The sequence below is a fragment of the Lichenostomus cassidix genome, chromosome 3 (genome assembly GCF_008360975.1).
Source record: "Lichenostomus cassidix isolate B80296 chromosome 3, HeHo_3.0, whole genome shotgun sequence".
NCBI lineage: Eukaryota > Metazoa > Chordata > Aves > Passeriformes > Meliphagidae > Lichenostomus > Lichenostomus cassidix.
The window spans coordinates 73642116-73786294 of record NC_139483.1 but is presented as its reverse complement, the minus strand read 5'-3'; the positions used below and the strand labels follow the sequence as shown (position 1 = coordinate 73786294).

The 144179-nt window shown below is 36.9% G+C and overlaps 1 protein-coding gene across 5 annotated transcripts; it reads left to right on the top strand.

Annotated features, from left to right (window-relative positions):
* Positions 1-33228: 33228 nt before the first annotated feature.
* FUT9 (fucosyltransferase 9) lies at positions 33229-137416 on the top strand. 5 transcript variants are annotated; one of them, XM_085056316.1, is made up of 3 exons: positions 33229-33411; positions 105309-105402; positions 128188-137416. In XM_085056316.1, exons 2-3 carry the CDS (start codon positions 105336-105338, stop codon positions 129273-129275), a joined length of 1155 nt encoding a protein of 384 aa, XP_084912442.1. In that variant the 5' UTR covers positions 33229-33411; positions 105309-105335; the 3' UTR covers positions 129276-137416. The 5 variants fall into 5 exon arrangements, with proteins under 5 accessions (XP_084912442.1, XP_084912445.1, XP_084912441.1 ...); XM_085056317.1 differs by lacking the exon at positions 33229-33411 and adding an exon at positions 34529-34661; XM_085056319.1 differs by lacking the exon at positions 105309-105402.
* The last annotated feature ends 6763 nt before the right edge of the window (positions 137417-144179 follow it).

Sequence of the window (144179 nt, the reverse complement as noted above, 5' to 3'; positions counted from 1 at the left end):
TAAATCATCATCCATAGTTTAGTTGCAATCTGTTACTATTAAATCTTTACATTTGTCTTTATTTCTTGTAATTCATTCAGAGCTCTTCAAAACTTGTATCTTTCGAACATATATTTTTACTTGGGGTTTAGCGTACTGATTTGTTGGTTTTTTTTTTCCAAGGTATTTTCACAATGTAATTCTGAACAGAAATACAGTATTAATGTTTAAGTAAGGAAAAAAGTCGCCTCCCTTATCATTATTTTTGTCATTTTGAAAAAAATTGCAAACCAACATAACCAAGAGAATAACTCCTTTTGAGACAAAAATGAGTATGTTAAAATTCCAATTATTCACTGGAAATATGCTCAGTGAATAACATTCTACCTTTCTTCCCTGAAGTAATTGGTTTTGACTGGGTAGGTCTATTTGTACTTGAAAATTTCATAGCAGGCAGAGTCTTTTAAAAACATTACTTACAGTTGTATACCAAAGGAAAATTTGCAGCAACAGAAATACATTCAAAGTGATTTTTCTGAGAGTTGCTATTTTAAGGAACTGAAATCTGGGTCTAGCATGAGTTATTTGTACATGAATTATTCTGTGACTCCTGCCATCCTTCCTTTCAGTACACACTCTCATACCCTTTTTCATTACGAGTACTATATTTTCATGTACTAGTCAATATAACTTTGAAGTTTTCAAATATAATCATACTTATATGTCACACACATACCTAACTACCAAATCCATTGATGAATAATGCCATGCACTCCCTCATTAACTGCTACCCTAGGATGTCTGACAGAAAATTTAAATGGGAGAACAGAGGCAATCACAAGTTTCTGTTAATTCTTCCCCAAAGATCCAGAAGTGATCTTCTGGCTAATCACATCATTTTGAAATAGAAATCTGAGGTTTTTTTGCTGAAAGTGTTTGGAAAGAAGTTTTCAGTGTAATGAGAGAAAGGAATAGCCCTTTCTCTTCTTCAGGATGGAAAACTGAAATAATGAACTTCAAAGAGAATAATGGAAGGAAGCAATAGTTTCTCCTAATACATTTTTTCATTCTTCTTTGTGTCCTTCACAACCAGACCCAACAATTCACCCAGCCACCTCATTCTTCATCTGACTCCATCACGCCAGCTTTTCACTCTTTCTTTTCACCTTTTTATCTCACATTTTAGTCTGCCTCATCCATTAGAAATCTTACCATTCAAGCATTCCTTTTTCAGAATGGAAAAAACCTCTTCATGTTTACCCTATCAGAGATCAATTCAACCTGCTAAAAATCTGAATCTCTGGCTTAGAGAGAGAGAGAGAATTAGAACCAAAGATCCATTTTTATGGCTCTATTTCTCTCCACATCTTTAAAGCAATATTTTCCTCCTACTCAGCACTTTAAATTATCTCTCTGTTTTTACCTGGAAGCATGGGCATGTGAAATTGGGCAAATGTGCAAATGGCATTTTTCTACCATGATGTGTCTCTAATTAACCTTTCACCTTCGGGGACAGGTCTTTTTTCTGCCTCAAAAACAGTTCAAGAGATACAGGTCATAGACCCATAGACACAAACAAAGGAGTGAAAGACAGAATGGACTTAAGAGTCTTCAGTGGTTTAGGAGAAGTTTCACTATTGTCATTAATCCCAACCTGAAGGGTTTGGGCACCTGCTGGGGGGTTAGGAATGTTTCAGGCTGAAGGTCTTGAGCACTTCAGTTTGTGTATTTTAATATCCAGCAGGAGAGGATCATCTCATAGTAACCTGGTATTAAACCTGGGATAGATTCAACAATAGAGTTCATGAACACAACGACTACCACCACCAACTACAGCCATATTACCCTATACTGATTGGGGTTTTCTTTTGAGAACACTGTAAGAAGACAAAGATATTAAAAGCCGTGCATGACGCAGGCTCAAGTAGCTGATTTGTTGAACAAAAGTGAGCTGGCACATCCATCTCCTCTACTGCTCATGTTTGCTATGCTGTTTAAATTGGATAACCATGCTGTACAAATGCTGCCAAATCAGGTTCCCCACCTGGTAAAACACTGAGGGAGAAAATGTCTGTATGTAATGGGGTTCTGGTCAATGGGAGACAGCTAAGTCCAGTGCTGTCAAAACTAAGGTGGATTTTATCTCCATCTGCTATAGACTGCCATTTGTGTAGGGCATTTGAGGATTACTATTTTCAAGTCTGGTATTTTGGATTATAATTTGCATGGGTTTGAATACCTAATACTTCAGTGTCTCTGCTTCATCTCAACCAAGCTGTCAGTGCCTTACTGTTCCAGCCTCCTCAGTGTGTTGATGTTGCCATCATTCTTTGCCACTTCTTCATGATTCTATTAACTGTCTGCAAAATTTGAGGTTTGAAATATGAATTTGATTTTTAAAAAAATCATCCTTACTTTTCTGAGAGTAGGAGGTTACACCACAAACCAACATCAATGAAGATGAAAAAGGAAGTAGAGTGTCTGGTTAGAAAAAAGTATTTTGCAGAGTTGCAATATTGTGCCTTGACAAACTCTGTTCCTAACACCAGAGGGAGCTGAGCAAAGGTAGAAATTCTGAAAAACCCCTCTTTGAGAAGCACAGTCTTTGCTGGTCAAATGGGAGGCTGAGGCTAATCCTGCCATCGATCCATATTCAGAACAGAAGAAAAAAAATTACAATAGTCCCATAAGGAGAGCATCCATTACTTCTTGTTTGAAGAGGAGTTAAAAATAACTTCACAATGTTTGTCCAAAAGTTTTCTTCCTTTGTATCTTCTTACTGAGAACTTTATCAAACTCCTACTTTTTGACACAGCAACCATTCTTAAAAACTAAAGTTTTCATACATCTACTCCTTGGGTGGCATTGGTAATCTGTAGCTTATATTTATTTTATTCACATATTTTGCCCAATCTTAACTACTGATTTTATAATTAGCTATAAGTGTTTCCTTTTGCTTCTTCAACTTTTCACGCTTTTTCTATATGGATATCTTCATAGGCTTAATATCATAATCTTGTTTATCAACAAAGATCTTACCTCTTCTGCAGTAAATGGGTTTGACTTTTTGGGGTTTTTTTGGTTGATTTGGTTTGTCTTTCATTTTTATGTTTTTACCTCAGTTTTAAAGATGTAGTGCAATATAAAGAACTCTCTGATCAGTATTACAGACAAATGTCTAAAACTTCCTTAAAATGTTGAAAAAAACAGCAACCAAACTACTACATTGTGTTTACATTTTCTTTAATTCTTAAGGAAAAACAAAGGATCTGCTGATCTATCAAACTCACACATACACGGTCTGTAATTATTTCAGTGCTTGTCATCAGCATAAATTATGACATGGGTATCTCTACCGGCAGATAAAAAAATTCAACCTGTTCCAGGAATCTAAATGCAAAAAAATGTAGAGACTCCCACAGTATTCAGAACAAGTTCAACACATGCTGTTTGAGCCAGTAGTTGGGTACTAGCCTATGAATTTAACAGAATTTTAACATCCAATAGTTTCCTTTGGTTTTTTATTTATTCAAAACTCCCATTTTTGTTTTTCAATGTTTTCTATTGACCTGAGCACTCTTTAATTTCTCATTGTGGTAACCTGCTGGATGGAGGACTTTCCATTTTTGGCTTCACTTGTGATTACTATGCTGCAATAATTTTCCTTAAACATTTACCTTTTATTTTCTACTCTGACATTTGTGTACATCACACTTCATTTGCTGCCCAGGAGTCCAATTAATTTTAAAAATTCCATTTTTGTCTGCATTCATATCTTGCTGATCATTTCTGTGCAATAAGTTCAGGTCTGTATGAAATACTACATACTTGATTTTAAGCAGGCTAAGCCTGCAGTTATAACTACTGATGTGTATGTTGCGTTTCTGAATGTGAAAATGGTCATCACCCATTTGCATGTGCAATTATCCATTCTGCATATACCATCTGCAGGTGAAGGTCTCACTGGCCACAGTGGTCATTTCACATGCAAATTAGATGTTGATTACACTTGCATGTTTTACACGCAATTACTCACTTAAAACTCCTAAAAATCAAGACCTAAAATTGCTATTTACAATAGAAGTGATGATCAAATTCATCAGTCTGAGGAAGTTCTAATAAGGATGTAACAGTGTGAAATCTTGTGTCATGTGTTTAACATTTATGCCATAGCTGCTGCTGGACAAGTGAATAATGCAAAACTTTGTAGCAAATCTGTGGATGGATTAGGACATTTGAAGAAATAGTAGCTGATAAAGGGAAGGCTTTGATGCAAAGTTTGGCTTTGTAAAAGCAGTTGAGGCTACATCATGAAAATGCAAAATGAAAACATAGGTTCAGTTTCAGGGGAGGGAGATTTAAGCTGTTGCTGAGCTGTAGAAGAGCTAATCTTACTGTGTTTAATCCATTGCAGAAGGTGTTGATGGGCTAGTTTCAAACATATGGCTGTTAGGCCACTGACATTTCACTGTTCAAGCTGCCTGTATGACAAGTTCAAGTCTCACACATATATCAATGACATTGATGCTAAAATCCAGCAGTGGATGAGCTGAAATAAAGGTTTTTATTCAGAAAAGAATGCCTCCATCAGGACCTGCACAAGCAGCAAGTGAGAAAATAAAAGATTAACAGGGATGCCCTTGTGCTTTTCTGAAGGAATGGGAGTTTCCCCAAGATGAACCCAGTGAAGAACTTAGCTTCTTTCATCAAAATCCAAGGCTGATTTGGAATTTGGAACTTGTTTGGTTCCATTAATTTGAAACACCCTCATCAAATTGTTATCCCATTTGTGAGTATGAGAATTCCTGTCTTACAGATAAGTCTCTTGTAAAACATTTCATATTGAGCATTTGTATTTCAGTCAAATTATAATGTATATTTCAACATTGTCTTTTCCATAATAATAGTCATAGACTTTCCAGAACTTCATGATTCTTCTTTTTTTAGAGGACAATATGGTGTACGTTTTTGCTGACACCAAATTTACCCTTGTCAGAGTGTTTTAATTTTTTCTGTGGCAAAAAATATTAATTTTTTTCTGTGGTCACAGATAGCCTCCGAGCTACCCAGCAAGCTTCACTAGCACAGACATAACCTAAGCAGATAGGTCCCCTGAAAATTGAATTATATTCCTAAGTTATTGAGTAGTAGTGCTTTTATAGCAGTCTAAGGTCATGAGAGAGACAAGGTTTAGAAGGAGAAGCAGTACTTTCTATCAAAATAATTAATGCAATGCTGGAAAAAAATGATACATTTGGGACTCAGAATGCCTTAAAATAAGCATCTTTGAATGACTGGTTGAAAAAAAAAAAGAAGAAAAATAGAAAATATTCAAAATAATAACAATTCTTTAGAAGAAATACATTTAAAAAATAAAATCAAAATAGTTTATCTATTTATAGTCTGTCCTTGTATATTCTCCTCCTTTACACAGTACTCATTTTTATGATATATTGGAACCTGTGTTTAGTTTGTCAAGAAATATGACTACAAAATAGAGGCATGGAACTAGATCAATCCAGGTCACCAGGTCCAATCACTTTGTCAGGTAAACCTTTTCTTAAATGATCCGGCTTAAAACTGATCATGCTCCTTGCTTCTCCTTTTTTCCAATCACAAAAGAGTGATTTAGAAACACATTGCCCCAAATCTTGGAAACTTGCTCCTAAATTCTACCTCAAATTGATTGATTGGCCATCTTTGACTCATTTGTCTTGGGGCAGCATAGCTGAAAATGCTTTTAGCTTTCCCAAGTCTGTGGTTGACCTTCTTATGTCCAGAGCAATCATATATGGTAGGATTTTTCTCACCTAAATAATCCACATTTTTATATTTGTCTTCTTGGAAGAAATAAATTGATTTCCCTGATTGTCTCACAGCCTGTTGCTGTGTTGGCTGTATTTTAACATAACCTTTGTTAAACATGGAGACCAGTAATGGGTTTGCTACTGCTGCCTCTGTTGGCATATTACCTTTCTGCCCTGAATTGCTGCATCTTTCAACTTCAATTGTCTTTTTTTTTCCTGGCCACATCACATCAATGACTCATAGTCATCTTGTGGTTACTAATGCACTCGATTTATTATACATTTGTCATGTGTTGTTTGTTCATTCTGTTCATTCTGAGTCTTTTCCCAGGAGGAGAAGCATGTCCAGAGATGTGTCAGGCTTTAGTAGGGCTTCCTTTTTTTTCTTTTCACCCTTTACTCTGTGGTATGTGTCACTGCCTATTTTTCAATTGCTCTCTTAATTTTTCCAGTTGAATGAAAAGGTGAGGACATTAGTGATTGTTGATAGGTCTCGAGCACCTAAATCCAAAGTCTCAGGCCAACCACACAGACTTTTGTCTTTCACATAGAAAAATCTTTTCCCTAGTGCAAAGTGTTGAAGAAGCACACTTATAGACCATGGTCTTACCCTGATATTCTGTGATGGCTATTTGGCAACAAAAGAACTTGTCACCAAAATCTTGAAAATTTAGCCAGAGATCTAGCATGAAATAAATACTATTACAGCCCACATGACAGCTACAAGCTGCTCACAGAAGCCTTTACTAGTACAGAAAATAATCTGCAGTATTTCACACCACCCAGGAAGACTTCATACCTTGTACCCCAACACAGCTATATTGCCTTGATACAGTCAAGAGGAGAGGAATGCATAACCAGCTACAGTTAAATAATTCTGAAACATTCTGAGACATTCTTCAGTCTCTTCAGTGAGAGCTGATGTAGTTGGTCATGCTTGGAGAGGTAGATCATTGATTTTAACGTGAGTGAGGGTTACAGAAAGAGGAGACTGTTATCCACAGAGAAGGATGGCAGACAGAAGAGCCAAAGGCTCTGAGCTCCTGGAAATCTAACGGAGAAGGAAAAAAATCTTAGTTTCATGGGTTTTTTCAATCTAAACCTCTCTTTTCAAGGAACATAAAAAGGAAGTAAGATTTCCAGGTGTTTATCAACTCTGGGAACATGAACTTTTATACTGGTAATGAGAATATCTATGCATAGAATTCTTAATATATTTTTATCCAACGATTTTTAATTTGTTTCTTGGCAGAAAGAAGAAATTCGCTCAGAACCTCAAAACAAGTTAAAGTATGCAAAAGAGTGAAAAATACAATGATATGCAAACCTGAGATAAGACTGTTTTAAAAATAATGAGTTGGGGGGGGAAAGATCTCTTTAAAATGCCTTCATGGGTTTATTTTAAATATTGGGTGAATTATGCAGCCTGTTTTCTTGTTTTGTTAATGAAGCATCAGGACCTAAAATATATTTAGTGTTTCATGAATATGCAATGAATTGCTAAATATTTGCAATGAGGTTTGGCAGTGTGAACTTTCCTGAAAACTTACCAACTTGAACACTTAAAAATACTTTGAATCAGCAAGAAGTCAAACACAGGAGCTGATCAGCTGCTCTCTTTCCTCAAGGAAATTTCTAGTGGCTTTTAGTTTTTGGTCAGAAAATGCAGATGAGCAGCCACTATGGATAAAATATCTCTTGACCTCAAATAATGTCTTGACCAAATAACAGATGGAGGTGTTCAAAGATTCCCATGTAGGCTGATAGGCTGACAGAACCCAACTGGAGTAATTATTTATAAGCCACAGTTGCTTGTTTTGCAGCTGTTACCCAAAACAGGGCCTTTAGAGCACTCAGTGAGTTTGAAAACACTTTTCAACTCTGTTAAATACCAATTTATTTATAAAAGACCAGTCATAAGTAGACCTAGACTAACTGCAAAACACTAAAATGGAAGCAGTTTTGCAAGACTGAAAATAGAAAAAAAAATCAGCCCACTTTGTCATCTTGGAGCTCCTCCTTTACTTGGAATTATGATCATAGAATCAAAGAATGGCTTGAGTTGAAAGGGACCTTAAAATCACCTAGTTCCAATTCCATTGTCATGAGCAAGGAACCTTCTACTAGAGCAAGTTTCTCAGAGCCCCATCCAGCCTGGTCTTGAATATTTCCAGGGATGGAATATCCACAGCTTTGCTGGGCAACTTGCTCCCATGCCTCACCACTGTCAAAGTAAAGAAATTCTACTTAATAGCTAATCTAAACCTACCCTCTTTCTGTTTAAAGTCATTACAACCTTGTCCTGTAAAGATTTATCTTGTAAAAAGAACTTCTCCAGCTTCTTAATAGGCTCCAGGTTGAACAGCTGCAACTCCACCAGTCTGTCTTCATAGGAAAGCCCTTGGATCTTCAGGTTTACATAAGTTAACCCAAAGGAGCTGCTTTTTGACCCCATCACTGGTTCATCTCAATGCAGCACTGGGTCCCTCACTCACTTGCTTTCAAGAATAGTCAGAAAATTATCTGGCCTCACCCTCTCTTGTTAGTAAAACTGTAATCAAATACTTTCAACAGTAAGTATTTTTAAATCCCAGCAGCTATATTTCAATACTGCTGCCAGTAGCAGAGTTTTAAATAGGGCTCTGAGTCATATCAGGGCTCTGTGTGGCTGCTCTCCTGGAAAGAAGCAGGCATAGCTGCATTAGGTGCTCTTCTGCTGCTGAAATGTGCAGGCTGCCTCCTTATTCCACACTCCTGACAGTAACAGTTTGTGACGAAATCATGGGCTGCAAATTGCAAGAGCTAAAAGGCAGAAATTCTTCCTACTTAGTTATGCTGTTGGAAGGGTGGCACAGCTGTTTGAGAGCTGGAGTGGGGAGCAAAAATCCTATCATCCGTCCCAATGAAATTCCCAACCAAATTCCTCTGGGTAGTGCAGCAGGCCTGGAGATGTGATGCTATGTAGGACAGTGAGATTGTTTAGATGACTTGGCTACAAGTAGAAAGCTGCCAAGATAAGCTGCTCAAATGGCTTCATTCTGTGCACTACCAACCCAAGACCAGTGTCCACTGTTAGAGATGTAGCATATACGCCTTCTTTTTCTTCTGCTGATGTCAAGTGCTTCATCTGACTTGAGAGATCTCTGGGTTTTTCCTCTAGTGGCCAAGTGAAAAAGAAAAAATTGCATAACTTTCTGCAAATTTCTAATTTATTTTTTCTTTTCAGATTCTAGAGCTCTCTGGGTTGGCAAGCATGAAGATAGGAGGAAACAAAAAAGATGGAGGCAGCATGTCTAGGCTCAAATCTGTTAAAACGTACACTTGTCACTTCCATCATTCAAAATTTAAAAGGGCATAAAACTTAAGAAAATCCAGCCTGAAGTTACAGTTACCTGCTCTGTCACAAACCTAACTAATGTCATCAAGCACTTTTTAAAAGTACAGAGATGAATCCCCAGCAAGTCCAAGGCGTTAACACAAAACCTGCTGAGTGTCACTGTTCCTACCTGAACCTGATCTTTGGTAGCCCACTGAGGTTTGTATCCCTAAATTAGAGCAGTTCCCATAGCAAATAGCAAACATATGGTGAAAAAATTCTGCATACAGTGACTGGGAATTAATTACAACTTTGTTTATTCTTAAGATTGCTGTGATAACTCTAGAACTGTCTATTGGGTATTTAGGGTGCCTATGTACAAGCAGGGTACCTATGTACAAGCAGCCGCACTATCTATAATCAAAGAATATTCACTGATGGATAGCAAAATACTCAAATCAAGCTGACTGGAAAACAGTAAGAAAATTATGAGGATTGGTATTGTAAGATGTGGCTGCAGCATTTCACAGACTGTATTATATTTTATCAGACAAGCATAATTTTTAACAGCAAAAAAGATATCATCAATCCCCTTAGAAGATGATACATGAAAAATAGCTGTTTTCTCTTGCATTCAAAGAGAATTTCAGGTTGTTCCTGTTTGAGTTACTAAAAGTTAAGTTTCTTGACAAATAGGAAATCCTGACAGAAGCCAATATTAAAGGCATTCAAGTGAAACCTTTAATGCTTTCTTTTTCTGAATAGCCAGGGCAAATGGTTCTCTTTGCATTTTCTGAGACCCTTTTAATTGCATTTAGAGCCAGCTCAGGTCTCCTGAATTCAGAAGATCCAGTGGAGGAGAAAATACCAAACACTTGTAGAATGAATGAATTAACAGCATGTACCCTGATCCCTTAAAAAGTTCAGTGGCATTGATTCCTGTTTTAAATCACAGTAAGCTGTGATTGTTCAGTGTAATTGGCCCCAGGTGTCTGAGGCACAAGACTGCCCTTTAGTATGGAGTATTTCCATCTTGTTAGTCCCAGAGCGATGTTAGAAAGCTGTGTAATTCTGTAACAGCTTGATTCTATGTACAATGGGACAAAGAGAATGCTAAATCTCAGAAACTTATACAGATTCAGGAATTGTGGTAGTGGTTTTGGAAAAGAGTACATTTCAGATTGATAATATTTGCAGGAAATATCTATTTTCAATCTTCTTTTCTTTAGATCAGTCTATCAGCATAAATTGCTGTGTCACAAGATTCATCCATTGTGTGAGGTCATCACCTAGAGGAATCTAGGAAAGATTGTGCCTGTTGTCCCCAAAACTGTGAGCAAGAATGAATTATTAGACCTCTTTTTTTAATAGCATGATACAAAATGTTTTTCAAATTCAGAAATACCTAATGTAACTTTAAAATAGTCTTATGCATTAATCCATGAGCACTATAAATATTTCAACTAGAATTCCATGTACAAAAAATCCACCACAATTTCCTCTGGTTAAGTAAGTTTTATTTGCAGCTCTGAAGGCCAGTGGTTGATGGACAGAATGTCAAATAATTTACTTGAAAAACAGCATTTGAATTTGAATATATGCAGATTTCCCAGAATAATAGGAATAAAACAAGTCACTTTACCACAGGAATACTCCCTTCTTGTTTTCAATTATGTCAGAAATCTTTCTATGATACAGAAGATCATTAATCAGAAAAAAACAATAACCTCCAAGAGCATAGCAACTCCCCTTGAACAGCTGAGTTCAGATGTGATCACCAGTAAAACGAATGGTCTTCCTCTAGAAAGAATAATGTACTAAAATAATCAGTAGAACATCAGGGTGGTATGATGATGGCATGCTTGTAAGATGTTGTTTGTACCAATCACACCTGAGATTTAATTGCTTCGATTTAGAGATATGAGGAATCTCGCTGTCACTAAGGATGAAAAACATAGTAATCACTAGCTGACAGCAGATCCACACCAGATGTCTGCTGTCATAGTGCTGCAGCACTCATTGAGGCACGTATTCAGTTGGAAAACCTTCCATTTGTTGTTCTATTTCACTGTTTCTGATTATGCTCTCCCTTAAAACACACTTTGGGGTATAGCAGGTATTAAAAGCAGCACAGGTAGACTGTGCTCTCCTTGGGTTGATCAGACTTTGTCTTTAGTGCTGCTAACAGGGTCATGGGAGTCCAGTCTCTGAGGCAGCTTGGTTTGTGATCAGCTGCTCCTCTGTGCCACGCTGGCAAAGCTCCCAGCTATGGGTGGGATGCAATGCCCAGGACTGGAGATATGGGATAGGAATTTTGGGAGCTGCTTCTACACCAAAGTCAGATGTGGCTTCAGACCCTTTGAACAGCATGATGAACTGATGCAGGTTTTTCCCAGGTTCCTGGTGTATCCTAGTGTATACTGGCACCTTCCATCAACTTTCCCCTTGTCCTTTGACAACAGAGTCCATATGTTTTCACTGTAATGTAAAGTAGCACTTCCACAGGACACCATCTACACAACTAAAAATATTCCTCCTTGTGGTGTGGTATTTTATAGCAGTCAATTATATTGTAGCATTCAGGGACCATTAGGAAAGACGTGTGTCCCTCTTATGTCTAATCCAGTGCTTTGATTTCCTAAAAGTGACAGAGCCTTGCTTCACAAAGGAAAATTAAAAGAGCTATGACCTGCAAGGGGAAAAAAAAAAAAAAAAAAAAAAAAAAAAAAAAAAAAAAAAAAGGTAGATAAAAGAAATTTAGGGGAAACAAAAAAAAAAACAAGTTAAAAACTAAAAGAAAATGGTACATTAGGTTTTCCACACAGTTTAAGCAGAGAAAATGTAAATAAAAAATTGTTTTTCTTCATTAGAAGCTTCTTATAAGAATGGCATGTATCAAACAAAGTAAGAAAAATTCATGCAAACATGGCTAAAAAAAATGCCAGGCTGAGTGAATCACGGAGGAACAATAATCCAGAAAAATGGGCAAATATTGCACTTTGGTCTGAAGATGATATAGGGCATTCTGTCAAGCAAAAAGAATGCATCTTAAAAATGTGCAGATTAATAAGACTTCTGTGCAAGCAGGAATAATTATCTGACCCAAGCAGGACAGGCCTTTGCAAAATACTTGTAACTATTTAACATTATCGATCAACAAAACCAGAACAATAAAAATGACTGCTTCCCAGCAGGTGGCACTGAAGCTAATGAGTTCTAATTCACCTCAGCATCTTTCTGCAATCTTCATAAAAATTGGTGTATTTCCATACTGGAAAGCTTCCTCATTCTCATTCTAGAATGTCCCTGTTGGAGAGCTCAAGGAGTCAGAGAACAAAATAGGGTCCAACAGAAAAATTTCAAGCATCACAAAATGCTGCCATTAAAAACTACCTGACTAAAAATAAAGAGCCTTTTTCTCTCATAAATGCTGGGGAAGAAAATTGTACAATACTATAGAAACTTGGCTGTATCATCTTTGCTTCAGAAGTCATACATCATGTTTTGCTGCCTAAAGCTCTAGTTAGTCCATTCAATCTACTTTTCTTCAAAAGCTTTGCAATTCAGACTAACCTTCACCCTTTATATTTTAAAAATTATAGTCAAAATATTAACACGACAGCTGACAAAGCCCCTTGAATGTGGTTAGTGTGAGATATATGATGCAGCCCTGTGGAAGCACAGTGTGAAATGGATGCTGTGCAGGCTTTCCAGGCATCCTGATTTGTATGCAGCAATCCTGTCCTCATTCTGAGGCTCCCAGAATTATGCCAGGGATTATGATTGTTCTGAGACTCCTGATCCCTAGGAGAAACATGCAGAAAAATATCTAAAAGTGCTATAGTGAGGCAAAGTTGTAAAAGAACAGCTGGAGGGACCAGGCATTGACAACAAAACAAGGAAACAACAATCCCATAGGCCTTAGAGAGATAATTGAATGACACCCTCTGTCCCTAACATTCCTGACATTCTACTGCTCTTCTTTGTCAATCATTATGTCACTGCAAATAATAACCCTGTCTTTAATAAAATGGAAAAGATATGTACTTGACTATTTTAAAGTTTTATAAATCACTCTACCTTCATCGTTTGTCTGCTGCATCCTTGAAAATCTACCAAAGAGTGAAAAATCCTGTTAGCTGACAAGATCTGTTGTAAAGAAATCTTGTTTTTTTCCTTTGTGGTTTTTTAAATTTTAAAGTATTTGTTTTAAAACACTATCTGTATGGCTGTCCCATTATATGAAAATGTTTGAATTTTAAGAGCAATTTACAAATTACTCTTTCATGCTCTATGCATTAGTTCATTAATAATGGATTTCCATGTGATGCTTCCTTATTGCTTTTTTTAATGGAAGAAATTTAGTCAGTTGCTCTTCTAATTGTGACTTGATTATGTTCTAATTTTACAACAGACTTTCCTAAGATGAATTTAAACACAATTAGCTCTCTTCAGTGTCAGTTCCTCTGAAAATATATATCTAACTGGTGCAGCAAGACTGCTGCTTGTGCATTCACACAAGAAGCTGAAAGCAGTCCAGCAGAGAAACTGTGAATTTGGTAGGCTATGTTTATTAGAAGTGAGTGCTGTAGTGTAGCCAAGCATACCTGAAAAGAATAATATTTCAATCACAAAATAGGTCAGTGAAAAACAGACATTTTCAAGGTACTGTGATAGAGAAACAAAAATCTCAGAAGTGTACAGAATTAGTTTAATTAACAGAGGAGTCAGAAATTCAGATCTTTGCAAAAATTAGCTAAGGTTAACTTCAAAGAGAGTACAGCTGCACAGATATACATATATTCTGATCAAAATTGTTACTAAAAGCATTAAAATTGTAAATCAGAGTCTCTCAAAAGCCAGGAAGTGACAGAAACAAGGTTTCCTGTGGAAGCCTGTGTAAATATTATTCGAAGTGTTTTCCTGAAGGAACCTGGCTCATGAGCCTCCTCTCCACAGGATCAAGGAGGCATTCAGATATACAGCAGTGCAATCTAATGCTTAAAAGGAAAGATTAGGCCATCACTGCAGAGAGTTGTTCTCTTCTGTATGGGTCACCATGCAGGGAGGGACAGAAACATGCAGCTGGCAGCTTGGCAGCAGTTTGTTATATGGCAAGGAATATCTAGCAGTGTGATCAAAGAACTGCTCAACTTCTGAAGGAGAGTGGTTTTGAGCTACTCTCAACTCTCCTTCTCTTTAGCTTATCTTTATTCTCCTCTCCTGTTTCTTCTGTCTCTTCCTTTCGTCCTCCTTGTCTAATCTCCTCCTTTCACTTTTTATTAATCTATTCTATCCCTTCCTATCTTCCCTGTGTCCAGTCAGTTAAACCTCTTTTCCAGAGTTTTTCCTCATTAGTCAGAGCTGATTGTAAACAAGGGAACTCAGTTGCAGACTCTGGAGCCACAACATCCCTGAAAAGGCAGGAGCAACAGACACAGGAATATTCTTGTAAATAGGAATATCCTCCTAAATATCTGAGTCCCCAGGATAAAACATGCCTGGAGATTTGGGGACGCAGAGACAGGGCTATAACTCAGGAGGCAACTAAGAAGCAGAAAAACCAGCATCTTCATAGAAAAAAATTAGTTCTATCAGGTCATACCTAATCAAGTCAATAATACTTCAAAAGCTTTATAGTTTATTCAAATTTGGAGAAGTTTTCATACAATCAGGAAAAAAAATTCATATTCTTTTTGCCTCAGAAACTTGACAAATACCAAGTTCTTGCTCCATAGAGCAGAGACCTAATGAGATACCTTTAAGAAGACTTTTAAAAATGTGTAAAATAATATTAGTCTTGTCCTCTGAAATTCCTTGATTATTTCAGCTTAAATTCCCCCAAATAAAGAAACAGCCAACCCAGATATAAAATGAGCACAAACATTTAAAGTTTGATGGTATTTTCAGCAACCAGGAGGAGTCATAGGCTAGAAATTACTTGGAAACTTTCATCATTAGCAGATGTATTACCTTGTCAATACTGTTAAAGAGGGAAATGATCCATTACTAAAACATGCAAAAATTACAAAAACTCTATCTGTAATATCTGCCTATCCTGCAGGTCCTGCAGGAAATTGCCTAACCCGCACCTGTACAAGTAGCAAATAGCATTTTTTGTTAGCTAAGCTGGTTTTAAGCCTTGATCGATAGAGACCTTTCTGCCATTGATGGTAAATTGTCTATTACTCTGATGATTCTCAAGCTCTAGCACAAAAAAAACCAGTTGTAATAGGGTTTTCTATAGCCCAAATTACAAAAAATTACAAACAATAAAATATCAATGTATCTTTATATTGTGTACAACATTTGCCAACAGTACTTCATTCTTTGATAAGTGTCAAAAGAATGATAAATTCTTTTTTCTGCAGATTTTTCTTCATAACAATAAAGCTATTAATGTTACTCAACACAAGAAAAATATGCTTTGTTTCAACCAAACTAGAAGAGCCCAGCAGAGGTTGATAACACATACGTTATGGGTTTGATTGGCTGTGGTTTCATAGTCCTGATCAATAAACTAATTGAGCTGTGTCAAATTGGTCTGCTGGGCTTTTACTCCTATTAGAAGCAATTCATACTCAATTTTGGAACAAACACATAGAGGAGCCAGGCACAGTGATGTCTCCTCTGTGAACAGCTTGGATGTACTGCACATCTTCTGTCTCATTTTCTCTCATAGCTCATTCTGGTAGAATAAATTCAGTTTCCATAACCCTGAAATTTCTTAAATTTTTATGTGATTGTAGTGAAACTCTCTTTTTAACCCTGCAACAGCTTTAAACATGCTGTCTTGATCTACTAGGGCTCATCATCTACTTTTCTGATCTGAATCCTTCGTTGCCTTGCTGAGGCAGTGCCACATTTCTCACTTTCATTTCTTAGGCCTTGCAAAATCTCAGTCCTGTGTTGTTTTTACTGTATGTTATTTTTGCTATACTATGCATGTGAAATCCAAATGTGAGGATCAATAATCTTTGCATTTTGATTAGAAGGTCAGGGGGAGATTATCATGCACATGACTCTTATTTATTTACTTATTTATATATTTTACTGGTGACTTTCAATTGCATTGAGATATCTCTGAGCTGCATTTCAAAGATTTTACAGGAGTCTCTGCTCCAGGGCTACTGGGACCTTTCAGTTTCACTATTGACTCAATTGTGTTTCTAGAGTTTTATTTCAAAACAAATTCCAGCAGGCATGCGCAGATTGTCAACTTCCAGAAGCATTAAAAGAAAATGCAGCAATGTCAGGGAATGAATTTCTGTATACAGTGTCGTACCTTCAGTTAGTTCAGCATCTGTCTAGGTCCTTTTTTATCCCACATACAGATCCTTCTCATGTTGCCACTTATAACCACACAGGTAAGTTTTTCTGGAGATTTGCAGTCCTGCACAGAGTAGTGAGGAGTTCCCTTAAGAACCATGTTTGCCACAAGGGTCAGGATGTGGATTTGTACTTCCCTTTCCTCTGGTCTCCTGCTGTTTTGCATTAGATGTGCAAAGAGAGATTTTCATTCCAAAGGACCTTGTTCAGTAGTGCAACAAAGAGGCATGGGCAGATCCTTCTTAAGTAATGAAAATAAAATCAAGATGAAAATAAACTTTAGGAAATGTTCCATTAGTATTTACTCTAAGGTTTTGTTCTTATGATCAATTAAGGCTTTAAAATATGTTAATTTTAATAACAACACTAAACTTTTTGTATTGTCATAATGAAAAGAGCTGTATGTTCTACAGCTGCAAGTTGTGAAAACCTCTATATCATTACAACTTTAGATATTAGAGATACAGGTATTAAGGAAAGAAATGTTATTAGTGTTTGTAAAGTTTCCTAGGATTTGGTGGTTGAAAACATATGAAATGTTGTGATTTTCCTGGTAGCAAGACGAGTTGATCATATTGGTTTTTTTGAGGTTTGGGTTTTGGGAGTGTTTTTGGGAAAAGAGAATATCTTTTGCACCTTGCACACATAAGATATGAACTTAGTAGTAGTTCCTTTTTAGGTCACAAGTAGGAGGTAAAATTACTTTTGTGACTACTTTTTTTATCTCTCAAGCTCACTTTTCTGGAGAGATAGATGTAACATTTAGCAAACTCACCCCGACAGTTTTACTGTTCTGCCCACATTTAGTGATTCCTCCACTAAAGAGTTAACTGGAGCTTTTGCCAGTCAGTGCTACTACCTTTCCTATGATCAAATAACAACCTTTAATCTGCCTTGAGAAGTGATTTAAATCTGCTCTAACTGAAACACCGACAACCTAGAAAGGTTGTGACAGGAAGACCCCTGAGTTATGCTCTGGCAGAAGCACATTTACCATGAGCAGAGGACATGGAGAAAATCAATCAGCTGTCATTACTTCTCTAGAAACTGCCTATAATTCTTGCAAAGAACAGATAAGTTGTCTTGCAATTGACACAATTGATGGGAAAGGGTTCATAGGACATTTAACACAAAAAACCTTAGATTTGACCATCCAGGCATATAAGCAGTAGCAAAGAGAATATAGAAACAATTTCCCGAGGTAATGGTTAAAGCTGCAGCAAACTAATCCCTGTGGGTGCCACTCACCCAGTTTACTCTGCATAGGAGATAGGCTTGTGGACTGGCGGGCTGTAGTACACTTATTGGTATGTCAGCATCTTGGGAAGTATTTGCCAGCACTTATCAGACTTTTCTCTTTGAGCACCAGGCAGCAGCTGATTAAAATGACGGAAGACCAGCATCCTAAAGTCAAAGTAGCATGTAATTGCCAAATAGGACATAAGATTTAGGAGTGCATTAGCACAACAAAGAGACCCAATGCATCTTTTTCGCTATGAGCTCAGAGGGTCTATGTATTGCTCTATTATGGTCCAGCCTGTTTTTTCCCCTGGACTGGGAGAGAGAGGGTGCTTGATGGAGATAGCAGCCAGGTAGGATCCAGCTGCGAATGTTTTGTTATCTACTAAACACTCAAATCAACTGATAACTAATACATCAAAGAATTTTTAAGTAGTAAAATGTATATAGAATAATTATTGCAAGAATTAAATAGAATTAGGAGGCAAAAAATAGACTGTTACCTATTTTGTATATAAAAAAACCATGTGGGTTTTTTTTTTCAAAGAACTTTTTGTTACAACATTAATCTATGTGGCAATTTCTCCTTTAAGTTTAGTGTTAGGACCAGTCTCCACTCTCCAGCTCAATAAATCTGTAATGAAAACCAGTGTAATACCCAACATATTAGTAAGTCCATACTTCTTTCCCTTTTACATGTGTTCATTCTTTATTAATGCAACAAAACTTTTCCCCAACAAATTGGTAGAAGACCAATAATGAATAAATCATTCAAATCAGCCTTTCACCAGAGCTGTATGTTAATGATACTCATCAATATCTGACATTCCCTGAGGAAGAAATTCAGTCTTTAAAGTTATTTGCTCTGGGAAACATTTGGGCAACAGGCATTCTTGTTGCTTCAAAATGACAGCAGGGAGTCTGAAGCATACTGTTAACACCCTCTTGAGTAGATGTGACTACAGTTTCAACCTATTGAAATTCCTGCTGTGTTGCTTTGTATTTAATCACAGTCTTTATTGGCATTTATTCATTGTAACTGTACTTTATTCATTTATTCACTTAAATGTTTATACAAAATTGAATATCTAAAACTGTGGCAACATCTTTTATGAGCAACAAATGAAAATTAATCCTGCTTGCGTTGCATGTGCACGTCTATTCAACAGATGCCCTGTTATTGTTTGATAGATGTCTGTGCCAGAAAAAGAGCTAGAAGCATATTCTGTTTAGTTTAGAAATAATTGGTTCTTAAAAGATTTTCAGTTTTCTATTCATCAGATACACGAACGTATGTTTATGCATACACTCATTTTATAGTAAGAGAGTCATTTGTACTTTCTACAGTAAGAATTCTGATTATTTGCCACAGTCAGAATTCTGATTAAAAAGAAGCATGACATATACAGAGTCACCATTGCTAAAAGTCAGTCTATTTGCATTTTCACCAGTCATAGATACAGACTGGGGCCAGTACAGGCTGACTGAGAGTATGGCCAGTGTTTCTTATAATTACTTTAAAAAAAAAAAGAGTAAGTTCTTAATGTTAAATTACTTTTGTTTTCTTTGCAATTTTTTTTCTATTTTCTGGTGTAAAATAAAACCAGAAAGATTTCCAATCTTTGACCAAATATCACCATGTAATTAAACAATAGCACTAAGTGCCATCCAGTTGTTTCTTGAATACCTACAGGGACAGTAAGTCCTTCCCCTCCCTGGGCTGCCCGTTGCAATGCTTAATCACCCCTTCAGGAAAAAAATTCTTCCTGATGTCCAACCTGAACCTCCCATAGTGCAGCTTGAGGCTATTTCCTCTTGCCCTATTGCTGGTTGCTTTAGAGAAGAGGTCAACCCCATAAGCAGTCAGAATTATATTTGTTCTCAAATGAGGGAGATTTAATTCACTACTAGCAGGACTAAATATTCCCAAAAGGCATGTCTCATATCAACAGCAAAATGCCTTTTGCTCTGCAAGCCAATGTCTCAAACTGGGCTTTGTAGAGAGAGAACATATTATATCTTCAATAATGAGACCCATGAAAAATTTCTCTGGATTTACCTCTAGAGCCTTTTCTCTAACTTCTGTCATCTGGAAGGATGTGTTTGGGAATTGTTTCTAGCAGAATTATTTCCTCTTTGTACCTGCAGTACTCTGGGCCCTCATCAGAACAGAGCTGCTACAGGTACAGTGTTTATCTCACATTTTAAATGCTGACCCTAAAAGAGAATTTCTGTGGGGGAAAAACTTAATTCAGGAATCAAGAGCAGGAGTTTTGTTCAAACAGCTGCTTCTTCAGGCATTTAGTTTTGAAATTGCCTCATGGTAATCACATATAGACCTTCCTTTTTGTCAACAAAACCCCTATGGCACTTAATTACTTGATTCTTGGCCACAGTAAACAGTTCTGTATCTCTTTTGTGCCTAAAACACAGTGTGACACACAAGTACCTTTACTCTTCTTAGCCGTGGCATTCTGCTCTAGAGCATATACTATAATCACATGACATAAACCCTCAGGAGAAGGCACCCTTGACCACTCAAAAGTCAACATATTCACTCTGCACTGACCTTGCACCAGGAAAAGTACATGTAAATTAGTAGACCACAGATTTGAGCGTTGACTTGGAGTAAATATTTGAAGTATTTACTGAAATAAGAATTACACAGTCGCCAGAGATTATTATTAGCATTTCACATCCTATCCTATAGCTTGATAGCAAGGATGGAATGGCAAATGGGGGTTGAAACTTCTGCCTGCTCTGTGGGTTTAGCCCTTTACAAAGAGTTCAGTATGTAAACCTGGGAAAGAAACCTGCACAAAGGTGTGTTTATCCAGATTGGAGTTAGGCACCTCTGTATCGCAGAGAGGGCTTGAAGCCAAGTTCTTCACTTCAGCAACTCCTCCTAACTACCTTAGAAGTTCTGTACACTGAGTTTTATGAATCCTGTTTTGAACTAGCTTTCTGGCATTAAAGTATTTCTCTAATCATTGTCTGGAAATTGTACTTACCTAACCTGTGGCTGGGGATGATGATAAGTAGCACTAAAGAGGCAGTTTGGCTCACTGCTGCATTGAACCAAAATTCCCTGAGTGAGTCCAGGCCTAAGAGATTATCCTTAAATGGGAAGAAAAAACCTCTTTAAAACAGTATTTCATGCAGTAATTTCAGACTGATGGAACCATTTCTGAGAATTATAAACTTCTCAAAGTAATTGTGATAAGGAATTAAATGGCAACTAGAAGCAAGCTATTGACTCACATTTTAAGGCCACTAGGGACCACTAAGATCATTCAGTCTGACTGCTGCCTAGCACAGGACAAATAATTTTATCCAATAGTTCCTGCAACAAACAAAAAGACTCTTTCCTACTGTGTAAGTTAGTGTTACTTTCAGCTGGGCAAGTAGCCCTTAAGAAAAACATACAGTTTTGATTTAAACACTTCCTGCTTGAATAAGTCCTTTTCCACTTAAAAATAAATTAATTAATAAATAAATTAATTAACCCACAAGTGTTCACATTGCTACTAACTGGAAAGTAAAGAAAAAAGGACAGTAGTTTTCTGAATTTAAAAAAAGTGTGAATTGCACAGAGACCATATTAGTCCAGTGTCAGTCGAAGATGTATTTCTTTATTTCCTTTATTCTTCTATACGTCTCTGAGATTTTATAGTAGGTTAATTCTGGTGGTTAAAAAGATTTTCCTAGTGATTCACAACAATATAACTTTGGGCATATTCCAAAACCATGGCAACTAATAGATATCTTTCTCTACCTTAGCCATGCTTTGGAGCAAACTCAATATCTAAAATATGCTCTAAAATACTGACCCATACAATCTACTGTAAGGTGAACCTTTTATGACTAATATTACATTTACCAATAACTAAGTAGTAAAGGTAAGTGACATCTTGAAATTCAAATTATATCCTACAAAAAATAAAGGAAAAAGGCTTAACCTTATGGTACATAACTTTGCCAAAAGAAGTTTATTCTGTGGACACTTATAGTAAAATAAATAAGTAAAGGGAAGAAAATGCTAAGATAACCTGAGTGATCATAAAATGGATCAAAATCATAATACAAATATATATATACATACTACATACAGTAGTTGAATACGAAATAATAATGGTGTGAATTTTATCTTAGCACTTCAGTGTCTCCCAGAGGATCCAGCACATAGGTCTCTGTCACAAAGAGACAGTCCAGAGACTGTTTCAGACGAGAATTTGTTCTATCACACTAATGTGATGAGAGGTTACATGTCCAAAGGAACAAAAATAACTGTCAGAGAAAATTGCCAAGGTCATTTGACTCCCTCCTGGAATTTGTTTCAATAAGCTGAGAATGAATGGAGTATCAAAAACTTGGAGAGGACTTAAGAAAATCTAATTACATTCAAGAAACTGTTGACTCCACTGTTGCCAAAGCTTAAGGAACAATTCCCAACCACCATTGTACCCCTGTTCAACCTCCCTCATCAATATTCTATGGTAGGATAGAAGGAAGCTTTCTATTCAGTGGCTCCTCTGTCACTCTTGCTTCAGTCCATTATGAATAATCTAATATAGAAAGAAAAATAACTGATACTAGGCACAGAGCCACTTACCTTTGATTACACTATCCATGGAGTGGTTTGGGGCTTGAACTACAAATATTTGAGTATCAAAATAATCTCTAGCCTCCCTGATCAGCAAAACTGGCACCCTCTCTCATCACCATCCTTGGCTTTTGATATCTCATAATTACTAACGGTAGCTCAAAAGCTGTCATGGTGTATGTTTCTGGTAATTTCAAACCAAGCAAAAAGTCCTTTGTATGGCTGCATCTTGAGTAGAGGGATATCCAATCAGCTAGTAGAAAATGCAAAGGAGAGAATGTCAAACTTTAGACAAGCTTGAAAAATATAAACCTAATGGTATTTTGTATGAAAAATGCCTCCTGGTTTGGCTGTCAAGCAGAGTAAAACAGAGCTTATTGGTTTCAGTGTGAAGTAATGCAGTTCTGAGTAAGGTGAACCTTCACTTGGTACATCATTGCTCTGTGGTAAGATGATGATCTTCTGTCCTAGTAAAGGGATTGGATTAGTAACAGAAAACAGTACAATGAGCAGAAGATCCAGAGAAGAGCTCACAAAGACAAGATAATGTTCAATGAATGTGGATAACAGCCTCCTTTCTTTGAAAAAAACACCAGTTTGCATTTCTGAAACAGTCCAGAAAGCATTCTGTGACTATCGGCAGCCAGGAACCTAAGCTATTGTCATTAAGGCTTCATTTGTGATATGAATGTTTTTTTATTAAAATATGTAAATGAGAAGAAATTGTTATTTTCTTTCCCCAAAAAACCCCAAGAAGTTGCACAGCTGTGTCTCCAGTCCCTCCTATGAGCAGATTTAAGAGATGCCTGCTGAATCGTTGTCTCAGACTTCCAATTCTCTGCTTAGATTGGCAACCTCTTCATAAGGACTCACAATACATATATTTCTCAATAATCACTGCCTCCTTTAAATCATGTTTTATTACTGTCGTGTATGCCAAAAAATAACTTACCAGTTACTTTACTACCTTGTATCCCAAAAAATTACTTAACCGAAGATAACCTTCTGCTCCTCAAATTGAAGTGTAAAATGTACTTTTTAATGTTCCTGTGTGCCTTCTGCAATATCTGTTCATTACACAAGAGCAGCAAATGTTACATTTATTGTATATTGTTACAGTATAACATGGTTTACACTCAGTGCCATCAGCTGGAAAGTGTTTGATGCCACCTCAGAGGTTTGCTAGGGATTGTGCAATCCTCAGGGATTTTACAGGCACACAAGATTTGAAATACAGAGACATTTTACAAAGTGCTTTGTGGTGCCTGCTGAGTGGTTTCCTGCAGGTTGCATCAATTCACCACACTAATCAAATGGTGGCAGTAAACAAGAGTCATTTAATTACTATTAAAGACCGCTCTCTTCCTCTGGATATGAGTGAGTAACTGCCAGTGACTTTAAAAAGAGATACTAGTCTGAACCTAGGATCTAGTTCTCTGTAGTTTGTTTTTACTCTATTGCTTAGTGGTTTTCCTGGTAGCCCAAGGACCTAGATCATGTTTTTAGGTGTCTGTTTAGGGCTCCAGCTAAACTACTTTATCAAAATGCTCTATCAGCATCCTCACAGCCTTATCCTCCAAATGCAGATGTTTTCACATGCAGGAATACCATCAGCATACTGGACATCAACATCAAAAAAGAAAATTCTACATTTCATACACAACCTGGACAAGACTACACCTGGGAAGATTGCTGCTGCAGATCACCAAATCAAGGTCTGCACAGAGGTAACACAGCAGAGCACTGCACATGTTACACAGTTTTCCTCTTCTAAAATTTTGCAGCGCTGGTGGAGGTCAATATAAACCACTAAACACTGTGAGTGACATGCAAATGTGGAGCCAGAGTCTGCCCATGCTGTGCCAAACAGGGAATCACACAGACGTACCAGCATGGCTTACACTTCTCCCTGCAAGTGGCCTAGCAAGGATCTTCCTTTTCTTGGTCTCATGGTCCAACCTGCATTTATCTAATAATTTATAGAAAAGCTTGGGCCAACGTTAGCCAATCAGCCAAATCATTCCTTAGAGTCAGGAATTTAGACTAAAATAAAAAAACAAAAAAAAGGAAAGCCAGTCTGGTTGGTGAGATATAAATTCTACCTTGCAACTACCGCAGTGGGAGTTTCATTTTGGAAATTCATAGGAAATTATTCAACATTAGAAATTAAAATGCTGGAGAGCTCATTATACTTTTAAGATTACCAGCTGTATTGGATTTCATGACTGGTACAACCCAAAGAGCTTTAAAACTGTCTCTTTACCATGATTAGTTTGTCAGGCTCAAAACCACACATTTTGCTCCTCACCATTTGGCTCCTCACATAGCCTAGTTATAACCTGGTCTCTAAAGACTAGACTCACCTCATCTAATTTTAGATTCTCAAATGTGATAAATAATGTGTCCCTGAAATCAAGTAAATTCAGTATCACCATGGCTAGTGACACATTACAGGTTTTTAATGACTGCAAAACTCAGGATGAGGTTTGTCTGACTCTTCCTCTCTGCTCTAGCCTTTGCCAGTGAAAAGGTTTGTTCCAGTTTACACAGCTGAAACTGCAATTGCCTAATGACCAGGTGGACATCACCTAATTTATTTTAGCTTTTCTTAGCTTTGCATAATTTTGTGCTACAGCAGCTGGTGCTGTTGTAATGTTGATATATGTCCTGTAAATAATAGATATTGGTTACAGGTAGCTATTCTGGTAGTTAGAGTAGGATAAAACATCTCTGGTTCCAGAACAGTGTGGTGTAGTGCCATACAAGTGCAGGAGTGGCTGCAGAAGTGTGGCCCAAGCACAGAGGCTTCAGGGCTATGCACAGCTTGCCTGTTATCCACATCTGGGCACTAAGGGAATGAAGCTCCTGAAGTTCAGCGAAACTGATTTCAGGAGTCACCAAGAGAACAAGTGTCTGACAATTACAATATACACCACATAGAAGAAATTTAAAAGTAATTTGAAATTGCAAGCCAAAGAAGAAACATCTAAGTGTAGGATTTCTTGGAAAGCCAAAATAGCCCCAAATTTACCCCTGGTTGAGGAGGAAGAAAGTGTCAACATCTCTCTACTCATGGCAAAAGACTTGAGATGTTGAGTGTTCAAGTAACCTGACTATTGAAATAAAGGGGAAAAGCAATGGCATACAGTGACTGGGGGGGAAAAGAGTTAATGAGTGAAAGATAACTTAAAATAAAGAATTTTTTTAAACAGTCAACCTAAGACATATGGAGACTGATTTATAACAGTGCTGAGTGCTTATATCTGAAAGCAAAGTATACTTGACCTATTTTGTGTATATACAAAGTGCTGTAGCAATCCTGAATATTCTGACATTAAGGCAGCAAGGGCCATATTTAAAATATATTTAGACACAAAAAATCATGCCTATAGGGGTTTTCTTAGAAGACATGGGAAATTAGATCTCTAACACCCATGAGTCAGGGTTAGCATATCCTTAGGCTAATGATATCCTCAAACTAATTTGCTTACCTGCATTTTTAAGGTTTCAAAAAAATCTGTCTCCAAGTATGTGAAATTTGGCAGTTTAAATTTATATTTTTGACAGGGCTGTCAGGAAGAAATATCAAACTAAAGGTTTTGAAGGATTCAGAAAAAGAGTGAGAAAGCTATTGAAGCACTTTGACACCTGATCATGGGCAGGTTCACCCCACAGTAGAATGGATAATGCAGACAAAACACAGCTCAAGCTACACCTAGTCAGGAAAATCAAGCCTTTGAAGAGGATTTTGAGGGACAGGATTGGTGTTTTCTTTTTTCTTTTTTTTATTTAAGAATGTATGAATAAAACTAAAAAAATTGTGAAAAAATGTATCAATATCCTTAAGAAATTCTTCCAAATGTCAGACAATTATCTCAGCCAGAGTGATTTCAACACCTTGAAAGACCTATTGATTGTCAGTTTACTATGCTGATTCACAACCTACTTGAGGTGTTTCAAACACGAGTTTTAAAGGCTACTTGATCACAGCTCATAAGAACCCTGAGGAAAAGACTTCGGATATTTGGGACACTTTAATCTGACAGACAACAGCATGAGGAATATTCAGTTTCTTGGTAAGTTGAAGACAGAAAAGTAAAAATTAGGAAGAAGAGACAGATATTAGGAAGAATAACAATTAATCATTGTCGCAGCTTGCCAAGGTAAGTGGCAAATTTATCATAACTCAGTATTTAATTCAAGATTGAATGACTTCCCAAAGGATGGGAGGCAAACAATAAATTTTGGAGTTAGATAGCAAAAGGGAAAAAACTTCCTGAGGGAGAACATTTTCTGTCCTGTGATATGCACACATCCAGGCTAAATCTGTGTCATCCCTTGGATTAAAATTAATGTATTTGTACTTGGCTGCCTTTCATGATGAACAAGAGATAGGCACATACCACAGGATGTGCAGCATGCATTCACTGAACTTAGCATGGAACGCTTATCTTTTGGCCTTTTTTTTCCCCTTTTTTCCCCCCAAAAATTAATTACAGGTAATTATTGTTAATCTTTTTTTTAACATCTTATATCTGCACTGCTTCTTAACATGCATAAATTATAACGCTCTCCTAGACTACTATAAATATTATTCTAATATAAAATGAATAAAAAACAAAGGGGAAAAAAAAAAGGAAAACTACTATATAGTGTGAAAATTGTTTGCATTCAAGAATATACAATGGCATTTCTGGTTTTGGCTTCTGCTGTCATTTGCTTGCACTTGCTTTCAATGGCATTATTTCCAAATATATGAGGGTTTTAGATGTTCCAGAGACTATATTCCTTATCAAGGGTAATACAAATAATAATAACAGATTTAAAACAGACTTTTTTCCCCAGTATTGAACATAAGTATATAAGTAAAAGGATGTGAGCCATTAGTTTTGAAGGGATTGTATAACTTTGTATCAACCATAAATTTATATCTGAATTGTATGTTCCTAAAATTCAATGAATTTTAAAAGATAGTTAGGAAACTTTGACAGAGAACAAGCCACTTTTTATTGGACACTCCCTGTGGGACATTTTAGTCAATTAAGAGAGATGCTACCAATTGAGATGGTAGCAATTGGAGAAAAAAGGGGAAGAGAAATCTCTTACGCAAACCACTTTGAAACCCTTGTGTTTCAAAAATTCGTATATCTATTGGCTTCCCCCTGAAAAAAATTCCAGGGGGGAATTTAGAGTCCATATAAATTCAGTCAGTGACACCTAGACTTTGATTTGTAATGTGTTATTCAGTTAGGCATTTAGAAAGAACATGACAGGACCTAATCTTGCCAGTTGTTATTTTTGCTGCAAGTAGTCCTCTTACATTCACATGACTCTGTTTCATCAGACACATTACTTCTATATTCAATAGTATTCAAATAAAAGGGAGGAAATAAACTGGAGGTGGGATGGGAGTACAGTTTCTTTTGCAAATCCATTAGTTAGTTTTGCAAAAGAGATTTCCTCTCTCCACAGACCTTGCCTCTCTTATGTCCCTAGATCATCACAACTACAACAGTAATCATGCAAATTAATACTTTTTATTTTAGTACTCTGGCTCGTCTTCTGGTTTGAGGTTTAGTAATACCTCCCAGGTTTTTGGAAAGTGTTTCCTCAGGAGAGTGAATTAAACTGGAATATTGACATCCAGTGTGACTGATCATGTTTTGAACACACCAATGGAGTTCTGGAGTTTGTCAATGTTCAAAATATATTAATTACTGTATGGATTTTATTGGAGTGGATCTTGGTGGCAAGAATTTTAATCATTGTCCAACTTGTTCTTCAATGTTATGCTCTCAAAAAAAGCTGAAACTTTTCCAAATGTGCTTTCTTATAAGTTTCAATCTGTTATATGCAAGTAGATTTTGGCACTATTGTTTCTCTAACAATTCATAAAGTATACAAGTGATTTAATGTACTTAACTTCAACCAGCATAAACAATTCAAAATATTCTCCCACTAACTCTCCAAATTTGCAGAGAAACAAATAATATTTAGCCATTAACTTATCATTAGCTGTCATCAGAACCTTGGACTCTATACATACTTGAAGTTTCCAAAGCTTCAAGTGTTCTTTTTCACCACATCTCTTGCATCTCTTGTGGTCAGCACAAACGCAGTCCTTTAAACCCCACTGTGAGCCACTAACTTTGGCTTGTCTATGTTCACAAACTTTTCATGGCTGCTTCCCACTCCGTTGCATATTTTTCCAACATCAAAGGAATCTGAGACTTTCCATACCTCTCAGCAATCTAGCCCCTGTGATTACAGGAGTTGGAGCTGATACATTGTCATATGACAAGCTACTAGTTGGAACCATACTGGTGGACCATGACTCTGGTGGACCACACTGAAAAATGTTAGAACAAAAAGATGATTTGTGGCTCCAAACACCATATAGTCCTTCCAGACAAATGAGAGAAACCGGGAATCTAAGAGAAGGGTGCAAAATAGAGAATCAGATCTATAATTAATCATTAGCAGTTGTAACTGATACTGAAGAAAAACACTGACAGAACAGATTAACTCTCACGTGGGCAAAAAGACTTTTAAAGTGTCATGTGTCCCTCCAATGACACTGTAAAATGAGTTACTGCAGAGTTAAATGCTTTCACTTCTCTCCACTAGTTTGGCCACATACATACAGATCAGCCTGTTCTGGTGGAAATTGTCCCTGCCCAGCACAGAGAGAGTTGCAACTGATCTGTAAGGTCCCTTCCAACCCAAACCGCTCTATAATTGACTTTATGTTTCAAATAGAAAAGATGTCAACTTTTCTAACTGTAGGCTCTGCCCAACTAGATTCAGCTCCAACATGGAAAGGGTGTATTTCTATTCCCCTCAGTGTTAGCAGTAAAAATGGCCAGACCAGATGGGTCCTTATTTTCTTCCAATAGTGCATTCAACAACAGTTTCTATATTCTGTTGCCTGTACCAATCTGAAATTCAGCCCTGCCTACATTGTAGACTTCTGTAGGCACAGCTCTGTGATCCACTGATATGGACATGTCTTACAGAAACTCCTGTTATAAGCACACTTGCGTTGGAAAAAAACTAAACAAATCAACCCACAGAAAACCCAGAGCTTTTAGCTGTTAAATTTGTTCATCTCTTTAGCTTGTTTAATTCAGAGGTAATCAAATAAAGTGTGCAATATGTAGCTTTCACAAGATGAGCTTCATCCTTGTTTAGAAAGAGTTACTGCTATGGTACACTAATGTAGGAATAACTTTAAATCATTCCTAGTGAAGATGTGGCCCTTAATGAAAATTCTGTGGATGATGCACAGAACAGAGTGGAGTTTGAAGTGTAGTTGTATTAGCTTGGTAGCACTGGGTAATTTTGGAAGAAATTGGAATATTCTTTTCCAAAACCACCAGATTTAAGACTAAACTAACATGGAAACAAATCTGTTTAAATTTTTGTGCTCCCTTTTTCCTGCACTAAGCTTCATTTTAGTGTACCACTACTGAAAAATATATATATATATGAAGTATCAACAATATAATACTGGTGCACAAGATAAGAGTCAAGGAAGGAAAAAGGCAGGAAAAATCTATAATTAGATTTTTCTCAGTGCATCCATCTTCATTTATCCAAGAGGCCAAAGTCATTATTATTTACTCAAGAATCTCCTTGGAGAGTAGAACTGTAAAGATTTACTGCATATTATGAGAATCTGTAAGTGTATTGAAGCTCCCTAGTTCAATTATTTGTTCCTTTTACATTTCATTAAAATGGGAAGAAAGTTATACTACTGTCTATATGTTTGGTTTCTGATTATATCTTCCCTCTCTTAAGTTGTTCCTGTAATGGAAAAGGGGTAACTGTATTTCATTTCTTCTCTCACACTTTCTTTTTTCACCAGCTGATATAAGCTTGCCTGTAAAGTTCTTTGTGTTTGGTAAGAGAAAATTATCAAATTGTTGAGAAATTAATGACAGAAAGTCTTAACCAGAGTTATTGTAGTTTTCACAGCCATCCTTTCAGCTCAGTGGAGCTTGAGGCTTGGATGCAACAAGGTCTCTTTAAAGACAGTGGCACCCAGACCAGTCTGGATTCAACAATGAAGTCCTTGCTTTATCTTGGCCTGTCAGAGCAAAATGCTTTTTCAGGATCAGTCCTATGAGTCATAGTGCAAAGGCATTTAATTTTAAATTTTAAATCTGATTATCCTGTTTAATGTGAAACTGCTGTTTAGCAAACAGCCTTACTCAACAAAAATGGTTCTGTGCACATATACAGAAAAAACCCCAAACCCAGACCCCAAAGCACCATAGTTCATGGCAGATTACTTGTCCTCACTTAATCTTTGTTTATCCTTGATTAAACATATAGGCCAAACAAAATCTTCTGTGAACAAAACAAAGCGGGAATATAACCTATTATCTACATTTCCATATAGAAAATATTTTAAGAAGTGATTTATTTTCTCTAAAATAAAGACATTAGCAGACAGTCTAAATGTGCCTACAAATAGAGACTTAATCCACTCAGATATCAGAGTTAAATGTGCTCAACCTGTTGTAAAGTAAAAGTTGATAGCATACAGTTCTTTCTCAGATTCAAATATTAACAACATTTTGTGTTATTTTTTTAAACTTAACCAAACCCAAAGCCTCAGCCCGGGTTCAGTTCTCACTGTACGGCGCAGTTCTTGTCTGGATCTAGAATCCTGCTCCCTGTCCCCCAGCTTTGCACACTGCATGGAGTCGCTGGGCTCATCAAGGTCATTAAAGCTGATTGCAGAGCTCCAGGTACTGGTGTTAGGCAATCCAGCTGCAGAAACAGGGCCAAGTCTCAGGCAAGCCATAACTAATGAATGTCAGGAACAGCTAGCCAAAGGATGACAGATTTTTAAATGATGCACTTAACCCCCAAGCCAACAATCAATTACAAATAGTTAAATGCACATGGGACTCCCACAAGCATGGGTTGTGGGTCCTTCAGAACGAATGTGGGCAAAAAGAGGAGTCCTATCCTTGCAAACAGTAATGGGACTAGCTTTATGGAAACAAGATCAGTGGAAGAGAACACATTTAGGCACAACATCTAAGATTTTAAGTAAGCTGTTAAATGTTCTCACTTTAAAAATATCTCACATAAATATTCAGATAATATTTAATAAAAACAAATAATTTCCTTTTTTAACGTGGATTTGATAAATATCTGCTTTTGCTGTAGGGGAACTGATTGTGAATGGAATTGTTTCTTTTGCTGTAGGGGAACTGATTGAGAATGGAATTGTTTCTTTTACTTTATTTTTGTAATATTTTTCTGTTTCTTTTGACCCTTACAGTATCATAATTTTTACTTTTAAAACATCTATTAATATCCACCTTTTCCATTAGGTGGATAAAACCTATTACTGTGCTCTCAGAAAATGTTTTGGAACCTTCAAAAGACAGCATAAGCGTATTTCCAGTCTAAGGTGGCAAACTCAGCAGCCAGCATTTGCAAAGGCAATTTATATAGCAACAGTATAATCACAAACGGCTTACATTTTATCTTCAATGAGAAAAAAAATGTTTGCTGCAATTACAAAGGTTTTATAGAAGAGACAAAACCTCATATTTAACAATAAACCAGTTCACTGCAATGACTTTGAAATGTAAAGGTTAGTATTTGTATTCTTCATAAGCAAAGTTCTGCTATGATTTAAAAACAGATAAATCCTTGTACATAAACATAAATCCTTGCACAAATATATAAAGAGCATGCAAGAATCTGAAACAAGTCCTGTAATTTCCTGAAGAACTGACCAATCTTCAACAAAATAATTTTGGTGAGAAAAAATTCTGTGGGCATATACAAGCTTGCTTCAATGCAGACTAAATTTGTAGTCTAAGATAGGAGAGCTAAAGCCATTCATCTGAGAAAAGACAGAACCTCAACGGTTCATTTCCTATTCTGAATCTCAGTGAAAAAAATGTTTACACTCAGTCTCTCATTTCTTGGGAATGACTCTAACTACCAGGCTACTATTATATTGTCTTACTGAAGTAATTTATCTGCAACTAGAGAGCAAGTGAGAAACAAAAAACAAATTAACTATATCAGAAACTACACGAAACATACTAAACTCCTATATTGATTATGTTAAAAAAAATATAAGCCAATTTCTTTGCCACTCATGCTTGATAGGCTGATGTTATTATCCATACAGAGCCCAAATCTTTCCCCCTGCCCAATTTCCCTTCTCTGACTACTTCCATTTCTCTTAATAGCCTATATCCTGTGCTGGAGTAGGCAAAGAGGAGGGTGGGGAGAGACAAACACAGACAAAATAGCAAAAATATGCAAGTTATAGGGGTGCTTAGATCCAGGACTAAGACCAGAGAAGATAAAAACACTGAAAGACTGAGTAATTTGTTGTGTTTGTTTGCAGGCAGCAATGGCTCAAAATGAAACATTGAGTTCTTCTCCTCCTGGCTTTACCAATGCCCAGAATTGGACCTGTAATTTTCCTTCCCTTTCTGATTGTATTTGGTAGCTTGGTTGAGCCTACAGAGGCATAAGATATCCTGTAGCCAGGGGCTTTAATCTGCCTTCTAGTACATATTTTTACCAATAGCTGCAGGGAAACAGACAGATCCTTGACCTTCTCTCAATAACCTTATGAAAAAGATGCATATTTTAGTACCTTTCCCTGTACCCTGGGAGTAATTTTTCTTGTTCCCAGGGAGTTCTTACTAGAATAGCTGCACTCAGAAATACCGTCACGCCAACAGCAAGCTCGCAGTGGTTTGAACCAATTCCCACCATGGTTATAGAAATATTTGTATTGTCCACAGTGAATTTGGCCTCTCTTTCTGAATAAACCTGTTAGAAGACCAGACCTACTCGCTAAGTGACTATAGCCCTTGCAGCAAATCAGCAGTTTGTGGAGCTACGTGGAAATCTACCCAATCTCTCTCTTTCCTGGCTTCACAAGTGGGAGCTGTTGATACCTGCACAGCTCCTGGTACAAGGCAGAGCAGAAGAGCACAGTAAGTTAATCCACAAGCCTTTCAGAAACGTCTAGGACAGAGACAGTGACACCAGGGAATCATATGTCTGCACTGAACATCTAGTAAATTGTTTACTTGGAGAGTTGATGAGAAACGTGCAAATGAACCTCTGAAGCAACTACTTGTCAGGTAAGGATACGAATGCACTCTAATAAAAAGCAGTATGTTCTCATCATTGCTGTATCTTTTCCCCAAACGGACTTGCAGCAGTTTATCAACATTATATAATGCAGGGAGAGTTCAGAGCGAGGATAAAGAGTTGATAGCCAGTTTTTTGTGTACTTGTTTATTTGACTCACTTGATTCATAGGTCTCCTCTCTACACAGTGTACTCTGAGATGCTTCTTCTTTTATTTTTAATGTTAAGTTATTACTCTTGATCCTAAACAAACATCCAAGAAATCCATTAGGTTTCAGGAGCGGGCTTGAAAGACTGCTTTTAAGAACTAATCCACTGTATGGTTCGTTTTTCATACAGTCAATGATTATTGTATTCTGTATTTTTCCTTTTGTTTACCCCTTTTTCCCCCCACCACAGAACCGTTTTGTTTCCTCCTGCCGTGTGGGGAGAAAAAAAGAAAAAAAAGGGGAAAAAAATAAAAGAAGAAAGGAAGAGCAGGATAGGAAAGCTCTGGCAGTGCTTTTTCTTTAGGGGTTGGGGAGGGAGTGAGGGAGCGGCGCTGGGGACCTCCTGCCCTTCAGAGGAGCAGGTCGCCCTTCCCGGGGGCAGGGAGGGGGGAAAGGGAAGGGGGAATGGTGTGAACGCGCAGCGGGGGCAGCATCACGCCTGCCGTGGACCCGGGGAGCTCCGGGGACACCCTGCAGCGGAGGGCGCGGGGAGGGGACGGCGAGGGGACGGCGGTTCCGCGGCCGGGGGAGCGGAGGGGCTGAGAAATGGCGGGATGGATGGACGAGGGATGAAGGATAACGGGTGGAGGGATGGAGGGCTGAGGGACGGATGGATGGGAGGATGTGGGATGCGGCGATGAGGGACAGACGGAGAAAGGGTAGAAGAATGAGAAAATGAAGGCTGAGGGACGAGGCGATGGAAGCGCCGAAAGACAGAGGGCTGCCAGAGCGAGCGCCCGAGCTTCCCAGCTGCTCCCCCTGCGCTGCGCGCCCCCGCGCCGCTCCCGGTCCCCCCCTCCCCGCTCCGCCGCTGCGCGTGCCCGCGCCCGGGGCTGACTCTCCCTCGCATCCTCCTCCGGCGGCGGCGACGGCGGCAGCGCCGGGGATGGGCAGCGAGAGCGCGCCCAGGAGCAGCCCGGGCCCCGCCGCTCCCCCCTGCTCCCGCGCCCGCTGCTGCTCCTGCCCCGCCGCCCCCCGCGCTCCGGGGGCAGCGCCGCCGCCGCGCCATCCGCAGCCGCCGCCTCGGACGGGTGAGTCACCGGGCCCTGCGCGCTCGCCCCGCAAAGCACCTGCCCCGCATCCCCCGCTTCCCGCGCCTCCCATCCCGGAGCGGCCCCGGGGATGAGCGCGGGGGGAGCGGGGCGGCCGCGGCGGGAGGCTCCGCGCTCACCCCATGCGTCCTCCCCGGGGGAACGGAGGGTCCCGGCCCGCTCTGCCGCCCCCTCCGCGGGCGCGGAAGGTCCGCGGGGCAGCAGGGATGTCCCCGCGGCTCCGCCGGGATGCGCGCAAAGGGGCTCCCGCCCTGCTGCCCCTCCCGGGCAGCGCTGCCCGTTCCCACGGGGATCTCGCACCAGCGCGCACGGACACCCCGACAGCCGGGAGACCCCCGAGCCCCCCGAGCCCCCTGAGCCCGCACCCCCGGGCTGCGCGGGGAGGCGGCAGAGCTTTAACTTTTGCAAGGGACCATTTGGAGGTGGGGCGGGAGGACCCAGCTCAGCAGAACTGGCGGCTGCCCCGGAGTCGCCCCGGAGGGAGGTGGCGGAGGGTCCCGGTCCCCCTCCCGGAGCCGCCGGGTGAAGCGGAGCGTGGCCCTTCCCGCGGGGCGCGGGGGGAGGCTTCGGGGAGGGCTCAGCGCTCAAATGGACTTTTCTAACACTCCCCCAGCCCAATGATTAAATAAATAAAGTGACGCTGGGGGGGCTAGAAGTCTCTGCTTGCTCTGCTTTCGCTGCCCAGAGCCTCGAGTGCAAATGACGGGACGCTGTGTCTGAAAAGGGATTTCTGGTTTTTATGTGTCATGATGCACACGGCTGGTGGTAGCTAGTACAGTAACTATCTGTATCCCAATAGTTGCCTGCCGAAGGGTTGTTATGGCAGCAGCACTCCCCGCTTCTTTTATTTTTTATCTCTGGCACAGAGTAATATTAGAGACCTGGAAACTGCCTTAATTTGAGGGAAAAATTAAAAAAAAAAAAAAAAAAAAAAAAAGGCAGCAAGAAAGCAGCCTCTTGCCTCTTTGCCAAATAGCCAATAAGTACAAATATAAGATTCACACTCAATCTTCACTCCCTTCTCCAGAAGCTGGTGCTGTGATAACGCTGGTGACTGGAGGAGGCTGGGGGAAAATGTCTTTCCCGCTGCACCTAATTCCTGGTTTTTGCTAAATTTTGTTGGATTTTTTTCCTTGGTTGTGGCTTGTGCTTTTTCATGTGTATTGCTTACACTTTTTGATAGTATTGTTTCTTACTTATAGAGGATTCCTTAGTCCTCCATTACACTGGGTAAAGGGATTCAAGTGCTCTCAAGTAAAGAGTATAATTTGCAAAAGGCTTGTAATTCTGTAGATTTTTGTTTTTCTGTGCAAGTCACAGGATGATAGTTTTCTCCTTGCAGTGCAGGGAGGAATCTCTCTGAGGCTCATCAGAATGGTTTCAGCACATCTCACCTGCAACAGCTAGTGGCAGTCTGAAACAATAAGATTTAAAGGTTATAAAGGAAGTAAGTTTCTCTGTCACCTTTAATGGTCAGACTGTTCTCAGTCAAAACACAAATAGTTCTAAGGGAAGCACTCATTCTGATTTCAATTTAGTCAGTTTTTTGGAAACAGTGTTTAAACCCCGAAACCATTGATGAGGATGGATGTTAAAAACACATAAAATTGGTAGAGGGATATATTTCTTTGCCATTTTCACTCTGCATTTGTACAGATATCATTTGTTGTCTTCGACTGGAGTTTGCTTGGTTAGAGACTGAGCAGCAAGTGATAAGGACAGAGGATTTTGTCCTGGTAGCTCCTGCATTTTTATTTCCGCCAGAATATTTGAAAACTGATATTGATATTGCAGAATGAAATGTTATTGAATTGTGATATCTTGTTTCCAATTGTACACTTTGAAATAAGTTTGGCTTATCAGTAGGAAAGCAACACAAATATGTAAATGTTTATTTAAGAATGAAAAAAATGCTGTCCCAGGGTGATTCATGTGTAGAAACAGGTTAGATTCAGGTTAAATAAGTGAACTAAAATAATGTAGTGTAAGTGATCCGTAACTAATTTTCACTGCTTATAATGAAAACAGGCACTCTTGTTATCTTCAAGTTGGAAGTTAGAGATGCTGGAGGAGAGATGAAGAACAGCAAAATACATATATTTAATGACAGACTAAACTCTTGAATAAACATCAGATATTTCTGAGGGAATGTAAGCACTTTTCTTAGTATAACTTTTGTCATGATTCTGACTTCAGCTAAATCAGTATAAAATTCTCACCAGGCACTGCTGTAAGCAGAACCAAAGACATCCCTGCTATCCATTTTTGAGGAATCAAGACATGAAAAGATCACTTGTAATTTTCCCATTGTCATAGCTGGAAGGGTTTATTTTGTGTCTTGTATGGAATATTCCACACTTTACCCTCCTAAGCAGTACTCAGGCCTATAATTCTTACATGCCCAGAGAGCTCAGCTGAGATAATTCCTGTGAGAAAGAATAGCACATTTATTGCTAGGGGCAGCTTTATTGTGACCCAATAATAGTTATGTTTACTGGAAAAAAGTTTGACTTCGAATGATATTTTCATATCTGATACCACTAAAATTTCATATTAGTGAGTGGGAATAACATCTTTCTTAAAATGGCAATATTTGTTCTGAGGTTCTGATATGAAAGGACTAGATGAATTTAATCAAGATGGAGGGTAGATGTTGCTATCTTTAGTGATTTAAAAATATCCTTAGTCATTTAAAAATAATCTTAAATTGTAATGAGGAAAAGACAGACATGGAAACTCTGAAAAGGGTTACAAATTAAGTTATTTGATACAAATGAACCAACAGATTGCACTTATTTGACACTACACAGGGTAAAATGGAACATAAAAGAAAGCTGGTCAAAAGTCATCACAGGAAAAAACAGAGTATATACTCTGAAAGATTTGCAAAAATTACCCAAGAGACTCCAACACCAAGTGTTTGACTCCCTTATGGGAGCCAAATGGAAAAAGCCCCATTGACTTCAGTAGACATTAATAGCTCAAGTATATCCTAAGAGAAGAGAAGAGTAAGTAATTCAGCTAAGTGCCACAAGGATTCAGAGTGATACTTACTAAAACCAGATTAGAAATATATGGGTTTTCTTCAGTTAGAAGGAAGTCCTGACTTCACTGAAAATGAATTGGAGTCTTGCCATCTATTTCTCTGGGCCAAAATGTCAACCTGAGAATAATGTTTCTAGTGACTTTTGAAATATGCTGCATGCTATAGTTAATCTGGTTTTAATTTGTGTGATATACTATTAAAATGAGGTTATCTTTGCCAAGCTCAAGTTATTAATTAGTTATTATTAAAAATTTTCCTTTTCTTTTTACATTTTTTAAATGTCACTTTTTCAGAAATGGCAAGAAGTACAAAACAGTCTTCCTGCAAGACTGCACTCATAAGCTGAATAATTCAAAGCCTGTACTGTCATAGTGCAATCAAATTTTTAATATGATGCTGTCAAAGTCATAAAAAAAGAAAATCAAATGTGACATCATAGAAGACAATGTATATAACTGACATGACATCTGAATGTTTTAATTTCCCCAAGTTGTATCTTGCAGTTAATGAGGATAGACTTTTCTTTATTTCCTCTGAGGAAATTCCTAATGCAACATATTAAATGTTCAGAAAAAGAAATGCTATATTTTCATAAAAATATATGTAACTTTTCTGAAGATAAGTCATGAATGTAGAGATTAAATCATTAATTCGGTAATGTAAATCCTTCGCTGAGAAACAGAACTGAGATAATTTGTGTCTGATGAGAAAAAATTATTTTCAGACATTTTCTAGAATGTGGCAGGTATGATCTCTACAAAGAACATTTTTTTAACTGTTCCTAGCTATGGTTGTACCTCTGTCTAAGGAAAGAGTCTAAGCCACCCTGGCCCTCAAAAAATATAGTCATTTCTTTCTGCAGAAACAAACATTTTTCTGCTGTTTTTCCTCTTAAATTAAGTATATTTAGTGCTAGTGAAAAGTACCAGATTAACAGAAATGGAAAATGAAACTGTTTTCTTCCTGCCTTTGTGGAGCACAGGAAGGCAAGAGTTCAGTGTCATGACCCCAGAATGATCTACCATTTCAGCCTGGCTTGTCTGGGTCCTTGACATGGAGAAAATTTTTGCCCACTGGGATCTTCCAGGTGGCTAAGGACCAATTTGCTCCAAGTGGTCAGCTTACTGAGGAAATTTGTCTGGAATGGGATTTTAGTTGATAACTTCAGCTTCTGTCATCCTCAAAGCAACCTGCCCTGGTTGTGACTCCATGGGGACCTGACTGGATCCTGCAAGGAGTTCAGCATCAGTGCTTTCAGAAGTGCCAAGTGCCTTCTCAAGATCCTCTAAGAAATGGAGTGAAATACCAGTTCATTTCACACAGGCCACAAACCAGCTTTCAAATCGTAATGATTTTCCGTCACTACTGCATGTTGGCTGTATTTGAATCAGTGAACTAGAGGTGAAAGGCTCCAAAAATGTGATTACCCATCCCCTGAGACATTTAGTTCTTCAAGGATATCTTACTGGAAATACTTATTTGTATTTCAGAAACTGGGGCAGAGAGAAATGAATTAACAACACACAAATATTTTATTTTTGCTCTAAAAAGTGCTTTCACAGGTTTTGGGGTTTTTTTGGTTTTTTTTTTTTTTTGTTGTTGTTGTTTTGGTTTGTTTTTGTTTGTTTGTTTGTTTTTGGTTTGGGTTGGGTTGTATTTTTTTTTTAAATTTTGTAGAGAGACTGTTAATGCCAGATATTTGATTCTGGAATACATATATAATCCATGAGCAGACAGCCCCATAGTTGTTTGCATTTCTTTATCACATAATGCTGCATTTTTGATGTGACAGTAGACAATGATTTAACCATACACTCCCATACCTGGATAAATTGAAACATTCCAGTACTAATGTTTGGGCTGTTGGGTTTGTCCCCCCACATCTGCCACTAAAAGATCAAATGAATACACAAATAGAAAACCAAGTGTAGACTAAATAAACATCTGTTATTTATCATGGAATTTAGGTAAAATGGCTTATTTTGTCTAATTCAAACCTAGTACTCTTTTGGAAAAAAATCAGCTTAAAACTATTGTAATAATTTTATGTTACAGTCTAAACTTACTATGTAAGTAATGCTGCTGAATTAAGGAAAGCCACCAGCACTGAAAATGAATATTTAATTGATAATCCAGCTGTTCAAAGGTCTCTTGTCTTTTCTACAGATGTCTTCTTCCTCTTAGTTTATCAAGGACAGCTACTACAAGAATTTCAAACTGAGAAAGTGCATTAGAGCTGAAACTGCAGGAAAGCCTGCTTTCCCATTCCAGTGTTAGAATGGAGGTGAGGGCAGAGATCTGTAAAGTTTAAATTTTGAAGGTCATGATGACATAAAACATATATTTCCTTCAAAATTACTTTTCTCAGGCAATGAGTGAGGGGCTTTTTTTATAAATGGATTATTGGAGGTCAGGGGCATTTGTATTTGTCAAGAGTCTTTATTTTAATGATTAAGCAGCATTAATTCCCTGTATACTCAAGGACTTTCTTCAAATGAGTCACCACATCTTGTGAAGTCAGGTACCAACAGCAGTACCAGAGCAGATTAGTAACCACGGACAGATGGATGCAGGTGGCAAGTAGACCATGCCAGACACCACGGGGTGAAGCAGCCTCATAAAGCATCAAAAACAGTTTTCTCTGTTTTTCAGAGTGACATTTCAGATTTCAAATATCTCCTTTTGAAATGAGACACAAATTTAGAAGTCTTCAAAAAGCAGTTTCTTCACCAAAGTGTTTTGGGTAGACTAAAAGGCAAAATATTTTAGTATGCATACCAACACATCAGAAGAAATTTGAGTATTTCTTTTTTCTTTCAAGCTAAAACCAGCAAAAAAATTTCAATTTTGGGAAGCATAGCTATTTCAGTGGCACTACATATTCTGACAGAATAGAATTTCAGTAAAGTTTCTTCCATGGCTTAAACTAGAGAAGAAATAGCTCCCTTAAAATTAGAGTTATGGTGTATGAAGGCATCAATCCTGAAATTGTTTGTGTAGGTGCAGAGCTCAGGGAGTGTGTGTATTCCAGTAAACTGACTAATTGTGTACATCAAGTTATTCATAAGACAAATACTCTAACTTTACCAGAATTGAGTCCTCACTGTTTAGCAAAGCAGTGAAAGTCTTGTCTTAGGGGGAGAGGGTAGAATTTATGGTAGAAATTAATTTGGAATTCTCCATCAAGATTATTTTTCAATGGAAATAGTTCATGCTGTGAAATTAGAATTGACATTAGTGTTGGTCAGTAATAGAAGACTAATTTAACTTGAAAAACAGAAAGACATAAAGCATTGAAATTTAGAATTTGAAGTGGGAAATATTTTACTACACTATTGCTGAGTATGGCATTTAAATGGAGTAAGAGGACATCCAAATAAACTTAGAAATCAAGTTATTGCCTGTATGGTATGTTTGGAATAAAATTTATCAGCCAAGGCTATCAACCTAGGCTATACTGATTTTATGATTTATTTCAGCTGACAATAGAAGATTTTCACAAACTAGCTGCTTAAGACTGTTATTCAGCAGTTCTAAGTACTCGTAGTTTAAAGGCCAGCATTTAAGCATAATGAAGTAAGATTGCTCTGACACAAATGCTAATTAGTTTCTTGCAACTACCAGACTTAAAAAAGAGTTTTTAAGCAACCTCATTTAGATGAATGGAGAAAGAAAATTCAGTAGTATCCAACAAATGCCATTTGGGAGCATAACAAGTTTGCTAATTCTAGAACTTGCAATAATTAGGAGACGTTCCAGTGAGAATGTTTGCCACAAACAACATTCACCTCAACCAGCTACACTAGGAGACAGCTGATGTCCTACATTCAGTATTAGGACTGGTATTAGAGTTGGAAGGTAGGAGCTCAGGGAAGGGATTCAGCTTCCCTGCTTGGATGATGTCCATGCCTTCCCTACAGATGCTTACCAACCACACTTTCCAGGCAGCATGCCTGGGGAGCAAAGGAACCACCAGCTGCCTCCCCAGCAGAGCTTCCTGGGGGACACAGCCAAAGTTTCCAATTGCTTGAACCCGCTGAGCCTCAGTGCTCTGTACACAGCTTCCTGACCTGCTGGACCTCCAGCACTGGCCTGCATGCCCACTTGCACAAGGTGGCAGTATTTGAGATTCAAACTAAAGAATATTTATGAAACTAAAGAAATGAGAAATTTTAAAAATCACATTTAAAACATTCTGGCAGTTAAAATGCACATGGCTAGATAAATTGTGTTTTCTTAAGGACCCATTGAGATGAAAAGTCTTCTTTCCACAGACATTGTAGGAAAGGCAAATTCAAACAGATGAGAGCATCTGTATTTTTAAATAAATCATAAGAAAAAAAAATATTTACAGCAATAATTACATCTGGTTTATAGATCTTTCCGGATAATAGCTGTTTAAGCCTTTCATGGCAAGTGGTACCAATATTCAGTGGGAAGGAACTCCAAACTGCTTGCACTGGAGTGAGGCACAGCAGCACTGCTATGAAACTCAAGGCCAAGAATTTTTGTACAGTTGTTAATATCCAGCATGAGCTTGAAAATAATTTAATTTCATGCAATCAATGAAAGGAATAGGAAGATGGCTGCTATGTGTGTGTACACACAAACTACAGTATGAATGAATCAACTCAGTTCAGTAAAAGGACAGAAGAAGAGTCTGTTATGTTATCAATGAAGCACTCAGCCATATGAAAACATTATTTAATTTATGGAAATTCTAAAATTTCACCAGTTCTCCAAAAGAACAAAAACATAAATTGAATGCTTAAGGAGTGGATGTTTTTTCAGTCAGTAACTCTGCTCTAGGTCAAATTAGCGGTAGATAAATTTAAAAGATTGTTTATGATAAAACCAAACCAATTTGTTATTTCTTTATGGTGGAAAAGACACTGCAGTGGAAAGGTATTTCAGAAGAGAAACTTGAAAAATATTCCTCTTTCAAAACAATTTTTCTTGAAATTTACACAATTCCAAGGGTTCTTTGTGGTGTAAAAATATCAAATTGTCCTTCATTCTTCCCTGAAAAATATTTCATGCAGCTGTAACCTACAGGAAGTACACCATATCCTATTAAATGTTACTGGGAAAACCTGCAGCTTTCTGTGTTAAGGCATATAAGGGCAATAGTCTAATGTGCTGAACAGAATCACTGTGTCTTAACCATATATTTCCTTTAGTTTGTATTAATATGTATACACACACATATATATATGTACACATATGTGTGCACTTATATACATGCATATATAACATATAATTCTTTATATATATATATATATATATACACCTATATAGGAATTTGCATATATATATACACATATAGGAATATGCATATATAAATATATATATTGATATATATAGAGATACATACAAATATACAGATATACATACACACACATATACTATTCTTCCTGGTCAACATAGCAGTTTATGTCCTCAGACACCCTACCTGGTAAAAATCCTCCTCTCTGAATCTCAGCAGTTTTGAGTTCATTTTTTCCCCCCATTAGAGCATAAATCCACTGTGGTGGATTTATGATCTTTTTTTTCTCAAACTTTGTTGGACTTGCCTAATTTGTAATTCTTTTTGCTCACATTGCAGGTATTTGTTCCTTTCACTTCATTGTTATAGAATAAGTGATTGTGATGTTTGTGCCCTATTTTTGTAAGTGCTTAATGCTGTGTAATGGTTATGGATTATCTATAGTTCTCAGGTAAGTAGAAAAAAATTGCTCTAGAATTATCCCTCCCTGGAGGTCAGAGATGCACAGCTACAAATGGAAGCCAAGGCTCTAAGTTCCCAATCCCCAGTTCCAGCCATGCCTCCCCATATAGTACAAAATTGGTTTAGCATAGATTTTCCCCAAAATATGGGCGACAATTTTGATGCCATGAAGGGAAGGTAATATGTGATAATCACAGGCTATTTCAGCAGCAATGAGTAAAGGCTGATACAGACTTGAGAAGATAATCTCTGATCAGCCTAGATCTCTACTGTTATGTATATTTTTGAATGTATACAAAATTATATATGTGTATATGTTATGTATATTTCTGAAAGCTTTCTACAAGGTATTGCTTCAAAACAGTATTTTCCTCCTGAGTCATTACCACCTGTTTTCCTTTCTAGTTTTTTCTCTCTTAGTCATTACTTAACATTTTCTTAACTTCTGTGAAACTTTCCTCCTGTGAAACTTTGTTCCTCATATTTGTTTTGTTTCAGTTCTTAATTTCCATCTTGTCCTTTGTATCATTTCCCCAATTATCCCTTCTTACTTAATTATTGGAAAATTATTTTACTTGCCCTAGGGAGAAAAAAAAATGGGGGATATCTGAAGTTCTCACTAACAATTATCAGTGATGAACAAGAGCAAAATCCACACAGAGGCTTACAGCTCTATAAAGGTTTTTAGGCAGCAGAAAATGTGACTTGGAAGTTTTTGTCTGTATTAGCAAACAATTCAGCACAATAGGAGCAGAGCAGTAGAGCACAGCATCTGTTGTAGAGGTCCTTATGTTTAAGCATGTGAACAATATGTTTTGATCAGAGACTAGATCCAGTTTGTTGTCCTCAGATGAAATTTTACTACCCTGGAAGTAGTATGAGGCTATTTCATAGGACTAATTAGTTCAGATCCTTATGTCCCCATGGCAGGTTACAGTACATTTGGTACAGACTATAAGCAGACTGTTTACTTTGCTTCAAAAGAAATCTAATCCAGGCACACCAAGGCTGCATTCAAATCTAACCAGTATATGGCAATTGGTATTCCCTGCAAATCCACACTACTCCCAGTCAGATGGCAATCTCCTAGATCCTCTACCACCAACTCCACCACCTTGTCCTGAAATTGCACATTCCTAACTCAGTTCTTAGTCTTAAAATTTTTATTTGTTTCTATCCCCAGAAGAATCCGAGGACTTCTGAAGACTGAAGAAGTCTGAGAACTGTAAATATTTAATTGTTCTGGCTCATGGACTAAGTACTGCAATCAGGTACTCATTCCTTGGGCAGCTGAGTCAGGAACTAGGCTAAAGAGTCATTCACCACTGCTGTGTGGGCAAATAAATACTTATTTCCATCATTCTGACCATATAGTGACATGGCTCCTACAGGTATGGCCAGTGTTTTATTTCAATACAGTCTCTGGGAGTAGTAGATTGCAGTGCTATGACTACAGCAGGAAATCAGCAGAATTAAACTCAGACTGTCAACATTTTGGCTGGCAAATCTAATCACAGTGTTATTAGGAGAACACTAGCACATCTCTTATCCTTTTACTTTAAAAGAAATCTTGATTCCATATCTTTTTGCCTTCCCTCCAGTTTCTAAAAATAAGTTTACCTTGCTAACAAAATGTGAAGCCTGAACAGAAAGAAGCACCTCTTTTTGATCTTACATGGGATGCTTAACTCCTGGTTGGGTAAAATTTAAAACAGACCTTGAGATTAACAGTCCCCTCTGTATCATAATTCCTTTTCAGTGCCATGACATTACATAGTTCTCTGGCTAAGAGGAGCTACAAGAGAAATCAGCAAACGGAAGCTTCAGATAGCTTCAAGGAAGCATGGGGGGACAGTAATAAACATAAAACCTTGCTTTTAAGGCATCTGCTTTCAGCACTGGGGAGGCCTCTACTGTCCCCTGAAAATAAACATATAAGGCAGATTTGCCTTTTCTCCAAAATTATTAGAACATGTCGCTAATTGATGCCCACATATCCAGTAATTAGAGCACTTACCACTGAGGTGGATGACCTTTTAAACATATACTCACACTCCTAAGTTGAGAAAAAATTTCACTCAGAGGTACTTTCAGGTCAGAAATGTGCCCTAGCTACTCACTGAATGGTTATTTTGGGATGAAGTTAGTGACTTTCTCCCCTTGAAACCTTGCCAATTTGGATAATTGATTAAATAGCTAATGGAGCAGGAACTTAAACCTGACCCCCTTTCTTCACAGAAGAGCAGAATAACATCAGTCTGTGGAGTGAATTGCTTGCTATTTGGCTGAATAAATATTTAAAATCAAACGGAACAGTTCCAAGAGGGGAAAATTAAAAAGTTGTCTCGTCAAATAAGTACTTTCTGGTTAATGGGAACCTCTTGGGAGGCACTAAGTCTTAAGTCTAATACTCTCTGTAGATCAGATGGTGTGGGCTTGTCTGTTTCCCAAGAGGGAATTTAATTTTCTGCAGTTTCAGAAAGTCTTGTTTCTATCTTTTTAATTTTTTTTCTCCCATGCATGTGACATCTACTCTGGCAAGCATGTTATCTCTGTGGGGTGAGACTGCTACCTCTTGCAAGCAAGTTCACTGCCCAAGAGCCTTGGCAGGGTCAGGGCTTGAGGGAGATGGTGCATGAGCAGCCTGAGCTCAGACAGTGCTGCAGTTGTGTGGATGCTGGAAAGTGCTGGTGGTGTCTGAATGCTAACCCAGTATCATCCAAAGTGGCAACTAAATCCCTTGACAGAGGTGGTAATCCACTTTAGGGCGCTAAAAAGCAACACTTAGAAATACAGAAAGGTACTAATACCGGGAACATGGCATACATTTGAGATTTTAGAGCAAGGTCTTAGTATCCAGTTTGGGGAACTAAAGATGTCTCTCCTTTCACATAGGAGATACAATGTAGTGAGTGATAATAACACTTTCCATCACTACTTCACCAGTTTGTCTCCATTTGTTGTCAGAAGGTATTCAAGTGGCGAAAGCATAAAATAAATTAATGCCCAAAGAAGTAGAAAAATGTTTTAGTTCAGGGAATCAGGCTTCAGATGGAAGTTAATATCACTTCCCATAAACACTCAGTTTTGACACACTTTTTATTCAAAAAGATCTTTACCAATCCTTTGTTGCTCTTCCTATTTAAGATATTTAAGTCTTCATGGCTTCTGTGTCCTTGAAAGCAGCAGTGGACTAGCATGATAGCTCAACTTAATCTAATCAAGCTTTTACATTTTATTTTACATAGGTTTCTACAGCAATAAAACAGATTTGATGACGATTAAAAAATATAATTTATTCAAGTTCACCTAGGCATTCATACTTCCTAATGCTCCTTGAGCAATTTTCAAATCATAAATATAATTTCATGGAAAACTCTAATGTTTGTGGTAAGTCTTCCCTGGTATGGGAAGTGGAAGAAAAGAAACCCTTGAAACTTATTATTTCCTGTTTAGAATGAAACCTTTCTGAAGTAGGATTAAGTTGACAAGACCATTAGAATTTCCCGAATATTTATTTTGTCAATGTCTGCAAAACTATCTACAATCTGTTGGCAGTAGGCAGGCAGTTAGCTGCCTTCACCTATTAACCTTTTACAACTTCTTATAACATAAGCAACATGTTTTCATGCAAAAAAAAAATCTATCTGAATTTTAACAAGTTGGAAAATGTTTGGGTTTTTTTTTTTTTTATAATGTGTAGCTTCACCATTACATGTTAATTCTTTTTGGATGAGTAGCCTGCAATTCTTTGATAGACCAATTTGATATGGATTCTTCCTGGACTTACTGTCCAGTGACTAGAATATATCTATTTCACAATATATTAATCTTAAAAAATTAGTATTGGGTTTATGTTCTCTGTGAGTTCTTGAAAGTCTGTCTTTTCTTTCTGAAGCACAGACATGTCAGAATGGTCATTGTTTCCTGTTAAAATCAAATCCTCAGCTATGGATTGGGTTCACATTAATACATCTGGGAAAGCAAACTTTAAATATTTACATTTTAAAATTCCTGCATTTTCTTCAAAATCTGTGAGTTAAGATAAAGATGTACTCTGAAAGTTAAGTATTATTTAATTAATTTAAAAGACAGCCTAACCTTCCATGTGAAGCCACCTAAATTTTAGGTGTAAGTACAAATATGGCAATGTATTTTAATTCCTGTAATTTTCTCCTTTTTATTACCAGTAATCTGCACCTTTCCTTCTCATCTTCTGTATCTTCCCATCTTTTTTAGCAGTATTTTATCACTCAGGGTCATGATCTTACTTCTAATATTAAATATAATTGACCCAAAGTTGTGAGCCTGGGGAGATTCAAAATGCACTCATGGGTGGATTTTCCATCAGGTAACTTTAGCCATCAATAAGTCAGCTAACCTTCAAGGATTCTTCTGTAGTTAGGAGAGAGAAAACCATCTCAAGAGGGTGATTTATTGTACTTTCTGGGCCTCTCAGAGTCCCTCTCTTCTATAAAGGAGAGGGTCTATAAAGCACTACAAAGGGGCTTCAGTGAGTACCATGGAGAATATGTTTGACTTGTTTTTAAAATATGATGGCATTATTTAAGTCTCTTAATTATAGTTCTGCAAGGCTTTCCGTTTCCAGTGTGGTTGATTTGGGTTATGTGTAGAGAGCAGGAAAGGAGCCAGATGAGCTTCCTGTGCTACCCTTGCAGTTGGGAAAGCGAAAGACTGTGGCACTGAGATATTTGAGCTGCCAGCACAGAAGCCATTGTGGAGCAGCACAGCTGTGTTCATGCAGCACTGCACACTGAGTAAAGAAACACTGCTGAAACAGTTTAATTCACGAGCAGAATACAAAAATCCATTTTTTTTTTAATAGAAACAGACTAGAAAAGTCCACATATTTAGCAAGTTTCTTCCAGATCACTGCTTTCTTTCAGTTTCTAACTTGGTTTTGGACAGACCATCACAAACCTTGAGAGATATCTCATACAAGCCATTTGCTGCTACAGAATACATGCTCTCCTGAGAAGCAATTCCATCACCCTTCAATTTCTACATGTATGCACATCTTTATTAAGGAACATGTTAAGCAGGAAAAAAATGAGACCATCATGATCCTCAGTTCTGAAATAGTAATTCAACTTAATTAAATTACAGAAAAGTCCTCTTGTTATTTTTTGTTAATGAATGCAAGCTGAATGCTAGTGGACAAGTGCTTGTCTTTAATTACTCCTAAACCAAAAGGTTGCACAACCTTAATTCTGCAAAAAATGCTCACAGTGCATTCCAAATAAGATTTTCTGAAGCTTTTTATGACATATCCCTACTTCTTTTAGAGCTGCAAGACTATGGAGGATAAAACTGCAATGTTTTCTGAAAGCCTGAGAAGCAAGTCTGGCTTTCTGTACTGTTATTATCATTTTGCCAGCTGAATAGATGTTATTTAAGTTAGACCCTGCAATATTAGTGCTTCACAGGGTTTCGTAAGAGAAAGTATTTTGACTGGGTAGAATCCAATTTGTGTTTGCCAAGGAAAATATCCTTACATTGAGATGGAAACTGGTCTCCGTTTTGGTTTACTACTCTTTTTTTACAAGTATAACTGTGTTGTTTCACATATAAGTACTTCTAGGTTGGGAAATTACAATCTGTGTGTAAGGAAATCCTAAACCAATAAACATAGGGCTCGACTGATTTTATGACTGTCATTCTCAGCAGAGATGAGCTGGGAGCTGACCTGCTCTGAGGGAATTGTTAGGGCTCCTCCCTAAGAACTGTCAGGGCAGCATGAGCATTTGAACTTTTTCTGCTTCCCTAGGCTGCCTTTGCCCCAAGTGAAAAGCATGGAGACAGCAGGTTTGAGATCCAGCTCTGTCTTCTTGGAGCAGAAAGTTGACTTTAATTCTTTCACATACACATCAGTTTCATATTGGACTTTTGATTTAAAAGTAACAAAGCACAAAATATAAGGGAACTAAACCTGGTTTTATAGCAGCAATATCTTTACATTCACTTTACTCCTAAAAATTCACTGCATGGTTTTCCTACCACTTATGGGCACAGGTAAGGGCTAGTGATACCTAATCTCCTTATTTTTTGATATGTGCTGTGGGTTTTTTTCTCTTAATGCTCCAAGTTAGAAAATTATAGCATTGCATGAAAATCTCAAATGCCATCAGACAGGAAAAAAAAAAAAGAGAGAGCTAGAAATATACACACAGTAACAGTACACTTTTTATGCAAAATCCTTTCCAGCTGCTAAGCATATTATTGTCTTCTCAGTTCTGTTAGCAAACAGATACTATTTAAAGTATTTAGGTTACACTAGATGTTTTAGCCTGGAACAAATTATGAGCAAGTTACATGAGTGTATACTAATATGAGCAATTGAACTTCTGGATCAGAGAAATTATAATTTTTGGGTGATGGGATGAGGGTAGGTGAAAGTTAATCAAGATGGTTGTACCTGTAACCAGAGGATGATGAAGGATGATGTGTTTCCAAATCCTCACTTTCTAGATACCATGAGTGTAGATGATATCTTCAAAATGCATCCCATAAGAAAAAAGCCAAACAAATTGAACCAAAACAAAAAACTAAAGCATATTTTAAAAGCATTCATGTCTTTATCTTTTTATTCACATAATTTTTAGGCATATGTCATAGTCTGACATGGTTTGAGCTACCATTTTTGAGCTTCTTTTTCAGTTCTACAAAAAAATCCGTATCACTGGGGCATTTCAGATGGAGCCTGGAGAGTGATAATGAGTTTGAGTGAATCCACTGAAGTTGGATAAAACTGTGCTTCAAAAATGAGATGGATTTTTTTCTACTTTACACATAATCTTTATATAATTTGACAAATCTTTAAGTAATTTTATTTTTTCTCGACCTTTTTCAGAACTATGAAATTGTGCAGAAATAAAGGCAATTTGTTGGCTTATAGAAGTTCTAGTTCTTGTGATAAAAAAATAATGACAGTAGGCATAAAATCATTCCACTTCTACACAGAATAGTTTTCATGGGCAAGCTGTTAAGAAATTATCTTTTTGGTATATGATTTGAACCATCTTAACCTTGATGAATCTTAATCCAAATTTACCTCCCATACTTGGATGATCATATACCAAAGCAGGTAGTACTATTGTCATCAGTGTGCCTACTCACCAGTAGGAATTTAAATCAGGGTGAATAACCAGCATGGAAATGGCTAATGCTATAATTATAATGTTTCACAAACTTGTAGACCCCTTGACTGTCCATCTTGCATCTGAAGATAAGCCTTATGCTTGAACGTTTGGTTAGTCTGTGTGGTTTTTGGTTATGGGATAGAGCGTGCAGAATTGGTGATGATGACTCATTGTGATTTGACGCCATGAGCTGGAGCTTTCCCAGAGCAGCTGCTTTTTCTGATAAACATAATGCTCCACACTAGGCCTTTGATATTCTGCATATTTTGCTTGCTCATTAGGTCTCGTTCTTTGTATATTACTGCTTCATTCATCACACCTTTTCTGCTGTATGTTCCAAGATGGTCAAATATTTTCATCTGTGTTTTCTGCTTTTATCTAGCAGAAGTTGCTAAGGTTTTATAAGCATGAGTGGATGCAGGCTTAAATTATGCCTCAAGAAAATAGTGTGAGAAAGGTGTGACTGTAACAAAAATAGCTGGGTGGGGGGCAGAATACATTAAGGTTCTGTACATTTTTCAATACATCAGCGCACACTTTTCTCTGCTGCAGTTTTGAGAGATAAATCAGTTGTACGCAGAGCTAAAAATCCACACGTGAGCACATGCCACTTCTTGGAAACTGCTCCTCTGACTATCACTTTCTCCTGGAAAATACTCAGGTCCTTGGCTATGTGCTGCCAACGTTCATTCTGAGCCCTCCATATGGACAGAGAAGGCATTGTTTAATAGCTTCTCCATCTGATGGTTATCCACTTTCACAGGAGAGGTTCTTGTTTGAGTTTTGCTAAAGGAAAAAAGGTAGTAGTAATTCTATCACTTATGCCGCATGTTTACTAAGTAATTTCTTTTATCATTAATCACATAAGATTGTATCTGAGTTTTAGCATTATGTATCTTTTACCAGTTTTAGGAACTGGTAACTCCATAAGCATCTGGATTTTCTTCAAGAATAATCAATGTTGTTCTGTAACAGATTAAATATATTGCTTACTTCATATTTGAAGAAATTAATGCATTTTCCTATTTTTCTTGGTAATGCCCACAAACAATAATAATTTCATTTGAATTTTATCTCCCATACTATATTCCAAACCATGGTATTATAAAGACTTATAACATCATTGATTTAATGGCTATACGAAATACAGCATTTTGTTTCTAAAATTTTTAAAGAAACTTTTGGTTTGCTGTATTTGATTCAGATGATTGAATCTTAGGTCATGTTGTGTTTGATTTTTGCTTGGGTTTTTTTTTTTTCTTACAATCTTATTAAAATGGGGTCTTGTTCACAGATTTTTTTTTTCTTTTTGGCAAATGGATTTTGGAAATGGAGACCCTTACTTCAATTCATTTAATGTGATGCCAAACTACTTTGTAGCCCAACAGTGCATCCTCTACATGACTCAGGAATCATTGTGCTCTTGTCCTGTGCAGAAAAAATATAGTTTTTAGATAGATTTCACCCTTTTGCTTTTGGTAAAGACTGAGAAAGTCCTTGAAGGATTTTGAGCATTAAGTTACCATCCTTAAGAGCCACTGGATAAGACTGAGAAGGCTGGAGACCAGACTTCAGAGAATATTCAGTTTAGATATGTATTTTGAAAGGTTTCATCATCTTGACTGCTAGTTGTGGTTTGCAGTTAACATAATTTTGCTCCAGGCATTGGTATGTAGTATCAAAGGAAAGGTGTTTTGCTTTGTGCTCTTCCTGTTGTTTCAGACGAGTATTCTTCCACTCAGGGAGGCTCACAAACACCTAGAACGAATTCCAGGCCTCTAGGAACACCTTCACAGCTCTGTATGACCCAGTTGCCTTGTGCAAGGTCAGAACATCACAGATGTGCTGGAGCATCCAGAGAAATAAACAATCCACGGTGTTCTGAGGATTTGCTCCTCCCTGCTGCTGTGGAGCTGGAAATGCTGGGCTGCAGCAGCCAGCACTGCTCCCTGGGTACCCTCCAGGCTTCTCTGCAAACTCTCATCAGCTGGGGAACTGTCACAGGGAACTCACCACAAAGATAAATGTTTTAACCTCACAATCCTTCACTAACATCATGGAAGGCTTCCAAAATAGTATTGGGAGATCTGGAAAAACAGACCTCTTTCTTCACAGGGACCACAGAACAAACCCTGTTTTCAAAGGGAGTGAAAAGAGTTCTGTAGCACCTGTTCTCTGAGAAATCCTGAGCATACACTGTTCACCCTGCTGAATAAAATTATTTTTAAACTATTTTCTGATTAGGGAAATGTATTCCCCCCCCTCAAATAAAAGAAACCCCATCTCCAAATGTTCCACCATTAGCATCTGTCATATTTGTTTAAAAGAATGTTTAAAAGACCTTAACTGTTGCATTCAATGTTATTTGATTTCTGTGTATAATGGCCACAGTACTGTTATCAGTCCATTCTCCAGAACTTGCCAATTCTTGGTAAAAGTAATAAATTCAGTCCTTCGAAATGGAGATTATTTTTATGACTGTGTCAAGATGCGTAAATTGGATTTAAAAAAATAGGTCTTCTCTATATAGATTCATAGTGATGCTAAATGAAACTGAATTGTGCTGATTATACATGTATTTATTTTAAATAATGTGAAACTCTGTGCATATCATTAGATCTTTAATGCTAATTTAAAAAAAAATGCTTCACTATGGTCAGCATAATCTATTTTTTATCAGCACTTCAAATTTATTCTGGTTTTGATTCTTACTATCTCTGTACAACAACATTCATTTTTATTTGTTTAAGAAAGTAATTAAACACAGTTCAGCATATATTTTTGGAGGCAATATAAAAAGCTCTTGCTGTGATACTAAATGTGAGACATCTGCTTTCTGGATGAAATTATTACACTAATGATTAAGAATCTATTTTTTTATTCTAACTTTAGAACTTTATTATCTATACAAATAGCATCATAAAAATAATTTTAAAAAATTAAAAAAAAAAACCAAAACAGCCTCTTACCAAGTTCCTTTGGAGTGGAGAAAACTTATTAACTTATTCTGCTGTTCACACAGGCTGTTTTCCAAGACATTTAAACTCCACTGATTGATACAGAAGAAGAGTAAATAGACCTTCCATGTTTAAAAGAATGGAGGTGTTCCTACTTTTTATCTGAGTTTTGGGGGAGTAGGTATGTGTTAGCTTGGCTTTTTTTCAAGGCACAAAATTTGTAGTGAATAAAAACAAGTTTAGGATGTGACTTTTCAGATCTCTGTAGCTAACCTTGGACCCCTAAAATTTTACTGTAGATGAATGGTTATGAACACGCCTACATTACCATTTCCTCAAGGAGAGAGATTATTTCCTTGTGAACTCAGCCTCATGAAGTTTTGGGTAGGTTTGTCTGCTTTTTAATAAGATTGAGAGAAACTTTGTTAGTGAATGATAACTTTATGTCCAAGAGGATTTGTCTCTTAATGATTAAAGATTTTTATTTTTAGAAAGAAATTACAGTGAAGCTATCATTCAGAGAGGGTGATTTAATGACCTTCCCAAGTTATGCTAAGATGTAGGGAATAAAGCTTTTTTGAAAAACTAGAAATAACGGCAGCATGTAACAAAGAGAAAATGTTCATCCAGAGAAGGGTCTTAATGGAAATAATTAAAGAAAGAAAAATTAAATAAAACTGTTGTATACCGAGCAAAGACAGAGAAGGAATAAGGAATGCTGAAGACTGCAACAGCCACTGCAGATAAATTGTTGAAAACACAATGGCTGCATTACAAAAATAATTTCTCAATGCATTTCCAGTTAGAGAAATAGAAATAACATTTAAAATTAGCAGGAAAGGGAAGCATAAAATCTGTAAAAAAATTAAGATTTTAATATAAATTATATGGGACCAGTGATTTACTAAGAGATAGGTGCAAAATACCTGGCTTATGCAGCCTGATTTCTGAATTATCCAGGTGCAAATTTTCCCCAAATTCCATCCAAAGCCTCCTTATGAGGATAGTCACATATTAAGTACTTGAAAAGACAGCTGGACTTTGCTAAAAAAAAAAAAAAAAAAAAAGACTGGTGTGACTGGCAGCAAAAGTGGTCATGTCCAAATCCATGTCATTTATAGCAGCATCATCCAGGCTGCCTCATTCTTCGAGGAAATTCACTTTCCCTTTGTCCTTCCCACTTTTGAGAACAGGATCATAACCTGCATGAAAATCCCATTTTTTCCCGCAGGATATGCATGTGGTGACACTTATTTCAAATATTTAAAAAGTAATGGTTGCTAGCTACCTTGCTTCTTATGTATTCTTCATTTCTCTTTTTCAAAGAGAAAAGTTAAATTAATTCTATGCTAAAAGTGGCTTGTTTTAGAAAACATAGAAGCCCTCACTATCAGGGCAGAGGGCTACATATAATTCCCCGTTGGATACCCATCTTTCATGTCTGTAGATATGGATTACTGCCAGTTTGAAATGAAGTCTGTTCCCTCAGCATGCACAGAGTTTGATTAGCTAAAAATTCCACACCAAACCTGTGGGGATCTGCAGTGTATGGAGTCTAGTCATGGGCCTAAAAAGACCTTCCAAATTCAGGAATCCCAACATATTTCTTTGCTCTGGAAAATCTAATAAATATTGTCTGTTCAAATATGATTTAAAAAATCTGTTTATGGTTTGGTGTAGGGATCGTAATTTTGAGGCAGCAGGTATACTGAGAGTTGTAACTCTCACGTCCTGGTCATAAGCATGAGGAAAATGTTGGAGTGGCTGAAGAAAGCAGAATAGAAAGGAAATGTCCAAACAAGGGATTGTGTTTTATGCAATGAGTTTTTATCCTTGAGCTCCTTGCAACAGCACGTAACTCTCCATGACTAAAGCTGTCCAAAATTAATAAATAATAAAAACAATTTCCACAAGCTCTATTTAAACCCAAATATGATAGATGGAGAATTGTTTCTTTTTAATCCTAAATGAGCAGCCAAATTAGCTCGAAGTGGGGGCTGTATTTGGGTACTGAATTAAGCAAAATAGTGATTTCTAACTTTTGAATTATTAGCAAAAGCACATTTTTTTTTCTTTTCATTTGAATCTTGTTGGTGTTCTTAATAGCAGAGAACTGTCTGCATAATTTCTCTTCTGCGGTTATGACATTTTCAGTCTTCCTTGTCCTGAACCTTTTTTTAAAAACTGAGAGAAAATATCACATCATCTCTCTGGACCCACCTTCTTTATTGTTTGATATTCAGCTTCATTATGTCCTACCTTTAAAGGGTCAATGCTGCAGCCGGTAACTGATCACACTCTCTCAGCTTGGGAAATCTGAGGCGCTGTTGCTGCATTCAGTTTTGCTCTGTTTTGCTGCCCTTAGTTGTCACTAGGTAAAGCTTTTTCCCATTCCTGAGAAGCTCAGAGCCTCCTGTGAATAGTTCCCTTGTACAAGTGCCCTTTGTCTGAGGTCTTCTCACTCAGCAGAATCAGCAGTATAATAAAAATGTCAGCTTAAGTTTTAGTGGGAAATGCTTGACTTTTTTTAACAAGAGAGGAGCACTCAATGTTGAAGCAGTGAAGAAAGAAAATGTCTTTTCATGACCACTGGAATTAGAGGGCAAGGACAGTGAGGGAGAGAGCAAAGGGTGGGAAACTGGCTTTCTTCCAAAATGAGAAAAAGCTACATTTAAGGGCATAATTGAATGATTTGACATTACTTTGAAGAAATAATACAGCATATCCTTTTTAAATGAATAAAACCTAAGTGTATAATAATCCTATGTGAAAAAATACATAAATTAGCATTTGAAGTAATAATGGATGAATTTACAAGTATTTTAAATAGAGAAAACAAGTGACAACACAATTGCCATCTGAGTTTAAAACCACAAATGCATGCATACAAGGCCAATTATCTTCAATGAAGTAGCATTAGAAAAAAGAAATGAGGAAACTTTAAAAAAATTAACATCTTGTCAGCACACTGACTTCACTGCTTGCTTAATAGAAAAGTCTGTTATCAGCTTTATTTCCTTTGAGGATAGAGAAGAAGCTATTACAGTGCAAAATCCCTTGTGCCTATGAGAAACGAGCTGAAAATAGACTGAAAAATGTGGGGAAAAAGGGGGAAAGCAGGCATAATCAAAACTAGTTACTCTGACAGAACATTTCATTTTTTTTATATCCCAGCTAATGATACATTTTGCGCATTTTTCTGTTTACCTAAAGAAGATGCTTATAGTATTTTATTTAAGCACAGAATGGAAAGAAACTGAATTATATGAGGTTTGAAGAGAACACTACTAATTGCCACATAAGGCATACTTAAGCAAAGATATTCAAACCCAGTAAAAAGGGGGACTCTGATAAGTTCTAATAGTGTCTAATTAGCAGAGAGTCATAGTTGAATCTGTGACATACCACAAAGGCTAAATATTGTTTTGTGTGCCTAGAAACATGTGTGGGAGACAAGAAAAATAAGAGCTGTTCATCATGGAAACACAGTGAAACTTGTCAATAACAACCTTGCAAAGGGCACAACTTTCATCATCTTTGTCTCTGATGGTTGCATAATGTAGGATCCTCAATGTAAGGCATGTCTCCTGGGAATGGGGGGTTGTGCTTAGGACAGGTATAAGTGGCTATCAGGTGACTTGTTCCAAGACATGGTTTTTCTTTCCCTTTTTGTGAGCAGGCCTGGCATAGCTGTGTGCTCCCAAATATTGAAAGCCTGTGTGATATCTAGATATCTGTGATATCTTGAGAACAACAAGATCAAAACACATTTCAAGGGGTAGTCAGCACCAAAATGGGAATTTGGGTCTATGTTGCCAGGGAGGCAGAAATATCTCTGCTAGTGATTCGGACTTTTTACAGGAAGAATAAGACTGGAGTGTTGAGGGGTTATTTAGCAGGGAATGCTGAGGAGAAGGATTTGTGGTGTAACAGAAAGGCACATACACCAAAAATGCCAAACTCATCATTCTCAAGTAAGCCTTCTCGCTTCTTCCTCCATGACTTTCTACACGAGGAAGTCAAACATAACAGCTGGCTTTATATTGATTTTTTGTAGTATTGCCTTGGCTGCTTCCTTTGGCTGCTTTCTCAGTCTCTTGTATTATAATGTATTTTCACTGCAAAGTTCACAGTACAGCAGGAAACAAAGCACGGAGGAATGCATGGCATAAAAAAGTGATTGAAGAGCTGTTGGCAATGAAAAAGGGAACAAGTCAAACTAGCATAAAGAAGAGAATAAGCAGGGAAAATTATCCAGACAGCTGATATCTGTCTTATGTACTGATACCGAATAAATAAGTTATTTTGATTGAAAGTGGCCAAGAAACCAACACAATCCCTCAGGGAAGTCCCACTTTCATTGCTCTCTTCCAAAGAACAAAGTATGAAAATACCACAAATTATTTCTACTTCTTAGCTTTTAATATTGCTTTGCAAGTGCTCATGATGTTGTATTTGTTTTCAAGTTAACATATGGTGGCGTTCTGCTTTAGTCTGTTGTAGCAGTATGGCAGCACACTCTTTTAGTTATCAAGCACAATATGAGCCAAATACATCCTCTTTGACCCTAATTATGATTAGACCGTTTCTCTAAACAAACGGAAACTCTGCTGTATGTCATAGAATTGTGTAGGTTGGAAAACCTCTAGGATCATCAAGTCCTGTGATGAACCCAGCACTGCCAAGTCCAACACTAAACCATGTCCCTAAATGCCACATCTGCATGTGTTTTACATACGTCCTGGGATTGACTCTACCAATTCCTCAGGAAGCCTATTCTAATGTTTAGCAACTATTTCAATGAATATTTTTTTTGTGATACCCAATCTAAACATCCCATGGCACAATAGGCTGTTTGGACCTGATCCCCTGGTCATCCTCCACATGCCACATGATGGCACTGAGGATCATCTTTTTGTGAAAAAAAGCTCTTCAATTTAACCAACAAAAATACATAGTTAATCTAAAAAAGGTAAAAAGACAAAAAAAACCCCAAAAAAACTGTTTAACAAGCAATTACCTACTCAGAAATGCCTTGAAATTTCCCTTTTCCATATTTTATAGAAGTCATCCCCAATTCAATGGAAATGGAAGCAAACACATCTTATAGAGAATGAGATAATATATATTCCCATTCATAAATATGTCTGTACTACATTGCCAAAATTTTGGTGTCTAGCACATATTTTTAGGTTAATAAATCATACTCTTGTTTTATTACAGCATAAAGATCAACAAAAACTACCACAAAATTTGGCATCTTTACTACTCAATTTTCAATGTCTCCTCTAGCAGAATGTTCCCAAAAATCCTGTTTTGCTACTGCAAGAACAGGGTGCAGGGGGTGTCGCTTCCATGTATTTCAATAGCTTATGATTTCTGTTTTAGAAGAACATGAATTCCACATTAGATATGTGACATAGGGAAGGATATGTACTCTTCTAAACCTGGAGAGTCTATTGTTTGAGATGGAATGAGAAAACTTAACACTTACCTACAATCTTTTTCTCCTTATTTTTGCAAGATGAATTTTCTGACAGATTCATCTGCACTACTTGCCTAATAATAGCAATTGTCTGTGTAATTAGGAACATAAAAAGAGGTGGGTAAGCCTTTGAGGAAAGCCAGCTAAGCATGCAAATACTGCTTGTAATTGGTACATAAATTTAGATGATCTAGTTGCATATGTATTTCCCCCTTAATGGTAATATTTAGAAACATGATACTTGTTTTGCTTCCCAACTTTCCAGGCCCTAAGCAGTCGTCCTTCAATGCACTTGATTTTACATAGCTCTTACAAGAACCTACACCCAGAAGTGGTTGTTATAAATGATACATATTTCATCCATCTGCCCTTCCTCACAAAAAACAATCATAAAAAAGCAGGAACAATATGCATGTATGGAAGGATACTTGGCAGATAATTCACACTGTTTTGTCTTGTGTTGTTTCAAATTTAGGCTTGAGCTGCACAGATCAAGTCTTGTCTGAACTATCTTCTGTACAAAGTGGTTTTGAGGATAGATTTGAACACTTATAGACAGCATATCATTATTCTTTTTCAAAATTCAAGTTCAAGGTTACTTCCTTCCATAATTTTCCTTTGTCCATAGCACAAAGCAAGTCTAAGTGGTTCACATACTCAGATTTCAAGTTTCTTCAGGATTCTATTTTCATCAATAAAATATATTTCATTAGTCTCCATTGAACTCATCAGCATCTTCCAAAACCAGCTCATTTTTATTCTGATGCTAACTTTACTTTGTTCTTACTTTCTGGAATCCCATATCCTTCCATTCCATCTTTCCATTTAATGAATTAATTAATTCTTCTCTGTCCTTTTTACCTGTCTCTTCCCTGCTCTTTTATATTTCTTCTAATTTCTCAGGATGTCTTCACACTGACTCCTTATTTCTGTCAGCACTATTTCCAGTGTATCCAGGTCTTTGAACTCTGGTAAGTCCCCAGCCAGAAATGAGAGTGAATCCTGGTACACTAATGATTAGTAACATCCTCACAAGATAAAAGATGGCAGCACAATTTCTGAGGCAATGACTGCAGGTCTGGCTCCATTTCTGGGCTGCATGGGTAGAGCACTTTCTGCAACATTTTGCAAAGAAAAGCAATGTTTAGGTGACACTGAACCCAAAAGAGAGATATCTGCCTTTTAGCCAGCAATCCAGAATTGTGTCCACACTTTTTCTTATTGAAACCAAAGCCCATACATACCATAGGAAATTTGCAGAATAAATACTAGATCAGGTTGCAGTCAATATGTACAAGGACAGAACTAATGATCACCTTTATTACCATTTTTTTAGCAGGTAGCAGCAGTTACATATTTAGTCCCCATTGTTATAATTTTTGACAGTGATTGTCCCACTCAATTTGTGTGCAGGTTTAAATGGAGACATTATCAGTTGATGAGAACATGTTCCACTAACATCCCAATTATGTTCACCATCTCCACATGCAATCCAGAATATAATCGTACCTGTGAATACTTGCATTGACATTAAATTGTGTAAAAACTGGATAGCTTAGAAAAATAACAGACTGCCTGTTGTTTTATTTTACTGCTTTTCAGAGCTATTGTCATTCTTGGAGTTTGGACTCTGCTAGGGTTCACAGGAGTTTATTTTTCGCAGCATACTGTGGCTGAACCATTCTATGTGGTTTCCGCTTGATTTAAAAAATACTTCCGTAATACTTGATTGTGGCAGAGATTTTAACTTTCTGAATAAATAATATAAATCCATAACATCTTCTAGAAAGACAGAATCTATTTTAAGATTAAAAAATATGTTGGAGAATGGAACAAGACACAAATACACAGGACTAGTAGGAGAACTCTTTATTCATAAACTTAATAACAAAACACAAAATATGTTATCATTAATAATATTTGGCTGAGTTCTTGCAGGGGTTTTTATATAGCAAGGGGTCATGAGTCAGGTCCAAAGTTAAAGCCCAATTCTCAGCTGCACAGAGAAGAAACCTGGAACCTCAACTAACAGAAAAGTTCTTTATGCTTGAATTAAGTACATTATAACTTCTTAGATGAATTCATTGATTAAATTATCAGTCTCAGTCATCTTTCAGTTTAAGTATTTTTTAATCTCCCATTTTTACTATGATATATTTGTAAACATTCACCACAAGCCCTCTCACTCTCATCTTTATTAGACCACTTAATTTTCCTAAAAAAGAAATCCCCTCCTTCAGTTCATCATAGTAAGGCTTTTCACATCATTTGTCTGACAGAATAAGTTTAACTTAAATGAGAAGAATGAAAATCTCTACCAGATTTTAAAATGTGTTTATGAAACCTTACCAGGGAGAATTTTATTTCCCAAGATAGAAACATTGCCTGATATAAACGGGGGGAAAAATCATTAATTTTTTTTTTCAAACAGGGACAAATATGATGACAAATTTGCTGATGAAAGGATCAAACCCAAAGATGATAGACAAATAAACATGTGAGGTTTATATGGTGTCAGATGTTATATAGACATTACAAAAGATGCTATTACAAGAAGATTTTGAAGGTGCATGTTATGAAACACATCCTAGTGCAGATAGATTTTTCTGGGATTAGTCCTCTGAGACTCATGTTGCTACAACTGATATAAGTCAGCTGAGAAACAGGAGAAGACTGAAACAAACTTATTTTCATTCATTCAGCTGAGAATGCAGTTAAGTATAAAGGAAGATCAGAGGAGAACAGCTATCCAGCTAAGGAGAGCAGCAGTAGATTTCCAATAGATTTCTTTTTTGAAGGTAGAGTAGTTTTGATTTTTATTCTTGCATATTTTCCCAAATAGCCATTTTTGCAATTTGCTCTTTGGCAGTGAATTCTGTAGCACTGAAGTTTTCAACACCTCTGCTCAATCATAGGGCCTGCAGCAACATTATTTAATTAAACCATGGGACCCATCTGCTATACTCTAGTAAATTATAGGTCCTTCACTGTCACCGCTTGATTTACTCGTAACTAACTGGTGAGATGAGAAAAACTTCAGTCTTGGAGAAAATAATTTGCCAACATAAAAATGTATTTCACGGTATAAGAAAATGTGCAAAGGGGTCTTAATTTGCCTTTATATATCTCATTGATTATATTTTTTTTAAAGACAAGACATAAAAAGAGAACACTTTTTTTTCAGTAGTATGGTATATTATATGGTATATACAAAGGCTTATTTTTATATTCTTTCAGAACAGCGGGTATTTAAGATACAGTTTTGACAAACTATAATAATTATCTATTAAAATATAAAGGGAGAACAGAGAAAAAAAAAATGTTAATCTCTTAGGGTAGTCATAACTTTTTTCCTGAAATATAGTTGTAAAAACCTGATTGATCCATTACTCTCTCCTTTGTGTTTTAAAGATAATTGAAAGTTACAAAGAATAAAAACATGAGAAGCTGTTTGCCATCTGAAAAGAAGACAAACAAGAGTGATATGTATTAATGAACATTAATCTACTCATTGCTGCATGTAGGTAGTCTTTTTGCTGAATTTGCCAACATCTGCTGAAACCTTTTGCTTTCAGTTCCACTAATACGCAAATATTGAGCCTTACGGCCATTCCAGATGTTCTAGCCTGGGCACATGGTCCTGATTGCTACAAAGCTCATCTCCAGAAGTTATCTCATGTCTTCAGGAGTCTTTATGATACTGACTGCTACCAAGAAAGACATTGTTATTGCTATGAGAAACATTACATTCTCTGAAATATAAAATATATAGTAATGGCAGTAATACAACTAAAGTATAAAAATACCATAAAGCATGAAGTAAGAACTTTATTATTAATTTCTACAATTTATACAGTATCAATAAAATAAAGATAAAACTGAAATCAATATCTCTTTTATATTTCCCTTTCACAAATTTGCTTGCAGCTCACTACAGATATTGTGAATCAATTATTAAAAAATTCTAGATTGTATTGAAAATTTAGCAAAGGGATGTCTTTCAACAGTCTTCCTTCCCACCTATTTTTTTCACCAGCAATCTGATTTTCCTGTTGGTGCCTAGGTGCTACCAATCCCTGTATTTTTCCTATTCAGAAGTTTCCTGCACAAGTAAGCATTGCTCCCAAATAGGCCATCAGAAACCCCTTTGTGCTAAAAGTCAATCCTGGGTGCCCTTGCAGGTCACAGCAGCACTGTGGGGCAAGAGAAACAATCCTTGTGGTAGTAGCCTAGTGAGCTGTGGGGGATTTCAACAAGTGCTGCAGTTTACAGTGTTATTTCCAGTCTCACCAGCTACTGAATTGGATTCTAGGTTGCACAGGAGATTTTTGTGGCCAGGACCCAGGGTATCTAAACTGAAGTCCCAGAATGAAAAGAGTGATTGACGATTTTGTTCTACCGGCGAAGGGAAACCTTTCCAAGGACAGTAAATCTTATTAAATAGAAAACAGTGGTTTTCTGGGCCAGTCTGAGATTGAGAAATTGACTCCTCCAGGAGGCAAGGTCCAGAACAAGCCTGAGTGCCATCCTCCTTTCCCAGTGCAAATTAGATTTTCTTAACCTTTCCTTCTGCAACATAAACATTTAAACAAACAGTCAGACAAGCATTGTATGTTGTAAAACAAAACATTACACAGTAGACACATCTTCCCCTGGGGAGAGGAATGAAAGAATAAACATGTAACAAGCATTAGTCACATTGCTTAATGCACTACTGGAAAGCACTCAAATATTCATTGTGAGTATGCTGTAAAGAGATATATAAAGTATAATAAGTGTGCTATATAACTTGTCAGATAATTTACTGCACTCTGGATCAGGCCAAGTTAAAATAAATTTTAAGAATAGCTCCATGTACAGTTGAGAAAAGTAGTAAAATCTTGTCAGAAAGATAATTTTGCATTTGTCTTAGCAAGTGCAGGTGCAAAAAGCATCCCTAAGTTACATTTAAAAATGTGATTCTTCAGTATCACCTATAATTGGTAAATTGTCAAAGGCCATCTTGACTGACAAGCTGTAGAGAAGTATCCTGAATAAGAGGATACTGTACTCCTCATCACCATCACCTGACTGTTTCCTAGCAACCTTTCAGTATCATCTCAGTTTTATTCCATTTCCATAGGGACTGAGACAGCAGCAGTTAACAGCTACAGCATGTAGATACAGCCTGGGAACCGAGAGCAGCCCAGAGAAGTTGAACTGAAGGAAATTGAAGTTACTGCTGTGCTCAGCAGAAAATTTTTGGAAATACTTGGAGGTCCCTTCTAACTTAGGATATTCTATGATTCTATTATTCTATACACAGGTGAAGCTTCCATCTCTGGTTGAAAGTTCATATTTATAGTCAGTCACTTGCCGTCTATAGTTTATAAGTACTAATTTTTAGAATAAACACTTCAGTTGGAAACACAAATTAGTTCTTCACACACATGGAGAGGGTAAGAAAAAAAATTCCCACTATTCTGAGTTGTCCACACCAAGACAATAGATGGTCTCAGGTATGGAATATTCAAGGCAAACATATTGAAAATTCATTTGCAGTCAGATATACACACTGTGGTCTATAACTGTGCTCTGCTGTCAGAATTCAATTTTCTGTCATAATGATAAAGTTTATGGTGAAAATAGCAGGTTTGCAGTAGATTCTATATAGAGACAGTTTTCTAAATGTTTTGATTTAGGGGGTGGTGGTGGTGGTGGTGATATTCATTTGTTTGCTTATTTGTTTTGCTTACATGGAATGTTTCTGTTTCTCATCATGTCTTACCCCCTGGAATGGCATTCTCAAACTGCTTTAGAACGAAGTCAGCTCTGTCACAATTCCTTCTTTAGACCAGTCAGTGGTGAAAGGTGAAGCATATTGCATCTTACCAAGAGTGAATACAAACTGTCATTGTTTTCTACTTTTTCTGTCACTTGTTCATATGTTGTCATCTTGAATAGAATTTAACTTCTAAAGTGGGTTCCACTGCAGTCACTGCAAGTTGTTCAATATCTTATTGTCATGTTGTGTAGGAAAAGCTGAGACCATGAGCTGTGGCCAGAGCTGGACAGCAGTTCCATGTGGACAGGTCTGAAGTGTGCAGCTAAGCATGCTTCTCTGAGCATTTCTGCACACTCTGCAGCATGCTGGGAATACAGGCCTACTGTTTTGACTGCAGAGCTTAGGGGCCCATCTGTGTTTCATAGATCAGAATTGCAGAATTTTATGTGGGGTCTCCAATGCCCATTTGATTCTGCTCATTTGGCTTTACTGAGGGGTTGAGGAGATTTGGCAGAGTTGCCATTGAAGAGGAAGAATCTGGATGCATCATGCAGCTGCAATGCTTCTTTTCAGTTCTGAGTTCTGTAAGCTGTCTGTTCAGTTAATTACTCAGTACTGTGATGCTAATGGTGCTTTAGTGGTGGCACAGGAGTTTTTGCAGGCTAGGCCAGATCTTTCCTGAGGCTATGGAAAAGAAAGAGTAGATCAGCAAGCACACTGTCCACCAGGGAAGATGCACACTAATAAGACAACTTGAAAGTGGAGGTGAATGGGAGGAATCAATTCATTAAAATATTTGCAGATGCACTATAGGAATTTCAACAGATATGTGTAATGACTCTTGCAGAGTAAATTATTTACTCTCTGACAGAGAGTAAATTATGCAAACCTCTTCCAGACAGTGTCTAACCTTACACAGACTTCAGTGGTTCCAGGATTTAATCAAGTCATCTCAAGCGCCACAAAATTAATGTTTCTCTTTGAAATGCAGCAAATCAGGCTTTGAATAGGTAAAATGTTATACCTCTGACTTGTAATGCATGAATTGAGGCACAAATTTTAGACTTAGGTTTACCTTTCCATTGGTGTTAAATCACTATTTATCTGTACACATTATTTACATCAAAGGTGCAATTCTGAGAATGAGGCTTTATATAAAACTGTAGGCCAAGGTGAACAATCTTGGACTTCCCCTGCAACTTGGCCAGTTCTGATTTTATTCCTCTGTCTGGATTCCCAGTAACATTTGAATCGTTTCTTGTACAGTATTGCTGAATCCTTTAGGTGGGAAGAGACCCTTTGTTAAGCAAAATAATCACCTAAGAAAACATAAATTGTAAGAAAATGGCTTGTACTGACAAAGTGATGTCACTGTAACTGCAAGGTGATCTCATTAGCAGCATGATATTGTACAAGCTTTGCACAATAATTGCTTAAAAACTCCCAATATTATTTAGAAAGTTCAAGCATATCTCTCTTAAAAGTCCACTGGATTTTGCTCTGATAGCGTATTCCCTAGGAAGCGAAACTATTTCCTGATTTTTTAAGGAGAACAATGATCTAAATGCAGGAACTGAAGTGTCTGTAATTGAGATCCAATTGGAAGGATATTCACCCACTCACTACATTTTAGTGCAGATACCTAAATTGTTCCAAAGATTAAAATAAATTTTTTTTCAGTTGGAGTCTTTTCCCACCAGAAAGTACATTTTAGGAATGAAAAAACCTTATTGCAACTTTTTGTTTTAATATCTTATTCTAAAAGTACCAGAGCAACAAAAATTATTTTTAAAATGGCTCAATATTTGCTTACCTAAAATTATAATCTGAGACTGTATTTTAAATTCTGCTATAGCTATTATGATTCACTATTGCAGCTTTCTCAGCACGTCACATTAGAGCATAAGGCCCAAAGGAGTTAAGTGATGGAGAAATTTCAAGACCTGGGGAAAAAAATATGAATCATTATGGATTTTAGTCTGAGCATTGGGAGAATTCAGCACATTTTGACTTTCAGCTACAGTAAAGAAGAGAAATTTATTGTAAATTATATGCCATTAACCTTTGAAAGTAACTTTTACTTTACAGGAGTTGTATTTTACCAGCGCCTTATTATATTCTCAGTTCCTTTGAGTAATCAAGATTGTTAAAGTAATTCTTAAAAATTAATTTCTCTTGCTGATAATGGGAGCATCTCTGGTCTCCAAAAGAATAAACTGTACATTAATCAACTCAGCCTGGAAATATTGCCTCCTTCCAGTGCTGGTTTTTGTGAGTAAACAATGAAAAAATTGTTTGAGCTTTTAAAAATAATAGTGTTGTCATTTGACTTCTGCAAGATATAATTACCTGAATTCCTAGTCTGAACACTTTAGTTTCTTCACTTCACTGTTTGTAGGTTGGTGTCCCTCTAAATTGCTTGTGAGCCCCATAATGATGTCACTCCACAGGAATCATTAACTGTGGGCTTAAGTATGCTGTGCTGCATGTATAATTCATCTCTGTATTTTCATCTTCAATTCCATACTTTTACATACTTTTATAGGTCATACTTTTAAATATTCTGTGAGCAAAAAGAAAGAACAAATGAGAGCTCATGGTATAGTGTTATTAAAAGCTTCCCTGTTTCTAACATGCATTCATTATCCCTCCATCCCCCTCCTTTCTCTGTTTCCCTTTTCAAATCTACCTCTTACTTTGTGCTCTTGTGTGTCCTCTTTTTTCCTTTTCTCTTCATATATAGTTTTCTCTGCCCTTTGTTCATTTTCTTTGTCTCTCTCCACAGTATATAGTGAGAAAATTTATTAGCAGTATAATTTGGACTTACTCAGCTAATTTTACTATAAGCTTGACAGACATAGATGGAAATGCTCTTGTCCATGGTCCCAGAAGTGGTCGTACATCATTGTAGCAGTTCCAGCTTATGTTTTTAAAGTATTCATCTCCTGTTTATTTGAGGAAAACAAAATGACAATTAATAGAAACTTGGGATTCTTACAGTTCAGACCAATTTAAAGCACTCATTATTAACAGAGATTTATTTCCAGTTTGATCTTTCGTTTATGGTGCATTGATTTAATATTGTAGGACCTTTCCTTATCTTTAGTAAAGGATAAAACAAGCATATATTCTGCAGGTAACTACTATGTTTGACTGGCCAAAGAATCCTGTGGTCTCAAATCTGGCTGTAGGACTGCCCTGAGAAGATTTCTTGTGAGTGCTGAGACATGCACTTAACCAAGATATTACGCAGAATTTTAAAAAAATTTGGTTTTTTAAATTAAATTTAAAAAAACCCAACAAAATAGTATATTAGTCAATGATTTAATTTGTAGATATCTAGATATGGGATATTTGCTTTATTTCACTTTATTTTTGACTCTTAACACATTCCTCTCAACAAGAATTTTAAACACATGAATTGTAAACATTATTCAGTGTTGGATAATGACATTTTTAATTTTAAAAAACAATGGTTAAAGGGTAATTAAAGGAAAACTGATGTGACTTTGCATGTGTAGTATACAATGCAGTATTTTCAATTTTGAGTGAGCATGGAATTCAGCCTCAGGAACTGTCCTGAAATAGCTTACTATCTGCAATACTTTGACCTAGGAAATATCTAAGCCTATTTTAAGGACTATATGAGAGCCTAGGACCAGAACTGCAATCATTCTTCCTTCAAACACTAAATTGTGTTAGTTAATGTGATCACCTTTCAGAAAGTGAGACCACTTCTCTTCTACTCTCCGTGATTCTCCGCTCAGCTTCTGCAGTTTAAGTACAGTAACAGAAAGAAAAGAAAATAAAAAAGCCCAAGTCAGTACCAACACTTCTTCAGAGTAGCCTACTAACACCACCATTAACATTTTAGTGTGGGTAACAGGAAACATTGGGATTGCTGCCCTAAATAAAAATATTCTGAAGATAAAAATACAAAACTGAAAAACACGTAAACAAACTCAGATTTTTTGTCCTTTTTTGCTCTACTTTTATCTCACCAAGGTTATAAATTCCAACACCCATAGCAGGGAATCAGGATTCAAGAATAAGTATTGTAATTTATTTGGAATATATAAAGAAATATGACTTTCTCCAAAGATATGAAAATCTTCCACCAAACTATAGACAGCTCTAATGAAAATACATCTTATTTCCTCCCAGCTTAGTTTGCAAGCTCATAGGGATTCCTTGTTATTCTCCACTCTAGAAGAACCACTCCTAAAAAAAATTAATTCTTCTGGCCAAACATATAGAAAATGGAATCGTTTCGGAAGGATAAATTCATATGTCTGTGATTAGTGAGGTTTCCTGATTTCTGGTGACATATTTTAAGAAATGGCCATCCTTTTTTATTTGCTCCAGATTTTTTCTGCCTTAGTAGCAGAAGTGAATGTAGATTATCTTCTTGGTCATGACACTCAGTGGCTCAGCATATCATTCTACACTGGAGTGTGTGGCTTTAAAGTAAGTGTCATAGGTTTTGAACTCTGGCAGTTCAGAGGACACTGCACTTTCACTTTTGGTGTCAGTAGCAGCCAGCAGCAGGCCAATGCCTACAGGAAGACAGTAACATCTTTAAAAGCCACGTTGACCAGTTGGAGCCTTGACTCTATACTGGTAAAATGAAATTGAAATAAGGCTCACACACCTGTTACAATGGCTAATTATTAATACAGAAAAGTTAGCATGAGCAGCAAAGCAGTAAAAGAGCCTTCCCATGAATGATGTTCTCATTAAACCAAAGCTATTGGGCATCTAAGACCAAAATTACCCAGAAAAGGAGAGGTGGTGTGTGTCTGACTTGCACAAAACCAAAAAACAGACAGCTTGAGAAGGAGATTAATCATCTTGCACCTCATCAAGCAGGATGATAGATCATGAACTATATTACACGTGCAGAACCTCAAGTAGTAAGACTAACAGAGAGATGTGGAGAAAGAAACAGCTTTCAGACAGACATCCTTTGTCACCAGTGGGTTTCCTGTATCCTTGAGCATCTCAGCTGAACTGCTATTTTAGAGGATACTGTTGCCAACTGCCTCCATGAGCTATCATAACACATATGTATATTAATTGCCAAAGGTGTTAAATAAATCTTTCTGCATCTTGGCTTTCTTACACATGACAGCCTACACAGAATGTGTTTTTGCTTTGTTATAGCCTGCTATACTTCAAGTGAAATAATATACTGGATTAGTGCCATTGACTTACACCCTGTGCATCCCACTTATGCCAGTAGATTTATGTATTGCTGACAGTAGGAACAGACCATAATCATATATTTCCCCCTTCCATTTTAGTGGAGAAAAATTAATTTATCTGATTAAAATATCTTCGCAGACTGACAGGGACCGCAGTATCAGTACGATGGAGATTCTCGTTGTGTTTGAAAATCACCTAAGGGGTTTCAGATGGTCTTTTAATTAATTTATAATAACTTCTGAGTATAAATGACAATACAAAATCAAATCATTGAGACAAAATGCCTGAATGACATTTGAATTTTATTCGGTAATTCAACAGGCCTACTGAATTGGGATTGCCTCAGCATATGGCAAAGATTCAAGAAATTTCCAACATAGGATAAATGACCAGGATGCCATTTTACACATTATGGTACTCGAAACATTTATCTATTGGAACATATGTATTACTACAGGCCAAATTCTGAAGAAAGTGTGCTTGCGCTTGTTTCATCATTACATGTACATTTGAAAGATGATGTTGAAATTATTGTCTTGAATGCATTTGCTGGCAGGTGATTACATCCATTTTGGACACACTGAAGGTGTCTTCACAGTGGTACCAGTATGATTATACACTTAAAGCAAATAGCAAAAATGTTACATGTGCAAATTTATTTTAAAATTAGATTTCTGGCAAGAACATGAGAAAGGATTGAAAGCATGTTAAAATATCTGAAAATAATTGCCTCTAAGTTAATTCAGTTATGTGAAATGTGAAGTCAACTCAAGGTCACCTTAAAAGGGAAATGAACAATTTCAGCAGCCATTGCACAGAACCAGATGGCATAACTGGGAGGTTAAAAACAAGAAAGGACAGAGTTTTTCAAAGCTCTGTAAATTTGTTAATGTATGCATACTAGAATCATGTAAATGAAAGATTCAGTGATTATTTACAAATTAAATTCATTAATTTTATCATTGATGAAGAGTTGAATGGAGATAAGAGGCTTAAGGCACATATAGTATTTTTCTATTAGTATGAATAAAAGGTTCATACCTTTTCTTTAAAGTATTTTTATATTGTTCATAGACATCTCCTGCTCTTCAAGCTCTCCCTATTCATTTCAGAGTGTAAAGAAGATCAGGCAGCCTGCATGTCTGCTCCTGCCAGTCCTGCTAGCCTCTCTACAGAGATCTTCAAGGTTATTTCTATTTTATGTGCCTTTATCCTACATTTTAATAGAGATAGGAAAATAGTCATCTAATAATTAAGCATGTACTATTTATCCTCATCTATCAAGTTTACCCTTCAGACTATCAGCTCCCCTTGAGTTCATCTCACCATCTCATATCTGTGTTCCAGAAGAAAACTTTATATACATTTGAACTATTATTGACTTTGCTGTCGTACAACACTCTTGTCTTTCATGGCGCCAAAGGCCATTGCATTTTTGTAATTTAGCTACTCTTCTATTAATTAATTAATAGCTCACAGTGGTAAGTGGCTAAAAGGCAATTGCTCATCAGAGGCATCTATTAGAGCACTGGACCTGCAGCCAAGTACTGCTTTGGAAGCAAGCATAGCCATACTGGAGAAAGAAGCACTATGTGAATAAAGCATGACCAGCAGCAGCATGGTCCTTGGCTATTTCATCTGACTGCAATCAGATGTAGGATGATAATTTTCAAGGAAGACCATCTAATAAACGTGAGGTCCAGTGTCTGTAGAAAGCAGGACAGCAATGTCCTTCTGGATCTCACATCCCTATGCATAAGCAGGGATTTCTAGCAAACTTCTGCTCTTTGAGATAAGTGAAATGGGCAGAAAAACAGGTCAGAAACTAGCTGGAATGCAGCTGCATGGTTAGTGTACATGTGAATATGTGGGTGAAGGAGGAAAATATCTAAACACCTATGAAAGGAATTTACAAAAAATGTCTTCTCCAGGGGAAAAGGCTTGTGGTCACTACTACAGGTGTGAGATTGAAGATGTGGTTCTTATTTAAGAGTCCTTTGCTACGATTAGCATTATGACTCCATTTATTAGCAATATTTACATTCCCTGATAACATGACATTCCTATTTAACACTGGCACCTTAAAAATCAGGCATCTTAACCCAAGAAAGGCTCCTTTCCATAGCAGTTTAGGCGCCCTGTGGGGCAATCAGCTGTTATGAAGAGTTAAAATCTTAGAATTAAGGACTGAAGAGTCTTCAGAACGTCTTCAGTCCAACTCACTCTTTCCCAGGGCTTTACCCAGATGGACCTGGGAAACCTCCAAGGATGAAGACAGCACAGCCTCTCCACACAACCTGTTCCACTGTTTCTATTCATACCTAGTCTGAACATTTCAAACCATGCCCACTGTCTCTCTCCCTTCCATTTTTCACATCTCTGAAGTCCAGCTCCATTTTCTCAATGACACCACTAGCTAAGAGTGTTAGGCTGCTGTTCAATCTCCCCAAAGCTGCCTCTTCTCCTGCTGAGCTCCCTCAGCCTTTCCTCAGAGGACAAGTCCTCCAGCTGACTGATCATCTTAGCAGCCTCTGCTGTGCTCTCCCCAAGTTTTTGGTGCCTTTCCTGGACTAGGGAGGGCAGGAGAAGCAAAAGCCTCAAAAGTGAACACATGTGTTGTCTATTAAATGTTGTGCAAAGGAGGGTGACCATTTCCCTTGGTCTTCTGTCTGGGCTCCTGTTAAAGTAGCCTCTGGTGCTGTGGGGCTTTGCTGGCAGGGTACACTGCTGTCTCACAATCAGCTTGCTCTCTTCCAGGAGCACCAGGCCCTTTTTCAAAAAGCTACTCCCCAGACAGTTATCTCTAGCCTATTTCATCATCAAAAGGATTCTTCCTTCCCAGCTGCAGAACCTAACATTTTCATTGAATTTCAGAGGTTCCTGCTGATCCATTCACCCACCTTGTCTAGGTCTTTCTGGATGGAAGCCCTGCTTTCAAGTGAATTGAATTTGGTGCTATTGGCAAACTTGATAAGAGTGCACCCCATTACCTCCTCCAGGTCACAAATAAAATTATTAAGGAAAAGGGGTCCCCATTTAGACCCTGTGATGATCACTTGTTACTAGCCTTCATGTAGAGCATGTCTGATTAAATGCCAGCCTCTCCATCTCACCCTCCAGTCATCTTTCTATCCTTAAAATTTTCCAATCAATCATAATGTCCTTACTTATAGCATAAAATAACACTGGGGGAGACAGTCAAAAGCCTTGCTAAAACACATGCTAGTGACATCCCCTGCTCTATCCTAGTCCACAGATCCATTCACTTTACTCTAGAAGGCAATAAGGTCAGACACATGATTTACCACCTGCCTCTATGGACCAGAAGTTTACATGCATTACTGACCAGATTTGATGCTTTTATATGCAAAAATATAATAAAACAAATTCTAAATTTCATAGGTCTAGAAATTTTTATTTATTGTGTCCATTGTAAACACAGAGCTGTTTTCTTCACCAAGTGTTCGAACACTGTCTATGAACTCTCACAGCAAATTAAAGAACTTTCAAATGACAACAGCATGGCATTCCTGTCAAAAAAGATAGGCTTCTGACAGACACGATGGTAATTGCAGTATCAGGTATCCTGCCATTTTAGGTTGGCTCCACATTACAGCTCTACCTGGCAGAGCTAGCATTGATACAAAAGCTGAGTAGTTATGGCTAGATTCTCTCATCAAGTTTGCTGTTTAGTCCTCCATTAGAACAATTGATAAATCTTCCATTAACTTTTGTGGAAATTAGGTTATGCCATGAGAACAATCCAGAAAATCCAGCATGGCTCATTTGGTTTTGAAATGCAAGAGAAGAGTGCCTTATTCTGGAAACTGGGTTGTTCTGAAAGAAAAGAAAAAAATTTGCTTAGAAAAAGAAAGTTCAAAATCTAGAAACTAATTCCCAAATCTAGAATACTTCATTGGCCCTTGTGAAATAGGACTTCCGCAATACATTTGAGGAGCATAAGACAGGAAATTAGCCAGTTCATTTATCTGAGGAGTTCCTAAGAATATTTCAAGCTCAGACCTAATTTCTAGCACTTAATAACAAAAAATTTTAAAAAACCCTCCCCAAACAAACAAACAAACCCACAAATAAACCACATTTTAGTGTCTATTAAATAAAATAAATATATATTTTGTATTTCTAATGATGCTACATACAGACATTTCCAGTGCAGTAGGTATTATGGTCAAGAAAGCATTACATATTTTGGCAGTTTCTTACCTCTTTCCTCCTGGAACCTCTGTTTCTGCAGCCTGTTGGATAGTTCAGACTGGTAAGTAAACCCCTCCAGGCTATATGACTTTCATATAGTTTGTTTTCTTCATACTCAGCCACCTGCAAGTGCTATCCCATTTGCCAGCCTCCAGGGGCTGTTTCCATATAAAGATATGTATTTGCATGATCCACCATGATCTTCATGAGATCATTAGAACATCAGTTAAATATTCAGTTAAATCATTTGTATGTATGCACCTAAGTGGTTAATAAGACTCAAAAACTTATATTGTCTCTCTACATGAATGGCTTCTTGTTCCCAGTTTGAAGTAGTAATCTGAAAACCCAACTTCTAGCTGTTACTCAGAATGAATCCTGGGGCTCAAAGCCTCCCTCACAAGGAAATACTCTAGACAGCAATCTATCCATAGGGAAAAAGTAAAGAGACTGACCTATAACATAATAATAAGCTAGGGGTACGCAATAGGAGAGGGCTAATGGATGCCATGCTATTTATAGCTACAACAAAACTCACTGCCTACAGTTGGTAGATAGGCCCATTCAAAGTGGAAATATGAGACAGCTTTCTACCAGTGAGAGAAAATAGCCATTGGGTTGCTTTATGGAGGAAAGTAGTAGATTTTCTGTCCATCATACAACATTTTAAAATCAATATGGCTTTCTTTCCAGAGAGGTACTGTATTAAACCATAAATTATTGGACTTCATGTGGATGTCATTGGGTGAGGTGTTACCGCCTATGTTGCATTACAGGTCAGACTAAGTGAATGCAGTGTTCTCTTCTGGCCTTAAAAGCTATGAAGTGATCAATGGCTATTACAGGGCCACAGCCATGGAACAAAGCAATTATTACTTATGGCCAAAAGGAAAAGGAGACACTGTGTGACCTGATAGGCCTAGTCAGTCAATACCAGCCTGTGGAGGCTCCCAACACTCATAAGGCAAAAAGTAACCAAATACATCTGAGCTGTGCTTTCTGCTTTTAGATTCAAATTCAGTATTTTATCATTTTTGCTCTCCTGCATAGAATCTAATGGGTTCAGTTAAGATGTCGTGTCATTTCATGGAAAGATTCAAGTACTCAAATGAGAGTGGCATTCTAATATATATAAACAATGGGTATCCTTCCTTCATGTAATTTGTGATCACTGCTCTATATTACCACTTTTCTGATCTGAATAACTCCCTTTCCATCTGAACACCATTTCTCATGTTTTCTCTGTCCTTCCCCTGCCCCAGCTTTGGACTAATGCATCATTCACACCTTTGCATCTATTTATGATCAAGGAAAAGCTGGCTGAAAAATAGAAAAAAAGAAGATTGATAATTGAATGACATAACTCCGAAGGAATGAAAGCACATTAGAAATTCATTATTTTTTACTTTCCTAAATATTTTGTATACATTTTGACACAGGTAAATACTTCTTTTAAAAGAACAAAATTAAGAATTAGTGTCTTGCTCAGACAGAAAAACTCTGGAAGGACCACAATCTGACCTTGCATATTATCACAGAGTCACAGAATTGCAGAATATTTAGGGCCGGAAGGGAGCTCTGGAGTTCATCTGGTCCAACCCCCTTGCTAAAGTAGGTTGCACAGGATCATGTCCAGACAGGTTTTTAATAACTCCAGAGAAGGAGACCTTACAACATCTTAGGGCAGCTCTGTCAATCTCAAAAGTAAAGACATTTTTCATCATATTCAGATTGAAGTTCTTGTGTCTCAATTTGTGCCCATTGTCCCCTGTCCTGTCATTGGGCATCACTGAAAATGTGCTGTCTTAATTCTTTTGTGCTATTAATTATGTGCTATCTTAATTAATTTAGCTCTAAATTAACCCTCAGGATTCCTGTGCAGTCTGTCTAGAAGGTCACTAGAATACTAATGAATTCTCTTGTCTTCTTTAGCTATTCTGTGTACATTAGGCTGGGTTGTGAGAAGTGATTGAATTTCCTTTGAGACCTTTGCCACAAAACAATTATTCTTGTCAGAAATATGTATTACATGAAGTTTAAGGAAAGCGTGTGTTTTAAAAATATTAATAAATTCTGGATGCTACTTGTAAGGAACCTTCCTTTTGTTTTCATTATGAAAATCAGTTTCTCCTATTGAGTGCAGAACACTGTGACAAGATGCTAGTGGAAGATGGATTATGTATAGATAGATATAGATATGTAGATATGGATATATAGATAATTCCATGATCCCTAGAGAAAAGGAGACAGAAGGATGGATGGAATATCTCATAGCTGTGACATCATGTTTCTGGATGGGGAACACTCTTCCTGTACCAATCTCATTCAAATATTCTCTTTCAAAAATTGAATTCATGGACTATCCCTCCGACCTGATGTCTTTTCATGTTTTGTACCTTACAAAAACATTTCTCAAACAGCTGTGTAAAAGTATCTTGTACATGCATGGGAATTATGTGATATGGATTACTTTCTTATCATGATGTACAGTTATAACAATCCCACCAAAAATCCTATCCATCTTAAAAGAACTGACAATTCAGCCATGACTTACAGAAGTGCAGGTAAAATGCTACAACCTTATTCTATGGCATTGTATCAGTGATGTGTAGATTAAATGATACTTAATAATATGCTTTGCTATAGTACAAGATGACAGGTTTTCTTCCAAGGATTACAAAGCATTGTATGACTCTGTGTTGTTACTGTCTACGTAGAGTGATATGCTTTTAAGCTGCCAAAGTAAGACACAGCTCATCTGACTGGTCCTACACCAAAAGAATTCATAAGACTCCATGAAACGTTGAACAGCATCATTTTGCATTCATTTAATTGCAAAACCTTTTTTTGTTCCCCAATAAATACTCAAGGAAAAAAAAAAAAAGAAAAAGCTACATAATTTTTTTTTTCTGGTTGATTATGAAGCCGTATAGTTCAAATTCTGAAGGACTAAATTTAAAAAATAAGCTTGAGAGCATTATCTGATTAATTATTCTGAATTTCCTCTAAGTTTTGTTGGTAGTTGTTACTTAGCATCTGTAATAATGATTTGGGAAGTAAAATAGAATCAAAGAGATATCTTTAGAGTTGTTGCTATCAAGTGTATTAAGAGAGAAATTTAAAACCTGAACTTTGTGCAATTTGCCAAATGTGTAAAAAAGATCAAACCAAATTCCTCTTGGAAGAAAAATAATCCAACAAAACATCTTCACAGATAAGAATACTTAGTAGTAAGGAAATATTCAAAAATTTGTGTAACCAAAATACACATGTGGTTCAATAATTTGAATATGCTGTGATGCGCATTTTTAAAAAGCAGCTTCAGATGTGGTCATATCTCTAAAAGTAGTATCTAAAGACTAATTAGAAAACATTGTCTCACTATTAGTAAGAGCAGTAACATCAGCAGTAGCATCACCTTAAACCTGATAACTGATTACATTTTTTGAGAGTTTTATTATATATAATAGCTTAATAATATACAATAATTATTATATAATTTTATATACATACAAAAGCTTAAAACTTATAACTCAAGCATCACTTTAAACCTCACAAGCCTTGAAAGCTTAAAACTTAAAGTTCTTTCAGTCCTGAGTGCTTGGTTACAAAGACACTGGTACTCAAAGAAGAAAACAGCATCTGCATCCTAGTGCTGTAGGGTAGCCATCTGTAGAGGCTCTCTGCTCCAAAAAACAAGCTCTGGAATGGGGAGCATCAGAGAGGCAGCATCCATTTTAGCCAGGTGCCTGAGTAACCATCACTGCAAATCAGGAAAGGAAAAACACCTTGGGGTATTCTCTGCTATTTAAAGCATCATAGGAAGACCACTAAAAAGGAGAGAGGTGAGTCACATGTATGTTTGATGACTTGCCACAGATTTCTCTATAGCTGTTATCAAAAACTAAACTAAGGCCTTTCTCAGTGCTGACCTTACTTTGGTCAAAATGAACATCACAATTCTTATCTCTTGCTTTGTATGCTTTGTGGCCAGTGCCTTTGTCCTCAGGGATTCAGAGTGATTGTACTGAAAGGCTGAGCTGATCTTCTCATGCGCTTTTCTATTGAGTGGAAATATTTACATTTTGCTGAACTTCTGAAAATAATAACCCTGAAAATGAGGGGAAGACTGGAATGTAGGACACTAAGGCTATATCAGCACTAGCAAAACAAGCGTCACGATCACCTTAAACTGGTTAGTTTTTAGCACATTCCCTGCCTTAATCTTCTCAAGTGTTAAGAAATGCTGAAACATGGTTTGGAGTCTGGCAAAACACGCAGAGTCAGTTCAGCCAGCAGTATTGATATATCTGTCCCACTTCAGGAGATAAAGGCTTGTGCACAACCATGTGGCTTAAGCCATCCTCAGGCTCTGGCTTTGGTTTTGATCTATACATGTGACCTTAAACTCATTGCCATCCTTCTTGAATCAAATACTTGAACTGGGCCTTCAATATCTGACTTTAGCTCTCCAATCATGGGTTAAAGGTCATTTACATAGGAGGAATCTGTTCATGTTCGTGGGTCTGACCAGAAGTTTCATTACAGATTGCAGAGCACTTGCAGCAAAAAAAGAAAAAATCACTGAATGTGTTGTTTCACCATTTTTTCTTCTGACAACTCATGATTTTCTTATAGAAAAATATTGAATCCAAATCTGCTCCAAAGAGCTTCCTGTTTTGTTTCAAGAGCAAAACAATTTTTAGCTTTGAATTATTGTTTTTTCCTTCTATCTGTACATATTTACTCCAGTTTTATTGTGAACAGGAGGTAAAAATTTATTTTAAACTGGTTTTATTCTTTAGTCATGCATTACAAAATTTTTTCTAAGTATTACTGATCAATCACAGCTGATTATTTTGAAAAATGAGACAAAATGCATAAACTCTTGACTAATGTTATTTTATGGCATAGAATTTATATACAACCAACAGTCAAAAACTAGCTTTCAAACTTGTTGCAACACTACCATATCTTAATTTAAGACTCAGTTTGGTGAAGCCATAGAGGTGTGCTTACATGTGCACTGCCAAATATTATTCTAACATAAGGAACACCAGTCCAGTCTATCAGCTGCTTTCATTAATCTCCTATACTAAATTTAGGGCTCATTCGTCTAGACATCCCTGGTGCTGAGATTGTGTGTAATGACAGTGTGTTTATCTACCAGTACTAGCAACAGGCAGCATCCAGAACAGAGTAGTGCATTCAGCATAGCATGGCAGAACACAGCACAGAAACAGAACCTTTTGGACTATTGTATCTTCACGACCTTTAGTTCTCATAGTTACCAATCCAAATATTGTGGAATTTATATTCGTATAGGGTTCAAGGCTCAGAAAATATCTAAAAATGGAGAACTATGGGTAAAACCTAGTATCACATCTTCATGCTCAATTGGTAGCTACCAGTACACATACTTTGGTTTCATAGTCATGTCTTTTATCAGTACACGTTATCCCAAGCATAAAAGAGATCAGTTCAGAAACTGAAGTTCTTAAACAAATTTATTATTTTAACACTGCTAGAAATTTACTGTGTCTACTGAAGCAAATGAAGTTTTGCCTTAGAGCCTCCTGAGAGCAATTCTGTAGGCTGTATCAGTTAGTAATTTGGGCAAAATGAGGAGAATTCAACTTACACGTCAGAACAAGCCAAAGATTTCAATGAGACTGAGATGAAATGATAAATAATGCATTACAATACATCAGTCATGGCAGTAATTTAATTCACATCATATTCATACAGCTAGAGCATTTCACAGCCTCAGAAGTATTGATCTCAAAGTTTTACAGATGTAGAGCTCCTACTATACTTATTTAGAACTTTATTTATTTCTCAGGCAGCCAGTTTATTTGAAATTTACTGGTAATATTGCAGGAGAAAGTTGTGGCTGATAATTACATGCTGAAATGGATTATTTTAATAAAAACTTTATTTGTCAAAATAAATGTTATGAAATACAGTTTAAATTAATCCAGATCAGTTACACTTATAGCTGTTGGCTCTGAACTGGAAAAGAACTTCAATAACAGTAAAAAGAACAGCACTGAATATAGAATACACAGCACACACAGAGTGAGATTTAATTTTAAAGGATGAGTGGTTTCTCTCTTGTTGGTTACCCTTTGGCATGTTCAACTAATGCACTTCCCTCTCTGCCTGCCCCTTTCACTGCTCAAGCTTTTTCTCCTGATGCAGAATGAAAACTGCAAGGCTTTTTCCAGAGTTTCCAAGTGAGCCTATTTGACAACAAGTCTAAAATAATTCCCAATAAAACACATTATAACGGAGTCTTATTTCTTTCAAGTTAGAAACACATATTTTTTAATTCTATTTACACTATGTACTATAGTGAGAACAGTCCTGTGATTACCAGACTGGCATTATATCTTGTGTCATACAATTAAAAAAAGGGAGTAAAAAACAAGACTTGTCATAAGTATTACCATTGCTACTTAGAACCATTAAGAAAAGTCTTGAGGCTTCATATTTTGAGGCTCAAACAAGCCTCTGTGTGATCTGGAGAAAATACCTAACTGAGAAAAGCACATATATTATTAAAAAAACCCAAAACATTCTAGGATCTTTCTCTAAGCCCTGTAACTTTGGTTAAAAAAAGGCAAGAGATTGCCTAGTAGAGTGCCTAGAAATCTGCTTCATCTGAAAGTGCTTTAGAATTACAAAAGTTATTTTTGCAAATTTACTCCTATGAATGAATAGCCTGAATAAGAGCATAAATGTGAATAAAATACAAGTACAGGTGGGAATTGAGGATGAAGGATTGGTCCCTTATTTAATGGACACTGAGTTAATTGAAGTCACAAATAACAAAAGATCATTTTGGAGTCAGATGGATGACACATGGCAACAAAATAGAGAAGTTCAAAGGTGAAAAAGGAAACCTATCTTTTCCAGCTGAATTGCAAAAGCAATATAGACACGAGTTACCCAAATGCAAATTGGCCAAGACACCAATAATAAATTCATAAAACTCAGCCTATATTGAACCTCTTTCTGCATATTTCTTTCCTTATTTTTTACTAAACACTGTAGTTAGGCACCCGAGAAAATTTGCACTCAATAATTAAGTGCCCAGTAAATTGCTCAGTCCCTGTGACATGGTATGGCTCAGAATCAGACTTAAAGAGGAAATAGAATTGTAGAGGTCTTGAAAAAACAAACATTTGCTCTTTAATTCTTTAACAGTGTTGTTTCAATTAAAAGATCTTACTTGCTGGAACCAAAGTTTTGGGGCAGGTGCACAGAAGGGCTGGGACAGAGACCAGGCATTCACTGCACACCTGGAGTTCACTGAGCAAGTGAATAACTTCATCCTCATTATAGCAGCAAATCAGAGTTGATTGTAGAGTCCAGAGGGGTATAAAGATGCTTGTTGACCTTCACAAACTCAGGCTTTTGACCTCAAAGAACACAGGGCTGTGACCCTTATTTTCTTTTAGGAAACAGCACTGCCCTACATAAAGTCTTTTCTTTGCATAATTTGTAGCTTACTGTTCTCCTGTAAAAAATGAAACAAAATTATTTGAAATCAAATATTACAGTTGTAAAGATTCCATACACTGAAACTACTTATACATGCCAAAATAAATACATTGCAAGATTTGCATATTCTTGTAATGCTTTGCTTTTGAATAAGAATGCTCAAATCAAACATTATTTCAGGCACTATTTCCTCTTCATCCTGTAGGGAGTCACTTGTGCGTGTTCTTAGGGGACTAATTTATTCCATTCCATGTAAACAATTTCTGTGAAAAATCTCAATAATCAGTCTGAAAATGAAGCACAGCTCCAAGTCACTACATAGAGCTGTACTGAGTATCTATATGACAGCACATTTTAGTTACAGGAAGCAATACGTTTAGAAATAAACCGTATCTTCTCCAGGAGATATTTTCCTTGACAGAGCTTTCTCCTTAAAACATGAAAATTAAATAATGCTGTGTCTTTGCACCATTTTTTTTCTGTTTCTGTTTTTGTTATACAGATTAAAAATCCACAAGTGTTTGTCACTGTATTTATTGCTACTCCTTCAGTTCTAATTCCTCTTTTCCATTCCCAAGATTTGTGCTCTTTGCCATCAGGATTATGCACATGTGTACATTGTCCATTTTACTGGCTAGTCCTTCAGGTGCACAATGTAGTGATATTTCTATTTGCACATTCTGCAGGTACCTCAACCTCTTCAAGTTGGGCACTTCAAACTCAAGTTCTTATTTCTCCCATGACCTTTTCTTTCCTTCATGATCTCCTTTTACACCATTCTAAAAATACCTGCATGGCTCCCACCCTTTCCTTTAAATCCCTTCTGCTCAGCCTATCCTGTGATGTCTGCAAGGATCTTATCAGTCATTTATCTGCTTAGATATGTTATATCTATTTATCTAGATGGCATAATAAATAATCCTGACTTGGATCTATCTTTCCAAACATTAGCATAGCTGTGATAAAATATGATCCTGTTATGCAGAGAACTCCTCTGCTTTTACTGTGCTGTCCTTCTGCCTTCATTCCTTAGTCTCATATTCATTATGTTACATGTATAATAATTTGTTATATTTTCTTTGGGTAAGGATTTTTATCATTTAGCACAAATATTTGATCATTATTGAAAATCAAATTACAGTATTAATTAAGTTTTTGCAACTTGAAAGACAAACATATTTTAACTTGCAAAGACAAAAATGCATTTTCACTTATTTGAATTCCTCTAATTACAAATACCATGCTCAGGATGCATTTCAAAATACTTTCCACTCTTTAAATACTTTAATAATAATTTGAAGACATATTGAGTACTTGGAGAAAGTAGCATCTAATATTTTCAGTCTACAGAATGGATAGCAAAGAAAAAATCAACTATATTCAGGCTTTGAACGATACAAAAAAAGCATTATCAAATAGCATATTAATGGATCAAAAATCAGATAGGAATTTACTGCTAAGAAGAAATATTTTCTGCTAACGGTATAATAAATATACTCACTAACAACCACTGAAACACACACATGAGAACAAAGGGATGATTGCATAAAAGCATGATCAATATAAATCACAAATAATGTGGTTCAATATTAAATGTATTTTGAATAATGAAAGATGGCAGCAGCCTAAAAGTGGTAAAAAAAGGAACTAAGAAAAATAAATTACATAATTACAAGTTCATCTAGCATCGTTGCAGGTATAGTAGCATTTTATCTGAGAAATGGCATGTGATCTTACAAATGAAAACACCTGTCATGGCACTTCAGAGACCACAGCGAGAATGTTAGCATCTAACTCCAAAAAAACAATTCAAAATCTAAAAGCACTTTTGAAGTACTGCTTCATCTCATGGAGAATTTTCCCTTTTGGGATCACAGAATTCTAATTGAAGTGCCTGTGCCTACACGCACTCCAAAACATGTCAGGAATACAATTTTAAGGGGTAATTTTCATTTTAGTAAAGTGTGTGTCAAGTCACACAACAAATGTGTCTTTCCTTACTCTTTGTCCACATTTTATTAGCGTGGATCATCCCTGGAGTGGCTCTATCAAAATCTCTTATTCAGAAGGACAGGACCTGCCTCTTCTTCCTCTGCATTTTCATTTCTGTGTTATCCCTAGTGACTATGAGGGAAGAAACTTATGGAAAGAAAGGGAAAATGAGATATTTTGGACCATCACATCAGCAGTAGCCCTCATCAGAATTTCAGAACCCCATGCAGAAACAACTGAAAGCGAAGAAGATATTGAGAGTCTGGGATCATTTGTGCATGACAGTGCACATTGATGTCTCATCTTCCTCTTCTTTAAAGATGTTCATGGAATATTAATGAATGAAAAAAGGAAAAGATGACTGTTAGAGATCTTAAAAACAAGAGCAGAACAGCATTTATGATTAAGGTCTCCTGTGCAGGGCAGTTGTTTGCAAAGTCTCTGTGGAGCTGTATTGTGTTTCTCCATTCTGAGCTGTAGCTTTCTCATTATTCTGAGCATTTCATGTTTAAAAAGTTTTCTGTTCATGGTATATTATCCCACACTCGCTCATGTTGGTTTTTTTTTTAAACCAAATTATATTCCTGTTGTGAAATTTCAGTACCATATGGCCTAAACAGTGAACCTGTACTTGGCAGTATTTCTTTCTTTCAGATATGTGCTTGTCACTTCATTCTATTTTTTTTAAAGCAAAGTCCCAAATTCTCCTGGGAAGCTGGGCTAATACAATGCCATGAGACATAAGGGTTTATGTTATACCCACAGCAGTAGGGCATAACTACTTATTCTATTAAACTGGCACAAGGATTCAAATCTTTTTGCCTTAATATCAAACGTGGAAGAAGACACATTGTGTTTTAAAATTACAGCAGGTCACAGTTTAAGAAACCACCAGTGTGAGACAAATCACACCTGGTGATTTATGCAGACCAATAAAACCTGTGCTTCTCTAAGTTGGTTTATTTCAATGTTTTCGACAGAAAGCATACAGTATTTCTGTAATATTTTATGTGTGACATATAAGTATTTTAAGTCCTCATAAAAAGTATTCTTTTCTTTTCACTCCCTAGGAAAAAATTCATTTCTTCCTATACTGAATAAGTCTTAGAAAATTTTTATCTTTTTCTGTCAAAATATCTTCATTATTTGTGGCATTTATTCACATTATCCTTAATTGCTTGATGTTTTGTTTTTTTAATCCCAAGGTATATAGTTGGGAAACTACCCAACTTTAAACAGATGTTGCCATCTTTAATGTGATAAAAAATTAAGTCCCATTTCAGAGAAGTGATAGCTTTTTTAATTTTGCAGCCCAGAAGATTACTCTTCTGCTGTAATAATATTATATATATTTTATATATATATTAAAAACTCTTCTGATAATATATATATACTCTTGTATTTGAACAAAATTCCAGCATAGCAGTTCTAGTGTGACTTCCAAAGATAGTTTGATATCTGGGTTTTGTGTATAACTTGCAAAGAATTACAGTTTTTTTCTTAGAATGAAAGTTAAGCAGTGCTCTGATTTGTGTACTTTTACAATTTCATATTCCGAGGGGATGCATTCCCCAATTGGAAATTCTGAACATCTTCCACAGCCAATTTAATCTGCACGTTTCTCATTACTTTAGGATAGTCACAGTAGTTTCTTAATTATGCAGCCTGTGGTGAAAGCATGCAGTTTTTAATCGAGACAGAGTGTTTAAAAATAGATCAATTTTGATATCAAAATACATTGAAAGGAATAATAGAGATTTTCTAGCTCTGAAAGCAGGAACACAAAGAAGGGAAATATAACAGCAATGATAGTGAATATATATATATATATATATATATATATATGTGTGTGTGTGTGTGTGTGTGTAACCTTTTATGTTATGATGTGATATGATTTCTCCTCCTTGTCTTGAGCATGGCCCTCGCAAGAGCTGCTGTTTGCTGGTGATGTTTCTTTGTGCAGTTCTTCCATCTATCACTCTCAGACTCCTGATATCTAAGGGACAGTGAGGACTGCCACCCCCCATACTGAGTTTTTCCATTCCTCTTTTCAATAGGTTGTGTGATTCTGCTCCATGCTATTATCTCTCATGAGATATTACAGATTCCATGACGTCCTCTTCTAAGAGCAACAAGTTTCAGGTCATGGATTGGAATGAAAGGGAGACAAATCTGTAAAAAGGAAGGGGAAGGAAGCAAGCAGTTAGAAGATAATTAGAGAAGAAATATTTGGTCCAAATATAGAGATAACTTGGAGAACTTCCAGAAGGTAGAAGGAGGAAGGAAGACGGAAAGGAAGTATTCACAAGGTAAAAAGAAAATTAATAGACAAAAAAGATAATTTTAAGCCGTGCTTATTAGTGGTATGGAGACTCTTGATCCAGCACAACAGACATAAAGGGAAACATGCATCCACTCCAAGTTAATACAGTTCATAAAAACTTTCTAAAATTTGTTATAATAATAATTTATATTAATATAGATAGTGTGTACAGATTTTAAAAGTAAATTTTCCAGCTATACCATAAGTGCCTTTCATTTCTAATATAATATTTTTGCAGCAGAGAAAATAACCAGGAAAAAGAAATCAGTTGATCAGGTATAAAACTGATAACCTTGACAAAAATAATTGCAGGAGAAAATTGATATCTTTCGATTTTAAATAACTTTAAATGGAAAATCAAGCAAAAAAAAAGTCAACTTTTATAGTTTCTGTGGTATGTAGTTTCTTTACCACCAAATCTTTACTTAAACTAGAAAAGACTACCTTGCTCGCTGTGTGGCAGTCATTTTTAGATTAGATTCAAAATGAAGCCTGAGGATAATGCAGCTGTGTTGTCAGTCACTTGAGCACTATTAACTTGCTTTTTAAAATGCTTTGGTAGTATATCCAGAATTCTGTATTCCTTGATTAAATAATTAATTAATTTTTGTTCTGGGGTACAATCTGTTAAAAAGTTTTTGTGTTGGTTTTTTTCTCTTTCAGCTAAGACTTTTTGTTTAGGGTTTTTTTAGACATTTTAAAAATTACACAGGTAAGCCAGAAGAGAGCAATATCAGTTCCACATGCACTTCATTTTCCTGTGGTTGCTCGCTGAATCATTATATTTTGTTATTGTTATATATATATAGCATATATATATGTTATATATATATATGTTATATCCTATATATATATGGGATATCAGTGAATGTACTCATCTTTTAATATGAAAAAATGTGAAAAAGCAAGCACTTAAGTCACTGTAACTGTGAGCAGAAACTGGCTTGCTGATTTTTTTTCTTTTTTCAAGTAGGTGGTACTGAAGTATTTACAAAGTGACATGTTTAAACAGATTTAGGTATTAAATGTAGCGCTCCAGTAAAATTGTTAGCTACAGTCCTCTCTCACTTCAGTTCAATGTAGTACTCTCATTCAAGTCCTTCAGTAGATTACAATTGCCTAGACCATGCAAGACCACCCAACTGAACTGGCAGTGTCATTGAGTAAGAATCCTAGAGAAATTCAGGTGGGAATCGACCTTGTGACATTTCTAGTCCACTGTTCTGCTCAAAGTAGTCTCAGATTTGAGGGCAGGCAAGGTGCTCAGGTTTATGTCCACCTGAGTCTTGAAAACTTGCAATTACAGAGACTGCTCGACATCTCAGACCAGCCATTGCTTGGCTGTCTACAGGATGAAAAATTTTCTCCATTTTTTGAAGTTTATGCCCATTATGACTTTTCTCTCTCCATGTACCACTAGAGAGGATCATGGCTGAGTTTTCTCAGTGACCACCTTATAGGTTTGAAGAGCTGATAATTGTCCCAAAGCCATTCTTCTCCAGGCTTAAAAGCACCAGTCCCTCAGCTTCTCTTCACAGTGTATGTGTTCCAGCCCCCCGAGCATCTTCACTGAATTGACTCCAGTTTATCAGTCTTGTACTGAGGGACCCAGTACCTAGCCACAGAATCCAGGTGTCATCTGAGTGCTGAGTAGTGGGGGGCAAATATTTCCCTTCATCCACTGGCTATTCTCCTGAGCAGCCCAGGATGCTCCTGGTCTTTCCTGCTCACATTTAGCTTCCTGTTTGACAAGATCTTTCCAGCAGGGCTGTTCCTCTACCAGAAAGTCATGACAAGGGGTATTCTTCTCAGGTGCAGGACTTGGCATTTCTTGTTGAATTTTGAAACCTTCCTGCTGGCCCATTGCTCAAGCCTGCTTAAATCTATTTGAATCATAGCCCTTCCCATTAACCCTTACCTACTTACTTGGTCACTAAGGCAAAAAAACTTCTTACCAAAAACACTCATCAACAAGAAACAGTTATCTAAAGACAGAAGTCTATGAAAGATGGTCGTTCACAAGCCAACCTAACAGTGAGAACTGGAAAGCTCATGAAGGCTAAGCCATTCCTTGTCCAAACTAACTTAAATTTTTATTGAAATGGTCATTTTTTGGCACCCTCATGTGACCTTCACTGCTGATTTAGGGCAACTTTAGAGTTTGCTTTGCTTCTGAATACACATGATCTTAACCACCTTTGTTGAAAGCAGTACCAAGTTTGTTTGAATGTTTAGATAATACCTTTTGGACTCTTTCCTGATATGCTAAATCCCACTCACTGGTTTTTCGGTGATAGAAATCCTGGAGCCAGGATTATCTTTGTCAGACATGCTGCACATTTTTTTTTCCCGAGCTACAGTATACAAGGGCTTTCAAAAAGAGCAAAAAGTGAACACCTCTCTACTGGTGTTCTTCCCCTCCAGATATACCCATCAAACTCTGTAACTCATGTGATAAACTCAGCCTTTTAGAGGCTGGTATTAAAACCTTTCAATCAATTCACGAGCCAGAAAAGTTCTTCAGTATTTCATTAATATATTCATATATAAATATGAATATATTTCATTTCAGATCAATATGAGGGCTTTTTCTAAGTGGATGGCAGTGTGTCTGTGGTCACTAGGGTGAGAGGTCATTCATCTGTCCTCATACAATGGCAGATGAGTCAGACACTACTGAGAGGGAGCAAGGTTCAATACTTTCCAGAGCTCCATGCACTGAATTTAAGCTGAATGAAGATCTTATACATAACCTGCCTCACAAGCTGCTTAACACCATAGGCATACATGAACTTTACATTTTCCTTGTCCAGTGTGATAGAGATGATCATGGAAAAAGAGACAAGGGATGTAGGCTGAGGACAGTCACTATAGCAGTCAGCATTGCCAATTCTTTCTCCCAGCTCCGGTTTAACATTCATATGCTATTGAGTTTGAAATTAAAAATTACTTGTTTTGTCTCTCTCACCTGTATCCAACCACTACCTTTTTTATTTCCATTGCTTTCTCATGTTAGTCAGCCTACCGAGCTCTTTTACCAGATCATCTTGGAATGAGATCACAGGGCTACCAATCCCCAAAAACCCCTATTATTGCAGTAACATTTCCCTGCATGACTGTAAAACATGCCAACACCCATTGCTGTCTTTCATCCTCAGTCACTGATTATCTATATATTTTTTTTTACCTTTTTGATCTCTCTCATGAATCAGTGCCTCCAGGACTCTTCATCACTTTGTTTCTATTTCATGATCTCACTCTGTTTTCATCAATATCCTCTAAAACCTTCCTGTCTAGGACTATGTCTTCCCATAAGTGCTACAGAGAGGCATTGTCTTTGGTTTTTTTTCTATCTGATGATGTCTTTACAAAAACAGCCCATGCTATTTTATTTTAGTTTATTTAAAACTGTCTTAGTATCAAAAGAGAAAACTCTAAAGAAATACTGAACTGGAATGTATTTCCTTAGTCCTCTGGTAACCCTGGCAAGCTTGTATTCTCTTCACTACGGATCACAGCCTTGTTATTTTCTTCTCAAATTAAACATTTTATTTGTTTTATTTGTTTGTTGACTGGTCAAGTATATTAATAGCAGTTCAGGAGACCATTGCAACAGTAAGCAGAGTTATACTGATTGAGAACTGAGATAGCAGAGTTGATTTTGCCATGAACATTCTAACCTGAATCTTGCAATAGCTCTACACCAAATTCTAGAGGCCCTAGCCAAACATCTAATGCCAGCTCACAAAACTCAAACAAACTGAAAAAGAAACATGAGACTTCTTCCATTCAGGATTGGAGGAGTGGCTGGAATTTTCCATATTTTTTTCATTTCATAGATTTACAAATATTTTTTTTTATTAAATTGAACTTTAAAAAAATAAATAAAATCTCAAGTGAAAAATTTCAAGGATCTCTATCACCTTTAGATGATCCAGCCTCATATATGTCTTCTCTGTGATCAAAAAAGAACACCATTCCTCTTAATATGAACCTCCTGGTCACAGCAATGCTTTTCTAGACCTACTTGCACCTGTTGGTTTTTTGGGGGTTTTTTTATGTCTAGAAGACATTGTATAGGAAAGTATGAGACTGTTTCTGCTGCAACTTTGAGCAGATGACAGAAAGTGTACCTCATTAGTTCATAGTGAGGACAGGACATCCTCAGGCACTCAAATACAGTAAAGCTAAATATTATGCAGTGCCTCACAAAATGAAATAGAAATGTCATGTGTTGGCTTGTTGTCAATTCCTCTTCCAAACTTAATGATTTTACAATAATTTCTCCCTAGTTTAAAAAGTGTCATCCTTGTACTCCTCCTTAAGAGCTGTTTGCTGCCATCCATTTTACATATGGCATCAGTATCTTTCCATCTTTGTCACAAGCTCCACACCTCAGTCACCTGAGCTGCTCTCAGGCAGGACAGTTTCTCATGAAGCCACCAGGACCTCTGTGCAGTTGATGAGGAGTTCAACAGCATATTTGCTGCTTTCAGGTGTTTGAAATCACAGCCTTAATATTGCACTTTTTTAATGCATAGAATTGTTAATTTTTAATGAAAAATTTAAAAATATCAAATATCCTTTATTAACATTTGTTTCCTAAGGTTTGGTGCTATATTTTTGTCTTCTCCTTTGTATTTTCTCACTGCTTCATGTTTTATAGCACATCAGACACAATAATGGTCATGTGCCTCATACCTGATTATTTCTATGTTCAAATGGGCTGGAATATTTACTGGAAACTTTCCAAAATCACAAGGGCAACAAATAATCTTCATAAAACAGAACAGATGGCAGGCACCTTTGTCTTCATTATGGCATTGTTGCTTTAGAAATTTATAGGTCCAGATGCTAAGAGAAAGATGGAGCTTTGTTTGCTGAGACCAATATCTGCAGCTTGTTTCACACTGCGCCAAAATTATGGTAAATGTGTCATCTTTTTATGACCCAGTAGCTTGGGTTTATATGTGCAATTGCCTGTGGGCTTTTGTTTTCCTATTTCATTTTAATAAGACATTTGCAGGCTCAAATGTAATCTCAGAATTGTAGCAGTGAGAAAAATCCCATCCTATTCATTCTGTTCACAGCTGAGGAACTCGTGTTGAGTTCATATTCATCAAGCTGGGCTAAGTGATGAGAACTGAGCAAGAGTTCCTTATCAGAAAAGGTCTCAGATCCACCAAGGCAGAATAGATCCAATGGCAGAACTCAAAAAGAAATGGAAGATTGTATGATTCCTAGGATCTAGTTTGCACAGATATTTTTAGAAATATATTTTTTACTTCAGAAAAGTTGCACCAGTCTCTCTTCTGCAAAAACAAGTGTAGCTGAGCAGCAGCATACAAGAATCCCTCCAAAGCTGCTATTGCCCTGTTTTTAAACTACAATGCTCAAATACTGATCTACTGTAGACTAACTTGGAAATTCAATGAAGTCACTTCTTTAACCTGCAGAGTGAAGATATAAATAGCTGTAGATAAACATATCTGGGAGGGAAAGTAAAGAATTACATGCTGTGATAAAGAGCAGAGGAGTTGCCTCAGAGTCACAAAAAGATATAAAGTAACATGATGATGTCAAGTCAATGCTTTCTGAGAGCAAAGTAGGGAAAGTTGCTTAGTCGACTTGATGCACTATTCTTTGGAAAGTTGTGCAACACTTGAGTTTACTTCAGACTATTCCTTTCTTTATTTGAATTACACTTTCTGCAAATGTTAACTCACATAAACCAATTCTTATCCCACAAAATCTGGATTAAAGAAGCTTGTAAAGATGAAACCCTGAGGTGGGAAGTGTCATAGTCAAGGTGTTTTGTCAGTACCAGTTTACCCTCAAGTGAATGTGTGTGTTATATCTCTAATTGCATGGGGGCATACTGGTTTTCCCAAAGCACCTTGCCTCACTCATCACAAAAGTTTAAAAATTCTCAGTGAATGGCAAAAATAAAGACTCAGCTATTCAAAAGACGCTGTTATACTAAAGGAAAGATGAAGACTTTTTGGCTAATAGTACAAAACTGATGAAAAAGAAAGTTATTTTTGCATTATATAGGTGAAGCAGATGAACACATAGGGTTGGCATCAAAGTGTGTCAATACTGTTAAGTATTTGACATGGAAGTTGATTGGAAGTATCCTGTTTTCTTATACAATTTTTAGAATATTTAAGTACTTAAATGACAACAAACTTTAAAAGGATCAAGCTTTTTGGCTTCTACATATATTAATAGTCGCTGCCCAACTAAATTCTTCTGCAACAGCAAAAGTTTTCCTCCATACTACATTTTATAATAGAGATTATAATGCACAGTTTGAAACAAATTATAATACAGCCCAGTGGCACAGATAAATTATAAAGCAAGTTAAATGTCTTTAGTTGTATTTAATTGCTAACCAGTAGAGCTACTGGAGGAAAAATGTTATGCTAATTTCAGCACCAAGAAGATAGCAACAGTAGGATAAGTATAATGAGGATGATCAGGTAGTTCCAGCAAGTGGAGCATAGCTGGAAGATCATCAGGGACAGGAGACCACACTGCTCCCATTCAGTCTCAGTCTGCAGCATTTTCCTCTGATTCTCATTTATTGTCTTTCCTTACTATTATTCATCATCTGGAAGAGTCTATAGTTGACCAGAACCACAAGAAAAGAGGCAAGATCTGAGGAAGTACTTGTCTCACATGCTCCAGAAGAGAAGTTGGATAAATCAAAAGCATCATGTTCTGAAGCTAAAAAAAAAATTAAACCAATGGCCTAAAAGTCAACCTGAAAACACCCAAGGCCATGTCTTTATCATAGCCCAAGTTAAAAGCACAAAGATTGTCTCTCTTGTGCATAATGTTTTCTAGGGTAAATAATCAAGTTGAAGGCTGATCAGAACAAAGACAAGATTAATCCACTTTCTATTATCATAGCCATTCCATAGACTGGAGATTTCTAAGGTATTAGATGCTATGTCATACAATAAAGCTCACTTCTCTCTGTAACTAATCAGCAGCTTAACCTCCACCATAGACAGACCTGGTCAAATTGATTCATGAGTGCCTGACACAAAGTCTGACTACTTGGCCTTCTACCTAGAGAAAAAAACTCCCCAATCAGAAAGTCAGTTTTAAAGACGTTACTTTTTCACCTAGCAAATCAGTATGGTATGAATGCACAAAGTAGATTGAAATGAAAGGAAGAAAAATCTTCAGAGGTACAACAGTCATGTGGTAAGATTAATGCAAATAATTTAAAATATAAATATAAAACGCATACATTTCTTTGGGATGCCTTCATTTTAAATCTCTGTCAAAGGGAAACATGGGAACTTTTTCCCTGTGTGTCATTCCTTTGCTTATTTTATGTCCAGGTATGGAGAGATTTCAGGCTTTGAGAAACAGCTATGTTATGCTTTAAATTGAAATATTTAGGGGTTTTTTTTTTTGTTTTTTTTTGTAATTCGTAGTTACTTAATCTGCAGGAAAACAATTTTATTTCTGTCTTTCCAGTCTCCTTATAAAATTTCTTTCATGTATATGTTTAAATAAGTCTCAGGTTTTATGAATTGTTACCTGACCTGTTGTTTTGGCTTTATTTTGTCTGAAAAAAATTTCCTGCTTTAATTATTCTGTGGTTTTTGTGTCAAAAGCAGCATAGCTAGCTCAGTTTTAGTTTGATAAATTACTAAATAGTATAGGTTTGAACTAAAAATTTAATTATGGAAGGTAGGACAAAGAACAGAGCACTGAACAAAAACAGTTACAGAAACAGATTATTAAAGCAGAAAATAAATTTGACCTAGGTATGTCATGTTTTTACTGAAGCTTGAGGCTTGAAGCTTGAAGCAGCGAAGCTTTGATCCTGCAAAGGCATGCTCAGAGGCTTGGTTTAACTCACTAAAATCAATGGGGCTCTTTGCAATGCAGAAGAGCAAGCAGGTGCACACATCACTCTAGTTTTATAGCATAAATGTGCCAATAATTAAAAGTCCATGAAAGCCCAAAGTCTCACTGTTTAACAGTTTTTAGAGAAAACAATGGAAATTATGTTAATCTGAACTCCATATTGTTCTTGACATTGTATTTGCTAAAGATAAAAAAGATAGCAAGTTTGAAGGAGGTAAAGAAATAGGGTGCTAAAGAGGAGTATGATACTTAAGAGACATCACATTCATGATGTGCTTCCACACAAGAATTGTGCAGCACAGTAAGGCTTTTGATTTTTTTTTTTTTTAACCATTGTAATTACACAGACATTCATGCAATACTAAGTCAGGGAAACCATTTACTCTTGCAAGTTTGGATCACTGAGGAAGAAATTAACAGCTCCACTTCCAAAAAAAGGAGCCTTTTATATTGTAAAGAACTTTGGTGAAATAAGGACAATGGTTGTCACAGAGTTGATTCTGATCATGCTTATTCTCTGCATTTATTTGTTTCCATCTGATCAATTCTCAGTAGCTTAATGGTAGCAGATAGTTTAGTAGACAAGACAAATTATTTTCTCACTTAAGTCTGTGGGAAAATACACTAGTGCTAGTGAAATTAGATTTTGTTTCAGTTTTTAACTTTCTCTTAACTTTTGGCTGAAGTGTAAAGAGATGATCTTGTTTTATAAAAATAATGATTTGAGTGGTGTGATTACAAAGAGGTCCAAACCAGCATTTCATGCATCTGCCAAACATGTTAGATGGTTAATTTTCAGCTTAACAGTGTATCATAAATAGTGGTGAGTTTAAATCTATGAAGAGATTATCTATAAACTAACAGGATTTTCTAATAATGTATTTCATGCTTTGATTTAAAACTAAGCATTCTGTCTCTGAAAGAGTTGGTAGAGACAGGGATGAACTGTTTATAGGTGGAATTATGAACCTGAATCCAAGACATCTTTACTGCTAGTTGTTGTAACTGACGTCTGCATTATTTTAGAATTTTAGATGTGAATTGATAATTTTTAAAACAATATTTTAAGTTAAATTTTGAGTGGTTTATGTATTTATTTGATTTCCTTTACTAGTTCTTTTCCCATCCTTTGCTGCCAGATTAGAATTAAACACCAATGTAGTTCTTTGCCCAAAAGATTAAGGTACTCTTTGGTGTGTTTGTGGGGGGAGGTTTGTTTGGGTTTTTTTTAATTGTGAATAATCTTTCTTACTCTATCCATTCCTGTATTTGACTTTAGATTCTTCTATAAGGCAATATTGCCTTCTTTGGTAGTGCAATAGTGTCAGCAGGACAGTTGCACAGGTTCTTTTTCAGTTTTCATAGTGCTTGGATATTCTAATTCCTGTGCAGAGAAAATACCATTTTTGCAATGCAACTATTTTGATTAGACAAATGTTCAATTCTACACTAGGTGTATCATTCTTTTGGTAGCATAAATCACTCCTATGTGAAGGACACACCAAAGAAAGGACAATCGAGCTGGTTAGAACTGCCCATTTGCAGCATTAAGGGCATTTCACTTCAGAGAAAAGTTCCATATAAATGGATTTAAATATTTTATAATTCTCTGGAAGAGAGGTCTTCTGCTTATAAAATCTATGCTACATCACTTAATCTTCTTAGGTGGATGAGGGGGAAATGCAGCAAGAAGTCACTTATCTTGTGCTAGTTCTAATATTGCCAACTCATGTATGTCAGTTTTAGGAATAATAACTGGAAAGAGTGAGCACGGAATAGCTGCAAGGTATATAGTTTGCCCTAATACATACAGATGGAAATTCTAGGGCCAGCACAGGTCAGGCTTTTACTGTGCAGCACTGCAGAAATACAGTAAAAATATAAAGTTGCTATATATTCCCAAGACAACAGTTCTCAAACTCTAAAATATTTTTACCTTAAATCTCATCCTGTCTTCACTCTTTGTGTATTCTTTCCCTCTAAGGACCTGTAACCTTGGACATTTGCCAGCCTGCTAGTAAATAACCTGATCATGCAATCCTTATTCAAACAAATCTGTTGTTGATTTTTACTAAGCCTGTTCTGCTCGCTCTCATATTTACTTACACATAGCTACAGTGTCTCCAAAGGACACAGGATGCAGACATATATGCTGGGGAAAATATTTTCATAAGACTCAGTTTGGGAATTGATCATGAACTTTTCAATCATGCAGAACTTCCAGAAGAAAATCACTTTTTTTTCTTTTAATCTATGGGACAAGTTGCCATGTTGTTGTCCCACATTACAGCTATCTAAGCTAATGTTCACTTCTTTTAGACTGAGGTGCCAAAAACTTTAGTAATCATGTTTAGGTGTGAGCAATAGTGTGCATGTGTCTTAGTTTTGCCTTTTTCAAGCCAAAAATGGGGCACTTGAATCCAAATTGCTTCAGTACAATATTCTCTAAATAACTACCCAAAGATGATCATTATCTTAAAATTACTCCTGTGAAATGGTTTTGCATGTTCTTAACTCTTTACATGTAACAGCTCGGTAGAATTACTAACACACATTAATGTAAATGATTTATATAGTTCCTTTAGAAAGTTAGTATAATAAGGAATACCAATATTGTTACAGCATTTTGAATTTTGGAGAAACACAGAGTGATTCTATTTAATACAAAATGTTTGGCTTATATTGCAAATTATATTAAAATCTACTTTGTGTCTTGAAGTAGGTCAACTAGGAAAATATAGTTAGACTGCATTTTTTGTGAGCTGAATAGTTTTATATCATAGCTAGTTAGATAAAAGCATAAGAAATAGTGTAAGAAAAATTATCAACTAAGAGAAATAGCAAAGAATCACTTCCAAGAAGAAAAAAAAAACAAGAGGATCAGATTAAATTGGGACAATGAAAAAGAGACAGAAAACTGACAAAAATAAAAAGTCAAATTAAGATAACCCATGGATAAAAAACACAAAAAAAACCAAACAAACTTGAGATATGGTGAATGCCATTTCATCTAGAAAGATAAAGGTAGTTATCTGATGTTTTAAAAGTAACAGAGAGGAACTTGTGGTGGAAATGGCTTTCTCAACTCTTTTGATGAACAAAGTTGATTGGCTGTCAATCAACTTAATGCAGGAAGAGAAACTACTTCAGGTTGAAGCAGCAGATTTGTATTACATAAAGACTGGACATTTGCTTTAATAATTTAAAAAAATTACTTCGTTTTATATATAAGCTGAATTTGCAGTCAGCAAAATGAGATAAAATGTTAAATAGTTGTGAAACAGTTCTTAATAAAGACAGTTATGTAGTATTTTGTACCTTCTTGTAATAGAACACCAGTAAATCTTAATCCGTTTTCCAATTATATTTAGAGGCTTACCGGTATTTTTGTGCATATGTGAGCCAAGAAAGAAATTATCAACAAGCAGCACTTTAGTGTAGGAAAGCTTTCAGGTCTTAAGAGACAAGTTGTGTTCTAGAAAGTGTCATGCTGACTGATTCCCATGAGGACAACTTACCTAGTGTAAAGATCAATAACAAATAGGCATTCTTTGATGAAGCTGGAGAAAGTTTAAAAAGGCTTGCAAGATTTACAAAGCTCTTTCCCAAAGAGAAGAGGGCTTTCCCAGCAGATCAGAAGCAGCTAGGGACCTTGTCATTTGGAGCCAAAGTAGCCATGCTGGTTGTATATACGAGTTGTCAGGTAAGGGAAACAAGTTTGTAGGAGCCCAGACAGGTACTCTGGAAAATTCCACTTCCATTATTAAGCATCATATATCTTACTTTGTGTCCATGGCCATCCAAATACTTTGTCTGGGCTCAATGTTAAGGCCATGAGCAATTCTGCTTGTTTGTGTGTGAACACTCAGAAGGTTCAAATGGAAAAAATAATGATTTCCAAGTCTAAATTCAAGGTAGCATCTGAGCTTCACAGGTGGCTGCTTATGTTTTAAAGATGACTGTTTTAAGGCAACTATAGCTATTTTGGCTTTCTGCCTCCTCAACAGAGGAAGAATTTACTTCTTATCTTTTCAATTATCTCTAGGTCAAACACTATATTTACTGAGTACCTACAGCTGAGCATATTGGCAGGATACCTCTAGAACACTCTTTCTTAGGTGAGTGTTGTAACAACAAAGCTCTGTGCTGGTGAGATGTGCAAAACACAAGATTTTCAGCCTTCATTTCTGTCATATTCTTGGTTGACAAGATGCAACAAAGGAAAAAATAGAAGTTATTTCACCATCATCTGTCCACAATGAGTTTGTTAGTTTGTTGGCTTAGTAACTCTTCTGAAAATACTTGTTCCTACTTGGATTTGATGTTCTTAAAGGTCTTTTCCAACCTTAACAATTCTGAGTGCTGTACTCTACAGTCATATATCTTTCACATCCTAGGAAGGAAAGGTCAGTTAATACTTTATTTAGTAGCCATAGTCAGGAGTTGGGCCTCAGGGCCCATATTCTAGTTTAAGAGACATGGCTACCTACCACCTGAAGATGCCTACTTGTGAGTGAAATGGAGTTGTAGATTGACCCTGCTCTGGACTGGTTTAAGCACCAAATTGTTTCAGCTGCTGACAGGTGCAAATCCCTCTTGTACACATCTAGCTGTCCCATTCAGTCAAGGGAACAGGGACAGCTGATTTTATATTGCAAACCTGACTCCACGTGCTCCTCTTCTCAGTAGCACAGTGCACTCCTCAGAGCAAACATTACACTTGGCTCCAAGTGCGGAAGTTTTAGGTATTGCAGCAGTAAACTGTAGCTGCCTGAACCCTTTTTAAGTTCTTAAGAAAAGTGACACATAACACTGTACTCTCCTAGTCTCCAATTTCCTTTAACTAGAAAAAATTAACAAAAATTGCCACAAGATTTGGATTATAAGAAAAGGCATGATTCTACTTTGCCAGAAGAGCCAGCAAAAAGGGACCACTCTGCTTTGTGCATAAATGCATAGAAGTTGTATATGAGTTCAGAGCAGAGAAAATTACTCCTAACGCTTGTGCAGGATTTATTTCAAAAAGTGTTTAAGATGATTTCAACTCTGAGATTAATGTTAAAAGTGAAGTGAGTAGTTGCAGGATGGAAAGACAATTTGTGAAGTGTTATCTGGGATGGAATCTTTGAGTTTGGGAAAGAATTGTAGTATGCCAGGGTAATTTTAGGGCTATTTTGCACTTAGATATTACACCTGTGATTTGATGGAGAAAAGATGATGGAAAAATGGGTAAAGAAATTATTTAACTCAGGAGCAATGCAATTATTGAGACATAATTCATACAAACAACATCCCTGTTATTTGCTATACACGTGTTTTGGCTTCCACTTGTAGTGTATACATTCATTTTATAAACCTCCCTCCTCACCTGTGTTTTAAGAGGACATATCCTGTAGAAAAGGTCTCTCCTTTAAAAGGATCAAGGGGACCTCCACTGTGGTAGCCACACTGCAAAAGGGGAAAGAGAAGATGATGGCAGCCAAGACAGTATCCACTTGAGTTCTAACATCTGAGAGGCTAAGTGCAGAGTTAGTTGTCTACTCAAAAAGCTGATAAATAATGCAATTAGATTCAAAGATTTCAGATAATTCAGGGTATTGAGCAAGCACCAAGTCAACAGAAATCAGCCTGGAGAGACTGAAGACCACACTGAAAAATATTTGCTTTGTAGAAAAAATATAAAGTACACTGGAAAGAAAGGGAATAAAATGAGGATTAGCAATAAGAACATTGACTTGGTGTGTGGACATGGGAATACTCTGTTTTTCTTACCCAGATGTTCCATCCCTTCTCACCATTAGACTGGATTGCCATGAGGCAGTACTTGCAGGTTTTCAGACAGTCCAAATATTATAAAAACAAATGCCTTAACTTGCAAGACAAAATTTTCAGTTCCTCCTTTTCCATTGCCTTTGTTGCCATGATAAGGCCATGTGGTTCCTTCAGATGAGCTTACACTGTGTTTTCTTTTATTGCTGTTAAAACCCTCATCTGCTCCCTTAGGTTTTTAACCAGGCTCCTCTCTGCACTGCCCTGCTCATATAAAATACAGCTGCCAAAACAGCCATGTCAGTTGACATGACAGATTTGCCTCTGTTCTGAAGCTCTATCTCCTTCTCCTGTTTCCTACTACATCAGAGTCAGCTTTTATGTTTTTGCCATTGTACTCACCTTGGAACATGTCCATCTTTATTCATTTAGCTGCTGTGGTATCAAATACCTTTGAAGTTCCCTCTAGATTGCCCTTTAATGCCACAATAGGTTCCTCAAGTTGATCTTCCTATTAACACCGAAGGAAAGAAAATTTAAAAAAAAAGACCAAAAAAAGAGAGAAAGTACTCTGGCATGAATTCAGAAGCAAACAGGATGGCTGATATAGATCTACTTTAAGCTTTCTAAAGCCATTGAAACCTGCATACTTAAATGCATGATCTTAATTCTGCTATTTTTGTCTTACCATTCTTCTCTTTTGCTGCCATCATTTATTGTATCTTGGCTCAGGCAAAATATTTCTTGTGGCAAATTTTCCACCTGCAAGAGAATGTTCATAATGCAAACACAATGAAATTTTTGTTTTGATTGAGCCCTCTAGGAACTTGACAAAACATGTTATTATTACAATATTCTAGAAACTGCAACTAAGTGTTACATCAACCAGTTAAACTACATCTTTATAAAGAAGTGGGTTCTGTTGTCATACAGTTTTGCAAAATATTATAAAAGTTTGAGCTACCTGATGACCCAAATCAACTCCGTTATGATATAGGCTCTGTCCATCATCTATTACATAGGCAAGACATAAATGCTAACACAAAAGTACAAGGCAAATTCTGCTGAATAATAACATGTATTATATACAAAAAAAGTACTTATTTTCAATTTGAGCAAAAGTGATAATTTTTCTGGTGATATATAGCATAGATTTGAGCCATCAGGAAATGACAACTTCCATTTGCGGTCTTAAATTTATTATTTTCCATATGTTTTTTATAGTACAGCTACCCTTTACATGTATTTAAGCATTTCTCAGATAATGTAACACACTCTAAGAGTATCTTTTCTACTCATAGTAGCTAACATTAAAAAAAATACTAAAACAAGTGCAAAAAGTAGATTTTAAAAGCTGAAGACCCTGTTTGCAGATGCAAGAACCAACGTCTAATTACTCCATTTATGATCTCTAAGAGCATTGAGCTTGCTCGCTCAGTCCCCAAGCTCACGTTTGCAGAAGGAAATTCAAAAAGAGCTGAACAAGTGCATATGTTAAGCAACCTGACCTTGACTCTGTACTCTCTACATTATGCTCGTGATGTCTTTGTAAACTGTTGTTTCAGCTGAGTTAATGACTACAATTCCTAGACAAGATCAGACTGAGAGCTCAGGAGAATGCAGGTGACTCAGAGCTAATGCGATATCAGACGGAGCAAAAAAAGAACAAAGACACACACACACACTTTTGATTTCCCTGAGGGTGTAAACAGAGACACTGAAAGAAAAGTCTATTGGAGGAGAGGGAGTGGGGTAAAATGCCTTTGGTAAGTGTAGGGAGTTAAGAGGTTTTGTGCAGCTATCCATGTTCAATATTTTCTGTAAGAAACTGCTCAGAGCATCCTGGAGAGTCTCTCACCAGGACATCTCACAGTAGCAAGTAGCTGCTAATTCAATTTTAACTTAGTATGTATTCCTGAAGTACAACTTTGGCCTTTTAAGCACACATCTAATGAATGCTTTAAGCCAAGTGTTCTTCAGCTGCTGGAAGTGAAGGGTGTTATCCCCTGGAGCTGTGCTCCAAAGCCTGCTGTGTGCTTGGCACAGGCAGAGCTTTATCCTTAGCACACCAGGATAAAGCAAGCTACCAACTCAGTTGACATCCTTGCCCTGCACACCAGCAAGCTGGGAATATTCAAAAGGCTTTGACCCAGCTTTGCTGGAGAATTTGGCATACTCCAGAGAAAACCAGAGGCTAATCAAGAGGCATTTTACTGAGAAAGTCAATGACTGTGAACTAAGAGAAATCTTTAAGTGTATGAACCAGATAAAAATCAATGTTTTTTCACATTTGTTACCTCAAAAAAGCAAGAAGCTCTTCTCTTTAAATCTGAAAATACTTAAACTACAACTGAAATATTTAATGGGTTTGAAATAGTTAGGAAAGGGAAAAAAGTGTATGAGTCTACAAAAGAAACCTTATGTTTCTTATAGTGTGGGAGGGTTAATTTGCACTCCTCCTTTGCTCAAAACATTACTTAACATACATGGTTTAGATCTGTCATTTTCACTTGTCATGCCCAGTGGCTGGGATGTCCAAAGCTGTCATTCAATAATATGAAATTGTACTTTTTTCCTCCCTGTATTATTTTCTGTGAATTCAAGACCAGTCATACTGACAAATGTTTAATTCCCTTCAAGTCTGATAGAAGAGTATATGATTCTCTCCTGAAAAGACTGTTCTTCTTCATCACAGTAAAACTTATAAATAAGTTTTGCATGTTACTAATACCATTTAAGATTACAAAGACTAAATTATCATTTAAAAGAATAAATGAAATAAATAATTAAATAACTAAACCACAATCTTTTTTCCCATTTTCTAATTATCTTATTGTGTAATTTTCTTTACCATAACACTTTCATAAACCATTTTTGGACCTGTGTTTATTGTGGACAGATTTTATTTTCTGCTGGGCTTTTTTGTTTGTTTGATTAATTTCATGTTTCTAATGGCATGATGGAATTTATATCCTGGGCTGGTGCTCACAGTTTTCAAATAAAAAGCTCTCCATAGTCTCCAACATCCTAGATAGTGACACTGCCCTTTAGATCTTTATTTTAAAAGAAGGTAGAGAAGATATGCACAGACAAGAATTCTATATACACTATTCTGCACCCTGTTTATAACAGTTCAGGATCTGTAGTTCAATGTAGTCTGTAAACAAGATATAAAATGTTTCTGATGTCACTGCATTTTATACTACTGCTCATGAGAATACATCTATGCAAATTCCACAGAGCAGGGTGAAATGTGGATAGGAATGAGTCCTGATCCCCTGGTTTTGTTATTTTGTTAAATATTTTGTGTGAAAGCATGAGGATATTCTCCATGCAAAATAAAGTTCTTTTTTATAACCAGAAGAGATACATGCACCCTCTCCTAGTTTATGTTGACAAATAAATCGAGTGGGAAGTTCTGCTTGCTCAGCTGCATCAGATAATTAAAGATGTTGAAGACCATTGTCAGCACACCCCAACCCAAAGTAATAATTTGTGACGTAAGGCAACTAATGACAAGAAAATGTTTTCATTAAAAAGACCATTAACTTCTTTATATTATATTTCATAGGAAATTCTTTTAAGATATTTGTTGGCAATTACTTGTTGATTCAAAACAGCAGTACTTGTTCATCACAAATATTCTGTAGTTTCTCTGAACAATTCATCTGCATCAATTAGGGTGCATTTGGCACATATGTAGCCTTTTTCTTGTGGCTACTGCTTGAGAGGTTTGCTTAATATTCTGTCTGTGGTACCCAGATTCAGCAGCTCTGTGGGCCAGACCTGTGCTTCAGGAACTCCTCACCTGCAAAACAAATCTTGTCTGTTGCCCATGTGAATATTCACCAGCTCCACCAGAAGCAGAAAGTTGTGGGGTTTTTCCATTCTCCAGGACCTGCATGCTAAGCCTGGACACAATGAGTTCTGTGCTGATTTGGTGGGGTTTTAAACTATTAGATTGTGGTAAATATATTTTATCTGGAAGATACTCTTTACTCATCCTTCTGTGGAACTGACAGGTAGACTTGAATGTCACTGTTCTTCGCTGCTTCTGAGATCAATTTGGGCATTAATTAGATTTAAGAGACATGAGAAGGACTTTATATTTTTTGCTCAATACATTTCAGTCAGGGTAGTTGTTGGATACAAGGCTATAAAAAGTAAAGATTTTTGTATGATAAAATAGCTGGGCAAAAATATCAGAGCTTGGTAATAGCGAAAGAACTTTAATTATTCATCATACTCTGCAATTCTGTCTGTATTCTCTCGGAAGATATAAATAATAAACAATTAAGGCCCAAAACCTCTCAGCAAGCTGACTGTCATTATTTCAATTTTATAGAAAAACTGCAGAGCAGAATAATTAAATGCTTTGGTTAAGGTCACAAAGTAAGTCTGCTGAAGATGTGCAAATAGATTCAAACTCTGCTGATTCCCATTTTGGCTCCTTAACCGAAGAACAGGTTTTTTCTGCAACACATCTCTCGCTCATTATACATCTCTTGCACAGTTTAAATTAGGAGCATCATTAAGAAGTGAAGTTAATTACCTTCTCTCCTTTTTAAAACTATTTGCTGATTTCTATATTGAATAGATTCAAGCAGTTTTCTCATGCGTTTATAATGGTGAAATATCTAAACACAAATCTGAAAATAATCATGCTGCTTCTCCATGTTTTCATGGTATAAACAGCCAATAACACCCACAGCAACCTTATTAAGACAAAGATTAGCAAATAGAAGGGTTTAATTGGATTCTGTTTTCAAACATATCAAAGCCCTAAAATACTAACATTTACACTCTCCTTTATTTCTTCTTTATAGGCAAACCTGTTGTTATGAAAATTAAGTCACTGTTTGAACCAACAAAACTTCTACACTTCTCTAGTGAAATGGGGTGGTCGTTTTTCCCAGTACCTTATAAAACAATATGTAATATCTCATTTTCAAAAGCAAGTACGAAGGATGGAAAGGGCAGAATCTGAAGGCAGGGATGTTAATTGCTTAATATAATACCCAGAAACTTTAGTAAATTCCTCCTGGTGTATTACTTGAATTTTTAGGTTCTGACATAAAAGGGAAGCATTTGACTTATGGGCACATATGGAAATATCTCATATAGAGCCTAGAGAGTCAAAGTCTCATTGAAGAGGACTTAGGCAACCACTTATGTTCTTAAGTTCAAATGTTAAGGAACCTGTGGGACATTCTACCCTCTCAGCTGCCATGTAGGCTTTCTGTCTCTGGAGACCTCTGCATTCAAATTGCCAGTGAAGTCTTTGAAGTCTTCAGCATAAAAATCCACATATTGGCTTTTTGGCTCTGAGGAAACCACAGACCTTTCTATTGTGACTGAGCTACCAAAAGCCCAGGGATATCTCATTACCCTGCTAGGATTCTCAAACCAAAATGTGTTCTCCCTGCACTACTTCTCACCCTGTCACCATTTTTGGAGCATGACTGAGCTCCACATAAGTCAGCATGGAGAGAGAGAGGACAGATATCTAACTGACATGTAGTGAAAGCACTAACTTATGATGTCACAAGATGTCCTTAAAATGTGTTTTGTTTCATTTTAAAACAGATATTTACCCCTTCTGCAGTCTGTCACATGAAGCTGGTGTATTCTAGGATGCATCACAGATGGAAGATTTTGTCTCCACAACAACAATGTTCTGGTGAGAATCACATTCTGTTACAGTAGTAAAGTATTTAAGTCTCACCTGTGATGCGCAAAGACCTTAATTTCTGAATTCTTCCTTATAGCCTACTTGTTAGATTTCTTTCCTGGAAGATAGGAACCCAAATCAAACAGAGAAGGTATTTGGATTTGATTCTCCTATTTTCTGGAACAGCATTTGAGACAACTGCTCCTTACATTCCCACTTGCCAACCCAGAAAGAACTGACCCTATTTCACTTGACTCTAAAAGACGATTTTTAACTCAACATTCCTATAAGAAATAAGCAACTAGTCTCCCTACCAGACAGTTACTTTGTGAATTACTTACTGAGTAGTCTCTCTCTTTTAATATGAAAGTAGCTTATAAAACCAACTTACAACATATGCCTAACTTTTAGAACATTGAAGTCCCAATTGAAATGCCTGGGTTAGTTTTGAAAACAGTGATGGATTTCTAATGCTCATGGATGTCAGGTGCTGTTAAAAAGTGTGACCTTAATCCTTCTGCAAACAGAACACTAATGCATTTTACCAAGCTTACTGTTTTAACTTGGGACTTTGTAGAATTTGGCAACATATAGCTAGAGCTTGAATTACACTTGATCTCAAAACTATTAGTATGTACTAAATGAGGAATTTAATGTGGCCACCATCATTAGATTCACATAGTAAAAGTTAACATTCTTTTTCTCTGTAAAAGAGTTAGTTTCATTAAGATTCTTTATTAAATTGCTAGTCCAAAATTAAGTGATTTATTTATATTCCATGTAAAACAGTTAGAAAATATAATGCAAAACATAGTTATAAAATACTATGTAAGAGGCTTTAAAAAGCTAATTTTATGTATGTCTTTGCAGAGAAATGGAAACACTTGCTGACCCCTAATATTTAACCTTCTCATTGTCAAAACACTTTTTTTTTTAGCTCCCACAGAGAAGAGGTTCTGAAAGAAAATAGAAATGAGTCTTCATTCATCCTAATTATCCTTATAACAAAGTTATAAAACAATATATTGAGCTTACTAAGAACGTATTAAAGTTGTGATATAGAAAAAATAATTGCCTCTGATCACTGAATATGAAATTCATATGTCATTAAAAAGATAGCTCTGAATTGGAAACTGTGTTTTGGGGAAATAATCTGAAGTAGCTGAGAGAAGAAAACTAAAGAAAGAATTTGGGGTAAGTTTTACCTCAGGGACAGTGGAGTCCACCACAAAAAAAACCTTTTCAAAACGTTTATTTGCAATGAAATTTAATAGCAACATTCCACAATGGCATAACTACACCAATAATGTAGTAAGTAAGAAGTTAACATGGGACTCCATAAATACATTTTTTTTCTAACGTGTAACTGCTGCAGTCTACTTCTTCTTATTGATTTCTTTGGGTTTAGATCCATGTCAGCTTAAAAAGCATTTGAAACATCTCTGAAAGTAATGAATAGATGAACGGAGACTGTTAATTCTACTCTACTACTACTCTGTACACTTACAGTATACAAAGGGAGAGAAAATGTAAAAATAATAGCTATACTGCATATCAGCCTGGGGTATATTTACCTAGTCTGCTTTTCCTCTGTACCCATCAGTTTTGTCCTTCTTCCTGTTATCTTGCGACTAAAAACTGCTCTTTCCAGGCTTTGAAGTCATACTAGAATAGAAATTGTATTTTCTCAACTTAAAAAACTTAGTGTCAATAAAAGTGCATGACAATCTTTCAAACACAAGCCTTTACACACAAGAACCATGCAGGATATTATTACCTGTAAGTGCTTCCTGTGAGCAAAGTTCTGACCCCATTGCCCTTTTGTGTAAAGTAGTAGAAGTGCTAAAGGATTGTGATTCATAAGGACTGTCACAATGTCTGTTCTGTGCAAAATCTTTGCTTCATGGTGGCTCTGGCCATAATCAAGAAGTGAGCCAGCTCTGCCCTGTGCTCTTTTTTCAGGGCATCAGTGCAGTCAGCCCTCCCAAAGTCATGCTGAAATGTTGGGTACATCAGCTCAGGTAAATTACTGCCATTGCTCACCTGATAGCTGAACTAAAATTATTTGCTTTGGTCTTCTTTGGAAAGCAAACACATTGAGGCTGTAATCTGGTGATCTAGACCTACCAGAGATGCAAATCAGTTTCTTCTGCTATTAAAACACCCTATTTTGTGGACTTGACATGACACTGAGATTAGGAAGTAATCTGATAGATCACTTTTTGATTTTTGCTTTTCCAGTCTGCTGAATCTCATCTGCGCTGATTTGCAAGCCCAAAGCTGTCACAGATCCCAATTACTCATTTAACAGAGGATTCAGTCAGTACAAGGGAAACAGTTACACGATATTAGTTACACGATAATTTCTGTACCTACTTTCAGAATGCTGTACAAAGAAGGTGAGTCATTTTAACTCCATTTTATGTTTGAGGAAACTAAATCAGGCATAAGATCTGACTTGCCAGTGACCCCATCAGCTGTTTCAACATGCAAGCAGACCAGGTACAAAGTCGTCAACACTCAAACTTACAATAGGTTGTTCTCATTTCTACTTTCTGTCAAAAGTATCATCACAACTTCTCTTTTAGGGTAGTCTAAAGTTTAGTGGTATATGTGAAGGAATTAAATTATATTTTAAAAGTGTAAAGAAGTTCACACTGACTTAAGCCTCTCTCTTTTGGTGTAGAGGGAAATTTTATTTGATATTTATTTAATATGAGTCAAGTCATTACACTTTCCACAGTTTCTTAAAAAAAACTGGTTTGTTTACAGGCAACATGTCTGACTGTACCAGCATTTCCAAACCCAGGCTGTAATAGTCAGAAATCCTTTGGGAGCAATGTTAAAAACTGATACCTTGATTAAGTAGTAAGATTGACAATCTGAGGAAAAAGCTGTGGAAGAGACTAGAATGTGAATGGGGAGTACATGTGCGTTTGGGAAAACTTGCTGCAGATCAATGTCCTGCTCAGAACAGACAGTTTTGACAGTTTAGTATGACGTCTTTGCCCAAGAACAGATATTCTAGATCTGAGAGCTCTGTAAGAATCCTGCCTTTTTTTTTTTTTAACAGGATAAGAAAAGAGGCACTTTTACTATTTATAGCATAAGTAGCTCTGAAACTTTCTCTTTTTTACATTTCAGTATACCTTTCTCCCAGAGAATAAAAGTTTAATCTATTTTTTGTAGTTGCACAAAATAAACCTATTCATATTTCTTCACGTTTTAGGAGTGAGTACAGTGTTTTTAGAGCTGCTGGCAAACTACAATCATTGCTTTCCTCACCAAATGTGCAGACAGCAATGAGTATACCATTCTCAGGGAAGAGGAAGAAGGAGTTTTTGTTTTACCAGTGTTCTCACTGGTAGAGAAGTCAACAGAGGACAGGAGTCTAAAGTTCATGGATCATTTTAGGCAAAAAAACAATAAAAAACAAGAGCAAAAAAAGAGTGCAGAAAATACTTCCCCACACATGTTAACTAACATAGCCCCAACATGCAGTAAAACAGGACAGGAGCATCTAATCAATGGCAAATTTCTCTGAATTGGAACAGTTATTCTGTAACAGTAATAGAGCTAGAGCTGTTCAGACCATGTATACGCCTCTGATGAGTTCCAAAACACAGAGAATATCACCCAAATATTTTTTTACTCTGGGTCTACTCAACTGTTAAACTAGTTCCTAATGAAGCATTGCAGCCAAGTGTATCCAGCACAATTTTGCTCCAGACACAAAATAGTCTGCAGTCATGGTTCAGACCCACGTGGCATCAAAAAAAGGAAAAAAAAAAAAAGATAGTAAAAAAGAATATTTGTTTAAGACTATTTCAAACCTTCCACGTTAAGAGCTCTCTGCCTTGAGAGAACAAGCAGTGAATTCTATATTGCAAGTACCAGTGAAACTTGGGAGCTGCTTTCCTACAACCTCTTAATAGGATTTTTTTTCAACCAGGACTGTATTTTTTCATCTTAGTTTTTGGGGTAGAGCACATTACTTTTTCAAGCTTTGCGGTACAGCTGTGATTCCTAGAAATGAATGTCCTTGGGAATATGGAAGCTCTGTGTATTCACTGTGCTGCAGAACCCAGGAACCTCAGGCTTCCTGGATTTAGGCTTACCATGAAATTGGATAAAAAACAATAGTGAAAACGTTTCTAATAAGTTTAAGCTGTGGGAATTTTTGGGTGTGTGAATCCATATGCATGTGTGCAAGCATACAGGGAAGATACTACCAGGCATGAATTATATCGGTTTTGCTCTTTCTTTACCATCCTTCAATGTTACAGGGTCCCAGGAGTGATGTGCGCTGAAGGCTGGCAATTCTCATCCATGTTTAAATGCTCCTCCACAGCTGTCTAAGCCAGAGAAGTTCACAGCATAGGCAAACTTTCCTGCCACATTTAGCTGTTCAGATCTATGTTCTGCAATGTGGCTGGGAAGCTGAACAAGCTAGGATTATTTAGAGATGTTGTTCAGCTCCTTGATTGCAATGTTACTTCCCTCATCACAGACATTTTGATTGGTAATCTGTAGTGAGAGTCACAAAGGACAATGTTGATGTAATTAAGACGCTAAAATGACAGTGACAGTGTTAGTTGAGCTATGGGAATGACATTCAATAAGTGGGTTTCATACTCTGTATTTACCACAGAAATACACCTTCAGACTTATGATGTGTGATACCAAACATCTGCTGCTGTTATTACAGAGGCTTATTATTTAGGGAATTACAACAGCTTTCAAATCAAAAGACAAACTGCCGATCTATGAAGTCCATATTTTGGCTCCCCCTATCTTTTTGTTCTTAGAAAAAAGTCTGTCTGTTACCCTATCCCAAGCCTCTGTTTGGAATTATTCTCCTTAGGAGACTTTTCCATTAAAGCCAAAAGGGATAGGGGCTAAGAATTACCTTCACTGAATCATATATTTATTAAGCTTCCCTTGCTTTGCTTTATCTAAGTGATTTTTCTCCTTGGCAGCTACAGAAAGAATTACTTTATTGTGTTGTACTCAGTTTGATAATAGTTATACTCTCTATCATTCTATGGTTTTGTTTACTATGCCACTTTTTATGGCATCATAACTTGACCAGTTTGGAGTATAGATATCTTGATAGCTTAGTGGTCATATTTATGCTGTGGCCAACCAAAAGGGAAAGGTTGAGAACAGTGATTCCCAATTACATTTTAGAGTATTACCAAAAAAAAAAAAAGAGTTTACCAAACTCTTTTACCAAAAGTTTTGTTTATCAAAAAAAAAAAAAACAGAAAACAAAAAAAACAGTTTACCAAAAAAAAAAAGAATATATATATATATAAACATATTAAAAGTGAGTCCAGTATAGAGCCTCACTAAAGGTAAGAAGAGGACCAGGGGTAGATGTTGAGCCTCATTCAGGCTCTAGATCATGCTGAGGAACATGGGGAAAAGCAGCTTGATTCAGAGCATCATCCTTAGTCACTGTGCTGTCACCTGCAGCCAGAGTCTTCCAGAAGACCTGAGAAGCAGGACAGTGAGAGAAGTGGGTTTGGGACCAGAGCTGAACACAGTCAGAAGAATACAATGCCTCTTATTTCAAATGAGGTATTTTTATGGCAATCTACACAAAGCCTGCCAACCACGCGTCCAGAAAGTGTACGCAAAATAACAGTGTTATAACCAAAGTCATGGGATTTTAATTCATGCTCATTAACTGGATAATGATGACACCTGAAAGTGTCAGTGATTAGATCCTGAAGTCATTTATAATTTGGAGTGTCTGCTGCTGGGGTAACGAGGTCTAACTCCAGTAATGAATGAGCAGAGTGAGGCTGGTATGAAATGCATGTAAGATTAAGAGCCTACAGGAAACTGCACCACATCCACGAAAGTAAATGTAGCACCCTTAGTGCAAACACTTGTAGGCATGGAAATTAATTCTGCATAGTAAATAACATAGTAAAGCCCTGATTCTTAAGTTCTCATTCAATTATACAGAATAAATAGAACAGCAGGACATATATTTTATATGTCTTTCAGAGAAAAATAACTATTAAGAAGCTGCCTCTGTTCTGCCAGCTTTAATCTGGGCAAATCTGGTGATCCTGTCTCTCCTGAACACTCTTGAAGTCTTGAGGCTTCCAGTTCTTTAGGACTCCTTGTGTGACCACTGATAATCTTTCCTCTTTCTCAGACAAATAGTAGACAAAGAAAAATATGCAATGCTTCCAAGTCCTTTTCTCCCAGTCTTCTCATAGGTCTTTATTCCACCAATTTCCATGTATGAAATAATTGTTGTTGGATTAACATGCTGGGCCCTATAAAGAACATTAAAAATTCTGTTGATGTGTCTTAAAATATGCAAATGCACAGTAAATAACAAACTCTAAATTATGACAAAAGTGAGGAAAAGGGGCATTGGCAGTGTTGTTTGGCTAGTTCAGTGAAGGGTTGGAATGTTGCTGGAGCTGACAGATTTCCTTAGTTGTTTCTAATCCTGAGAAATTGAAAAAGTCTGACACTGCCCAAAAAAGGAAAGGAGTAAAGATGAAAAGAGCATCAGAAGAATGATGAGTAGGTAACAGTAGATGGGAAAAAAATAAGGATAGGCAGTTAAGAGGGTGGGCCAATCTGTTAGTAGGACCATGATGTCTGAGGTTCCAACCATGAGGAGATTCAGCAGCATTGTACATGTGCTGTCAGAGGTACAAGCTCTTTAAGGCAGATACTTTGAGGTGCCCTTACCTGAAAGCTTAGGGGACACTGGGGAGTTTAGGGGACACTGGCACTCCTCTGGGTGCTTGCTGCTAGAGCAACAGTTGCTGGATTGTCTCCTGATAGAAACTACTAATTACTCAGGCTGTGTCTGTATCGAGGTGAGATGCATTTCTTTCCCCTTTCCTTTCCTTTAGAAGGTAATTCAGTCATACAGCTCACGAGAAGGATGCGATGCTGTTGTCGTATCCCATCCTGACAGCATGTGACAGTGTGTATCTCTCCTTCAAGCTTGATAGCAGAAGACATCTTCCAGCCACTAAAGGAACCACAAATTGATAGCTGGAATAATTTTTTGTGCTGTGCAAATTTTTGTAACATTGAAATGTTCCATTTTTGTTCAGGGCAAAATTGAAATCTTTCAAACATTTCTCTGCCTCAAGAGGTCCACTGACATTAAAGCAGCTATAGGCTTCCCTGGAAGTTTGTTTAAAATATGAAAAAAAAAACCAACATCCTGAGAAAAATTTTAACAAACTCAAGTTTCTCAAGGTAGATTTTTGTGTTGATAATGGAAAAAAATAAACATTTTGTGATCAAGTTTCTTTGAAATTTCATAGATCAAAATATAGTTCTGTGCACAATGCATCAGAATGAAAAATCATTCGAGAACCAGTTTATTAAGAGAGAATAGGAAACAAAGGACACAATTCGTCTTGCCCAACGAAAACAAGACTTTTCCACCATATTTTATAGCTTCTGTCCAGTAAATCTGAGTTTGTCTTCTACTAGCAGAGAACATGTTATACACTGAAGGATTTTGGAAAAGAAATAAAAAAATTGCTCTTCATTTCAAAGAATTACAAGAGTGAAAAAGTTTCTATTGCTCTTAAATTTTGTAAATCAATTTCGTCCAAAGCTAAATTCTGTGCCACATTTGCCCGCACGCTATACTTTTTATCTAATTTTCCTTATATGTGGCAGTTAAATAAAACAGTGATGTAAAATCCCAAAGGGAAAATAAATCTAGGTAGAGTAATCATGTTATCAACACATCAGCTCTGCAAAACTCTGTCTTGCTTCCTTGCACAAAATGACAATTTAAAGTGTCTTTCCAAAAGACTCCTGGAGATTATCGTATTTTATTCTCTATTTAGGATTAAAAAAATTCTTAGACAGCCTATTTGAAGTATCCTAGTGAAATACTTACAGTTCAGCTCAGCGTTATGTGCCAGTCTCAGAGAGGCTGAAGTGTAATTTATTTCATTTTACTTTCATCAGCAAGTCAAGTTCATCCATCCAAAACCAGCTTTTCTGGATGCACACATTTCATTTGTTATCATTTTAAGTAGCACAGAGTGCAGTCAAATTCCAATATCTGTCAATCGCACACAAGCAGTGCTAAGCAATCTTCTACTTTCTATTTAAATGCTTACACCATGAACATTGAATAAATGCTTGCTTGGCATTCAAACAAACAGCTTAAAGCAGAATACTGCTTTTAAATTGTAAGGAATTTTCTAACTATTTAAAAGGTAACTGAAAACTCTATTTTCCAGTTAATATTAAATTATTTGAATCTATAAAAAGTATCTGTGCATGTAGTTACTCCTCTAAAATCCAAAGTAACCAAATTTTTAAAAATTCTCCTCTGATCTTCAGAGTCTTTCTCTTCATTTGTTGTACCAATTGCTAATAACAGGTATCATTGGGAGCTCACTAGAAACTACATTATTTCTTCTCCTTTTGCAACAATACTGGGTCTTTATTTGTTCTTGTGACTTCATTGCTGTGTTTGTTGTCTGCAATAGTGATTTGCTTTGGAACCATGTTACAGTTCTGAAATAGATTCCCTGGCTGCTTCCTCTGTTGTTCTGTTGGTTCTCTTAGGAACCAACAGAACTTGTGACTAAGGTGTGCACAAACTATTTTCCATTTCAAGAAGAAATAGTGAGAGTCCTTGTTTCAAAACTTCTGCAAAGGTTCCTAGGGATATTTAGCTCCAAACCAAGAAGAGCACTGTAATACCCTGGGATAGCATGATCCCTGCTTACATTCAACTGCAGGGCTTCCAAAACAAGCAATTTTTTTTGTGCTACTTGCTTAAAGGAATCAAAATATATTGTTATAGTACTTATAGTTCATGTGGTGTATGTATCTATTACATAAGCACACATTAGCTGCCACCTGCTGATTAATCCATAATGAACACCAAACTAAGTCCCAAAATCTCCTCCCACCTTCATATGTAATGGTACAATGCCTTCCTTGTTCTGACCTGGGAAAGCTTTCTTTAGTGGTCAATCCATCTGCAGGATAAAAGCATCCCTGTAAAAAAAAAAAAAAAAAAAAAAAAGCCCAAAACAAAGCACAAAAACAAAAAACAAACCAAGAAATTAATTTTTTTAAAAAATAAATAAAAAACACCACCTTTAAAATATCTTATTCTAAGATGTTCTTAGAATCTTATATTGTTTTGTATATTATTATTTTAAACATGCTCATAAATCTTAAGTATCTGTATTGGCAACTAAAATTATTCCACTAGAAATAGCTGGTTGAAAACAATTATGTTTATCTTATTCCTAACCCAAAACCTCAAAAAACAGAAGACTTGAAAGAAACTGAGCGGTAATTAAAAAAGAAGTTGATAATAATTGCTGATGCTGGAAATGCAAAAAGGGACAGGATATAAATGAAACCTAAACTGGAAATTAAGAATCCTTTATATTTAAAGTTTTCTATTCATGTCAGCTATATCAATAAACATGATTATTTGCTTAATGGGTAACAAATCCACCCCATTCCCCTATATGATATATTTCATCAAAATTCTAGTCTGAGCACCTGTCTGACTTGCTACAGATTTTATCCAGAAGTCTAAAGGCAAATTTCCCATCTCCAGTCATTTACACTGAGATCTCATGCATCTCATGCTGTAAATAATCTCCAGCATTGCAGGATTCAGCCTGCTGCTGTATTTCCTGCTGAAAGAATTGTTTCAGAGCAATGTGCTCTTTCACATCCTTTCTGATAAAAGGGTTAAGGCACATAAGAAAGAAAAAGATTTTATTTCTCATATAATAATAATAATGATAATACCAGTCTCTACTTTCTGTCTCCTTTTCCCATCCACCCCTCCCCAGCTCAGTGCCCCAGCGAATTCGATGCTCTGTTTCCTTCCCTTGTACTTGCCAGGATGGCAGCAGCAGTGAGTCCATTGCCCTCTGCACCCACTGGCTGACACCTTGCAGCACATCTCATCAGGATGACACAACAGTAGCATATCTCACTGGGACACTGCCTCTGTCCAGGGCCAGCAGCTTGGGCAGGGCTGCCTTAAATATTCCTAAATTCATTGTGTGTGCGTGTTTGTGTCTGTGTGTGCATACTACATATATGGAGATGTAAGAATATGGATAAAAAATAAATATAAAGCACAAGTGTTAAAATACATTTCAGGGAATTTGAGGAATTACGTGTGTTACAAAAACCATATAAATATTTTGTGTGTGTGTGTGTGTGTATAAATAAAGCATACATAGACATATATATTTATATTTATAAAATGTTGCAGGTGTGAAAGCTGAGAAGTATTTCTAAAAGGTGATTAAATCTTTCCTGAAGTTACAGATTGTGTGGCAATGTATGTGTGTATAAGGGAGAGTGTTTATCCTTTGTACCTTGCTCCAGTGTTTAGATTCCCTCTGCTCTGACTTACATCTGTCTTGCTGTCTCCTGAGTTGCCTTAGGGTTTTTATTTCTAAGTTAACTTTAACCAGAAAGGAATAGCTTTTGGGCTAAATTTCTCTTCTTACATGTTGCTGCAATCCACTGAAAGAACAAAACCCTAACCATACTGAAATTAATAGGTTTTCCAGTGTTTCTGTGAGCAAGATTTCATCTCTGATACTTCTTGTCTTTCAGCAAATCCAGCTTGCTGGTAGAATTTCAACCCTTTCTGCAAAAGGGCTGTGTTTTTTCTTATTTTAAAGATCACAGGGTCATTGACTTTAATCTGATTAAATCTTCCATTTCCCTGTACTAATTTACCTCAATCAAGAAGATTTGGATGTGTTTTCAGAGATTTGAAACAAAGATACCTAACAAAGATATATCATCTGAATAAATGCGATATGACTGTCTTCAGGTGAAGTTTGTTTGAAGTAAAATGTTTTATCCCACAGATTTAACTGTTGTGTTGCAAATTTAAATCATAGTTGTCAAAATATTTGTTAAAATTTTAATGATATTGGGAAAATTATCTTTTCTGTACTTAATTTCCACACCTCTACTCCACATAAAGCAGTTTCAGTAATAATTTTCTGGCTGTGCTGTGATTAAAACTTTACGCTTGCAAAAGTCCAAAAGATTCTTTAGGGAAAGGCATTTCAAAAATGAGAACATTGTTATTACTAGAGCAGCATTTTGTTTTGCTTCTATGGTACTCTTAATTGGCAGATTTGAAAGTATTTTGTTAAAGGAAAGTAGTCTCACACTATGGGTATCTAGGAGATGATAAAAAGTGATTAGCACCCAACTCAAATTAAATTCCACCCAAACAACTCAGGTTAAACTGATAAAAGAGCCAGAAGTCCATCTACCACCTTGTTCTCTGTCATAAATATGAGACTTGTCAGGCCCTAATTGCCCTGGTAAAACAGTGCTGTCCTTCAGCAGACCAACGTGCTTGTTTGCGAGATAAAGATTTCCTCACATTATTATTATTGCTTTTGATTAAACTTCCGTTATGAAGACTATACAGGCATATATTCTAGCAGAAACTCCAAATTTAATTTGGCTGGGAAAAAGTCCTTGCAGTACTTTAACATTTGTTTTGCGTGACATTTGACCACAACTGACCACACAGATCAAAGGCTGCTCTCAACAACCACCTTATGTGCTGAGCATTAGCACATCGGGTTATTACACCAAAAGCTCATTAGGGTGCCTGGATCACCCACTTACTGCAGGTAATCCATTGGGCACCTACAAGTGGGACACACACCACAAGCAGTGGAAGAGGCTGACCAGGACAGGACTGGGATTTGTCTTCTTCCATCCCTCACCAAGATACATCCAGTGCTCTGAAGGAATGGGTCATTCTTGGCATTCCAGCTGGGAATCCTCCCTTGAGAGCAGGGAACTAGTCCCTTCCTTTTATGAAGAAGTTAGGAATTACACCTTTTGAAACACAGCCAGAAAACTATTTGCCCAAAATAAAGACGGGTTTTTGTGGTCTTTCCAACAAATGAGATTTAAACCATCTCTTCCACTTTCTCTTTACAGAGTTGTAAACTGCATGGGAAGGAAGCTGACTGTACCTTCCACTGCTGCAGATGTGCCCCTGGGCATAAATCACTAGGGAGTCAATAGGCAGGAGACTGAAAGAGGTCAAAAGAAAATAGTGTTGTCTTGATTAGCAACTAGGCCTCCAATGAGGGGAAAAGGATTGTCCCCTCTATTCCTAAAGCCCTTCACATGTTGTAAAATCGACAGACATTGTTGTCTAGGAGCTAGGAAATCTTTAAGGAAATTGAAATATCTAGGTCTGAATCACTTCAGGCTGAAGAAAGATTCATATCTAATAGGTCATAGCTTCAATTGCTGCATAAAGGGACTTAATCCTATGCCTGTTTCCTTTAAAATCAAACAAAAAGCAGCTGTTACCAGTGCATTTAAGATGGAGTCTGCTCTTGTAGGCACATCTATATCCTTAGGGCTAAGAGCTGGGGTAATAGCTAGTTTATCGATTTTGAATGGCTCTTCCTTGTGAAGAATGAGCCCCTTCTGGGGATGTGTTGGCACCAGGCAGCTAAAAGCACAGGAGTCTGAAAGGCAGAGGGTCAGAGAGAGTTTAAGCATGACCAGCACTAAAAGACGAATGAACAGAGGTTTTCAGGGTTGCAAACACCAGTATTTCCCCTGATCCCTACCAGTAGTGCCTGTTTCTGGTTTGGGGCTTCTTAGGACTTGGGATAGCTTAATCAACCAGGGATTTCGGTCCCTCTTAATATTTTTGTCATCAGATTAGTCCTACCCTCATTTGCTAAACTGTATTAACTGCATGGATTCACAGTCTGTTTAAAAAGGCAACTGCCTGCCATCACTTTTTTTTACACCAATGTCCTTAGAGCAAAGAAATACGGAATTAAGTGCTGCTGACCTCATGTCTAGACCCCTTTCTTAAACTTCTACAGTTTATTTCCCTTGCTCTCTTTCTTTCTCCTTGTATTTCCTATCTCCATGGACTTTCTTTAGAAAGTAACATTCTGAGTAAGATTGCTATATAAAGTCTTCTGTGTATTGTTGGAACAAAGGAGATCTCTTTCTTTCCACTTTTTAAATGCCTAGTTTTAATAGGCAGTAAAGTGGTAACAGAGAAAGACTGCAAACCTTGGCTGCAAACCTTAAGATGGGAAAAAGACTACTTGGCAAATTGTATTTCTAAGCTACAGTAAATAATTTTACATTGAATTGTTACGGTAGCAGCAAAAATTTCATTAATTCATTATTGAATTTTTTCTCTATTAAGAGTAGAATGACATATGACACTAAAATCCAGTAATTGAACATTAGAATCAAATGCAAATTGAACATTGGAATTAAACTTAGACTGCAAATATTTAACTTCTCTTTTTAACAAGCCTAAAAGGAAGACAATAAGCTAAGAAACAGCAAATAGCTTGAGCCCTTTCAAAAGTCGTATGATCTCTGCACTAACTCCTGGTCTGCTTTGTACAATGTATTTTCAACAGCCTGCGCAGAATATTCTTTGCTCCTATGTTCTAATCTTGAGAGCTGCTCTCAGAGGCATCAGGGTATATGTTAACCTGGACAGTAAGTAGTGAAAAGAAAACATCATTGTAGAACATATCTGTGTTTGTAGCTACTGGAGGATTTTTCCATACAATTGTTCCTTCAACCCATTCCTCTTATGTATTTGTTATTTCTTCACTGCAGGACTTCAGGTTTTTTCTTTTCCACAGAAAAAGTCTCTTCAGTGACTTTGTTAAGCTTTTTATTTCTCAGCTTGTTATACTTGTAGTTCCAGCTGTCTGCTCTTGCTTTTGTTATGCACACAAAGAGACACTCCAAGAAATTGACGACTGCTTTCTCTCAACTGAGATTTTGTTTTCTCAGAAGAATGTGCAGTTTGAGACATTGAGGGATTGTTAGTTATGCTGGTTTTACATACTGTCATATTGGGTTTAAAATATACTTTCATTCTTGTTATATCATGCTTCAGGTTTTGGAGAAATACGTTTTTGTTTCAGTCTGTGTGCATGCATATATTGTTATTAGGAAAGTTTTTGAAAGTACTTTGTGCGGATCTTGCTCTTTCTCCCTGTGTTTGAGTAAAAAAGCACTTGGATCAGACTCTTGAAAGCCTTGTTCTTGTTTTCAGTATCCAAACTTTATAGTATTATATGATCTTTGTAGTAAGTTGCTAATCTTGCTTCATCAAGACAAGCATTTCATTCAAGAGTCTTGTTTTATAATCACCTTCTATCTTACACTCACCAGCTTATTGCTTTGAAATATTTAGTACTACCAACACAAGCCATCTTGAAAACCTAGCTGCTGGTGCACAACGAAAATGGTTGGTGCAGTTTTTCCATTTCTCCAATTAGTGCTGGTGTCCTTATGTTCACAAGTGCTCTACAATCCATCACTTACTTGGACTGCACTTTTCCCAAATGGAAAATAAGCAGCCACTGGTTTTGGCACTCAGTATATTACAATATGAAGGATTTGTATTCTCTGTACACTGACTCTAACCTGAAGCTTTGAGCCACTAATGGGCTTTTAGGAAAGCTGGAACAGTGAGGTGTTCTGCTCAAGGCACTTAGACAACAAATAGCAGAACCTGGACGGGAACTCGTGGCCATCCTGAGTCCTGTGGACCAACACTTAGTCACTTCCTAGCTCAGAATAGTCAAGAAACCAAATTCTGTTGGTTGTATTTGTAAATCAAATACCCATCCTTCCACTCTGTAAAGAAAAAAAATCTAATTTGTAAAGAATATGGACATTTTTTAAAAATATGCCTATAAATTATCACCTCTCTTCTCTGTGTTGACTGCAATAGTAAATGACATTTTCCAGTTCAGCCACAGAGCAGATTGCCACTGATTTGAGCACTTCAGTTGCTTTCTTTTGGCTCTAGGGCAGTGGTTGTCTCACTGGCAACTAGTATCCATAGCACAGAAGACTTGCAAATTAAAGCAAGAGCACTGACCTGCATCCTAAAAAAGCAGTTATATCAGTACAGATCCCAAATCTAGAGGTGTAATGAGCCTCTCAAGGAAAAGGTGCTAGGCAGGCAGAGAAGTGAAATGTTAAGTAGACATCAGATTGTGGGGATTTTATGGTATTTCTTAGAGGCCTCTCAGGCTTTCTTTCTTGGCTACAGAGCTATTTCATAAGTTGTGTTGCCACTGGCAAAATCCTCACACCTATTAAGTTGTATCTGCAAAAAAAGACAGCATTAAATCTCAATTAAATTTTTTGAGCTTGCTTATGCAGCAAGATACAGCAGTGTAATTACTGCACATAGCCTCTAATCATGTCTACACAAACAGCTGGTGCTCAGAGCTCCAAAAGCCTTGCTTTGCCACAGAACTAATATACCCTACAGTAAGTGTTCAATATTAAAAGTAGGCATCCTCTGCTTTTTCCTGATTCTGATTTATCATCCTCATAGGAGAAGGTGTTTTTCCACTGTACAAGGGAATTACATATTAGGAAATCAGTCAGAAGCTACTGTGATTTTTTGATGGGGAGTTTAGCTTATGTGCACAGGGATGCCTGTGGTTCTTCTGCCACTTCATGACCCCCCCCCGCTTGGCTTCTTTCACATAATTTTCACAGCTACTGTGAGTTAATCGAGGCTTTCTGGTGGGCGGGTGGCCATCACAAATACATAGCTTGTGCAGGTATGTTATTCATATTTCAGCTGGCTGGCTGCAGTTTTACAAGCCAGTCACAAAGCTTCTGAAGAGCTCTTTCTGCAGTTCTGGCAGAATCAGAGAGAGCAGCAGCTTGCTGTTCCCAAATCACATGGAAAGAAGGGAGGAAGAGACCACTTGCTTTTGGAGCACTTTTCTTTGATCAGCTTCATTTTGTGCAGAGCCTTTTCAGGGTTTTTGAAAGAGACATGGACTGGCTTGTGCTGCATAACTAGGATGAGCTTTATATTCAGGAAGATAAAAAGCTCTTTCCTGACAAGGCAGATAAAGTTTGCTACTAAGCTACAGTGGTGAAGAACTCCATTTTCTGTACCTAGCCCAGTATGGAAAGCCACCACCCCTTTCACAGATTGATGTGTGTCATAAACTAGCTGTGATGTGGACAAGCAAAAGTGGAAGTTAAGGTAAAAAAGGCTCTGTCTCTGCATGTTACCAAGGTTGGCAATGTTGGTGAGGTTTTGATCACTTTGCATGCATTTATTTTCCAGTTGTGCCAAGGGAAGGAATGAAGAGTACTTCTATACCCTCTGAAAAAAAGTTAAAAGCTCAGAATTAGAAAGCAATGCAGCTGCCACATGGAGTGTCCTGACACTAACTACAGATTTTCTGGAAAGGTTTCTTGCTGATAGGACTTTATTATTTTTTCATGTGTGGCAGTGCTGGTGGATATAGGGTCACTCCAGTATGGACAGCAGTGATGTAGCCATTTTCCTCTGCTATTCTGAGAGACTCAGAGTCCCTGGCTAAAGTCTTTTGCTGTACAGTCGGATCACAGAAACAAACCACTGAGCTGTTGCATAAGCAGCTGGAGAGTGACAGTGTGTGACTGCCATGGAGAGAGGGAGAAGATAGATGACAATCACAGGGGAAGGCTGGGGGCTGCTGAGCCATAGCAGGATGCTGTGCACTACACACCAATTTGGTGAAGGAGGCTCAGAATAGAGTTTTTTCTGCAGCAAGAGGCAAGATTCAGAGATTCACAAAAAAAGCAGTAGTATCCCATCTAGCAATTCACAGGAAGATTTAGGTTAAGCCTTTGAAAACAGGGACTTTGTTGTTGCTGTTTTCCACATAATTTTTTACTTTCCTTTGCATTTTTTCTGTGTACAGTGTGGCTATATGATAGTTTGCAAGACATCTTTGAAAATGGGGGATGTTCTTACTAATTTATTCAGCAATTCCTTTCGGTTTTAGACTGCCAGTTTATGTTCTTATTAGGTGTCTTTTATGAGAATCTCTTTTTAGTATTATGAGTACACGGCTGGAAGGAATCAAGTGAGGTTATTCTAGCCCAGCTCTAGGACTCAGGGGCACAATCTGATCCCTCACTGCTTAGTGGTGCTTGTCTAACCTGTTCTCACCAGTCTCCAGTGATAGGTTCTGCACCATCCCTAAGCAATCTATCTTAATGACTACCTGTCCTCAAGGTGCTCTTAGATCATTTTTCTAAAACTGTTCAAGGTAAAAATTACCATGGCTGAATAAAACGATTCTGTACTGTTCTCAGAGTGCAAATACACAAAACTGGAATCTGTGGAATTAACAAATAACCTGAAAACAAAGGAGGTGGAGAGGGGAAGGAAAAGAATGTTGTAAACAGTAGAATAAAAATATTCAGTCTGAGATCAGCAGCTCATTCAGCTTCCAGCCTTTTAACTCTGTGCAGCTCTGTTGAGCCTTTTCATACTGGGCTGTTTTCAGAAATCTGTGGACAGGCATGGAAATGTGTGGAAGCAAGCCTGTGTTTGGATGGTGGAGGGAAAATTCCATTGTTCTGCTTGCAACAGAGGAAGCTTAACTGGGAGTAGTGAGAGTTAATTCCAATAAAAAGGAACACTCTTCAGTCTCAGAGCGCTAAAGCAAAAGCACTTTGGAGTGTGTCCACACTGCAGTGACTTGGAGATGAGAAGTCACACACTGACTATCCTGAGGTAATCAGGTTTCCTTCAATACTGCAGGTGAAAATGTTCCAGAGAATTGGAAGTGTGGTCTAAGAAAATACAGCTGTTAGCATAAATTCAGCTATGCTATGGCCAAGGCTAGTAAAACATGCCAGAGGACAGGCATGTTTTCTTTCTAATAAGTCATTGTTATCTTTCTAATAATAACAATTATTTGCTTGTGGTTCCTATCAGTTCCCACTGCATTCAACTCTCCTTTTATAGCCCCAGGGTACCTACCTAGCCTGTCTGCTTCTAAAAGTACCTACCTCTGACACCTCTGTTAACCTCAATGTCCTTCTGCTCTTCACCCACTCTGATCCCGGGAGTGATCCTCAGAGATTATCTTGAGGTTATTAAGTGTTTCTGCTTGAGTGATCCTGAGACCAACTGGTGGTGAAGACAGTTAGCCCTGAATGCTGAAGAATCCTAAGATGTGAAAAGTTACATAATTTTTTTAATTCATTATTCAGTGTCCATGCTTTTAAAATCCTTTGCTCCATCTTTATTTTAAAATACTGTCCTTTTCCTTTGGAAAATCTCAGTACTAGACTAGTAATGAAAGTTATACCTCTACAAGTAGTGATATATTTTGGGCTACTGGCAAAACCTGGAGAAATTGGTGTAAAAATATGCCAGTGAAACAGGCATCAATATTGTTGACCAGAAAGGCTATATTTTCTCCCTCCTGCAGTATTGCATAATCAGAACAAAACTACACCTGTCCCATTCTAGAATGATTGAGAAGTCCTGATTGTGATAAACATATGATAAAACAGTTTCCATAAAATTCAATTTTATTTCTTAATGAACACAATGAATTCAAAAACCAGACATTTTTGCAAGCCTTGCCTGGTATACTTGGGGTTAACAGTGCTGATACCCCATTACTATCTCCCTGTTTGTGTGCAGTTGCTTGCTGACAGAATGCCAAGATTTCCACTTAAAAAGAAGCCTTACTAAGTTTTCTACGGAGAAAAACAGTCTTGTACTGATGAAATACTATACTTTCTACTTGGGAAAAAAAGCACCTAGAAAATACTTGCTACTCCACAACACTCTGAAATGTACTTTATAACAAAACTATCAAAAGTACAGAATTCTTCCAGCTGGCAAAAATCTCAGTAAACACATCTCTTTGACAAAGTTTTCCTTTCAGACTCCGACATGCATGGGGGAGGGAATCCACAAAAAGGAAATTTGTGATTCTGTGGTAGAAGGAAAGCCGTGAAAGAGGAAGGGTGAACTAAGGTGACTTGCCTGGATGGCTTGTAACTAATGTATCCTTAGTGTCGCCTTTCTAGTGAGGATTACAGTGTGGTGTTGATGCTTATCTTGGGCATGAAAGAGAATAAGAACACAAATAAATATGGAAAAGGCTCCTCATTTTGGAGAATATTATGAAAAAAAATCTATGAATTCTAGTGCACTATAACCTTTATGTCCCAGCTGTACAGACAAGCTTCTCTTCAAGAAAATCCCTTCCAACCCAAACCCAACCCATGGTGCTACACAAATAGTATTTGTCAACAAGTGCTTACCATGTGCTTTCACTGTACTTACTGCTGCCTGGCTGTGCACAGGACTCAGTCCCAAAAGCTGTGAAAGCAGAGTTTGCTGGTCCATTCCATAGGTTCCTCAATCTACCTTGTGAAGCACAGAAGCCGTTGTTTCTGTTAGCTCTTTATCATGAAAAAATGCTGCTATTCCCACTATATATCTTAATAGTTATTACTGGAGCTAACACAAAATGGAATACAAAAATAGAATAAATGAAAAAATCCTGTTCAGCTCCTGAGGATATAGGTAAGTGGTATTTTTAGGAGTCTGCTCAGGTCTTCTGCTTCCTTGCAAGACTCTCATTCAATTTTTTAACGGGTCTTGCTTTTAGAACCCTTTTCCACCATCCCATTAGCAGTAGTTTCAGAGCAAAACATGTCAGTGATGCTAATACATCTAATGGATCTGTGAGTCTGTATAATGAATGGTTAGTTCCCTGAATCCAAAGGGCGAAGAACTATGAAGGACTATACAGCCTGGATGTGGGTTAGTATTTTGGTAAAAGGCAAAATCTAAGAACCATGATCCCAGATCAGGAAGAGGCACATAATTTCACCGGGCAGCAAAGCCAGGAGAGGAAATCAACCCAGAAGGGATAAAAATGGGTAAACTCACCTGTTTAACACAGTCAGATGTTCATATTGGTACTTGGAGTAGCACAATCCACATGTGATTATCCTCACATTCGCTCTACAGTTCAAAAGTCTCCTACACAAATGCAGCACCCTGGGCAAACTAGAATTTCAAGCAGAAAACAGAATACGTAGTATCTGGTCATTTCCTACGTAGCAAGAATTGTCAAGTGATGATGCAGGGGTTTGTTATTAGCTGGCAGAAGATCTCAGTGTAAAATAATCCCTATCAGAAATATTTGAGTCAAAGGGCTTTTAGCTGAAGGATGACTGTGTTACAAGGCACAATAATACAATCCTTTTCTGATTTTCCATCATCATTTTCAATCCCTAGAAAATGATCAGCCCCTGAGAATAGACATTTCCCAATCTATTGTCCAAAGTCAGCCCACTCTATCTGTTCTGTGATGTTATTCCTATTCTGTGTATTGCTTTCAATAGCACAGAAAAAAAGAACAGCTTTACACTAATATCAGCTCAGCCTCTTGTTTTTTCCTTGAGCTTCATCTCCTGGAGCTGCTCAACTTAAATCCCTTCTTCCTCAGAGATCTCATTCTTGCTTTCTTTCTTTCCCTCTGGTGAGGCAAGGTAGCAGTCTTTTTCTCTCACAGATCATAACCTTCCTTCTAGACATATTTTCCAGCAACAATCAACATTGGCTAAAAAAAGCCAATGTTATGTTGCTGTAAAACCACGTGTTTCTTTCAGAGGGATTTAAACTGATGAGGATAAATGGAAAAGCTATGGACACGCAGTTCCCCTTCTTTACTCCCCACAGGAATGGTGGGAGGTGGAGGAGTTGAGAATGAAGGAGGAAGTTGAGCCTGGGAAGAAGATGAGGGGAAAATTTATTTTAATTTTTGTCTTTGTTTCTGAGTGTAAAAATTTATTTTAAATGGCAGTAAATTAAATTATTTTGCCCCAAGATGAGTCTGTTTAGCCTGTGACAGCAACTGGTGAATGACCTCCCTGTCCTTGTTTCAACCCATGCGACTTTCGTCTTATTTTCTTCCCATATTTTGTTGAGGTGAGGGAGTGAGATAGTGGCTGGGTGTGTCTGACAGCCAGACAAGGTTTACCCATCACTATATCTAAAACAAGAATTAAGACCATCCATCTTCCCAAAACCAGGGGAGATATTTCCTTTTCTTCAAATGAAGATTCTTCAAAGAGCAAATTTCCTTTTCTTCAAGATACAATGTTAGAGTAAAGCTAAGCCTGATGTTCCCTCCTTTTTCCTTTCCTCAACAATGAATGTGAAAACATTTCTGTTGTAACTGTAGTGCTGCACTCACACATCAGTTTTTATACTCACAAAAGTAGCAGTTACGTGGTATCAGTGGGCCCCTGAATCCCATTCTATCATGTCTTCATTCTGAATTCAGCTACTTATTTCATAGATAGGAAGAGATGAGCTTTGAAAATGGTTTAAAAGGCCTGAAATTCACTTCCTGCTTTTTTTTTTACTTTCATTATTTCAATTATATTTATATATAGTTGTAGATATATAGACAGTTGATAGATAGATATAGATATAGATATAGATTAGATATAGATATAGATATAGATATAGATGATATAGATATAGATATAGATATAGATATAGATATATAGATAGATATAGATATAGATATAGATATAGATATAGATATAGATAGATATAGATAGATATAGATATAGATAGATATAGATATAGATATAGATAGATATAGATATAGATAGATATAGATAGATAGATGATAGATGATATAGATATTGATGATATAGATATAGATGATATAGATATAGATAGATGAATAGATACACACACACATATGCATATTATATACTTTTCTATTTATAGATGTGGGATTTTTATAAAAATTCTTATGGGGCTATCTAGCCAAGATAACAAAACACAAATAATTGAAAAATGTGCAGAAAAAGAAAGCCAGACAAATTTTATAGTAATTGTATGAACTGTAGAATCTACACTGTGCCAGTATATTCAGAACCTTTCTTTCTGGTAACTGACTTCCCCTCCTTTTCCCTTGTGTGTCATAGTGCTGCATGGTTAACTGTTGTTAGTTTTAGAACATCTGTGAGTTCTAGAGCTACATCCAGGAGCAAAGGTTAGCAATTAGCAACCCCTAACTTTGCTAAGTTTTGCAAGAACCATATGGAAGAGTAGTTTTGGAAAAAGATTGATCACTTCTCTCAAGAAAAAACCACCAGAGGAAGGACAAAGGAAGCTATATGAACTCCTTGGCCCCATGGAAAGAAAAAGGATACCTCATGATGATGCAATATATATCTAATTTTCCTAATTTTTAACATTTAAAAACATAGCAAAAATATAAGAATATATTTTATAATAATTTCCCTTTGTCTTTTTTTATATGGGAAATATATGGAATATGTGGATGCACAAGGGGAGCCCTCCATTGCTTCTTTCCTTCCCTAGGTATTTTAGGAGTCCTCTGGAAAAGGATAAATATTCATCCCTATGTAGCCACAAGACATTAACTAGTTTTCTAATAAGAGTCTTACTGATTACACAGTTAAAGTTCTGGTCTCTTCCTTTTTCAGTCCTCTAATCCGTTGTCCTCCACATACACACAAGTACAAATGGAACAAATGTGCAGCATGTTATTCCTTACACAGACACAAGGATAAAATCAAAGGGTAATTCTGTCTGTCTTGTGTGTCTCAAATGCCTGGCCTAGGTTCTAAGCAAAGCAACTTCTCAGTATGTTCTGATTCACATCAAGTATGAGATATTAAAACCCTGCTTTTAATTTGTTAGTGAGCTTTTAATGTGAGGAAGAGAAATACTGTCACTTTGTCATAAATAGTGCACAAGAACCCATGCCATCTCCATTCAAAGGAAATTTCTGAGGTTACAGCTCAGTGCTATTAAAATTCTATCCATTTTGATGTCTGATTGTTTTCACGGGACATACATATGAAATTTAATATGATGTTATTTTCTCTCTTTCTCTCCTTCTTTTTTCTCAGATCAAATTATGACATCGACATCTAAAGGAATTTTCCGGCCATTTTTTATTATCTTCATTATCCTTGGTTGTTTCATGGCATTTATATTAATTTATATCAAACCAACAAATAGCTGGATTTCTGGTCCTATAGAATCAGCCAGTTCAGTGTTGAAAATGAAGAACTTCTTTTCTTCCAAAACTGATAATCTCAATGAAACTACTGTTTTGATCTGGGTTTGGCCGTTTGGTCAGACATTCGATCTAACATCCTGCCAAACAATGTTCAATATTCCTGGGTGCCATCTGACTATTGACCGCTCGCTATATAACAGATCCCATGCTGTTCTCATTCATCACAGAGACATTAGCTGGGATCTGGCTAATTTACCTCAGCAAGCCAGGCCACCATTCCAGAAGTGGATTTGGATGAACTTGGAGTCTCCAACTCATACTCCACAAAAGAGTGGCATTGAGCACCTATTTAACCTGACCCTGACTTACCGGCGCGATTCGGACATCCAGGTGCCTTATGGCTTCATGATGGTTGGTACAAGTTCCTTCACATTTGAGGTGCCAAGTAAGGAACACTTGGTCTGTTGGGTTGTGAGTAACTGGAACCCTGAGCACGCTCGAGTCAAGTATTACAACGAGCTTAGCAAATACATTGAAATCCACACCTACGGACAAGCCTTCGGAGACTACGTCAATGATAAAAACTTGATTCCAACTATCTCCACCTGCAAATTCTACCTTTCCTTTGAAAATTCAATCCACAAAGATTACATCACTGAGAAACTTTACAATGCTCTTCTGGCTGGATCAGTACCAGTTGTACTGGGCCCTTCCAGAGAAAATTATGAGAATTACATTCCAGCAGACTCTTTCATACATGTGGAAGATTTTCTCTCCCCAAGAGAGCTGGCAGAATATCTTCTGATGCTTGACAAAAATAACAAGATGTATCTTAGTTATTTCAACTGGAAGAAGGATTTTTCAGTGCATCTTCCTAGGTTCTGGGAATCACATGCATGTCTTGCTTGTGATCATGTGAAAAGACACCAGGAATACAAGTCCATTGGAAATTTAGAGAAATGGTTTTGGAATTAATTTGCGTGTGTGTGTGTGTGTGTTTGTGTGTGCACTCTTTTGAAGAAGCCAGAAAGGACTTCAGTCCAAGTGGAGAGGAAAGGAAAAAAGAAAAAAAGGAAGGAAAAGAGAATCTCATGTCATGGTTTATCAGCTATTCTGTCTTGGCTATCCTATTTATATTTTGTAAGAGATTTTAAAAGATCAGCAGCAGCAGTCATCAGTACTCACTTTCAAATTATAATACAGATACTAATTATGTGCACTGAAGAATATTTGATTGCTTATTATAAATTTAAAACAAGATTTTCAACATTTTCTGTGAAATATGTCCCAGTCTTACACTTGAAGTAGTCATTTTTAACAATTTTTTTATTATTTTTTACATTCTCTTTGTTGTTTAACCCATTTGGAAAATGAGGAAACAATTTTTAAATGTCAGAGAAAACTTTAAGAACATAATTTGTTGTTCCAGAATGACATGTGTGAAATACTTCAAAAGACAGTAAAGTTTCATGTGTTCATCTTGCATTTTAAGAGCACAGTAAACTACAATACCTAAAATTATGGAAGCATGATTAATTGCCCCCTTTTTAAGGGTAATGAACCTGGAATTATAGTTTTTTTGATGTATTAGAATAGTGGACAGACTTTGTTTTTAAAAATGTTTCCTAACAAATGGTCCCATTATGTTGCTTTAGGAATATATCTGTTCTTACCCTCTGAAGAAAAAAGAAGCCAGACTTGGAGATGACCAATCCTGGTGACCAAAGCCCAGATTCATCCAATTTTTGAGTGTATTCAAACACAGCACACCCTTAGTCCCCAGTCTGTCTCAAGTATTGCTAACCTGAACCAGGGCTCTAAGTGGTGTTGCAGTGATACAGAGATAAACAGATTTTAACAAAGGCATTTGATTACATCAGCCTTATGTACTGAATTCGGCTGGTAATCATGGATTTTTAGAAGTAGTTTGCTGTGAAATTTTAGAACAATTTCCCATATAATTTATTGAATGATAGTGAATTTTCCCCAGTTCTGTAAAGATCTGTTAAACTTTAGGTGTAGCTGGACAACATGATGTTATGACATATAAAAGGGGAAGAAAAATTACTAAACAGTCAATTTTCTGAAAAAAAATATGCTGAAATTCAGTTAATAAGCTCTCAGGCTGACACATAATATTTCAATTTATTAAGCTAAGGAATTTTGGGGTTTGAAAATAATTTATGTCACAGATATTAAAAAACCACTCTTCAGAGCAACAGTTGCTATCAATATTTGATAATATAAGTAGGTTTTTAAGTATTAAATTTGCTATAATAGCAAATACAAAATTGGGATAATTGTCATTGTTTAAAATGTCTGTTTAAACATGTGTCATTTGATTTTATTACTTCTTTCTTTCAGCTAAGACATAAATTTCTGGGCCATATATATTCATATGTACAAGGCTGGTTTGATGACATAAATGTATGGATATGTTCTGGTATCAAATTGAAGCCAATCAGCTTGGATTTTCAGGTCAAAGTGCTACATATCACACCTTCTACTGGAAAAAAAAAAAGTAAAACTGGAAAGACTTCAGCCTATGAGTTGTATAAGACCCTGATCAAGGAAAGTAGTCAATCAAGTAACTAAGATTAAATTTGCAGACAACAATGTTGCTGAAGTAAGGAAATGAGAGATAAATAACAAATATTTGGCAAAAAACTAAGGTGACTTGTCAGATTTTTTGGGGTTTTTTGCTTGTGGTTTTTTTTTTTAATTCCAGGCTGGAGTAGAAACTGAAGGCTGTAAGAGTAATGTAGTTAAATTTCTAGAACTCAAAACCCCATGGAAAAGTTATAGAATCACTTCTGCTCTCCCTATGGCTTCAAAAGCTATATTCCGATCCAGCTAGCTTTCAATATACTGTGAAAACCAAACTCACCAGCATTCTAGCATGAAGCAAGATGAGCTTACCTTGAAAATTAATGCAATACAATGAAACTTAGTTTTCTAAAAACAAAGTTCTGACATGGATGTTTTGTGAGTAGTATTTTATCATTTTGACAGCAAGTGGCTATAGCTTACAGTCTGTCCTGCAGAATATTATAACATTTTGTTTTCAGGAGGACTTTGAAATTCTCAGTGACTAAGCATACCGCTGGTTTGACTCAATAACTGCTCCCCTCTGTGCTGGAATTTGGAAGTTCATTGCAATGATCTCAGTGGAAGGTGAATGTGCTCAATCCTTTATTTCATTCCTCATTTCAGATCATGAGAGTTGTGCTGTGTGTTAGAAGGCCTTGGGTCAAATCAGAATGGTTTCTTGGCAGCAAGTTCAGCTATGTCTTTATAGTAATAACAAGCAAGCATATATAAGATATATGAATTGTTACTACAAATATTGATCAGTGTTCACACTGGAAAGTTTTGAAATACACTGAATATTAATCCTGTAAGTAACATCTTTACCTTTGCAAGCACAGGATCCAGTCAGCATAGCTAGTCTTAGAGTGAATTTTAAGAAATATGAAAGTTATTTAATGGAATTGGAAATAGAGTCATTGTCTTCACAGAAACTCCACACAAGGCTTGTATACATTTCACTCAGAAGACATTGCTAAAGTTGCTTAACTGAGTAATAAAACAGGAGAGAAATCTAATCCAGAATTATGCAGAAGAATCACAACCAAATTCTAAAAAATATACATGACCCTAATGCCTCACTGACATTCCTGAAGAGTATGGGCTGGAACACAATTGATCCAATATTTTATGAAGATTTTAAGGTGACCTGCAGGTATCAGGCCTTAAGCAGTTCTGGATATAAAGAGCTTTGCTGAGAGAAGACGAAGCATTTTCAGGCATGTCCAGCCTATGTAGTAAATTATGTGAAGCAATGGAAATAAATCTTCTGTGCTCCATGCATGCATAAAGGCTGCCTGCCTAGACTTACACACCTAACTCACCTAAGATTGCTTCCAGTCTCTATGTGACATTCAGCTTTGTGAGGTATGTGCTTCTTTCATGATCTGCCCTGCATGAGCAGCAAGCACAAACAACCTCAAATAGCAAATCATTGTGAAGGAGAATGAGCAAAATTAACCACCTGTGGAAGGGTAAATTACATGGGATTAGACAAAATAGGTATTATGCTTTGGTACTATTGGCAAAAGGAGATATTTGTACTGGAAAAGAGAACTAGAAGATGGGAAATCACACCAGTTCTAAGTATTTTCTCAACAATTTTGCTTCAGACATTCATTTTATTTTATTTTATTTGCCACCCCACAATAATCTCGAGTTGCACTTGTCACTAGTTAACTAAGCAGTCAGTGAAGACAGAGAGTAATCACCATTCTTTCTTTTATAATGGCTTACTTTGGATGTTTTTAGGCTCTCTTTCATGCATTGAGCTATCAACATTACTGCCTTTCTCAGTATGGAAAGACATACCAGATAAAATACTAACTGCACATGCACTGCTACCCCACTGAATGTGAGCAGGTATCAGACACAACTGGCAGCAGATCCTTCTAAAGCAGTTTTCCCTTCATTTCATAGACAATCAATGCCCACAGCAGCTCTTTCTTAGTGAGAAGGAATGAGATCTCCATCTCCAATGAGATCAACAGTGAATCCTGTTGCCAGTTTCTTTGAATTCCGCTTGCCATATGTCTATACTCACAGTGAGCAAGAGCCCTGAGTGAGGCCCACAGAAAGTGTGAGGCATCCAGCAATATATTTTTCTTTTAAGAAACAGATCAGATAAACTGAATGTTGGACTGAGAGAGCATGAATGTGGGGATCTGTAGAGTTCATGCAGGCTGAGCAAGACATAGCAAACTGACACCACTGAGCACAATCAACAGCTATTAGCTCTTTCTAGATACTCATGATTGTTTCTCAAAATAGACTCAAAAAAAACCCCAAAACAAACCACAAGCAAGCTTCAGTTAACCAACCAATAACTGTTCCTGATTATTCTAGAATGGGACTCCTTTTGGCCTTGTATTATCTTTTTGTTAGATGCAAAATTATATTTGGGTAAGAGAGAAGTCTTGTCAGTAAGCTAATTATATTTCTTATCTAAATTCAAGAATCTTTTTCATTTTCAATTCAAGAATCATTTTCTCTTTTGATTTATAAGTCTTCATGCAGCAACACTTTCTGGACATGATTGAAAAAGACCTTAAGGGTATGCAGATGACCATGAGACTTAATTTTAAGCATGTACTTAATTTTAAGAGCATCTTAAATGCTTTAATGCACTGGGGCTTCAGACAGTATGTTTTCATTGCCTTTAGGAATTGTGCCAAAGAGTGTGATGTGCAGACATCAGAGACCAATTTGTGTGGCCTCTTTTGCATCATGTGCATAGTGAGCAGACTGGCTAGTGCACACTGAGAACTAAGGATTCATTCTGATTTGCTGTCTAACCAACAGTCTTGGCCCAACCCTTCTGCTTCAGCATCCTATGTGTGCCAGCACCACCTCCTGCCATCCCCTCAGCACAGCACCTCAGCTCACAGCCTGCTCATGCTATGCAGTGTCACCAAACTTCCATGGGACATGAAGCCAGAGTGGCTGAGGATGCTGAGATGGTATTTCAAGGACTGTCTGAGGATGAAAGCATTAAACCTGGTCATGTCCTAAAATCTGGTCTCAGTGTGTCCTAGAGAGAGTTAGTCTCAGCCATACCTGATTTTCCACTTTGAGGAATGTATTTGGTTCAGTCTAGATGAGACTGTGAGTAATCACTGTGTATGCAAAGTGGGAACAAGAGGTGTCTCTGTGTAGGCTGACAAGGAGGCTTCTGACCTATTTAAACCTAGCAGTGAAAGTTAAACAAACATTCAAGTGTTTCCTTGGTCAAAACTAGTACGTTATTGAGAAGAGAGTCCAGGGGAAGTATTTGTATACCTACTAGCTGATGGGTTTTTCATTAATTTTGGCTGACTGTTCTGTTTTGGCTTTTTTTTTTAATAGAAGTGATTCCAAAATGTTAGAAATCAGTCAATATGATTCATACTAGAGAGTTTTTTCAGCTTTGTCTTTTGCTCCTTGCTTGGGCAAATCTTCCACCAGAGTTAGCAGGTGATTTGGGAGATTCTTATGCTAGTAACAGGATTGAGCCAGGGCTGAAATGGCTTGGGTGAGAAAACCCCATCTTATTCATGGATATTTCTCTTCTAATATTGGAATATCTAGTTACAGTGCTATGGCAAATTCTACATTTAGAGAATCGATGTAAAAAGCGTAGTGGTAAGATATGCTCATAAAAGGTACAGAAATACCAATAAACTCACTAAATAAACCATGCACTTGTAATTTTAATTCATGGCATTATTGCCACAGAGTGATACAGATGATAAAACCATCAACTTGTGAGAAATAACTTGGCCTAGAGACATCATCCTGCAGTTTTCGTACTGGCGTAAGTCACTTCATTACTCTGTTGCAAAGGTAATTAATTGTCAATCTTTTGTGTCACCATATTGACTGAAATTGACTGAAAACAACAGTCTCTGTGCAGTGAACAGCCCAGAGATTCACTCATGTGGCAGAGCATTTCACCCCCACGTTAACAGCCTGAATTACAACTAGGTTTGTACAGAGATCTGTTTGGCAGCCTCTAGGAGATGATTCAGTGGTCTCAGGTTTTTCATTGCTGCTTTCAGCCACGGAAGGCAAAGAACTGAGCTGAGACTCATCTGACACCCTCTGTGCATTTCATGGCACACTCACAGGGTGGCTGAAGACACTCTCACTCCTGCAGCCTACACCCTGCCTCTTTGTGATAGTGCAGAAGACTTTGCTGTTACAAGTAATAAGAGAATTAGCTTTTTTTGAGGTGTGGTGCCAGTCTGTACAAATGAAGCATTGATACTTGGAGGAAGTCCTTGTTAACATTCCAAAGTAAATAATTAGCAGGAAAATCATTTAATCATTGCAAATTGGCAGCAAAAGCAACTGTTTGTTATTCTTTATTATTAATTAATACAGTGGAAAAGAGGATTTGGTGAAACTTTATACTCCTGGCTTGATAGAGCCTGTTTAGATCCAGATACAGAAACATTAGATAGCAAAATTTTGAGAGATATAATAAACCAACATATATATATATTTTATCTATAGGATAATTTTCCTGTAGAATCTTGAAACTGTAAATTAGCACTTTAGCAGTCACCAGATGAAAAAGATTCCCATCAATCATTTTCTTTATAACATGGTAAGAAAAGCCAGCCTGGTATAGGCTGTATGGCAAATAAATTAACTAGAAAATCTACTTTTTCTTTGCCACTTTGTAACACACGTATTATAAGAGCTGAGATTGAAAAGTTTGGAAAGTTAACTCCCTTGGTGCAATGTAATGTTTTAAAGAATCAATGGATACATTGAAGAGAAGCAAGTGAGAAGCTTTTCCATCTATACAATATCCTAATGTGCCAAACTGTTTCCAGTGAATGAACAAAACAGTTAAGTATACTGACTTTTTATTAGGATTTGCAAAATCTTCTATTAACGCACTGTAATTTTGCACTATTTTGTAAGAAAATTTAAAAAAAAGGAAAAAGAAAAAAGGAACTGAAAAAGAAACAGAAAAAAATCTAAAAATAGATGCCAAATGTATAGTTTGTAAAATACTATTTTTCTGATATAAAGTGTCATTACATTGTGAATCTAACTGTGTTATTGTAAACTGTGAAAAATGTGATGTTCTCTTGTGACACAGCCTATGAAGGGCCATTTCTAACACAGATTAGTCACCTGGACTTGTTTATATGAAACATATTCATAAATCTGAGATCACTTTTATACTTATTTTTTGTAGACTATTTTTCCACATTTGCAACACTACTGTTATTTTATATCAAACATTAATTTTGCTTTAAAATATTATTTGAGTAGGTGGGTGTCTTAAATGTGCCAGAGATTCAAAGCTGTATCAGAGATAATTCAGAAACTATTCTTTGCCAAACTGTAATGCTACTAAAATCAATGATGTTTTGTTGAAGAATAGGCGCACTGTCAATAAACATAAGTTTCTAGTCCAATACTGATGACAATGTTACATTTTCTAGGATAAATGCCTGGTAGTTATGAGCTGCATTTCCCTTCTGTCTTTGTGTATGTTGAGGAAACAAAACCGTGTGCCATAGCTGAGCGTCACAGATATTCAGTCACTTAAATAATGTGCCATGGATTTGACCTCTGAGGTACATTAATGAGAATTAGGAGAAAAACCCAATCTGTTTGTCCTGATTCAAACTCTGTTTCTGTGATGGGTCACATGAAAATGGGGTGGCTGTCAAGGCAGGACTAGGATAATCTCAGTAAAACTGGTAAGTTCTGTACATAGAAACAGGGGGATGACACTTACTGTCTGAGTGCAAGATCAGGACCAAAGCCCCCTTCTTGTACCTTTGAACTTACAAACACAACATTGAGTGAGATCTGATTGGAACCCTTTCTTCATATTCTCGACTAATGATGTTCCTTGTACTGACAACTTTTACGTGTTTTATATAGTATATATATAACACATAAATTCCTGTGTGAGAAAGAGTAACCATGGGAAATTAAATTTCAATAAAAATAATGAAAACCATTCTTACCTGCAGGCACATTTAAAGATGCCATGTTGAAAGACCTTGTAAAAAGCTGTATTTTTTTATTTATTAGTGATTGTATATTTTGCCCCATGATCTAGACATTTTATATCAGGGAGTCTACCAAAAACTGTTTTTTTGTTCTCTTTGAACACTACCATCACCCTGAGATGCATCTGAAAAATGTAGAGGTCAACCACTGATGTTTTGTGGTATTTTTTTTAATATGATGTTGTTGTGGAACTTTCTTCTGATTACCTATAGCTATGTTCAGAGTTTTCAACATAATTTAACTGCAGTCTGAAGTCTGGAGATGCCTACTGAATGAAACTACAGGTAACCATAATTATTTCAAGGACTTTTGCCATTTACGTGAAATTAATATTTCAGAACACTGATTCCAAGATGGTTAACGAGCAGCTCATTGACTCTTATTTATTGAGCACTGGAATTCTCCCTAAAGGATAAACACTGAATCATGTAAATAATAGTGCTCTATATAAGCCTAACAAAATATTGTAATAGGTATATTTAAAATAAAAAGAAAACATTCCAAGAGTACTATAGTCTTTGATCATTATTTTATAGGTCTGATGTCACCTTTTTTCTTCTTATGATATTTCTCATCAAGAGCCTGATCTGAAGATTGTTGCTACTCATGACCACGACTTCTGGCAGAGATCTCACAAAAAGAATTTTGGTTCTTTTTAAACTGTTGCACATGAAGTTCCTGTAAGTGCACAGGATCAGAGTGACTTCATACAGACAGTCATATGAGTTTGCTATGTACAGCAAAGGAGCACAGCTGCATCAATATGATACTACGGCAGAGGTTACTTTGTATTGTTTTTAACAATGATCTTTAAAAGTTTTCAGAGGAGTGGAATAGTAATTTACATGGTCATATTTCATTGCTTTATCTATGGTACAAATAACCTACATTTGCAGAGACACGTTAACTGTATCTAAAATAGTAAATGGTTAATGCAATAGTGTTAGTTTTATTTTTAAATATATATGTTCAAACAATGGAAATAGCTGCCACTGAAATAAATGTAATAAATAATGCAATATTTCCAGTAGAAAAGATCATTTAGTCACAGCAATTGCAGTTTATCCAGATATAATACCACCCCTGATTGTGTAGCTTGAAGAATAGATTAGGGGTCTTCAAAAATCCTTTTCCTTTCAATCAGACAGGCAAATTTACTTTCCTCCTGAGCTAACAAACCTTTGTTAATTTGGATACATTCTTTAAAATTTTATTTAATTCTTGCCATTTACTTAAAGCAAGCTTATCATCATCATCTTGAACTCATGCTTGACAAGTACAGAGACAGCCTGACTTTCCAATAGCATATGAGACAGTAGTCCCTGCCATATTTCACTCACACACAGACACACCCGTTTCTCATTCTTACATTCAAATTCCACTTCACAAATTCAATCTAGGGCAGAACATAAAATTTTCTGTCTTTAAAACAGAACTTTTTTCTTAAATTATCCATTTCTATTTCCTCTCACAGACTTCCCCTGGATGTGCCAACAAAGTCTTGTGTGTTTGGAAAGCCAGCTCTGTGCCCTGAATGTCAGAAGCAGTCAGTATAATGATATGCCTCTGAAAGCACAGCACTGAAGTGAAACCTGAAAGAAAAAAGGGTCAGGCACAGAAGGTGTGTAGGTTTCTAACACTGCCAGCAACAGGGTGCTATTACAGATGCTGAAACTACATCTCTGGGTGATAAGGCTGCTGTTGGCACAACATCCTCATGGAGTGAAACAAGCAATAAGCCCTTCATAAGCTCTTCACAGGCTGATACTTCAGCACAAAACACTTCATTGAAACAAGTGTTCTGCCAGTGAGCCTGAGAATAGGCTAACACCACTCAAAATGCAAACTATGCCATGTCAGTTCTCACACAGATTAAAACAGAAGCCTCCTTTCAAAAAATACATCACATCAACATATATTTTAGTTCTGCTAAAGCCCCTGGATAGAATACCAAGTCTTGAGACCAAAGACCAGGTGGTAGCTTAAGAAACCTCTGAACAAGTTTATACAGTAGGTGCACAGAGGAGCATCGAATTCCTAAATTTTCCAGTATTTGTAAAGGAGTCATAAGTTTGAAAGAGTAAATAGAGTCTGAGAGTAACTCAGCTCACCGACTCAGAGTGTTTTCATCTTTAATCCTACCTAAGATCACATTAAAAAATAACTCACTGACTTGCAGCTTGATAGCAAGTGTGATTACAACTGATTTTGATATACAATGAATCAGAAAAATGAGAGAAAATAAAACTGTGTTGAAATGTGAAAAATTATCAGGTTTCATTTTTTTCAGTCAAAATTAGTTGTTTGTGATGCTCTAAATGATGCTTTTATGAAAGATCAAAATCACTCTCAAAATTCTTGCCTTTAATCAAAAACTTAAGATTTCATTAATTGCTATATAAAATGAATTTGAGAAATTGCGTACTAATTTTAACACTTTTTTCTGAAATTATTCTTTTTCCTAAAGGAGTCTATTTTCTATGACAGAATTCTTGAATGAGGAAAATATCATCAACTGCATTTTCATTCTTGTCTTGGCTACTGTCATCTGAATTCTCCCACGTGTGAAGAACACATAGTCAGTGGGATATGAGTAATCAACATGGAAGAGTTGCAAAAGGTTTCAAAATAATTTCTATATCATCACAGACTTGTTGTCATACCACAATTATGTTATTCCTGCAATAGGAGCAATCATTTAATGGCTGATTTCCAGCTTTCCAAGATATAAACTGTCACATTATGAACTTCATTCTGCTTTTTAAGCTGCCCAGTCCTGTTTCTACAGCTTCTGACATTTGTTGACATTCTGTCCATCTTTTATCACTGTCGTTTCCTCAGCCATATCATGCCCTGTCCTTCTACACTGACTGCATAGCTTTATATTCTCTCTCCACATTTTGACATTAAAAAAAATCAATTTCCAGCTAGAAATTATAAAATAAATCTATTTCCAGCTGGAAATATAACGCTCTGTATCTTTGAAGTAGTGAGCCCTACACCCTCATGCCACTGCCCTTTCCTTGTCACTAAATTAGATTTAATTCACATTAAGTTTAATGCACTGAAATGAAATGTAACAAGATACATGGACAATCGGGTGATTTTTAATCAGTTCTGCTGGTAAAACAACTATATTGCACTGCAATCAACAGGATGTAACAATTACATCCACGGTGGTGGTTTTACCCTTGAAACCTTTTATTCAAATGTAGCTCCAAGATGTCATGTGGTTATACTGGACTAGTCCCAGTCTAGGGTTCAAAGACAGCAAGCGATACTGACCAATAGCACAGGATAACCATTCAGGCAGTTACCTGATACTCCCTGATTAATAGGAGAAAAAACAACCCAAATGCATCTAGACATGCCATGTAATTCACTACAGTGATATGTGCCTGCGCAGGCTCAGTTTGTGTCCAGCAGGGCTGATCAGCTCCATCTCAGCACAGCCCTTAAGCCTGCATCTCGGATCTGTCTGACACTTCTGGCTTCTGAAGTGCAGATTTGAATCCACTGAACTCTCCAGCACTCTGGACAAGCTTCCCAGAAATAACAAAGTGTAGATGCATCTACAAGCATTCCTGAGAGCTGGATAGCACTGCTTGGTGTGCAGGATTAATCCTATAGGCCACCTATTAGCCATAGGAGAGCTAGGTCAACAAGAGAATGTGTTCAAAAGTGCAGCTTTCTTTGTTTCCATTATTTCTCAAGTCTTTCATGTTGGATGTCTGAAAAATTCTTTTATCTTCCATTTGTTTGATATTAAAAAGCTCTGCAAGCAACGACACTTAATATGATCACTCAAAACCTCTTACAAAAATTACAGAATCAAAACCTTAATCTTTTTAGTGATTTTGCATGTCTCTGATGCATTAAATTTTAGTTTGTGTTCAAGATGAATGCATTTGCAGATAAACATATTGTATAGCAAGGCAGAGCTCATTTACCTTTTTTGTAAGGCTCAAATATGTATTTGTAAATGAAAATATAGTTTAGGAGCTCTATCTTATCAGCAAAAATATGCAGGAATGTGCACCATAATGATAATAATTCTCACTGCCACTAGTCCCATTTAACCAAGATCAAAGAGTTGGTGAAATAGATCTGACCCTTCAGCATCTATAAAAATGTTTTCCTTTGATGTTACAATTTGTAGGCTTAAATGGTTTTGAGACTCTTTCCACACTTATGTAAAACATCTGCACAAGTGTTTGCAGAATTATGGCCTCTACTTCCCAGAAAAACTGGTGCCTTGCATAAATATTTAATTTTACAAATGTGTTTTATTTTTATATAGAATTTATTATACAAATATAATGTTTTCATCTTTGCATTAAAGAACTGAGGCAGGGTTGATGAATGACACAACACTTGAACTATCTGGGCTGCCTGCAGAGCCCACTGCAGCCATGAGCAGAGTGAAGGAGTTCAGCTGTTGTACAGCATTGCTGGATAACAATACAAACCCTTGTCTGCACTGGCCCAGCAGCTGAGCAAGCTCACTTTGAGCCATTGCACTTCTGCAAGAGATCTGCTAAACCTTTCAACTCAGAAAATCTCTAGAATTCTCCATGAATGTTAGTCAGAAAACAGGCCTTAGGCACTTTTCTATATTTCTTAATCCATAATGAAAGGTGTGACTAAGTCACCTGGGAGCACCTCCCTGGGGTGGATATTAAAGCATACTTTTACAGTTCACCACAACATTAATAAAGATGTCTCGAAGATTCTTCTCTTAAACCCTCAGCACAATCATTTTAAGACAACTATAACCTGCCATCAGTGAAATATTTGAGGTTTTGGAAAATCCTTTCAGAAGAGAGAGCTGTCTTTTTCCTATCAATTGGTTTTCTAGTAGCCTTCTGTCTTTTTTATACAGTTGCTGGCAACATGATATGGAAAATTTAAGACTTGACTGGAAAGGACACATTCTAGGCCAAGACACTCAGAACTAGCAATTCTTAGCAAATCTGAGTTTACAATCCATACTTAAACTTGAAATTACTTTTGAAGGTGTTTTGCTGCTCTGAAATCTCAGTGTTTCTCAAGTCAGAACATTCATTCTCATGGAAGTCTGTCTCATCTTGTGAGAGCAATGTTCTCTATTAGGGAAAACATTCTTCTCCTCCCTTAAGTTTCTGCTCATGGTGTGCTTCCATGGTGTTGCATCCTTTCTCCATTTTTAATTTGTTCTTACATTTGCTTTCCACATCACAGGTTAGCCATGCCCTGGTATTCTTAGCTGCTGAGAGGAATTTATCCTTCCTGAATCTGAGTGACTAGACATCCACACAGTAATTGAGATGCCTGGTCATACCAGCTTCAAAATTTCAAGAACTGTTGATACATTTTCCATCTTCCTCCTCAAGGAGACCTTTACTGGTGACACCTCAGGTTTTACAGTGGTTTGTTATTGTTCTCGCAATAGCTGATGGCTTCGTTTGAAGACATTTCTCAATTAGCTCCCTTTAAGGGTTTCTCAGTCACTTATTCCCACTACAGGAAAATTCCCTTCATTCATTTACCAGCTCAGCACCCTGATGTTATCTAAAATTCTTTCACAGCTTTTGTTTTCCCAATTTAACATATTAGCATAATATAATTGAAATTGCTTGTGAAGTCCAGAAACATTAATTTCAAGGCATTGTTGATTCCATTGTTCTAATACTAGCAGTAATATCTCCATTGTATGATACTACACCCCGTGGACAGAAGAATACATGCTTAATAAGCTTTGTTATCTCCTCAGAAGCTAATTGCTTCTGTGGGTTTTGATTCACAATGCATTCTGGTTTTAAAAAGTTTCTCAAAACATCCCACTTCACTATTATTTTTTAAATCCAGACAATGTGGTGCTCTTTCTCACCCTATTAACCAAACATAATAATGCCCCTCCACAGCAGTCTTTCAGCAAAGTTTATCAGCAACCCCATCTTCTTAACAGACATATATTCCTTTTAAGATCTTCTAGCAGAGGAAGCAATAAAGCCTATTTTATGAATTCAGGTCTTGTACTTGGATTCTCTAGCATATAATTAGGCATGATGTCTGATTAAAGCTTTTCTCACAATTAGGACACTCATAATAGTTCCCTCCTGTGGATTCCCTCATGTCTCTAGAGGGTTGCATTCATAAATCAGGTTCTCTTTCAGAAGGGGGACTTTAGAGGTCTGCTTGAACTATTCCTTTGTCCATTTTGATGAACAGAACATGAACATGCTATCTTTGCATCTACTAACACTGTGAAATTGGCTCATATGCTGGTAAACTAGGAAGTATAAAAGAGGGTGGCAGAAAGGTAAACACGTAGAGACAAGCAGAAAAGGAGAGAAAGTAATTACTTAAGCCTCATATCCTTAGAGTATTTCTAATATGTCTAATTCTGATACATTTCTTCTTCTACCACACAGCAGTATAAATACATGCCATTTTTACACACTTAGAGAAATGTAGGTTCAACATTTTGTCTTCCATGTAACATGAAAGACAAAGCCAGGCTCTAGGCTGAAACAACTTCTGCTTCACTTTTAACCCAATTTCAAACCTTTTCCTTTTTCCTCAGACTGTCTTGATTTTGTCAGACTCACATGAAGCTCTTTTCACACAATATTTTTCTGGTCTCACATACAAAAACTCTGTTTCTCAAATGTCCAGATAAAATGTTTTAAACATGAGAATGACAGCTAAGAATTTTTGCTAAAGGACAACCATTCCCCAACTGTTCACTCAAACACAAGCTGCTCACAAATAAGCATTCAGCCAAGCAGCCATTAAAAAATGATTCTTCAGCAGCCTACGATATTGCACATTTGGACATCTGCTTGTGTCTGATCTTGGAGACAGACCCGCCAGGCTGGAGAGACTCCTAGTCTAACCCAGTTTGGTCCTTCTTTTGTCCTCACACAAAAGTGCCATGGCGAGCTTTCCATTACAGCATCTCAAAACTGCCACACAGGTGGCCAGAACTTTTCGTTCTGGAGACCAATGTCAGCACCACGTTCACTGGCCAACTTCTAAAATCCCTTTCTAAGATGTTTAACAGTCCATGTGTGCTGTCCAGGCAATCCCAGCGGCATGCACCTCTTTTGGTCAGCCTCAGACGCAGTAACAGGCAGCAGGCTGTGTGTAACAGCATAATTTGTCTCAAATCTCTTGAGTGAGTCAATTGAAAACTCACCTGGCTGCACTGGCAGAAGGGCTAAACAACGTGGAACAAGCCAACTGCACACCTTAGAGGCAGCAGTGTGTGGATAGAGATGCCTCACTACT

Bases quoted from the DNA above. Each gene is read 5' to 3' on its own strand.
- FUT9 (XM_085056315.1), top strand. From the start codon at position 34,328: ATGGAAGCGCCGAAAGACAGAGGGCTGCCAGAGCGAGCGCCCGAGCTT. The intron at 34,662-128,187 runs GTGAGTCACCGG...CTTTTTTCTCAG, and splicing joins GCAGCCGCCGCCTCGGACGG to ATCAAATTATGACATCGACA.